At 38.6% G+C, this 127,226-nt stretch overlaps 2 protein-coding genes across 4 annotated transcripts in view; one reads left to right on the forward strand and one right to left on the reverse strand.

Annotated features, from left to right (window-relative positions):
* CEP55 (centrosomal protein 55) overlaps positions 1–1,975 on the reverse strand; it is an 18,482-nt gene extending 16,507 nt beyond the window's left edge. The window contains exons 1-2 of one of the 2 annotated variants that reach the window (XM_075107940.1): positions 1,794–1,975; positions 1,457–1,649 (exon numbers count right to left, since the gene is read on the reverse strand). In XM_075107940.1, the coding sequence (XP_074964041.1) occupies positions 1,457–1,639 (183 nt within the window). In that variant the 5' untranslated portion in view covers positions 1,640–1,649; positions 1,794–1,975. Of the gene's footprint in view, positions 1–1,456 lie in introns of both variants that reach the window. The other variant, XM_075107941.1, reaches the window with a different exon arrangement.
* A 1,622-nt stretch (positions 1,976–3,597) lies between these two features.
* Positions 3,598–76,838, forward strand: MYOF (myoferlin). 2 transcript variants are annotated; one of them, XM_075107938.1, is made up of 54 exons: positions 3,598–3,835; positions 9,795–9,850; positions 10,736–10,827; positions 21,706–21,814; positions 23,120–23,204; positions 25,377–25,537; positions 26,019–26,147; positions 27,624–27,686; positions 27,799–27,849; positions 29,431–29,461; positions 31,000–31,115; positions 32,336–32,462; positions 33,732–33,835; positions 34,770–34,838; positions 34,956–34,999; positions 35,439–35,521; positions 37,825–37,863; positions 40,351–40,475; positions 40,944–41,060; positions 41,422–41,599; positions 42,151–42,275; positions 42,794–42,900; positions 45,109–45,301; positions 46,332–46,487; positions 47,523–47,654; positions 49,004–49,167; positions 51,005–51,119; positions 51,239–51,344; positions 53,361–53,503; positions 53,801–53,974; positions 55,077–55,188; positions 56,583–56,660; positions 58,519–58,700; positions 58,793–58,951; positions 59,103–59,201; positions 59,500–59,661; positions 60,191–60,356; positions 60,967–61,043; positions 64,754–64,765; positions 66,063–66,161; positions 66,812–66,937; positions 67,740–67,895; positions 68,005–68,096; positions 69,206–69,376; positions 69,915–70,063; positions 70,289–70,428; positions 71,407–71,495; positions 71,581–71,676; positions 72,293–72,434; positions 72,753–72,852; positions 73,775–73,968; positions 74,926–75,035; positions 75,379–75,526; positions 75,969–76,838. In XM_075107938.1, exons 1-54 carry the CDS (start codon positions 3,748–3,750, stop codon positions 76,002–76,004), a joined length of 6,177 nt encoding a protein of 2,058 aa, XP_074964039.1. In that variant the 5' UTR covers positions 3,598–3,747; the 3' UTR covers positions 76,005–76,838. The 2 variants fall into 2 exon arrangements, with proteins under 2 accessions (XP_074964039.1, XP_074964040.1); XM_075107939.1 differs by lacking the exon at positions 37,825–37,863.
* Positions 76,839–127,226: the final 50,388 nt, after the last annotated feature.

The following is a 127,226-nucleotide window of genomic DNA, read 5'->3' on the forward strand; positions in this document are numbered from 1 at the left end:
TAAACAACCCAACAAATAACAAGAGCCACTGGTCCTTTTGGTGCCCGAGCCACGATCCCTCCCTTCCCCTCTTCTCCCAGCCACCTCCCCCAGATGTCATATGCTATGGAATATCCCTTTAGCCAGTTTGGATCAGCTGCCTTGGCTGTGCCCCCTCCCCTCCCAGGCTTCTTGTGCCCCTTGGCAGAGCTTGGGAGGCTGGAAAAGTCCTTGACTAGTGTAACTACTACCTAGTGATACTTAGCAGCTACTTAACAACAACTAAAATATCAGTGTCCCATCAACACTGTTCTCATACCAAATCCAAAACACACTATACCAGCTAAGGTGAAGAAAATTAACCCTATGCCAGCCAAAACCAGGACAGCAGCAAATGCATCAGTACGTTTACAACAGTTTGAGAAGACACTCACTTTGAAAGGTTCCCTCTTAGCCTTTAATTGAGAATATCACTCTACTCAAAACAGACAGTCCTGCAGCGCCCACCACAAATATTTCAAGTGACAGTAAAATCAGTTTGAACTATATGAAACAAGGAAAGAATACAGAGAACCAAGTTTCACAGAGTAGGTAGGTGCTCACTTTTGGATATGAAAACAGACCACTACAGTAGATGAACCTTAGAACACAAGCAGTACAAGAACTATTGAATACTTCCAGTAAAGTATTGGTTAGCGTATTTAATTTCCTAGTGTTGGTTAGCGTATTTAATAGCTTTTGAGAAGCAGCAGAACCCTCCTGCAAACTAAACGACAATAAGGGAAGCTGCAAAAGGGTTATAATAAGTAATTAAGAAGAATCATCCTGTTTTCTAAATTATCTGGCCTTTTAGTTTCCAAATGTGCTTTAGTAGGTATTTTCAACAGACACTCTCTTTTCAGCAGGCCTCCAGCACACGTAGTTATTACATAGCATTAGTACCGCATTTGAGATACCCTGGAGCTCTATGTAAACTTCTGTTATGACAGCATTTCATTTTCCACGAGAAAGTTTGATGTTGAAATCCTACATGTTGGTATCAAGTCGTTAAAAGAGGACAGAGAAACTGAAGGAAACAGTTTTAGAGTGCCTCACTTAGGGAGTGGTTGAAGACCACACAGTGCTCACTAGAATAAAAATATTGACACCGAATAGTACCTAGAGTATCTAAACGTGCCTGTGACTTTCCACCTGCAAACTAGGAACCCATTACTCTGTAAGCAAGATGCCTCTTTCCTCTTAGAAGTTGGTTTACTTTGATGTCACTGCTGTTTTAGAACAGAATAGAATCACTAAGGTTGGCAAAGACCTCTAGGATCATCAAGTCCAACCGCCAACCCGACGCTGCCGTGTTTCCTAAACCACGTCCTGTAAGCAAGCGGCACCGCGCTTACAGCGTCGGACACGCTCGGACTGGCGATAACCGCGCGCAACGGGGCGCCGCCAGCGCCGGCTCAAGCCCAAACCCCCAGCTCACCTCTAGGAGCCCGCTCCTCTCCGCATCGGCCATTTCGCTCTTCCCTTTCGCCACCTCCTCCGCTGGTTTCCCCAGGGCTGCGCTCTCCTGCCTGTGCTTCTCGAGGCCGTTCTCGGCTCTGGAGCCGCCCGACTTTAAGCCCCACTTGCCAGTAATTATCTCTCTGGCTGTCTTGGAGTTCATCTTCGAGCACCTGTAAGAAACACACGCAGCGTTACGGCACGGCAGCGCCTTCACCGGGCAGGGCGTGACCTCCGACGGAGCTGTGCCCGAGCCGGGGCAGCGCGGGGCTTCCCACTCCTGAAGGGGAAGGGGACGGGACCCGACCGGACCGCACCAGCCCGCGGCGGCGGCAGCCCCGACCGGCCCCAGCCCAGGCCCGCTTCCTGCAGTTTGAATGCCGCAGCTCCAGCATCGTCACTTCCGCCTGGGCCGCCTCAACAGTCAAAGCAAGGACTACGGCGTCTCCGATGGGTCATGAAAGCGTGGGGAGGGGTTAAAGAACGCTTCTGCGAAGATGCTGACCAGAGGGGGCTGGGCTGGGCGGGCACGAGGTGCCCACCGTTGCCTGAATTCTCCGCAGAACTCCTGAAAGGAGGCTCCCCATTGGCTGGCGTGGGCGGCCGCGTGGCCTGTCTGGCCAATGCTATAGGGCCTTTCTCCCCCCCTCTCCCCTTCATCTTTTCCCGGCCCCGCGCAGGTGCCGGCGGCCGTGAGGGGGGAGCTGCTTCCCCCCTCCGTGGGGCGGCCGGACCCTTCCCTCCCGAGCCGGCCGGGGCCGGGTTTGTTTCCCCTTCTCCACGCCGTAATTAATTTCCCCCTCAGGGGATGTCCGTTCCGTTGCTGAAGCGCGGCTGCCGAAGCGGGCGCGGTGGCGGGTGAGCCCCCTCCATGCCGCTGCCCGGAGGGCGGCTCTCCCCGCCCTGCGTGAGGCGCTCCTTCACCCGCGCCCGGGGCGGGAAGGGCCGCGGCCGCCAGCTGCGGGGTGCCGGGCCTGTGGCGCTGCCCGCGCACTAGCTGGGCGGCCTGTGTAGAACTGGGACGGGTGGCGGTGGAATAACCCGCCGTGGTGTTTCAGCCAAGTCTGCTGGGCCTCTCGGTGCTGCGTCTTACGTGTCTTTATCCTCGTTCCCTCCTGAAGCTATTGGCTTGAGGTTACTTTCCCCAGAACTAATCTTCCTCAGCTACCCAAAATCTAATCATTTTAGAGGGGAATCAAGAGCCATCTTAGCTTCAAAAGTAATAACCGAGGATAGTTCTTGTGTGATTGTATAAAAACTAGGCTGAACTTTGTCTATGTGTGAGTCGTTTTGTTCCGTCTTGCTGGCTTCCCCTCTCATCTCTACTTAAAAACATATTTAGTGGTGGTGCTGGGCACCACTTGGGTTTTTATGTCTGGTCTGCAGCTGAGGAAAAGCTGCTGTAAAGCTGAACCCTTAGAGCAAAGGGTTCTTTTTACCTACCATGTAAGTTTTACGTAAGTTTACATAAGTTACATGGAGTCTATTGCATGTATTTAGGTTTAAAATACTTATAGGCCTCCAAACAACACAGAGGGTCTTCTCACATTTTTGCACGTATTTTCTTAATTATTATTTATTTTTGCTTATGCCTATATGCTTTAATAATTTCTCAAGAGATCTATTAAATTCTGCATGTTAAATGCGGAACCTCTAATACTTAGTGTAAAACGCACTTGTTCCAGAGCACAGCTGAAGGGGGAGCACTTAAACTATTTTTGAAGACTGTAGGTATTTTTGTCATTAAACGGTGAGACAGAGGCAAACTAAAACCGTTTACAAACAATTAAGTTCGAAAAATTAAAAGTAAAAAAAAAAAAAAGCTGTCATGAAGTTTAATCCATTGGTATACCAAAAGGCAGATGTGACGTGTCTTGAGTACTGGAGTTGTGCTTAATGTTCGTGTTGCTTATGCTTATTCTTGCCTTGGTTACTTATGAGAGACTTAACACGCAGCTTTAGAACAAAACAAAACAAAAAAAATTTGCACTCGTTTTTCCTCTGCGCCCTTTCTGCTACTGGATTTCACTCGCGAGGCTTTCTTTGGGCAGCAACACAGAACTTGGTGTCAATTTGCAGGTACTTTTTTTTCTCATAGCCCTCAGTGGCTAGTCTGTCACAGATCCACCCATAGACTTCCTTCACTGTGAAGCAGCTATTCCCTGCCTCCTCTTCCTGCTAGCATTTCAGTCCAGAAGTTAAGGAGTTTGAAGCTTGAGACTTCCTTGAATTTCTTTTGTAACAATTGACGCTTAGTCAAGACTGGAAACAATGCTTCGGGTGATTGTGGAATCTGCTACCAATATCCCTAAAACCAAATTCGGGAAACCAGATCCTATTGTGTCTGTTATTTTTAAAGGTAAGGAAAATTGTCATAAATACACTCAGGGAGGCGGTTTTCTGAAGGATAGTGTGCTAGGTAAGTATTTGAACATCTGTGAAAACATGTTTTCCTGAAGTTAGATCTGATGTAACTTTAGGGAAGACTTTTTAATTAGAGGGACAGGATTACCTGAATGAGGTTTGAACTGGGTGGAGTGCATTGGTCTTTTCTGGCCAGTAGTGCTTCTGGTTTCAGCATCCACGTTTTACAAGCTTTTGCAAAGGCTTAGCCCTTTGCTTTAAAAACCCAAATCTAACTGCTTAGATAAATCCACTTTTAATTCTGGAATTGAAGATTACCTTGTTTTCCATCTGAAAAAAAAATATTCCTCTGTCTTGATTACTTTGCACAGCCAATGCTCAGTTACACCAATTGTTATTGTGACTGGTTTATTGTTGTTAGTACCAGCATGTTGAAAAACAGTAGTACCATTAATGGAGGGGTTTGGTTTGGTTTGGTGTTCATAAACTGAATTGCTCTTTAAGATTTTGCCTGTTGAGATTACTTAATTTAAAATAAAGATTTAGGAAGGAAACAACATTTTACACTTTCATTGCTTGTCAGACACATGCGGGAAAAGCAGAAAGTGATAAAATTAGAATTTATATGTAAAACTAATTATATTTTACAGTATATTTCACCTGTTGCCATCATTTCCTTGCTCGGAAACCAAACTGTGACAAACGGTCATCTTAATTCCTGGTGACCTGGTTTCCTATCTGTGCACTGAAATGGAAATGGTATTTCCTGAAGTGTGAAGAATCATTGCAGGGGTTTGTCACCTTTAGTAACCAAATCTGAAATGATGACCTTTTGCTGGAGGCTGGAAAAGGACAAGGCAGTGCACATCCAGTATCCTAACTTCCAAAATGAAAAGTTTTCAGATACTTCATCTCAGCATCAGAAAGATGTGATATCGCTCCATTTCTTTTCTTTTCCTACTCTTTGTCAAGTCTGGTTTTTTACCCCCCTGTGTGTTAGGGCCTGTCTCAGTAGCTTTTGGAACTTCCTAATTCTGAAAACACGATTTTATTTGCTCTGCAAAAAGTGATGTTACCGATGTACTGCAGTTTCTCTGGTTTGTTCCATTTGGTTTTGCTGCTTCTTAAGGATTCGTATTTGCTTTCCAGTTCCTTGTCTTTCTCTTTGTTTTCCTGTCACACCTTTGCCTTTGAGCGTTACCTCTGTTCCTGCAGTTTCATGCTCCAGAGCTGGTTTTTGCTTTCGCTTCTTTATGCCTTAAGGGTCTGTTCAATTCCTCCTTGTAATCTTTTGTTCCTACTGTGTGCTCTAATACAATTCAGTTTACCTAGTAAATACAAGCTCCAGATTTATTTTTTTCTTCTGAATTGCTGGATTTGTTTCTCAGTCCTTCAGTTATCCAAACACAGGAATTGGGCCACGGATGTGAAAGGAATGAGTTTATGTTTATCCTTTAAGTGTTGTAACTGGGATTTTTGATGATCACAAACATGCTTAACCATTGTCTTAAATACAACTTCATGATTGTGACAGTTTTTTAGAAGGATATTTAATTTCTCATTATACTTGCCACTTCTTTTTATGTGTTTTTTCTACATAGCAGCAGTTTGGTTTTTTGCTTTCTCTCCAGAGCGGCCCAGAGCAGGCCAGAAAATAACAGGCTTTTGCCAGCTATTGAGCAGCTCTGATGTAATTTGTAAGTGGAGTAGCTGGTTGGCAGGAGCAGGGACATAGGGATCATATCTAAAGTATGTTGAACTTCTGGCTGTTTATGTTTATAAATGCTTTTTTATATACAGTCTGTGCCCCCTCACACTGTTAGTTTGAGGAGGTGGGAAACCAGTCTTATTTTGGGGAAGGCATATGTCAAAGGACAGCAGACTTTAAGAGTAGTCCATACCCACAGTAGCTCCTGGGGGCATAGAAAACGCAAGGGAGATTTTACTTTTCAGACTGGGAAAAACGCAGGCATTTCAGGACTTTGGCCATAGCCCTGCAGCATATTTTCATGTTCTTTCTTACTCTGGAGTATTCCTGGAGAAGTCTCAGAGAACAGCACTCATTTGACAGAAAATTGCTGTGAAAGTTGATGTTTCAGGAAACAGTGTTTTGTTGGTTAGCTTCTTCAAACTTTAACTTACAGCCTTTGCTGATGTCAGGTGCAGTAATTTTAAGACTTCAGTGGAAACACACAGTATGTCTCAGGATTAGACCTTCACTGCTCTGCTGTGAAGAAGGCGGCCGTGATCCTACAACTGTTAGTATGTGGGTGGCTCTGCAAAACTTTATATGTTAACACGCATATGTTAGTATAGTTTCATAGAATCATAGAACTATTAAGGTTGGAAAAGACCTATAAGAACAGACTTCATCAAATTTGTACAACTAAGCTAGCTGTAGATGATACAGTCAGTACAATTAAGACAGTGACGTATATTAGGTAGATATTATGAGGAAATAGGCAGCGGTTTCTGTTGTGATATTTACAGTAGAGGGGTTTTGTGCAAGCATTTGACTTTTCTTGTTAACACATTTATGTTCAGTCCAGGGGGATGGAACTTTTCTTGTATTTACTTCAAGGAGAACTCACTGTTGAAAGAGAGCTACACCCTGAGAGTAAACAAGTATTGCTGTCTGGAACTGGGTGCTGCTAATGCAGAATTCAGAGTTCATCGTCACTCTGTGTGAGACAAATTATTAGGCAAATTAATATGAAAAACTGTTCCCCTTGCTGAAGTGGCACTAAGCGGTAATGATTAAACCCGTTCAGTGCTTTTGGTTTGTCAGATTCTTGTCTTTGGGCATAAAAATTGACGCAATTGCTTATATGTGCAGTCAATACTAGGACATTTAGTTCTTTGATCATGCCTTTTGACTGCCTCATTCAGCTTTATGCATTAAAAACTGATGATGAAATGGCATTCAGTTTGACTGGGCCAACTTGAATAAAAATTCTTTTTCCATTTGTGCTTAATCTAAGAGCTTTCAGCAGGCCTGCAGTGGGTCATAGCTATGTTAGTTGATATTTCAGTGTGTGAAAGAAGGGAGCATTAGAGTGTAATTATTCACTAAATGTGTATTTTCTGTTTTGCAGAGAATTAAATTACCCTAACTTTAATTTTCTGGGTTTTGGAGGTCTGCTTGTTTGATCCTGCAGCTGCTGCCACCGTGCAATCTTAATTCTTCATTCACAAAAGCTTTATGGAAAACATAGTGAAATGAAATGTGATTCTCTCCTGAATCTTAGACTTAAGACTGTTTTAAAAGAGAATGTTTGCTTCAGCTATTCCCCACCTGCTGAAATTGATAAAAATGCTAGTTCTAATGGAAGAAAAAAATTAAGATGTGAGCATCTGTTGTTTTGCTGTACTGCAGTTCTCTTTCCAATTTATTATTATTTAAACAGCTCATCTTAAACGATTTTTTTGAACACTCTGTCATCTCATTGACTAAGTTCTTATTATATTAATTTCCAATTGAGAATATTAAACAACCTGTGGTAGTATAATGCCTCTATCAAGATAAAGCAAATAATGATTTCTTCTGCAGTACATTATTGTAGTTAGTTTATAAAGAAACAAGTATATGGAGTGTCCTGCAGGTATCTGTTATAATTTCTTACTCTTATTTCTTGGTAGGGCCAAACTAAAAATGGTGACTGGCCGTATCTCTCAGTTTATCCTGATGTGGTTTACAGTCTTGGCTACTGTAGCTGGATTCATCACCAGTAGAGGAAGGAAGTCTGAGGACCTGAAACTGTGTGAGCTCCTGGAATAACTGGGCAGTCCACCTTACCCTGCTTGGCAAAGATTTTTTTTTGGTGTGAAGAAGAAAGCTCTTTGCCAGCTGTTTAAAAAACACACACACCCCCCCACCCAGTGCATTAAAGGAAGGATTAAAAGTGTAATAAAAAGACAGACAGTGATGTGAAGAAAATACATGCAAGTATTGCAAGCTTGAGGAATGAGAGTGCTATACTCAGACTAAAATTACAACAAAACCCAATGCAAGCTGTGTTTCCCAGTGTTTTTCACCAACTTTCACACAAATGCATAACACAAAAAGGTTTTTTTTCTTAGTTTCATCTAGAATATGCATATTGTTAGTGGAATAATGAATCTTACTCTTGTTTTTTTGAAAATGGATAGTCCAGAGTGGAAAATTACCTCCTTCTCAAGAATTTTCTTGACTGTTGCTCAAGCCAGGGCTTTCCTTACCTGACAGAGTTACATTTGAGCTTAGGCAGGGATCATAGGACTTTTATCCATTCTGTCAGTATCATATCCAGTTCTGTCAGGGTCAGGCCTGTGATTGACTCTTTCCTTTGCAACTGTCCCTTTTTTCACCAGCACTGAGATCTTTTCCCTGACTCCCAGCTTCTATTTGTAGGGGGACTTGGAGTACCAGCGCCAAACCGCAAATGCTCTGGGAGATTCCATTTTGAACGTGCTTTGCCTCCTATTAGATAACATGAAGTTGAGTTTCTCTTACTAGCATGTTAAGTAGTTCTTTGTTCTGCAAAATGTAAGTCCACAGCATGGTATGTTATGAATGCTCTTTCCTTTGTGGTGTGATGTGAGTCAATATCCTGTATAAATTGTAGACAATTCCTGTTACATAAATATGAGTCAGTTCTTGCAATCTGCAGTATGGGCTGACGTTTTTTCTTTCGGTACTTCCCACTCTTGTCCAATAAAGAAAGGCACTGCACTCTACTGCTTGAATAGTGGGTATATGAACCTGCCCATGTGGCATATCTTTACCCTTGCTTCCCAGGCCTTTGCAGTGTTTTCCTGGCAAAGTATAGCCATAACTTGTGAATAATAAAAATGCTATTACCTTTACTGTAGTCCTTAAATACAAGGAGCGTGTCTGAAACTTGGTCTGCTTGTGGTGGCTGAGTATTTTATGGATCAGCAGTTAGTTTACTGACTGCACTTAAGTATACTTACTTGTTATCATCAATACATGCAATTTCTGTTTAGAGAGCTACCAGTGTTCTTTGGTGCTATTGTGTGTCCTGTCAAGACTTGTTCTCCATCGGACCTGTATACATACCATGCAACTAAAAAGTAAAAACAAAGCCATGGCATGTTACTTGCTTTGAACTTCTTGTAGGAACAGAATTCTGTTTCCCTTTCTAATAGCTGAGGGGGGCCTGCAAAGGGCCTCTGCTACACTTGAGTAGTGGTATTCCTCTCAGGAGAAGAAATTTTAATTTAAATGTCACACTATATATAATTTACACCACACCCCACACTCTCATGATTTGTAGGTCGAACAAATGCAAATTTGAATACGAAGTATGGAAATTTTGTCATTTTTAGGCTACAGTAAATGTCAGTGAAGTGATCTGCATAACCTCTGGAAACCATTTTTTCAGGAAGGACTGCATTTCCTGTTAAATGCATGTGTACTTCTGCTAATACTCGTTCATTTAAAGTAGAAAGTGCTGGCACTGGAAGCATACCTTCTTAAGATTGTTTTTCTCCAAGTGATTTTATTTCAGAGTTAAACACTTATAAGTATTTTATAACTCAGATATGGTGAATGTGTAACACATTTTCTTTACTCCTGAACTTTATCACTTTGAGGTCACTGTTTAGTTTGATGTCTCCAAGTCTTTCAGTCTGTCTTCTTTCATCATCGCTGAAGTTGCAGTCAAGGGTCATAAAAGGTAGAGAAACCTAAACATTAATTTTGCTTTGTGGGAATACATCTAGCTATGCTTAAACAAAACAAAACAAAACAAAAACAGAATAAAAGGCCTCAACTACTAAAATTGCACAGGGCACTTTTTGATTGTAAAACGTACAGCTACTGGTAAAGGCAAAAAGAATTGGAACATTTTGTTTAAAGCTCAAACTTTCTTTTGAAAAGTGAAAGGAAAAATTATTATATTTGTGTAGTGCTTTAGCGAAAATGGATCATCACACTTTGTTTGTATTTGCAGATGAAAAAAAGAAAACAAAGAAAATTGACAGTGAACTTAATCCTGTTTGGAATGAGGTAATTTTTTTAATCAATTCTTGTTTTAAGACAAAATTGTCTTTAAGACAATTTAATTTAAGACTTGTAAAATTGGTAAGTCAGTTTCTACAGCTGTGAATATTGGTTAGAAACAGGACCTAGTGAGATGTGTTCTTTCAAGGTGTTAGTAAATGCAGGTGAATGGATTCATCTTGCGCCATGTATTACAATTCATTAAGTAATGTTTTTATGTAAAAGTAGATGGATATTGGTGAGTTTGTGGCCTGGCTTTGTTCCCTCTTACTTTGGACCAAACGATATTCAGCCATTGCTTAGATGAACCCTTTATTATATACTAGGAAAAACTCTACAAAATTAGAATGAATCATGTATTGAAGTTCCTCATGGTTTATTTATAGGACCGTTCCTGTTTTGCATCTTCAGTAATGGTTTTCTTGGCAAAAATGTTTTCTTAGTAGTGTTTTTTCACAACCAGAAATGAAGGTTAAAGATTACTCTTTCATTTTGTAATTAGGAATGCAAAGAAAGGGAACCTACAAATATTTGTCTAAATTCAACAGCAACTGACTTCAGCCAGTGTTGTAGGGGAATAGTATCAGAACTTACGAATCATAAGAAAATACTTATGTTAGTGTGAGGTAGTGGAACTGCAAAAGAGGTTATGGCTCAGTATTAAGCAATTTAGTTCTTCTTCTGTTATTGTTACTAGTAACTAGCAAATCAAGAATGTGCTATGAGCGTGTTCCCAGATTTTTAACTTTGTTTTTGCAAATGGGCTGGTCTGTCTCTCACTAAATGCAACATTTATTTCTGAATAATTTTGTTGTATATGCTACTCTGCTGTTTATTAATTTACACATAACTTGCAATTATAATTTGGTTTTGCTCAATTTTTTTGTTCAGATTCTGGAATTTGACTTGAAAGGAATTGCTCTGGATAATTCATCTTCCCTGACAATTATTGTGAAGGATTTTGAAACAATTGGACAAAACAAGTATGTTCTTCCCCCCCCCCCCCCCCCCCACCCCCCCCCCAATATTAAACACAACTTTCAATACAGAAGACCAGGGGCAAAATGGAACTGACAGTTGCTGGGAAGAAATGATGGATGCAATTAGATGGTTTCTGATGTAATACCTACTTGTAGCCTATAAGCCATTGGGCTTTCTGTCCCTTATCAGTTGGATCATTACTCTCAGGCAAAGTGTCAGCTTGCTTTTTATACTTCATTTCTTCATTTTAGACATGCTGAAGCTAAATTCAAGGAATTTTTTAGGCATTTAAGGCAGAATTTGGGTAAAATTTAGATCTCCTCACCTATTACTGTCATTTGAACACCACACATTTATTACTTGTAATAAAGGTCCTTGTGTTATTAAATTTATGCCACTACAGATACCGGGGGCAGGTTGTCGTCTTGCAGAATGGTGCAGGACAGTACACAAGACTACTACACATAATAAGTGCCCAGAAAGTAGTTCTGAATATCTCTTGGCATTCTCAGAGCACAGCTAACACAAACCACCAAAAAATTACAACATGCAATTAAGGCTCTTAACCATCTTTAAAAATCTCCCCAAGAGGCTATATTTTAAGTCATTTATTTCAGTCTTGCCTAGGAACAGCGGAAGCCTAAGTTCAATTTCCTATCTTGTCTGGAGGGATTGAAGTCCTTGTCTCGTCTTCTGGGAGACTGACCTAGTCATCAGGATAAACATGTTGGATAAAATACAAAAAATGTCTTGGGAATGGAATCTGAGTTTCTGGTTTTTGAGTGTCCTAGCTAGTGGGGTCTATGAAATGTCATGTTCCTACTGTACTTCTGGCCCAATGAATCATGAGTTCTCTGCACATCATTAAAAAGCTTGAACTTGAACACAGAAATAAATTCCCCAAGATCAGCTTGCAGGACTCTTTTCTGATATCAGATGTGAGAGTAATTTCTCTCAGACTGAGAGCGGAAATCAGTCTGTCTCCAGTTGTTGGCTGTTAACGGCCTCAGGCTCATTGCATACATGGAATATTGGCCATGTTGTTTCTATCACCTCTTCTGGATGTATTTTATAAATATTGTTTAAAAATGAATTGAGGATTTTTTTCTTTGATTGGTGGTTTCGGTTTTTGTTTTGTTGGTTTTTTTTAAAGAAAATATGTAGTTTGCTATTAAGAGAGCCTTCTGTGAAAAATAAATTTAATAACCCTTGCAGAGGAAGAAAATGGATATCCAGCTTCCCATTCCTTAGAGGAGGACTCTAGATTGTTATAAAAATGGTGTGGGAGGCCACTGAGAATTGCCTTTTCTGGCATTCATTTCTGGGAAAGGAAAGGCAGACACTCCTGCTACCAGTAAAGGATTTAGAGTTTAGGTCTTCAGCAGATAGAAATACCCATTTTCATGATGCCTGTAACATGCAGGAACTTAAAGCTCTTTCCCTCCTGCAGCATTTCTGGTTTGGTTAGTGCTGTTAGTGCATGTCGATAGGCTCGAATCCTACTCTAAAAGTCTAAACTCCACCAGTGCAGTATGTACAGGACCTACATACCTAAAATTGGGTTCTGGATTTTGCAGCCGTCTAAAAATCAAGTATGATGGGATCTAAGGCTGCAGGTCTTTTTGTGTGTAGTCGTCTTTTTTTCATTTGTGAGAGGCTAAAGGAAAGTTTCATTCGTGCAGTTGTTTGTTGAGTCTTCATTGCTCTGACAAAAACTTCTTCATGTGGTAATAAGACGTTTAGTTTTAGTTTTGACAAAACCAGGTTTTATGATTAATTTTAGAGAACTGAAGATAAACATGTAGCTAAATCTATGTGTGCCTGGAAGGATATCACACAAAACACAAATAGATTTCCTTCAACTAGAAGACGAAAAATGTATCTAGTTTGTCTACACATGAATTACAGCAGGAGAGGTGCACAAAGCGTATGATTTTCTGGAATTTTTTTTTCTTTAGTTTAATTTTGCTGTGGAAGACACTGAGAAAGGAGCCACCTTGAACTAAGGCATCCATCTTTTATATGAAAGGAGATGACACTATAAAAATTTTTAGAGTACGGAAATGGTGTCAGGTGTCCGTGTTGGCATTAAAACATTTTTTTATCGATTTATACTCTTACAGAGTAGGAACATGTAATAAACAAACATGCAAGTAATTAAGGTGTCTTGTTTGGCTAAATTTAAGAGTAATTTCATATCTTTCAAACTTTTTAAAGTAAGAAGAGATTTGTTTAATTAATGTGAATTGAATTAATAGGACCTTTTGACTGTAGCCATTGAAAAAAAAATGTGGCTGTGAAAAACTAAAGTGGTATATATGGGATCACTAGAACTCAATTCACATTCTATTAAAAAGCATAATATATAAACTTTAGTAAAGCTGGAGGGTACTTCTTCATTTTGACCTGGACTTTGAGGTTCCTGCTGTATTTGTGATGAAACAAATACATAAGACAGACTCTACAAGTTTTATGTGGTTCTGAACACATGATGATAGAGATTTGAAAAAACCCCACGTGTCAGGAGTTGTGTGGGATTTAAGCTTTAATTTAATACCAGAACTGGAGATGAACAGGACACCTTAAAGCAATGCATACAGATCATCTCAGTGAAGAAGACAGACATTGCCAGCTGAAATTCTTAGCAACCTCTTGTGTTCTGCATGCCATTTGTTTTATGACTTGTCACACAGAAATAAACCTGGTCCCCAAAATCAATTGCAGGAAAAGGGTACTGTCTTGGGTGGCAGCAAGCTAATCAGAAACCTTTTCTTTTCAATAATATGCAGCAGGGATAGAGTGTATTATTTTGTGTTGAAACATGCTTGTACTCAAAGCTCTGGCAAACTCTAGGAGTTCTTTCCTAACAAGCACAACAAGATAAAGCTTCATCAATGTGTTTAATCTTTAGCTATCTCATAGTGGTTAAGACCTGCCTATCTCTGCTTAAATCATAGGACTTTTGTCTAAAAAGGTAAAGATACTTATTTGGATAAGCATCACTGATAGGGAATTTGCTTAAATCCATGCAGAAAAAAAGAACAGCTTATCAAAAATGAGATGCCAGTTCCCTACTTTTTTGTATAAAGTCCTAGATTTTAAACAAGGAGCTATTTCTCTGCTGCACTCTCACGCTCTTTTTTGTCAATGCCAAGTAGTGTCGGCTGTTGCTGTTTTGAAAGGGAGTATGATATTACATCATCATCTTTCCTTTTTTTATTTTTTTTTGGTGGCAAATTTGGGTATTTTATGGCACTGAGTTAGGCATACATTCATATTTATTGATAGTAGTCCACTTCCATTGTTAGCTTTTCTTTACTGCTTTCTGCCTACTCCTAATATGTGAATTCAGTTTTTTGCAATACTCCAACAGCTCCATTGTAAAATCACTGTGGGTCAAGCCAATGCCCTCAGATCTTTCATTCCTGAGATTCCGGTAGGTCAGTAAAGCAGGGATATATTGCATGCCTCTGACTTTAGTGAAATCCCAGAAACCCCCCAACTTGATAGAGGAAAGCTTGCCAGTAATCAGAATCTTTTAATGGATTTTATAACGTATCAGAAAATAAAGGAAGGTGCTTATCTGAAGCCCGTAAAATGTTTCAGTCTGTACATGGGTTCAAGCAGGCATGTGTTGGATTTTTTCCAAGTCGTATTTGTAAGTATCGTCTGGACTCATATTTTTAGTGCTTAACCCACAGCGTGCGCAAATGCCTATTTGTTTTGCTTGGGCTGGTGCACTGAAAGTTGCCTGCCGCTTATTTTGTGTTCAGTTTAAAAAGTAAACCAGTAAAATTCTTTGGAAAGTTACTTCCCTGTATAGAGCTGTGCAATAATAGATGTAGTCCATACCAAAGACAGAGCAACACCTTCAAAGTAATGCTCTTTGAAAATAAATCCTCAATAACCACCACGTATTTGCGGTGTGTCGTGTTCGGAAGGGCTATTGGCAGGGAAACGGGGTAAGGAGTTGAGAAGTGGGAAATACATGAGCAGGCTTCCTGCCTGTAACAAGATAATAGGAACCGTCATCTTGGATTTCTTTCTACACAAAGCACTGTAACAGCAGATAAGATTTGGTATCAATGAGCATCCACATTTAGACAAAGGAGCGCATGAAAGAGGGAATGTGGAATAAGTTTCCCACATATTACTTGCATGTATGCATAACCTGTATTTCCGCAGTTACTGCTTCTATTTACTAATACTGAGTTTGAGAGAGATTTAGGACTACCATATCATAGTTTTGCCATTCTTTCACAGTATCCTCTTTTAATACTTCAGAAAGATTCTGTAGCTAGGCACATGCCCACAGCGGTGCAGCATTCCAAAAAGATGCTCGGTGGAAGAGTGTGCAAATGACACTCCCTTGCTTTGTCTGCATGCTAGTTCAGGATTGGAAGGATGGAGTACGATGCCTACCTAAGGTCCTTACTACTGAGAGCTATTGTAATGACAATTTAAAAAACAAATGGGAGTGGGGGAGTAACTGATGGACAAAGTTGTATTAATTTTTACATGTAAATTTTATGTGGTTAACTGAACTGCAGTCTTTCAGAGATAAAGGCCCATTATTTCAGAAACCCAGTGTTTGCCATGTGCTTTTGACATTATTCATGAGCAGACCCATCGACCTGGGAGGTGTATCTGGTGTTTAAGCTAAGTGGGATTTGAGTCTAAATCAATAATCTTTCCTTTAGAGGTTCATGTTTTAATATATTCTACTTTAAAGTCCAGATTGAATTGGGATTTTTTTTTTAAGTGTAAAGGGTACGTTGAGGGGACTGTATTGCCCAAGAAAGAGCACTGAGAAGAAACTACACCATGTCTTTGGCTTTATTTTCTCTCTTTGGGGGGAAAATAAGCAGTTGGGATTGCTATTGTTATTTTCAAGGTAGAGGCAACTTCTGCTCAAACATTCTGTCACCGTTCTTTGCAGCAATGTAGATGAGAAGCAGAACAATGTGTTTCCCAACCCAGCTCCCTCTCTGTAGCTGCTCACTCGCAAAGCTCCTGGCCTGTGCACACTCCGCTGTTCCCTGCACTGTTACTCCAGCCTAGTTCTGGGCACCTGGTCCGTTGCTGCTCCTCAGAGGTGACTACAGAACCCATACTCTCCTCTAGAACAACACAGCAGAGGATTGCAATAAAACCCATGATTTGTTACAGCTCCTAGAAACTTACATAGCTGTTCATCCCACCCATTCTTACACTGACGCTGGAGGAGGAGCACAGTGGATGTTATTCTGGTTTTAGACTGTGCCAAAACACTTAACTCATTGCTTTGGAATGTTTCTGTAAATCAAGCCTGGAAGAACATTTGAATATTTTTCTGTTTCTTTTTTCCTGGAGATAGAATTTACTGCTTCATTTACAGGATCACTGAACTTTTGCAGAGAGATTAAATGTGTGCTCTTCATGGTAAAAAGACACAGTCGTTGGAAATTATAAATAAAGCAAACCACACTGGCATGTGTGCAAACAGACCATCACAGCAATAAACTAGAGGGGACTCATGTGATCCGTGCTTAGCTAGATTTTCCAGCATAAAGATGTTTGAAAAGAGAACACATCTGTTTTCTGTTATGTCTAATACTGTTAGCAGAAAGATTTCAAACTCTCAGAACCCAAATCCTCCTGCAGTTAAGAAACGAACAAAAACCCCCCAGTAACTTCAGTTGTCCCTGTGAAGTTAAGAAAAAAAATGTTAACGGCAAGTTAGACTAGTGTCTGAATGAAGTAATTTTCATTCTAATTGAAAGAAAATAGGGATTATGTGTTTCCTCATGTTTTTTGCATAGTTCGTAACCTTGCAACACAGAGGAAAAACAGATAGGGTACACCCTTTCCTCCAGCAGGAAAATGCAGCCACAAATGAACAGTGCAGCAAATTATTTAATCACGTTTAAGTATTTTCCATAGTTAAATAAATTCTAGATTGTTTGAATCCCCCCACAGCTGTACCCTTTTGTGTGGCTTCTTTTCGACATCAGCGTGGCTGTGCGTGGTTGCAGGTCTGCCTTGCATACACTGGATGCAAGATCCAGCCTGATTAAGATTCAGTTTTGGGGTTTTCTGCCTTGTACAAAATAGTATCCATGCCTTGTTTCTTTTTTAAAGTTTGTTCTTGCAAAGCCTATTATCAGTTAACTAAAGAAGATAAAAATAGTTGGTTTGCTCTTAAAAAACATTTTAGAACACAGCACGAATAACAGAAGGTGGGTGTTGGTCTTGTAGCACAGAACCTATAATGGAACATATACACTGAGAAAGAAAGGTTGAGTGAGCAATTATAACTGCAGGGGTCAAGCTTGCTGATGAGAATAATCAGTGTAAACGTCTGCCAAAATAAACCCTTAAAAATAAGTCAAAAGAACGTAAATGCATGGCTCCCAGGGGATTAAAATCACTGGGCTTCCAGTAGTGTTAGTATGTGAGCAGCTGGAGGACTAAAGAATTTATTATAAGTTGCTACCTTCAAACAGAGGAGGAGCAATAAAATGGTTGGTACTGTGAGTGAGCGTTCCTGATCCAGGCATGGGTGTGAAGTTTCACTTCTCTTGGTTATTTGCGCAGCTAACAGGAAGTGCTAACCACAGCACTAACGGATTAATTAGCTTTGGCACAAATGCAACACTGTTTAATACTTGGTCTTCAGTAGTTCTTTTATTTCATGCTGAAAAACTATTTCCCTTTGATTACTGGGGGAAGGTATCATAGGCTTAGTATTGATAAGGTGTATTTGAAGTGATTTAAAATCTGCTTCTAAATGTGGACTTTGCGGTTATTTTTGGTGTCTTATTCAGTGGTAGACCAGAGTGTTTAAACTGCATCGTGGCAGGGCAGGCTTTTTGCTTTACTTCTGCAAAGCTGGGAGGGTTTAAGAGACCTGGCTGACTGGGCACTATACATGTCAAGTCTTAGGGATGGCCAAAAAGGTACTGTAGCAAAGTTAAGAAGAAATACTCGTTTGCTGTCTACTGCAATAACAGCTGATGAGCAGAAGTTCAGAGTATGTATTGAGCTATTCCAAAAGCAGAAATTATCCCCCTTGATGGTGTCGAGAGACCAGTGTGATCTGGAATTAAATGGGCAAATGTTGTCTGCCTAGGCCACGCTGAAATAGCTCCAGGAAAGAGCAGTGTCCTTTAGGGGTGAAGAGGTGACAGAGAGTCTTTTCAGCTGTGCTGGAAGGAAAGGACTCCTTGTCCCCTTGAAAGTCATGACTTCAGAGGGAGATCACATGCAGTCCTGCTTGGAGGTAGAAAGTCTTCAGAGTTCAGAGGAACACAGCAACTTCACAGTAGTCATGCAGAGAACTGGGGGTCTAGTTACATACCAGAGGTGAGTACAGTAGCAGAGCTTGCAGCAAAGCACTAAATAGCAATAAACTGTTAATGGACATGGTGTCACAACAGCTGCTGCTGTCTGAGTTAGCTGACTTGGTCTTACCCGACTTAGCCCAAAGATTAGAGACATGAGAGAAGCACCTCAGGAAAAAGGCTTTCTCCAAGATCTGTGCAAGTGACAAAGATGAGACCCAGCAATGACCTTGAGGCATTCCTTGTTACTTTTGAAAATACTACTTCAGCCATTGAGTAGCTGCATGATCAAAACCAGACTGGACGTGATCCTGGCTGACTCTACTTGAGCAGAGGAGTTGGACTAGATGATCTTGAGTGGTCCCTTCCAATTTCATCAGTTCTGTGGTTCTGCTAAGGGGGTGTGTGTGAATCATCCCAAATCCAGTGAACAGGACCATTTGGGAAGGCAAAGGCTAACTGCCCAAAGCTTAGAATTTGGCTAAAGCTTAGAAATAGGCTAAGAAGTGTTTAGGCCGAATATTAGATTTCTCATGCTTGCTAGAGTGGAAAAAGACTGCACGCTATTGTTGCCCAATCTGTTAAAGGAGGGGGAAACAAAGAGGCAACTAATAGCAAGCAAGTAGTCTGTGTAACTGACTGCCTCTTCAATCTTCTGAAGGTGATCAGAATTTTAAAAAATATTACCATTTATTCAAATGTGTGCACAGTTATTCTCACAGGACAGATGAGGATGTAGAAATGGAAATTTACAGTGGAAAATTTCAAAAGCACTACTGTTGAGCAGCTGATCTTGAGTTAATGTCAACAGATGGCAGGGTGTGGTTGTTGAAACAGTCATCCAGATTATTTGAGACTGGGTGACTTCTGAATTTCTTTTTGGAGTTAATGTAAGTCACTCCAGCTCATATCAAATTGAAATGGCAAGTCTACAAAATTTTTCTAAAAATGTACACGGGAAAAGATTTTCTTTGCCCTTCTCTAGAATCAGATTTGACCTAGCTGGTTTTGGGTAGTCTTGTCGGGTTTTTCCCTTCTATGATACCTCAGACTATGTATGTTTCTCTCTGTTATTCTCAAATGGGTAGGCATACCCACAGTTGAAGAATTTGGGGAAAATAAGAATATTTGGAATTGAAAGGTTTTATTGATTAATTTTGCACTGAAGGAAGAAGAGAGAAGGGAGGTTGGTTTCTTTGAGTATCCAGCTGTGTAAATTAAATTCAAGCATTTGTTCCTTCCAAATGTAGGAATAGTTTCCCATTTCCTTATATTTTACTTGCTTTCAAAGCTATTAACATATTAGACCCCAGTATTTTTCTCTCTTAACTGCTTCGGGATTTGCAATCATTATGGGATGAACTTTTTCTGCTTTTCTTTTACTGTTGAATAGCACCAATGTCTGTCTGCATGACACCTGCTCTTTGCATTTGGTCAAATATAAAGGGAGATGTTTGTTCTCTCTGATGTGTAATGTCAGACTTACTTGACTTCTGTAAAACACTGATTTTTGGAGTTGAAGCCATAGGGATAAAAATAAAGCCTCATTCTGTTTGAGAGAGACTATCTCCTGTTGTTTCCTGAGCTAGGTAGGCATTACCGTTCAGTGTTGAGATTTGCTACATCAAATCATAAGCAATGTCAAATAATACTGCAGTTGGAGGGATAAAGATGACCACTGCATGTACATCTGATGTTCCAAATCGAGGTTTGTTGTGTGGGTTGAATGCAATTTTGATTGCATAACAGGAGAGATTGCTTCTTAAGCTCCCTAAAGTTGAGAAATGCATGGAGTCAGTGTTTCAGCTAACGTCCAGGTCTGTGCAACAATTTATAAACAGTGAAAATGTACCTAGGGTTCATCTAGTGCTCGCTGAAATAACTAGGTGTATTTCCATAGTTATTTAAAAGACTACGATACTGCATCCAGGTGTCTGTTCAGTAAAGGGAGGAGAGGCAGGTGTTAGAAATAGAGTATCAGTTATGGTCATCTTAAAGGTTAGAACAGCTTCATGCATTTCCTCTGGAGCATGGCCTGATCTTAAACTGCTTTTCACATCGAGCCCACCCCCTGTGTGTGACAAATACGTGAGGCATAGCTGGAACATTACCGTGCTCTGGCACTTTGGTGGGGCAGAAGTGAAAAGTTTGAGTAGGGAGTCAAAACTATCAAAAATACAGCTGGGATTGGAGGATTGAGACGAACTGGGAGAGCGGAGTTGACTGAGGAGGTGACAGTACCAAAGTAATTCTAACAGGTCATTCGAACACAACATGTGGTTATTTTTGGTGCACAGCTAACCAGAAGTTGTAATGCGTAATACCTGGAATATATATTTGCAGGAAATTGATGTTTTATATTTACCTATCCTAATGTACTTTGCAAAAAGTATATTACGTTCTCGTGACAGCACCTGAGAGTAGCTATAATAATGCTCTTGCTCCATGTCAAAAAATGTCCTTGCATCCTTAGCTTCTCCATGAAAAAGCACTGTAATCTATTCAAAGGGACCTCAGTGAAGTTCTCCGTGTACAGATCTTTTTTCCACTTTGGCAGCAAAGATGGTATTTTGTTTGTAAAATATGTTATTTGTAATATTTACAGGGTGAAATTATCTTGGGTTTTTTTCATTGGCAAAAATCTCAGTTACACCAATAATCCACTTCAGTATAGGAGTAAACTGTTATTATATACCATGGGAACGAAACACAGTGCTAGATATCATAAGACCAATGCCACACTGTTAGAAACTCTGCCTAAAAGAAGTTTCTCAGGTTAAAAGTGCATGCAGTTTTCACTTTTTTGAAGAGAATGGGGGTGACAGATGCAGTCCCAACGCAGGCAGAAGTAGCTCGGGAGAGTCTACTCATAATGTCAGAGCCGCTGGGCAGCTCCCTTTGGTAGGCCTTTCCAGAGCCAAATTGAAACATTCTGAGAATTTAGAGGCAAGGAGGTGAACGTGTTCCAAAACGTGAATATGGGCAGGAAGATCAATTCTGTGAAGCCTCTAGTAGGCTGTTGATTGCATTTGTTCTATTCCATTGTTTTCATTACAGAGATGTGTGTATGTCTCTTTGTGTCTCTGTGTAGTACAACAGCTGTCACATCTAGCTTTTATACATTACTTCTCATCTGAGAGTTTGCAAGCGGTATAGGGAAAGAAAATATATAGGAAATATAAGGAAAAAATTGCATCCTTTAGTTTACCAATGAGAATTCGGTGGCTGAAACAAGTGGCATGGCTGTTGAAAGTTATATAGAAGATTATTTTCAAAAATACACATAAAATTTATTTAAATTTAGGGTTTTTAATCTCCTTTAGGTTAAAGCTGTGTCTTCCATAAAGAACACCTGCACATTTAGGGGCAGTGACACAGAAAATACAAATTCGCGGTACACAGTCATGAGATAACATTTCTAATGATCTTTTATTGTATCCTGGGTTTTCAAGTCATGTCTAGAGTTATTTGGTCGACTAACAGGCATAGCAAAAGACAAAAGGGAGCTTCTGTTTGATGTATACTTGCATCTTAATAATGATTTTTACTTCGTTTCAGATTAATTGGCAGTGCATCCGTAGCACTTAAGGATCTTGTAGGTAACCAAAGCAGATCTTTTCCCTTCAAACTCATACCTCTGCTGAATGAAAGGGGACAGGAAACTGGAGTGAGTGGCTTACATTTCCTTATTTTACTGTATTCTTGATCAAAATGCTCCAGCAACAGGGTATATAGTGAAACAAAAATATTTTCAAGTTATTTTTACTTTGTAAATTAAATGCTTGGAATTCTTTAACAAAGCTCCAGGCAGAGGAAATTTATAACAAGATATAATTATGTCTATACCATCTGAGTTTGCATAATATCCTTTAAGTTAGATAGATTGTTTTCTGTGTATGTATTATGTATTTGTATATATGTGTTATAAATATTATGGGCCACAGTATGCATGGAAATCAGCCTGATGTTGAAAAGAGCATTTTCATATGTACTAGGTGGAGTTCCCATATGCACTTTTTTGCTGTATTCTTCCTAATAGCCACCTGCCCTATCACTGATTCTAGAAAGCACATAATCATGTACGTGTTCGCTGCCAGCTCAGTTGAGAAAGTTATACAAGAACTTGCTTACCTTAATCTAGCACATGTTCAAATTTAAGAGCATTATTAACTGGTTATTAACTTAGTTATTAATTAAGTAGTTTCTAGAACTGGGACCTTACTGTGTTTGTGCAGTCTAGCCGTTAAGGCACTTTATATTACATTCTAACACAGTTAATAATAAGAGGTTTTAAGGGTAATTTCAGTATCTCATCAGCTGTAGTTTAATATCATGAGTAGTTGGTCACAGGGTTGGGCTTTTTTTTGCTGACTCCTCATGTTACTGTGGCAACTAGGAATAATAATGTTTTTTTCAATAATCCAAAACTGCAGTCAAGCACAAAAAAGACAATTCTGTAATTAGAATGGAAAATGATCTAGTGTTTTTGTTCCAGGATGGAGTTATGAACAAGCAATTAGAAGAGCCAAACAGGAAATTTTACTTACGGTTCAGACTTGTTATGTTGTTGATCAGATAGCGTTATTTCTCACTGCCTTTGTTTTTCTATCTGCAGACTTTGGATGTCAGATAGTCTGCCATGAATATTGTGAAAAATACTATCTGTAGATCATCTTATATACCTGTATTGTGACTGATTTTTCTAAATAGAAACACAGTGATTCTGTTAGGTATTTTAAAGCCTGTTCCATTAGCTGCAAATCGTGTAATCTTTATTGTTTGTATGTATATGTAGCTTAAGAACAGTACATTAGTACATTTATTAATGTACTAATAGCTGAAATTTTATTACAAACTCTGCTGTGACTACGAATAGTTAACTGTTCATGTACAGCATTAGAACAACTAAGTGCTTTGAATCAATTGTTGTGAATATTGTGTGCCACATAAAACCCTGCGTATTTCTCTATAGGCAACAATTGATTTGGTAGTAGGATATGAGCCACCAGCTGGACCTTCAAATCCAAATGATCCAGGAGGGACCAATACACAAGAAGGTATTTCAATCTTTTCTACGGACATTATTGTTAAAATATCATGGAGATATTTAAGGTAAGGCAAGAAAGTGATTCAACAGGATTGTTCATTGGAAAAAAATGTAACCAGAAGCAAGCAAGTCAAGACGGCCAGATAGTGATTTTAAAGAAGGTAAGGATGATTCAGGACTATGGCTAGGAAGAAAATTGTCATTTCCTGACATAAAATGGTTTTTAACATCATTTTCTCCAGTGGAATCAGGTTACGAAAGAAAAATGTTGCTTAAAAGTTTTTCAAAATGGCTTTTGTTTAGGACAGAAGACTTTCTGAATTCTCAAAGAGACACCAGTTATCTGCTGTAATGCTAGGCCTAACCAAAAAAGCAGGGAAGCCACATTTTTTGAAAAATAAATTCTATTTCTTTAAATGTGAGTGAGCTGTGTTAAAAAGATTTTCTTAAATCCTTAAACTTTTTTTCCCCTGTAGAAAAGTAAGTTTTGAAAGACACTGTTGTATTTTATATTACACTTGATACTTGACTAGCCCATGAAATGCTGTGATCGGTAGGGAATATTCATTGGTCTCTATATGCCATATTAACCAGGCTTTTGCTGAGAGTGTTTTTGAGATCCTCTGGTTTTCTGGACTCTTAAAAAAACTCTGAAACACCAAGAGGTTTTTGCAATTGACAGAAAAATAATTACCCTAATATCCAGGCTGTGTTTGTGCAACTATGGTTGAGGAGAAGTTAATTAATTTGACCATTATCTACTGATAGATAATAACATAAGAAGAAAAAAATGAGATGAGGAGTCTTCTGGGGGGAAGTTTTGATTCCACTGACCTCATTGAGATGTGTTCTTGGGGGGTGGAAGGATAGGAAATACAAACACAAAAGCTGTGTGTTAAATGACTAGACTTCAAAATAATTGTACAGAAATGTGGACTTGAAGACTAAAAATGCAAGTTGACTTATATGAGGTTATTTTGAGAGTTTTTTAAAAATGCACTTGAACTATAAGGTAATACAAGTGAAAAAAAAATTGCAGCTTTTTAGCTTGTATCCAGCAACTACATTAAAATTATTTCAGTGCAAATTGTCCAACACACCTTAGTTAATTGTGGTAAATCTCTGTTTCCCATGAAATAAAATCACCTCCCCAGCTGAGATTGCTACAGGTCAGTTTCAGAAATTAGAAGTTAAGTGCTAAGTCAGGGTGTGTAATCAATCAGTTGCATGGATCCACCCAGGCAGATGGATTTTGAGAGGTGTTAGGGAGGTGGAGTCTTCAGGTTATAAAATACATGGTATGTCGATCTTTGTGGTTTCATACATTTCTTACAAAGACCACTGAGGACTTTGTTATGCAAAGTGATCATCGACCTCCGTTGGCAAAGTAATTCGCAAAGTTAACAAGCATTCTGGTAATGCTGACCACCAGAGACACAGCTTGTTCTTCCTGTAGATTTTACCATAGTCACTGTCCTTCAGTTAAGAAAAGAAGCTGGAAACACAAGGGAGCGACATGCCTTCGTGGTCTAGATATTTACGTATCCTGTTTTGCAATACTGGAATCTGACTGTATGATCCAGCATTGCAGTGGCATGTGGTTGTAGAACAGTCTTCCACGGAGGGATTGTGATTTCAGAACTGTCAAAGAGGCTTACTAAGAAACTTCAACTTACTCTACAGTTAAACGCTGTGGAGAAGGATTCAGAGTTTTATTTTGGATGGCAGACCTTAAATGTCTTCATGTTTTCAAGATCCTGAAGTAAAAACCAATGCTACGCTATAGCCTAGTTTTGCTGCTGGGAAACAGCTTCAGCTGGAATAAAATTAATCACCTCTGGTGTATTGTGAACTAGTCTGGTGATGGTTATAGCTGAACTGTACTTTGCTAAGACTTCAGTCCGTTGGTTCAAAAAAGTGTATGGGAATTGTATTAGATATTCTGCACCCTGAGGGGGACAGATCTACAGTTAGTTTGGGTAGGATATGAATTTGTTCTTAAGCGGGCTAAAATTACTTAGCTTTCAAAAGGAGTTGGAAGCATGCGGTTAGCAAAAAAATTGTTGAAATGAGATAGTAAAATTTTAGTGGAGATCTTGGATATCAGCCTCTTATTCCTGTAACTTTAACATCAAGCTGTACTATTTGTTTGTTAATTGCATTGGTTTTTTTACTATATGAGATGGAGAAGATGATGGAGGTTATGAGGATGGCGTGGACGGTCCAGTTGGTGGTATCACGCCAACGGTTCCAAGTGGCACGAAGGAAGCCCAGCTAGCTAAACGCATCACCAAAGGAAAAAAAACACGGAGAATCCTTTCTAACAAACCACAAGATTTCCAGGTAATAGATTTATTAAACATTGCAAGTTCCCTTTTTCTGCCTGGCATGGCATTGCTCCTTTCACATAGCCTGAGCATAATTTAATATAAGATCATTTGAAGGTCTGTATTTCAAAAGTATTCTTCAAATTTGCCTGTTAGAGATGTCCAATTTTGTACAGTTCTAGCTGAAGTCTAGACGAACCTTATTGATTGTGTAGTTGTATCAATTTCAAACTACAATAGCATCTTTAAAAATAAATAGTAAAATCAAGTAAAAAAACTTTACTGAAATAATTATCCCCAACTTGTCACGTAAAATTCAAATTAAATTATGCTTGCTGTCAAAATTAAGCTTGAAAAGTCTGTCCAGTCCATATTTGCCAGCTGGGTCAGGTGTTGGCTAACTTTTTTGGTGGTGTAGTAAGAAATTGTTGTCACCAGGACGATAGATAATATATGGAATGAATTAATACAAATATTTGAATTTATTTTTTTTCCAGATTCGTGTTAGAGTCATTGAAGGTCGTCAGTTGCCTGGAAATAACATAAAACCGGTAGTCAAGGTTCATGTTTGCGGTCAGACACACCGAACAAGAATCAAAAGAGGAAACAACCCATATTTTGATGAAGTGAGTGGAGTAAGACACTGTAGCTGAAATGCTGATGATATCAAATGGATAAAAATAGTTACTGCAGCTTTCATTATGATCAATGAATAAGAATTTGCTAATATTTAAGGGTAATTGTGGCTAATACGCATTTTACTGTTCCCAGTCCCTTTCTTTGTGTATTCACATCACTAAACACATCTCTGCCGCTGGCAGTCTTAGCAGATAAAGCTATCTAGAAGGAAGTCAAACTTCAGCTGGGACATATGGAACATGTGCTTTGATACAGTTGGCCATAATAATGGCTTTGAATAGTTGTGTGCAGGTTATAAAATCACAGAAAAATTAATTAGGAATCATTGTAGACCTCTATGGTGTGTGCAGATGAGCTTTCAGTGCAATGTTTTGAGTCAGTAAGACAGGCACACAGAATCTGGAAATGTCATTGCCTAGCTACCCATGATCTGTAAAAGCACAACTAGATTTCTTTGTCCAGACAGGGATCTGTACATCAAACACACTGAAATACAGGAGAGAATATAAAGCTGTATAAGGGACACAAGGATGATCCTATGTCTGGAAGACCAATGTTGCAAAGTTTAAGCTTAATAGAGAGAATGCTGAGGGATAGCTCTCATTATCTAGACATGCGTGGAAAATTCAGATTTTGGAACTGGGTGGCGAGCACGTTTAACACATGCAGGCAAAACCAAGGGAATGATAAAACTTTGAGACTTGAACTAAGCTGTAGGTAGCAGTCAAGATTTACGAGCAAGTGGTAAAAAATAGGGAGGGGAGAAAGCCAGTTGCACCTTGTATTGAATGAGTTCCTAGGCAGTCTCAGTATCCAGACTAGCCTAAAAATGGAATAGGAGGGCCCATGTTTACATCCTCTTCCTTTTTGTTGGATAAAGTGCTCACTGGAGTATAGCTGGGCCCAAAGACTAATCTTAGTGGGGCATATACTAGTAATAAAACAAGCTAATAAATAGTGTATTTATTTTCATACTGTCAAACTATCAGATTTATTCCTCTAGCCTTGAATTCCAAAGATGAAAATCATTTCAATCACTATCACCACTAGCCCTAACAAGACCTTTTTGACAGCTACAACCGAGATGGCTAGACCAGGATTGGAGGTCCGGGAAGGTGAACAACCTCCATAATTCCTGAAGTTGTTCCCCTGAGGAAAATGTGAAGTGCAGAGCAAGGAGCAAGGACAGTGCTGAAAGTTTGCTGCACAGCTATGCCTACGGCATTCATTCACATGGACATTGTGACTGTCTTTTTTCTATTTTGTACTAAGTTTATTTACTAAATTTAGTTTTTTACTCTGAACTAAATTATCGTATAATGTGTCCAGCAAGGAGGCAGGGTAAAAGTACTGTAGCAGGCATGCTTCGCAAGCCTCTTAAAATAATGTTTTTGCATTTTCTGTTCAGAGAATATGTGTTTGTCATTTTGAGACAGGTTTTGTGTTTGTTTTTACCTTAACAGATATTTTTCTACAATGTCCACATGACTCCTTTAGAGTTGCTTGATGAAACAGTTAGCATTCGGGTAAGAAAAAATGGTGCATGTTCAAAAGGCTGCTGGATGCATATAGCATTTTCTGGCCATTTCACTACGACATTTAGGAACATTCCTGTTTCGTGCTTGTCTGTCTTTTTAGGTGTATGATTCTTATTCTCTACGAGCAGACTGTCTAATGGGAGAATTTAAGGTGTGTATGAAACAACTTCCATATCTTGACTAAATTAAATGAGAGAATTTTTTAAGTACTTGTTTTAATTGTTTAAATTTATACTACTTTAGCGCGGGGCCGTACAATTACCTAACGATGTCTTGCTTCTCATGCTAGAGACAGACTAGTGCTCAAAGCACTAGTAAACAGTTTTCTTATTTGAATAGAAGATTATTGCTAAAGAAAAGTGTAGGTATTATATACCAAGTTGTCTAACTTACATCCAAGAGAAAAAAAATATTTAGCAGAAGGTAAATTTTTTTCCCCAAAAGGTATCAGGGTGAGTATTTTGGTATGAGGTAGGGTTTGAAGAGATAATTCTATTAGGTCACCAGTAGGCAGAATAGTGGTATGTATGGCAGCATAAATATACACATTCTCAAGTGATGTGGAAAGGTGTTCCTTTGGTCAGAAGTTTAAGTAAAACAGATGGTGGAAAAGTCTCTTAGTTATAATTTCTGTGGTTCTGATGATATTTGCGAGGTTGTCTTTATTTGTATTTGTTATGGTCAATATTGGGAGGTAGACATCTGCCTGTTGAAGGTATTCCTAAAGTAATACAAAGAATTCACATGACAATTGTAATGGCTACTGGGATCTCCTATTATAACATTTCCAATATCAGCATTGGCTGTATTTTCTGATTGCTGATTTTGTACTTCATACATTAAGGATGTCTCTGGACCAGCTCTTCACAAAAATTTGCAAGTGTGGAAGAGGCTCTCTTCTAAATAAAGCAGTTTCTGCCACAAAGCTGGTTGCTTTTGCTTCTCACTACCTATTATCTATGTAATTTCTAGTGATTCAGACAGCGGTATATTGTTCTGTGGAGGACTGATCATTCACTAAGCTTGTGACAGCATGTCATTTAGCTACTTTCTGTTCCTGCAGGCACACATTCTAGGAGAAAACCCCAAGGGTAATTCTCTCTAAAAAATCACCCTTTCAGACTTTGCCTGCAACGAATGTTAGCCCCAGTTGCCGTAAGCAAACATGCTTACCTTTCTGAACATGTTTGAAACAATGAATACAGTCGTGGTATATGTGCAATCTTGTCCAGATTGTCCAGTGGGGGAAAAATTGCTCATAATCTTCATAAAACAAAAAGGAAATTATTCATTTTTAAAAAACCCAAGCTTCATTTCTGGAACGGAAGGATGACATGTTGAGCAGGAAATAAACAAGAGAGTTCTGAAAAGCCTGTCTGAACATAAAATAATGGGGGAACATAGGTAATTCAGGAAGCAGTAAGCCAGCCCCATCTTCTGTCTCCAATAAATGAAAAAGCTGGGGATCTGAGGAGAGAATAAAGTAACTATAGCTGTTAGTTCTATTACATCTTTTCTTGAGTTTTCTTCTTGGCTGCTGTATCCATTCAAAATGCCTAATTTTTCAATGTAAGGCATTTTCTCTTTCTCCTCCCACAAATATGCTATGTAAACTTTCTTTTGTGACAAGAGAATAATGTAGTAGTACTCATGAAAAACTTGACAGAAGTTGCCCTGGCATTTTTCTGCTTTGGTGTTTCTTCAGAGGTAATGCCTTTGATCTTTCTTTCAGATTGACATTGGCTATGTTTATGATGAGCCTGGTAAGTAACAGTTGCTTCAGAGCTTCTTTCCTAGCTTGAAACTTGAAGTTGAAACATTTAATTAAATTTCTAAAGTAAAAGAGGAAAGTTAATATAAAGTTATTTGAGATTGCTGCTTTAAGTATTAAGTTACAATATATAACTCCTTTCGGTGGTTTCAAGGTGAAGTACAAGCACCTAAAATTTGGATATTAGTTCTGGTATCAAAGACCTAAAATGTGAAAAATAATGCAAAAATATTTATAAAAATGTCCCTGAATTAGTATGCCACAACATTTTAACACCACTAGATTTCTTGTTTTGAATGACACAAGCTAAGGAAGTGTGCGTTGGACGAGTGGACAGTGAGGTGGACAGAGAACTGGCTCAACAACAGAACTCAGAGGGTTGCGATCAATGGGGCAGAGTCTGGATGGAGGCCTGTCACTCGTGGTGTTCCCCAGGGGTCTGTGCTGGGTCCAGTCCTGTTTAACATATTCATCAATGACCTGGATGATGGGACAGAGTGTAACCTCAGCAAGTTCGCTGATGACACCAAGCTGGGAGAAGTGGCTGATACGCCAGCAGGCTGTGCTGCCATCCAGCGAGAGCTGGTCAGGCTGGAGGGCTGGGCCCAGGGGAACCCAATGAAATTCATCAAGAGCAAGTGCAAGGTCCTGCCCCTGGGGAGGAACAACCCCGTCCACTGGTACAGGCTGGGGGCTGAGCTACTGGGAAGTGGCTCTGCTGAGAAGGACCTGGGAGCGCTGGTGGACAACAAGGTGACCCTGAACCAGCAATGTGCCCTTGTGGCCAAGAAGGCCAATGGTGTCCTGGGCTGCATTAAAAGGAGTGTGGCCAGCAGGTCGAGAGAGGTTATCCTCCCCCTCTCCTCTGCCCGGGTGAGACCACATTTGGAGTCCTGTGTCCAGTTCTGGGCCCCCCAGTTTAAGAAGGACGTGGAACTGCTTGAGCAAGTCCAGCGGAGAGCTACCAAGATGCTCAGGGGACTGAAGCATCTCCCTTATGAGGAAAGGCTGAGAGACTTGGGTTTTTTCAGCCTGGAGAAGAGAAGACTGAGGAGGGATTTCATCAATACCTATAAATATCTAAAGGGTGGGTGTCAGGACGATGGGACTAGGCTCTTTTCAGTGGTGCCCAGTGACAGGCCAAGGGACAACGGGAACAAGTTGGAACATGGGAAGTTCCACCTGAACATGAGGACAAACCCCTTCCCTGTGCGGGTGCCAGAGCAGGGGCACAGGCTGCCCAGGGAGGCTGTGGGGTCCCTTCCCTGGAGACATTCACCCCCGCCTGGACGCGTCCCTGTGCCCCCTGCTCTGGGTGTGCCTGCTCAAGCAGGGGGGTTGGACGAGATGATTTCCAGAGGTCCCTACCAACCCCCACCATTCTGTGATTGAGACCTGTGTAGAACAGAATAAATTTTTAAAATAATTAGGTTTAGGATAAAGCATGCTTTTGGAACAGTTGACTTTGATTTTATGATTTCTGCCATTTTGTAACAGATATTGCTTGGCATGGGGGTTGTTTTATTTTAGGCCACGCAGTCATGAGAAAATGGCTTTTGCTGAGTGATCCTGAAGATACAAATTCAGGAGCTAAAGGCTATATGAAAGTCAGCATGTTCGTCCTGGGAACTGGAGATGAGCCACCAGTAAGTTTTGTTTAAATGTTTTTCTTCCCCCCTCCACCCCATGGATTCATGTCCCCTGACATTTTTTGAATACTGTATAATTCACTCTGTGAGCAGCATTTAAAAGTAAGACAAGATTTACGAGTAGTTTCAAGGGCATCCAGTGCTAAGTGGATAACTCAAAGCTTATTTTGTTATTCTGTCCAACTAAGCAACCTCTGGACCAGCTCTGGGTGTGTTGATCTACCATTTGTAGGTACTTCTTCACATCCTGGAAGAAGTAGAGATGTGTTAGCCTGGTATTGCATACAAGCTAATATGTATTTCTCCTTAGCATAGCTAATGAGGCTGAGTAGCATATTCATAACAGTTCCAGGACTAAGTCAGGAATGTGTCCACTACTATGTAATGTAGACAAGTCCATAGAGAAATCTGAGTACCAAAATCTCCAAATATTTACCAGATAAAAGTCAGACCCATCAATAATTACAGGTTAGGCACAGGTAATTTGATACATATGAAAGCAGTAGGTGGTTTTAAGAATCCAGTCCTTAACTGTCTGCTGTTCTCTCAGGGTAAAAAAAGGTCCTCTTTTCTGTGTGACATTTTTCTTACTTGACCATTGTCTGTAGTTTAAGTTCTGCTGTTCTTCCTGCCTGAGATTTTTGCATACTGCTGTTCCTTAGTTATATATAACATAGTCGCCAAAACCGTGGAAGATCTCCTTGTTCCATATTAACTCTTCCTTTCTGCTATCCTCGTGGTTCTTGCAATAACAAGGGTATGTCTAGTTATTCATGGTGAAATCTTTTATTTCCTATTTATTTTTAAAGGAGGAAGCAGTAAGTTCTGGTATATTATGTCAGAGTAGTATGCATTTTCTAATTGCAGTAAGATGCCTTACCATGATATTCATCTTGAGATGAGTATGAAAATTGCATGAAGTTGGCATCGTCCAGGTGCCAAAATCATCGTCATCTGATGATGATTTTAGAAGTGTGATTATAATGGGCTCCTGCAATTGAGTACTTTAGAGATAAAAATATAAGTAAAACAGTTTAGGTAGAATTAATTTTTGTGGCTTGATAATTTGATAAAATCTCATTCTTTCTAATGAAACTGACAACAGTCTTCTATCTGAAGAGTGTTGTGGGCACCAGTTTAACTAATCACCTTAATTCTGTACATTAATCTGTCTGTCTTATATACCATACACTACGTACCACTCTATCTCCCAACAGGTTGAAAAAAGAGAAAGAGATAATGAAGGCGATGATGTGGAGAGCAATCTGTTATTACCTGCTGGAATTGCACTTCGATGGGTCACTTTCGTTCTCAAAATCTACAGAGCTGAGGACATTCCACAAAGTACTTAGTTTCTCACTACTTGTCCCTCAGTGTATTTGATTACCATTAGAAATATTTGTGTTAGCTGTTCAGCAACATTCCTCGAACATAAAACATCTTGAGTGTTTTACATTGTTACTTGAGCCAATAATTCTGTGATGGCTTAAGTAGCCCATTTCAAGTCCTTTGGTAATGCTCAGTAAGTCTACTTAGTTCTTACAATGGATAATTTAATGTGTTACCCATTAGATTAGTAATGTTCATCTGTTGCCGAGTGGGCCACACAGCTTCTGGTAGTGGGAAGGGGTCATCTTCATTAGCCCTTCTCCAGTCGCAGAAGTTCTATTCGAGTAACTAACATTCAAGTACAGTTGATCTGCAGATAAACTGGATGTTCTGTGCATGTCTTGCTTAAGTATATAGTGCATTTGTCAACTTTCTGTTGGATCCCATCCCTGTCCACTTTCAGGAGGTTACCAGACAGCTGGTTCCTGCAGCCTTCTTTTCCTAGGCATTTAGATCCTAGTAAATGAGTAGTACTGCTGATGGCCCCTCGCATCTTCCTCTTCGCAGCAATCCATTAAGTCGTCTTCACAGGTGCTGATAGCTGCAGGTATTTTGCAATGGCGGAAAGGCCACAGGACTGCTGCAGTCAGTCAGCCGCCGCTGTGATGGCCGAGGCAGTCTGTATTGACGGCAACCTGCTCCTGAGAGGCCACAGGACATAAGTAACTAGGAACTGGCTGTATTCCAGAAAGCTGCATGCGGGCTGTGGCTATAAGCTGAGCATCAGAAGCTTAAATAAACACCACTGGAGGGCAGGGGAGCTTGTAAGCAGTTTGTCTTAATTTGTTTATTGAGATTTTACTTGTGTTAATCCTATATTGCTGAGACAAAGGCTATTTCCCTCATTATATGCCATATGTGTTTTCTGATAGAGTGTAGGTGGCTTTTAATCCCTTCTTAGCATAATTTCTCATTTAGATCTGTGACAACAACTGACAATGTCTACAGGTACATACATAATGGTTTTCAAATACAACTGTGCCTCTAAATTCAGAAGCACATCCTTATGATGTTTCAAAAATTACTGTTCTTGAAATTGCGCAAAGCCTAAATTCTCCATTTTTACCAGCAACACTGCTTGGAATTTTGTTTATCAGATTAGACCTTACTTTACCTGCAAGATGGTTGATTTTGGTGAGATTGCTATGGGCAATTTATTATTTAGGCTGAATAAATAATAATAACAAAGCATAAAACTTAATTTCTTCTTTGACACCTCTCCAGTGGATGATGCTTTTGCACAGACTGTCAAGGAAATATTTGGAGGAGAAGCAGACAAGAAAAACCTGGTAGATCCATTTGTGGAAGTTTCTTTTGCTGGGAAAAAGGTAATTTAGTAAATATCTGAATGTTTGCATTCTAATCTTAGTCCTGAGAACAGATTTCATATGCGAATATGAATTTTTAAGTTTACTAAAATTATGGAAATAAAAAAGCATTAGCCCTAAAGTTCACTTTGTAAAATGAGGACAAGCTACAGAGTCCCACAGAATGAGTGTAAAGCTGATGACTAATAAAAGGAATGTATGACTAAATGCTAGGAGCTCATGCATGCCAGATTGCTCGCCTACAGGTTGTACATGATTGCTTTCTGTAACTGCTGGTACAGATCTTTCTGGACAGGTTAACAACATTGGTACATTTTATTACTCATGTGTTCCATAGAATGCCAAATTTGAGCTGAAGCACGACTACACAGCCTATATTCATTGCTGGCCAATCTTCTTTTTATTAAGAAGGAAAATGTTGGTCTTTCATTATGTTATTTAGTTGGGTTGCCATGCCCAGTAACGTAGAGGGTCTTCAGTAGACATGACTAGCAAATAATACAGGCTCTCCCATAGAATATATACTTCATCTACTCTAAAATCTGCATGAAGGAAGCTGGGATCAAGTCATTCCTTTGTCTTGTTTCTCTGCTGTGATAAAAGAGATCAGTACTAGTGTGAAAGCACATTAAATTGTAGCTAGTGAAAATAAGCTTTTTTCCTGTAGGGTAGCTCCAGTCTCAGGCTTAGATACTGTTTCAGAATTTTCTTTTCCCTCCAATAGTCGTTAGTGGTGCACATGCAGATGGGTTTAGCAGTGTCTACAAATTGAAAACTAATAGCTCATTGCAGCATAAACCACTCAGGATTCATCATTAACTACTACCCCTCATCTTACCAAACAGAATATGATTTATCCTAAATCATAGCTAGTATATGCTTTTTTGTCTGTTTTATCTTTGATGTGCTGTATAGATGATTTCCTTTTTTGCAGGTTTGCACAAATATAATTGAGAAAAATGCTAATCCAGAGTGGAATCAAATTATTTCTCTTCAAATCAAGGTCAGGGTTTTTTTCTTGTTTCTGTACAAAACAGCCATCCTTTTGGAATACAGGGCATTAACGTTACAGAGGTGAAATAAGTAACGGATAATTGTATTTTAATTGCTTTTTATTCAGTTTCCCTCGATGTGTGAGAAAATAAAACTTGCAGTTGTTGACTGGTGAGTTATGACTTTTAATCGAAGTACTAGACAAAGTAAATGATATTAAGTGAAGAAAAGTCTGGTTTTATAGATGTCAGGTATTTTTACAGTCTATAAGAATATTTAAGCAAGTGTTAAAGTATCTTCCTTCATGGTTTCTTTACAAGAGATCTGATTAATGTAACATGGGAGTATTGTTAATTTTGTGCAGTAAGTACTGAGCACTATCACTGTTTAGGTGATATTGTAAAAGTCAGGTGACTTCTCATGCAGCCTACTTTTGTAACTAACCATTACCATCTCTGTTAGCAAGGTGATTTAAAATGTGATGTATATTCCAGGTGATATAAAATGTATTTACACTGTCTTGAGATGCATTTAGTCACTGGTATCTTGCTTTTGTGTAGGATGACCAGCATTACATTTAAATAAAATTTTTATTTTTTTCTTTCTGTAGGGATCGTCTTACAAAAAATGATGTAGTAGGAACAACATATTTAAGTCTCTCAAAAATTGCTTCTTCTGGAGGAGAAGTTGAAGGTAATTGATTGAGCAGTATGTAACTTGTTATCTTCTCTTGTGTTATGAGGAATAGCAAAGATCAGTGTTCTAGGAAAGTATATTTTCCTATAGTTCCTCAATTCTGTGTGAGATTGTCTCTTTCTGGAGTTTTCAAAACAATGCTCCTAGAGAACATACTGTAGGGCTTTTCAAAGTGAAGTATTAAAATTTTAATGTTTAAACCACATCATCATGGAAATAGTAGTAACTAATTCAAAATTCAGCATTCTAAGATATAGATTTATACAGATATATAGATATAAAGTTGATGAATTAATTAAATTTGTGAATACTTTCCCAATGTGATTTCACAATCCATCCTAAGATGTGCAAATTTACTAAGATACTTAATAGGACATTAAATTTAAAAACAATCTGGTGTCACTGTTTCAGAGTCACGACTTCATCAGGCACTAGTAGACAAGACTTTTTCTGCCACCTTCCAAGCGTGTCTGTTCTTTCTCTGACAAGAGAACCGAAAAGGTGGGGAATGTTCCTGAGCCTACAGGAACTGTCTAGAACCACCCGCTCATTTCCTGTATACCACTGGGCTACTTTCAGATGCTGGGGTAACTTGGATCAGCCTCTGCTCTGATCAGTAGCTTACTGGAAATGGGAGCTGCATCTCGTTGCACGAGTGCCCCAAATTACTACTTAGTAACCCTTATTTCAGTAGCTTCAACGAATGAAGGCTGTAATTGCAATGCTACGATCGCAGACAATTAACTTATGTGCTTCGATCAGTGTAGGTGACTGGATATGTAATTTCATAAAAACTAAAAAACAAAGCTGATTAACTGCAATAAACCAAATTTAGATAGGCAGGATATGAAGTTCCTGACATGTTGTCCCCATTGGACAATACCTTTCCAATAAAACTCGTCTTTACAATATTATAAGAAACATTATTTGTCTGAAGATTTTAGGAAATTAAAAAAAAATCCTGTTACATTTATGTTCTAATATGATATTGTAATTATTGGTTATTTCTTTGTGATCTGTGATTATAATCTCATCTTCTTTTTATAGCCAGATCTTTCATACAATTGAGCCAGCTCCATGACAAGGATTCTGTGTTAATTTGCCATTGTTTTCTTTTATTTTGCCAATTTGCATTGGTTTATTGCCTTTTTTTTTGCAAGTTTTATTGCCATAAATTTGCCATTTGTTTTATCTTTTTAATGAACATACTATGGCATATTAGTTTGCCATACAGAATTGTAAAGTTCACGGCCAAACAGGCTTAATGTTTATCTGACTATCTACACTAGGTTGAAGGACATTGGCTCAAAATCGTTTCCAGCATTGCTGCAATAACAATCAAAAATACTATTTTCTCTATTATGTTTATGAAATCTATATGATATGTACTTGTCTGACACAGACCAGTTTGTCCTCAAGTTGCTAGCTATGTCAGAAACTTAAAAACAAAATTAGTGGCTCCCATCCTGTAGTGACTTGAGTCAAGTATTTATCTTACCGGATGGAACTGTATTTTCAGTCACGTAACTCCAAGCTTGCAACCCAGTCCTCTTAGAAGTACTGCTGTTGAAGTAAGACTTTGTGCAAACGTTCTTTCCATATATCCCACACACACCAGAGGCAAAAGAAGGGGTTACAGAAACAGGCAATGGGAAATCAAAGACAGAAGGGCTGAGCTGGGGAAAATTCAGCGCTGGAGAGATCACTTGTACTACCCACACAAGTGTGTAACTTGAACTGCTGCTGGCTCACATCTCCTTTATACTTCAAACCCAGGCACTTAGTAACTGAGAAAATCTTATCTGGATTCTCTCTCTACTGAGGGACTGACACTGGAATAGCCATTTCCATGTAAAATCACAGATTATCTTCCCTTGAGGTCAACACCATGCCTGAAGCCTCTTCTGGCTTCTAAATGACTGGGAAACTGAGCTATACTACGGTCTTCAGTAAATGAAGATATTCTAATGGGCCCTGAAATGTAGTGGTTTTCTTAAATATTCTTAAGGTTTTTAAATAGTTTTAAAATTAAAATTTTATTTTGTGGGGAGAAGAACTATACTGAAACAGAAGCATCAAAACAATATCTTTTGTCAGCTACATGCTGTTTGCTCTTTAGAATTTGTACAGGAAGAGTAATACCTTCATACTTCAATCAGGAGGCAAAATTCTAGCTCACATAAACTTTCTTTTTCCTCAGGTCTTCAACTTTATTTTAATAGCAGATTGCTTTGTGATGTATTTGTTTTTTAAATGCTTTTGTCACTCGTCATGTAACTTCTTCTCTTTTCATAATATAGAATTTTCATCTTCGGGAACAGGGGCTTCATCATATGAAGGTTTATATCTTTGTCTGTTACTGATTCTGCTTTCCATTGCCCAAACTGAGAAGTGTTGCCTAAGAAAACCCATCATATTTAAAAATATTTTTTAATAATTACTTGTCTAAAAGACTTCACCATTATGATTAAAGACTATCAAAGATAACTAACTGTCTAAAACAGTTTTGGCACTGGAACTGGTTTGAAAATATTTCTGTTTGGCTGGTGCTTCAAGCTATGTTTTAGAGTTGAGCATGCAATTGCTTCAGTCATAAAGTTCTTAGTCTAACACCGGCTTGCAATTTTTAACTTAGCTCTGAGATCACAACTGTATTTGCAGCTTCAGAGCCCTGCAGAAGTAACTGCCTAAAATAATTAGTGGCTGCTTTAGTTATGCTTAGCTAGCAATATAAATAAAGTCTGAAAAATAAAATCTGATTCTGTTAAAACTTGGAGAGGTGGCTCTTTACATAACTGTCTGGGTTGACATCCAGTTTTGAAAGACTTTGTGGTAAATATTTATATAGTGAGAAATAAATTTCAGTTGGAGTGCAGTTGAAAGGTAGCAAACATTCAGCTACGCAAATACTTAATTTACTATCTTTCTTTCTTAATAAAGTAATACTAAGTTGAAGGCTGAAATAACTTTTTGGAACCTCTTTCTGTAATACGTGATCATCAGCCTTCTAAACGTAAAAACAATTGAATTTTAAATGTAAACAAATTATTCCAGGTTTGGGAGGTTTTGTTTTGTTTTGTTTTGTTTTAAAATTTATATTCTGTTTAATTTATTAGCATCAGTAAGTAGTGAATGTATTAGTTCAACACAGATCTGTATCTTAGACCTAGTCACGTTGAGATCTGATGCGAGCAGTTCAGCGTTAGAATTTTTTAACAATTGGATGGTATTCCAACAAGAGTCTGAATTCTTTTTCATTAAAATTTTGATCTGTTTCTGATTCAGACATACAGATGTGAAAGTATCCAAATGCAAAATAGAGAACTGCAAATCTTTATTTTATATTTTGCAGATTTTATGTGACTTTGTGTTGACAGGGAATTAATCAAGACATCCCATTCATTTATGTCACTCAGCAGTCACAGCGGCAGTCATACAAGGCATAGCCCTTTATTTTCACTTTCTTATCTCAGCCATTCTTTCCTGTGATAAATGCATCCTTCTTTGGGCTGCAGATCACTTAGAACCTGATTCTCATCTTTTTTTATACCAGGATCATTTGTTCAAAGATAAAAGCTAGGATACAAGAAGAAAAGAATATCAAATCTTTCCTGTTCGCTCAAAACTGTGCCATGTTTTTCTGCATGTGTGTTGCTTACCTTGTTCTAATTCTCTTTGCAATACTCATCAAATTTATCAATCAATAGCCTTGGCATGTGTTTGATTGTTACTGAAAGAACAATTATCTCCCTGAAGTATAGGTTGTAATTGGCTCTAAAAAGAGCTTTTCAGAATGTCATTCGTCCAATAAATTTGGAAGGCATGAATGCATACTCAAAGGAGAACAGTAGCAATGCAGCTAAGGCCTCCCTATATATACTTTTTTCTGCTAAAAACCAGAACATTGTTCAAAAATACAAAGTTGTGACAGCAAGTGTTAGCAATGGAAATACCTTTTCGTGTTCTTAGATATCTTAAAGATTTGAAAATAAACAATAGCTTTGGTGTGCAGTTTCCTAGCTTAGCTATTAAAACGGACAAAAATATCTGAATCCTTAATAATTTTTTTTCTTAGCTAAGTCATTGGGAAATTTTATTTTGTTAGTCATGGAATAAGACTAGTACATAAATTAGGGTTTACGGTCATCAGAATTAACTGAGAAGTAACTGAGTTTGTAGACTTTCAGTCTTGTATGAATTTTAGCTTACTGAGAAGGGAGTTTGTGAGAAACGATGCACTTAGAGCAGTTATTATTAGAGTTTGCAGTAGTCTCTGTTTTACCCTGAAATATAACCACAGAAAAATTATACTAAAAATTAGAACAGTAGGATTAACTGTGCTAAACGGTAGGGTTTTTTTCTCCTACGGTGTGCATCTTTTTTGTAGAAAGTCTTTTGTTAGAACAATGGTCCATGCATTTAAATGATGCATTTAAATGATTGCAAATGTTTTACTCAGTTTCATTTATTTCTAGAAAATATGTTTTCTGCTAACATAAGAGTGTATTGCTCTTTCATATAAATGAAAGCCTAGTATTTGGAGTGGGGCAGAAGTTCTATTTATTCTGAGGTTTTTTACTGCATGAAGTAGTATCTAGTAAGTATGGTACAGTGAAGGAGAGGGTTAGGAATAAGTACAGTCACTGGTACAATTACTTTAAATTCATACAGTATACGCAGAGAATAAAGTGTTCTGACTTTACTAATAACTAATACCTAACTAATACCTAACATCTGTTCTACGGGGTTTGATAGTAATGTTAATTGTTAATGTTAATTATCTGAATGATAATTAACAGAGATATAATGGTAATGTTTTCTGTTAGTAAATACTGGAGAAACTGAAGTTGGCTTTTTACCAACATTTGGACCTTGTTACCTAAACTTTTACGGAAGTCCAAGAGAATACACTGGATTCCCAGACCCATACGATGAATTGAACTTTGGAAAGGTCAGTTTCTTTATGCATTGTTTTTAATAAAAGATTAACCCCAACTGTTTTTAATCAATTAATTAATTTTAAGGTTGGTTTTTTTGTTTGTTTGTTTTATGTTACACTCCCTTTGGTGTTTCTTTGTGAATAGTACTTTTTATTTACGATTAATAAGGAAGTATGATAGTATTTTCCATTCTTGTCCATTTTCATTTTAAAGGTGTTTTTGAAGGAGCAGCAGTTTTTGATGATTTTCACTATCTGCATCTGTGCATGTATTTGTATTTCTTATTTCCTTGTTTTCATAAGTATATATCTTTCACTTCTAGCATTAATTACAGCCAACTGCTTTATTTCATTTGTTCAAATATGTACATCCGTGCCTTTGCAGAAGTTTTGAGAACACCAGTGAAGCCAGAATTATGTATAGCTAGCTGCTGTAGGAGAAATATATAAAATTGGATTCAATGTGTGATTATGTTACAGGGAGAAGGAGTTGCTTATAGAGGGAGAATTCTGGTTGAACTGTCTACAATACTTGAAAGCAAACCTGTTAATAAAAAGTTAGAGATGATCCCTAATGATGACTTACTGGTTGTTGAGGTAAGTCCTTGTTTTATTGTCGGTGTTGGTAATGGAGATGTGCCTTGGCTGGTTATTTTTGGAGAATGATCTAACTTACTGTAATTGAAACAGTAGAGTTGAACCTCAGAATGAAGAGGGGTGGTTATTGATTGTGTGGCTACAAAAATATCATAACCTCATAGCATGAAATGTTGATTTGAAACATTTTTATAATCTCAAATACACTGATCTATTATACACACCTATCTTTTTGGTTACCTCTCAGAAACTAGTAGAATATTAAAATTATTATTTCCATTAAGAAATTGCTATTGTTTTCTATAATTGTGGATCCTGTTTTACAAATATTGAAATACAACTAAAAAGGTGCTTCTTGCAGAAATACCAGCGCAGGCGGAAGTTCTGCTTGGCTGCTGTGTTTCATTCTGCTACCATGCTGCAAGACACTGGTGAGCCTATCCAGTTTGAAGTTAGCATTGGCAACTACGGCAACAAGTTTGATACCACCTGTAAGCCTTTGGCATCAACAACTCAGTACAGTCGTGCTGTTTTTGATGGTAAGGGTGCTGCTGGTATGGGGATGAAATAATGTAAAATCCTCTTTTTGAGGTGCTATTTTATAGCTTTGGAATGATGGCCCTAACTGCACTAAAATCTTAGAAGAAAACAACACAGCTAGGTTACAGGAAAATATATCTTGGCTATAACTTCTGTTATTAATTGCAAACAGTAGGAGTTCCTTTTTTTCTGTGTATTAAATGAAGTAATCAGATTTACTCTGTAAAATAATTATTTGAATATTTTATTTCAGGATACACTTGTATAGTGTGCTATCTACATTGGCAAGCTATGGGGAAGAATAGTGAACATGTTAACAGATAATTTATTGAAAAAAATCATTAGATTTTGAAACAGTTTGAAGTAAAAGTTTACCACCCACAGACACTACAGTGGCTGAAAAATATAAATCCTTTGATAAGCTTGGACTAGCTTGTATGTTCTTAACGAACTGTAGTGCATAAATGAAATAAATATAGCAACTCGTGCAGCATGCAGTTTGTATTCTTTCCATGAATTCTAACTCTAACGTACAAATGTTTCACACCAGGTAATTATTATTACTACTTGCCATGGGCAAACACAAAGCCAGTTGTAACACTGACTTCCTTTTGGGAGGACATAAGTCATAGATTGGACCCTGTGAATGTAATCCTAAACATGGCTGAAAGATTGGTAAGACACTTAAGATCTTTCTTTTGCTGATACGCTTTTCACTTTTACTTTTTTCATTTCAAAAAATCAAATATATTTGTAATAAAAAAATGCCATTCTGAGCAAATTGTGGAACAGGTTTATGGCACCTTCCCCTCCTTTTTTGCTATTCAAAATTAAACATAGCTCAGTTTAACAAATGGCACTGCTGATCATAGGTTTGTATTCTGGCAAGGCCCAACACACTCCTGCTTGAATCTGCAGGGAATTCCCACAGGAAGGAAGAGTCCTTGGTGTTGGTTAAGGGCATGTTAAGTCTGTAGAACTGTTACTTATTTGCTTTGGAATTTAGATGCAGTATAATGTATTGTTGAATACAGTGAGAAAGAACGTAGGAATAGTCCTGTTAAATATGAAGCAAGTTTGAACATCTGAGTCTTTTTTGATTTGGGCTTTATACATACAAATAAATAAAATTAAAGACCATAAACCACAATGGAAGTTTATAAGCGCAAATCCTTTTCTTTTAAATTCCTCAGCAATCCAACTTAGCCACCTTAAAATCAGGAATGCAGACTAAAATTTCTGAAAACCGATTAGCTGAGATGTGGTTGAAGCTAATTGATGATCTTACAGAAGATATAAGGTAAAAGTACCTTTTTTATCTCTTACGTTATCATTCTAGGCCTGCTTAGAATCTTCGTTATTGCCTTTACTAAGTCAGAAAACAAATTCTAAAGACTGTAAAACTGATTACCCTCATGAACTGACCTGAGAACTAGAATTCCAAAAGCCTCTGAAAGCAGTAAAACACCATGATATTGCCAATGAAGTAATCCATCTAGTTTTGTAATTCTCCTTTATCTTAGTCACTGACTAATAAAACAGCATCTCTTGAAAAAATCTAAGGCAGGACTGTTCTGAAAATGTGAAATCGTGGATCTCTGCTGCCTTTCTACCACCTTGCCTTTAGAATTCCTCATGTACCTTTTGTTTACCCATGTTTCAATGTTATTTCTGACACTGAAGAGGGAAGAAATTCTGTGATTTATTGGTAAGCCTAAAATAAAAAATTTAAAAGCTATTTAGAGCTTAAGGGCCATAAAGATGATATTTTTTAAAAAGCCTTTAGTCAACATGTCTGTATGTATGGGAGTGTTCAGAGAAGGCAATAGGAGTCAGCACTTAGGGTTCTGAAGGAGAAAAAATACTAAATAGAGAGGAAGGAACTGTATGAGAAAGAGACATTAATAGGAGACATTAAGGCGGGGAAGAGACGCTTGAAAAACATTGAACAAGTGGGTGATGAAACAGCACAGGAAAAGGGAAAATGAGAGAACAGTTACTATCCATTAGAGGAAATAACAGAGAACGTGAAGTGAGAGAACACATTCATCAAGCTGTAGTGCCAATATAAAAGTGAACAGAGGAAAAGCAAACAGTGGAAATCAGTATATACTAGCAAAATATTATATGATAGAAAGCTTATCTCAAAATATAAACCATTAACTTCATAGAATACCTTCTGTGATCTGGAAGAAAGCAGAAAGAAAGGACTGATACACTTTAGGAAAGCAAAATGTGAAGGGCAAACTGTTGTCACATGGAGCCATCTAGTGAGTGTAGGAACTTCAGGTTTTGTCAGTTATGTCAACCCATCCTCCTGACACGCATCTGCACTGTTATTAATTCAGTCCATTACTGTATAAAATACCTTATCACGCAGTGATTATGGAGCAACAGCACCTAGGCATATCAACCAAATAGGCTTCCTGTTGTTCACAGGATACAATGCTCTTTATGTTTTTTTTCAGAAAACTCATGAAACCTGTGTCCAAGACATAATTCCCTGTGTTGAATTCATGGAACAATTTTCCTTGCCACACTAAAGGTTAGACGAGTTAGGAGTTTGAGAGAGTTTTCAGTGTACTGTTTAACCCTAAAACGAGGTGACTTTCTGGAAGTTCTGATCTGCTCTGGAAGTACTGATTCCTGTGTCAGTACGTGCACCCAGGGTAGGCAGCACTTGCATTCAGATTAGTAGAACTATAGTGGAAGGCACAATAGTCAGTCTCAAGGTTTTGCAGAATCAAAGCCCTTAGAAGTGCATGGCTTGTCATTAAAAATAGGTCAGAGAAGAGTCAGTCTTTTCAAAGTTGGCAGTATCTTTGGAAATTATTTTTTTTAAGTATCATATTAAAGACCTCTTAATGAACTCTGTTAATGGGATATAATCATTGCTCTTCGAAAAGCTGCCTTTTCCTCAGACCTCCACAAACTCATTTTTCCTGGGCTCTGCTGTGATGCTGTAGGATTTCTTTGTTCCGTTGAACAGCTACTCTGCCCTCTGGTGACTCAGAAGTTCTGTGTCATGGATTTCTTTTAGAGTTCTTCGATGTCTTCATGCCAGAGGGTTAGATGACTCTAGTCATAGACACAAGCCATATTTCTGTGTTGAGTTTCTGAGAATTTACAGGAAAGGATCCTAATCTTGGTCTGAAGACACTGATTTCATCTTTGAGATGTACATTCTGAGACAATAATTTTCTAATTTGAATATATAGGGAAATGGATTTGGTTTGGTTTGGTTAGCAGCAAGTCCATTAAAGCATACACCTTGGGCTACTCTACGTTGGTGCTCGTTATGCAAGCACAGCATTTCCCTTGCTTACTGTAAACGCTCTGTCGGGTGGAAATCTCTGCAGAAGTAGGTGCTATAGCACTATTCCAGTGGTTTTCAGTCACAGGAAATAATAGCACTCTATCTGCTGCCACTGTATGCGTGTCTGCATTTAGTGTGTGGCTAAATAAAATTCACTTAGATTATTAACCATAATAAATATTCTATTTTCAGTAAACCATTTCCCCTCATAGAAGGCAAATCTAATATCACAGTCCTTGACACTCAGATAGAAAAACTGCGCCTCAAGTCTCTCGGACAGATTGGAGAAGCAGCAGCAAGGATGAGAAACGAAGCTACTGATGTGAAAGCCACTCTGACAGAAATTGAGGATTGGTTGGATAAATTACTGCAACTGAGTGAAGAGGTTAGTAGTGCACAATGCCAGTGATTCAGTTAGTTCAGAAATAGCTGAACTGGTGTAATGGTCACTGCTGATCAAGCAATATCCACTCTCCTTAGAATAGTAATTTTAAATGCTGTGAAAGTAAACGTGTTCCCCTCTGTAATTAGGATTTACTTAAATACAACATTCTAGTGTGTTAGCGGTCTTCACTGAGAACCCGTGTTGTGAAATGACCATTCTGTGATCTGTAGAATAGACTCTGTTCTGTTCACAGTGACAGTATTTTGTCCGTTCCTTTCTTCCAGAATTGCGGGTCACATTGCTGGTTCAGGGACTGCAGGATATATGCTGCATTTCCGCAGCTTGTTAGCCACAGTAATCAACTTCTAACAGAGATGAAACTGTTTGTTTCTGTGTTTTTTAAGTTTTCAGCAACATCTTGACTTTTCATCTCGGTTATCCTGTAATCAGTTCTCACAACATTGTAGAAATGTTTTATATTTTCTTTGTCTCTTCTGCTTTGAAAAGTTACTGATTTAAAAAAAAATAAGCCGTTAATTTGGCAGACTTGCAGGTAGCATACAAAGGTGTGCACGAAGCTGCAAAAAGATGGTAGGCTGTTTCTGTCTTCCACTAAAAGTCTTATGATGATCTACCCTTAATGTGGAAGCATTACAAGCACTTAAATATGTAGCAGGTCAATCCAAAGCATTAGCATTTGGGATCAGTCACTATAGTCGCCACAAAGGAACTGAGACACAAAACGTCTCTGGAAAACTGCAGAAGATATAGAAACCTTTTTTTACAAAACTTATTTGGTTTCCAACAATCTCAATGGTATTTTTAATGATTGTTTCAGAACTGTGGATTGCGTTACTTGCAAAGTAAAACAATTTCCTCTGTTTATCATAAATTCATGTTAGTTATTAATTCTAAGTGGTGAATCCTTTGATATAAATGCTACTTTGTTTCTGTTGTCTAAGCATTAGACTAGTTTAACATTCTATTAATCGCTGTTCTTAACTTTCTTTTCCCCACAAATAATCCACAGCCACAAAACAGTATGCCTGATGTAATCATATGGATGATCCGAGGGGAGAAAAGACTGGCTTACGCTCGTGTTCCTGCACACCAAGTGCTGTATTCCACAACGAGCCCCGAATCATCTGGTAAATATTGTGGAAAGACCCAAACAATCTTCTTAAAGGTACTTCCCCCCCCCCCCCCGCTTAAACAAATATTTAACTTTAACTCCATAAACAGTGGTGCCTTCTGACATGAGCATGAAATGTGCAAACAAACGATGAACAACGAGCTGTCACAAGTGACAGATTAAAAGCCAACTGCATGTAGCTTCTTCAAAATATCACAGAAATTGTAATGTGAAGTTCATCATTAAGCCAATTAGAACCAGCATCAGCCCCTAACTCTGAGGCTTTTCTGAAAGAGCTCAAAATTGTCATAGGACTTTTAAAAGTGTTACTCGGGTTGGTGTTTTGGGGTTGGCAGTGAACGGAGACTTGCAGAGGGAAGAGTGTAAGTCAGGGAAGTTCCAAAAACCTGTTCAAAGTTTTGGATGGTTTTCTGCAAGTGACATAGAGCGTGTCTACACCTAGATGTTCCCTAGCATGTGTTTCTGCATTGAGTCTTACTCTTGAATAGGAACGCCTTTCTCCATTTAAGTTTATATTGTCTTTAATTGGAATAAACTTAACCAGAAAAAAGGCAATCTGACTGCAGAACAATAGCATTTACAGAATTTGGCCATGTACCAGTAGTTCTGTTGATCAATGCTTCAGTGCAGACAGGCCTGTATCTTCATGTTTTTATCCAAGCCCCCTTAGCATGCATGTTATGATGCATTGCTTCTACATTTAGTGAACCGTTCTATCCTCTGCATTTCCAGAGTCTCCTGATAAGAAACACTAACATCAACATTGAAGTTTTAAGTGATTGTCATAATTAAAAACTCATTGCTGGCTGAAACTTGGGAGAGAATATACAGGAACAGGGGTGATAGTACTGTTACTGTGTTTGGTTTTTACATGCCCTGGGAGGTACCATTTAAGGAATGTTTCCTTCCTGAACTATTTATTACTGGCTTTTGAGGAAATGCAGTATAGGAAGAGATAAAGAAATCATGCATTATTACTCATATCTGTATGTTATTGTATCTATTTCACTGGAAGTTACAATACCTGTGTAACATAACAAAGAATACCTTTTTTTGTTCGTGTGCCAGTACCCACAGGACAAGACAAAAGATGTCAAAATGCCTGCAGAGCTGCGAATTAACATTTGGCTTGGGCTCAGTGCAGTTGAAAAGAAGTTTAATAGCTTTGCAGAGGGAACGTTCAGTGTTTTCGCAGAAATGGTACGTCCATCATTGCTTTCCTACTTTAAACTTGGACATGAGTGTTAGGAATTCCATGAAATTGGAGGTCTTTTGAATTTTTTTTGCATGCCGTGCAGAAAGGGAGAATAGTATTTATTAGACTGAAACAAGTAGACCCCATTCAAGGCAACTAATGATCAAGTCCATTGTGCCTACTGGACTAACTTCAGCAGCAGATTCTGAACCGGTTAATCAGGTAAAAATCTGGTTAACTCCAGTGATTTTGAAGATATTTATTTTAGATTTATATCAGTGTAATTAAGATTGGGATCTAGACCATTATGTTTTGGCATGTGAATAACCCTTTTATTTTAATTGCTTCTTCACTTCTACAAATCATACTTGGATACAAGTGGTTTTGCTTAATAGTAGTTCTTTTGTAGCAGTATAAAATTCACTGTTACAGGAAAAACTGGTTAAAACCAGTAGATTTTGCTGACAAAAGACTAAACATTTCAATGGTAAGAGTTAACAAATTTGGAATAAAAATGCTTGACATACTCCCACAGCATATAATAGCAATTTTGAGTTATAATGGTAAGCAGCAGGTGTCTTTTATATGCCCCACCACCTAATGGTGCATATAGTCCAATATCAGTATAATGGCTAATGAAACGAGACATTTTTACAGAGGCTTGTATCATTATTGCACCTATGCTTAAATATTTAGTAGTGCTGTAGTAAGTCACTTAAAATAGTCAATGGATGTTCAAAGCCATTAATTAAGTTTAGGCTGTTGAATATCTCATTTTTTGTTCTTCATACAGCAATCCAACAATTTTACAGGAATAAGAGCAGAAAACTCAAGACCATCATAAACTACAAATGATTTCATTAGCATAAAGGGAAATATATAAACCAGGCTGACATCAGAATCATGCCCCTGGTAGCTTCCACGATAAGACTATAATCACTTTTACATGTTACGAAAGAAGAGATTATAAACAGGAGATCTGAGATGGAAAAGAATGAGAGGAACATGTGTTTAAGGAACAGGAGAAACTTATTTGAATAATGTAATTGAATTCTATTTAACAAAGCTTTAATTTGGAGGAAGTTTGACTGTAGTTGTAGAGAGGTATTAAATTGAGATGATAGTTTAGTTTAGCAGTAGAATCATTGTTTACCAGGCAGCACAGAAGAAAAAGAAAGAAAGAAACTAATCATGACATCGCAGAGGGATGTGGGAAAGAAGTACTTAATCTCAGAAAAAGGAAACTTGTAGTAGAATGTTTCAGTTGTAACAGTTACATAAATCTCTTTTTTTCTTTCCTCTAAAAGCTTTTTATTATTCCTAAAGTACTGATTTTTTCTTTCTTCTCAAACAGTATGAAAATCAGGCTCTTCTTTTTGGAAAGTGGGGTACCTCAGGCCTTGTTGGTCGCCACAAGTTTTCCGATGTCACAGGAAAAATCAAACTGAAAAGAGAGTACTTTCTACCCCCAAAGGGCTGGGAGTGGGAAGGAGAATGGATGGTTGATCCTCAAAGAAGGTCAGATTTTTTTAATTTTATGCAGGCAACAGTAAAGGAGTTCAATCATCTCTGAGCGCAGAGTAAAAGCTCCTCTCTGTTTTATTGGCTGAGAAAGAGATTTTAAGCTGAACTTTTTAGGACAGCAAAAGTCAGACAGTAGTCAAAGCTAGTTAGTAACACTAAAAGTAACATTACTTTTTTAAAAAAGGAAAATAAAACACACAACAGAAAGAATGCATCCATTTCCTATGAACCAGCTTATGGTTTAGAAGTCTCCATATGGTGATGGGTGTATTGCATATCTTACCTGTGTCTCAGTGCCTCATCTTTAGAAAAGGGGTTATGATAGTTTTCCTTTCCTAGAGAGCTACTGTGAAGCTCACCTGTGTCTGTGTGAGGTTCTCGGATCCTGTTGTGATGGTTTCAGACAAGACACTTAGGTAGCTAGATCTTCCATGGATAGAAACTTAACGCTGACGTCCAGTATAAATCCGCAGTTGATGATGTATCAACACCATTACAGCATTTACATGGTCGTTCGCATACAGCGGGTGGTTTTTTGTATTTATTTCACTAAATGCTGAGAAGTTGCATTGCCCTCATTAAACAGCTGTCACGGGTTATTTCTCAAACTACCTCAAGACAGGGCTTGTTTTCAGAGCCTAAGGTTGTGGTGCCATATGACAGTTCCTGCCCTGGCGGGCTGAATACATGAGGTGTCAATCCTCCCCCAGCTCTAGCACATTCAGGCAATATGCAGTCTTGCTCTGTCAGAGGTTTTCAACTCCTGAGTTGTGCCAGTTCAGCTATTTGGCTTGCCACACTTTAAACCAGACTGGGTAAATTATTTGTGTCATAAACAAAAGCCAGCATGAGAAAGAGGTTATTTTCTTTTTTCTTTTTTAAAAAAAAAGTTCAGTCCGTTTAAAATTATTGTGTTACAATGGTAAAAAAAAAATACAGAAATACAGGACTGTTGCTGTAGAAAAGCTGAGCAGGAAAAATATGTGCTATTACTTGATCCATTTAAAAATCATATCAGTTTATATGTATGAATAGATGGATTTATTTTCATATTCAATTAATACTTTTTATTTCAATTCATAATCTGGCATGAAGAAAAGCAGTAACAGATGTGGAGATATTTTCTCTGATAATGGGAAAAACCCCTACTGTTAAAATGCATAAGCACGTTTATGCCCTGCATCTGCTTTTATTAGAAAATAACCTGCATGGCTTCGTTTGACCAGAAGATGGCATTTTAGAACATACTTTAGTGCTTTCTCAGAGTTAATCACAAGTGCAAACCAAGGTTATTTTGTCTGATTTAATGTTCTCTTATTTCTTTTACTTGCAAGTTAGAAAAATATTAGCCAACCGATTACTTGCCTTGTCAACAGCATAACAGGGAACAAAATTAAGTACAACGCCAAATTTTAGTGCGTAGCTAGATATATGAAAATTAAAGGGTCATATAACTGTCATGTGCAGTCTGGGTTTTCCTACACTTAAATGTACAATGTATTTTCTTTTTTCCAAGAGGGAGTGTTGAAAGCAGATCCTGAGTAATCCAGCAGATAAAACACTCCTGCCAATCACTCATTCTTATGAGTAATGTTCCTCCTGTTGCTTGCTACTACTGGGGTTGCTTCAGTTTTAGCAAGATGATCTAGGAAAATAAGTAGCCAGCATATAGATGAGAGCTACGCTGCACAGTATTAATAAATAGAACCTCACAAAGATGGGCAATCCAGAATTCCAGCATGTGTGCACATTCTGTACATTTTTTCTCTATATTCTCTGTAGAAAACTAAAATACATTTGGTTTAGTATTGCATTTGCTGTGGACTTGCAGTTTGTTGACTGAAGCTGATGCGGGTCATACTGAGTTTACTGATGAAGTATATGAAAATGAGAGTCGCTATCCTGGAGGGGAATGGAAAGCAGCTGAAGAGAGTTACACAGATGTGGTGAGACTCATATTTTTCACTGGATAAGTAAAGGTTTAAGAGAAGGAGTTCTAAGATTTGCTACACCGTGTATTTCATCTATTAACGCACAGAACTATTATGTTTTCCCTACATAAAAGAATGGAGAAAAAGCTCCACCACCATGTGAGTTCACGTGTCCTCTTGGATGGATGTGGGAAGATGATGCTTGGAAATCCGATTTAAATCGAGCAGTGGATGAGCATGGTAAGTTTTACTGTTTATCTGCTGATTATTAGGGCAATCTGTCATAGCCTATACTGAAGGAGGACACACGTCAAGCCTGTAGCAGTGTCCTGGGCATGATAGTGGTTGCCCTGTGGAATAATGTCAAGGAAATATTTGGATAACAGTTGCTTAAGGAATCAGATGAAATGATATTGAGAAAGTGTCCACTCTCTGCATATGTTTCTATTTCCATTTTAATCACTGTTCCATCAAACTCATTGTTCTCATTGAGCCTTTCTTGGACCAAAAGGGACCAGTATTTTGAACACTATGTGTAATAAATGCATTTAAAAGTGCCTACTAGAAAAAGAATTATACATTGGTCTTAACTGCAGCAGCAGATGACAGTTTTGAGCCAAAAGCTTTGACAAATTAAAAAAAAAAAAAAGAAGGCTAATGCAAACAACAATCTACTAACATGAGAGGTTCCAGTTCCAGATGGGAAACCTGTATGTATGAACAGCGTGCTTGGAAATAGAGCCCATCCTTGTTTGAAATAAGTTTCCGAGGCATTTTTCCCAAGTCCAGGGTTAATGCAGTCCGATGGTTAGGATCAGACCTGGAAGGTGTGGATTAGTAGCAGTAATTGGGTTGTTTTTAGAGAAGTCAGGAGCTTAAATTGAGACATGAAGCCTCTGTAATTGCAGCAAGAATATGTGGCAAACCCAGGTTTGGATCTGTCTGGTAGTTTAACTGGGAGCTTGTAGCCAGGGGATGAGTCACCACGCAGTGCTAAGGGGTCAGCCAGGAGATCTGGGACCAAAGGAAGTCAAGAACCTGTTTGTGTTGGTCACACACCACCTAAGCGTATGCAGGATTCCTATATTGTTGAGAGCAGAATAACTGCACTGAATTTGTGTGGGAAGGGAGCCATGCAAGACTGATCAGGATGAAATCTTAACAGTATGCAACTTATTATTAGCCAATTCTGAAATAAAAAAGACTTAAAAGTCTTTCTGTGAAGAACCTGATGCTGCTAGGCAGAGATTTTCAGGTTAGGTGTACTCCTAATCCGATCAGGTTAGAAAATCCTATGTGCATAGAGCCACCATTTTTCCTGGAGTTGCTTTGAGTTTTATATGCTTGTTACTTACACTAAATTAAACCTGTAACCAGCTTAGAAAGTTGTGATACAAACAGCCTCATAAGACCATACTTTGGATGCTACAGCAATAGGAAAAAGCGATCAATCTCTTATAGCAAAGTACTTACAGGACATTGATTTGATGGTTCAAAAACAAAAAGCAAAAGGGAAGATCGAAGAAGATTCTGGGAAGCCCAGAATTTTGCAAAACTATAATGAATTTTAATTTGCTCTAAATCAGCTGAAAACTCTCAAATAGTTATTGCAAAAATAGCTATTTGAGTAGAAAAAAAAATTTATTTATCTTAGACTACTGATACCTGTCTTGACTGGAACCTCTGGTAGGAGTCTGCAGTACCTTTTTATTAAGAGATCAGTCTAAATAAAAGTCTGAATCCTAGATACCAGACAACTCAATTATAATATGTGGAGCCAAAATACAGTAACAGGTTTACCAATTCTTAAAGTTTTATGATCAGAGTTCAAATAGTTGGTGTTCTTTTAAAAGCCAAGCTGCTGGAGTTGTAAGAGTACACAGGACATTCCACTCATTTAAAATTAAGGAGGATTTTTCCCTGTGGTAAAATATGGAAACATATTATCAATACACCTAATATTTGAAAAAATTTTGAAAGAATGAATTGAATTTAATTGAAAGAATGCAAAGAAAAGAACTTGAAATGTGTTGTATATGTTTTAATGTTGAGATTTTTATTGTCCTATCTATTATATCATCATAAAATGTCATCAGTTGCCCCCTAGCTATGGGGCATTTAGGGTTTGCAGTATCAAATAGTCTTGTGTGACTAAAGCTTCATCCTCTGTAGGTACAATAAGTATTTCCCATGCTTTTCTTCTTTGTATCTTGCTTGTGTTTCTGGAAATATACCAACTAATCAATTCTGTTTTAGGATGGGAATATGGAATTACTATTCCCCCAGACACTAAACCAAAGTCATGGGTTGCTGCAGAGAAAATGTACCATACACATCGACGACAGAGACTGGTGCGGAAGCGAAAGAGGGATCCAGCTCAAGCGGTAACAGCAGGAAGGGTAAGCCGAAGGGAGATGCAGTCAGAGACTTACACAGTTTAACAGTTTGAGTTTCTTTTTTTAAAAAAAATCCACATGAGATTACTCATTTCCTGAATCAAGAAAAAACTTAATGCCAAACAAAAAATATCTAGGACAACCTTTTATGTTTTCATTATATTCTTCCTCTTTGTTGTTTCATAAATTGATTTTTCCAGCTTTGGTTTATGAGGGAATTATTATGCCTGCCAGAGCAAGCGCCCATTTTTTTCATTACATTTATACAACGCTGTGGATAGCAAGGATTACTTATTCCAGGGAATGCCATCGTATGAAGACCAAGAAGGATGGGAATACGCTTCCTTGATTGGCTGGAAATTTCACTGGAAACAACGCAGTTCTGATACTTTCCGTCGAAGACGATGGAGACGAAAAATGGCTCCATCAGAGACACATGGTGCAGCAGCTATCTTTAAACTCGAAGGTGCTTTGGTAAGGGACAGAGTATTTAAAAAGTCTTTAAAAGTTCAATCTGTTAATTTACAGTAAATAAACAATTAAGTATATCAGCTATTTTAGTCCCTGAGTTGTTAGATTGGTGTATAACTGAGGAACTAATACAGTTTATATTGTTTAAATTTTTTAAAGTCCAAAAGGGGCCATTAAAGTCAGAGCAGAGACTCTTGCGTAACATGCTTATTACTTTATTTTTCAAATTATTTTTATAATTACATTATGTGAGATTTAGAGCAAAAGGCCAAAGTACTTGATGAGGCTTCTGTAAGTGAAGTGAAAAGATAGTTCAAGCTTTTCATGCACATAATTTAGATGTATTAATATCAGCACAAGAAACAACAGGCAGTGAAATAGCTGCCCCTGATAAATATTTGCATGTATAATTAACCCAATGCAAGAAAGTATAGTAAAGTATTGGAGAAGCCAGAACGTCATACGTCACAAATAGATCATCAGAATGTAAGTATTCCTCAAGATAAGCTCTATTTACCGAAATACGAATTGGAGCAAATATGTGAGAAGGCTACTTTGTTCTTCTAAAATAACGATTCTGAGTCTGATTGTGTAGCATTAACAAAAGTTTGCACTTTTTTCTTGGTTTGTTTCTTTGTTGCACTGAATGTCAACTCATGATTCATTGATAACATTCCCTTTCTTCACTTGACTTGATTCCACAGAGTTTAAAAATTCCTATTTCAGTTTCTCTTCTGATTATACTTCCTGGGCTATTGGTAGGATAAAGCCTCAGAGCAGTTCTCTGCAACAGCGCAGTGCAGAAGACCTGCAACCTCTCCTTCAGTAAGAGCTGATAGGTAGCCAGTGCATCTCCAGAAATAAGGCATTCTGGAAAGTAAGATGAAGTGATTGAATCTGATTTTTGTGCAGCTTCAATGGCAACCAGAAATGACCGTCAGACATGAGTAAACATCTTTTAAAGTACATTTACTCAGGAAAGTAAATTTCTCCTTGTGCTGGAGGAGAGACTGAAACCCGTATATTCCCACATCCAGTACACTTCTATCAGGTTCCTTCTATGTCTGTAAATACACAGTAACTTTTCTTCTATACATAACTTCAGGGAGCAGACACTAGTGTCGATGACGGAGAAGGGAAGAGTTCAGACAAAACCAAGGAGTCAGCTACAAGGGTGTTTGGTGCCAATACACCACTTGTTTCCTGCTACTTTGACAGTAGGTTCTTTAACAATTCCTTTCTTATAAACCATGTCTGTTTCTCCCTAGTCTCAAACAGAATTGTAATTCTTTGTGTTTTACATCTGGGTTTATATATCTTCTGTTATAATTACTATTGATCCTTGATTGGGCCCTATTTAGGCTACTAAAAGAAAAATTGCAGTTAGGCATTTTGATATTTCAGTCCACTGTCATGCAGACATTTTTAAAACCTGTATGGGACAGGAATTCTAAAGCTAACTATTGCAGCACCTGGATTTTAGGCTGTCTTAAATGATGCAGTTTTAGCATTAGGGTCCTTCCATAACAATGCAGGGAGCTAAGCCAGCAGAGATGTACGTACAGTTAATTTTTTGCTGTTTTAGCTCACTTAACCAGCTCAGTGCAGGTTCAGACAAAAGCCTGACCCAGAGGAAGCAGTATGACCATGTAGTTGAGTTGGCAAAGAGAACAAAACTGTAACTTTGCCAACCTGGAGTGGCTTTAAATGCCTTGGAATCACTGTAATAGGATTCACAAAAGCATGGACGCTGAGATGGGAGCCACCAGTGATAGTTAATAAGAATAGAGGCCAATCCCATCCACTCCTAAGACTCAAAATCCCTTCTGAGGATCTCTGACTGGAAGACTTGTCTTATTTGGACTCTCCAGAACTTGACCTCCCTGCTGGGAATGGGTGCCTAAATCTTAAATCTTGTCTTTTAGAAGCTGAGGAAAATTATTGCTGTTTCTTTAAATAGTGACCACAATAGGAGGAAAATGGCACCTTTTCCTGCTAGAGTTCAGAGGTTTCAGCTCACTGAGGCTGTGAGTGGCGCAGATTCTTCCAAGGGCTGAAAGGGTTAGAGCTGACATCTTTTAAAGAAAAGCTGTGGTAGCTTAGCCACGCGCTGTCCTGGGTTTGGGCCGCTCTCACATCTTCCTTCTAAGCTATTCCACCTTGCCTGCAGTGATTTTTGTTTTAATCTTTTAGCCAAAGGGACAGAGTTGCAATGTTAAAACTCCCAGGTCCCTGCAAGTGCTGCAGTGAATACTTAAATAAAGCACAGGAACACCCAGTTCTTGGTTCTCTTTGGAGGAGCTAGATTATCACATTGTTTCAAACGGGAATTTTTGAATAGAAGGATTTTGGATAATCATATGGTGAAAAAGCCCAAATAGCCTTAGTGGTTTTTTTTAATTTCTGCTTTAAGTTGTGTTGGAACAAACATTTTCAGGTCCTAGCTCATTGGCATTAATACACTTGTCACTAGAAAAGAAAAGCAGAAATGTTACTACAGTGCTTGTGCTTGAGTTAAAATGTGTAAGGCATTTTTATAAACTCAAAATATCTTTGTTACAGAAAAGAAGCCTGTATAATGCAGTTGAACTCTTTTTATTATTTGATACAGGAGTATATACTTACCACCTTCGCTGTTACGTCTACCAGGCAAGAAATCTCATGGCTTTAGACAAAGACAGTTTTTCAGGTATGGAAAAATCCTGCTAATGGTGCAGAAAACCCACTTCTGCAATGAACTAGCAATAGCTTTAGAATATCTTAAATCCTTAAGGTCTGTGTGTAGGTCCCAGCTACTGAAACTACACCTTAAAGGAAGTCTCAGCTTCATTACGTATGGTCCAGATTTGGTTAGTACTGCCACAGAAGCTGCCAAAAAGAAGTGCTCTGAATATGCAGTAGCTGCTGCCGCCAACAAATTCTCAGTGAGGGAATGGGAACTCAGATAAGGTCTGAATTTCCCATGACCAATCCCTTCCCTATGCCTTAACTTCTCCTTCTAACCAAAGCCTTCATGCAGTTCCTAAGCTGTCCTGCAGGAAGCTTGCACAAAAGCAAGGGTGAAGAAAGCTGGACGGCTGTTATGTCACCAACTGCCTCTCAGTGTTTATATATTTTATTGTATGTTGTATATTTATATATACAATATATCTTTTTATGTATATTGTGTATTCATGTATTTTATATTAATTCATTACTGAGATGAACTTGTAGAAAACGACACTGTGGCTGGCTTTTGTTTGTTTACACAAGTGTACCTGTTGCCCTTTTATTTCCAGCTCGTAAGTATTCTAGCAGTGTTGTATCCATTTGGTGACTTTGTAGTCAGGCTAATTCAATACTCAGGTATCAAGTATTTAATCTTTGCTAATTAGAATTAAAATTCCACTGGGAAGTCAGGGAGCAAATTGAAATTAGATTCTGTAAGAATATGACTTTACACTTCCTTTAAATAAGTTCAGCCAAAGATAAAGATGAAATGGGCAGCTTAGAATTTTCTTTCCCCATCAACCTCCATCTGCATCCTTCTTTTTCTCCCTGTTTTAATTAATAATAGAGTAAGTGTAATGCATTTGTTAATTTGTTACAGAAGATACAGAGCTATAGATACTTTAGTGCTGTTTTCTGAAATAAAGGGGGTTTTGTGCAGCTGCCTATGTGTATTTGGTCTTACTTCAATATGCAGCCCTTAAAAGCAATACAAAGAAGCAATAATAAATGCCTCTAATTTGCATATGTAGCATTCAAGGTAGGTAGGTCAGATGCAGTCACACGTAAACTAGCACATCTACATTTTATTCTCCTCTAAACCTAGCTTGAAGTGTTAGCCAAATCTTGTAAAACTCCAGTCAGGTACCTAGCCAGAAGCTGTTGAAACTGACCTAAAGATAACCTTAAAAATAGCCTCTGGTCCTTAGTAGTTGCAATTTGTACGCGAAATGTTAATGCCCATCGTCAGATGCCTTCTATAGAGCTCTTGATGATTTAAAGGCCTGCCAAACACTGGGCCTAGACCACTTTAATCATTCAGCTGTTTCACAAGAAGAGGTTGCTATAAATAAGTGTGTTTGAACCCAAAGCTTGATCTGAGCAATATAGCCTGGGAGAAATTGTTTTTTGGCAACTAGTCAGAGAATGAGACTTATTTCTTTGTATTATTTATGAGGCTATATAGTTGTATATCAATAGAGACAAAAAAAGCTTCTACAGACAGTATTTAAGAGGAGATTAGTATAACCAGTGCTTCATTTTAGTTTTCAGTTTGTTCTTCTGATTTGCAAGATGTTTTATCGTTTTCATTTATTACTCTGTTAACCAAGACTTGTATAAAGGAAGCTATTTAGTAATCAAATGGAATTTACTCAATTAAACGTAAAGTATGTGTATGTGTGGACTTTTGTTTTATATAGTATGGCTTATAGGACTGGTAGTGGCAGAAGAAAAATAACATACTGTATTTGATAGACATTGTGCTTGTGTGCCTTATGGCTTGATGGGGTTTTGTTTGTCTCTAACTCTCTGCTTTTAATCTTTGTATGATATTTCAGATCCGTACGCTCATGTTTCTTTCCTCCATCAAAGCAAAACAACTGAGGTCATTCATTCAACACTAAATCCTACATGGGACCAAACTCTCATATTCAATGAAATTGAGATCTATGGGGACCCACAGGCAGTAGCCCAAAACCCGCCTAATGTTGTTATTGAACTTTTTGACAGTGACCAAGTGGTAGGTGAATGCTTTTTACCCTGACTGCTTATTTATTTATTTATATTAATTAAGAACAACATTAATGGCTATGATTGTTATTTCAATTGCAGGGTAAAGATGAATTCCTTGGAAGAAGTGTTTGTTCCCCAATGGTCAAGTTAATCCCAGAAGAGGACATCACACCAAAACTGCTCTGGTATCCTGTGACAAATAATGGCAAAGCTAGTGGAGACATTCTTTTTGCTGCTGAACTTATTTTGAGGGACAAGGTATGTATCTCATATATTTTTCGTGTGTATATATAATATTACGTATATACTTTCACAGTGAGTCATAATGTGAAGAATTGTCTTAATACTTGCAAGGTATTTCATTTAAGGAAGATGAGAGAAACTAATGCTCATGTTTGTGTCTTAATAGGGTGGTGCCAACCTTCCAATTCTTCCATCGCAGAGAGCACCAAAGCTTTTCATGGTACCTCAAGGAATCAGACCAGTAGTTCAACTCACTGCTGTTGAGGTATGGTTTATTCCTAAACTAACTGTATACAAGTACAGTAATCTCATATTCTAGATAGTAAGTTTGTGTATTTGCTTCAAGAAAAAGAATATTTCATAGTGAGAAGTGTGGGGGATCTTTAAGTGTTTTTTAGTTTCATTTTTTCCATTAGCTTTCCTAGAACAACCACCTTGAAATATTTCATCAGTCATATTTTATTATTGAAAAGACTTCATTTCTTCTTTCCTACTTTTTGAGTATCATATTAAGCATCTTGATATCTGTTCCACTTTTGCCTATGTTGGCTTTTATTTTACAGATTCTGGCTTGGGGGTTGCGGAACATGAAAAACTACCAACTGGCACCCGTTATGTCTCCGAGTCTCATTGTGGAATGTGGGGGTGAAATGGTGGAATCTGTGGTGATCAAAAACCTCAAGAAGACACCAAATTTTCCATCTTCTGTTCTCTTCATGAAAGTTGTACGTTGCAAAAAAAATATATACCAGCTATCTATAGCAAAATCAGTTATCCCGTATTTTTAAAAGTCAAGGATTTGTTACGCAAGAATGAACAGAAAAACTTGCATATCCTTTTTTGACTTAACATACGCAATTTACTGAGCCTTGAAAATTCTAATAAAGATCCTGTAAACATGTGTGTATAGTCATTGATAAATTATACAGTTTTATATGCACAATCCAGTGCAGTATATCTGTATCTATATCTATATTTATTTGAAAAGGTATCAGTTTACCTGTAGATGTGTGGCTGCTTTCCTACTGCTAGGATGGGAGCTGTGCAAGTAAAATTTGAGGCAATTAAAATTATTCTCACTGACTTTTATTGGTTCATAATATAAGGTTAGAAATTTTCATTCACCATACAGCCATAGAACATAGTAGTCCAATATTAAATAAATGAAGTAACAGCTCTAATTTAGGGGGGAAATTTTATTCTTCATTTTCCTTCTGTTCGCATTATAAACAAACTCTAACCTTTCATTTTTAGCTTTTGCCAAAAGAGGAGTTATACAGTCCGTCTCTTGTTATTAAAGTAATAGACCACAGATCATTTGGACGGAAGCCCATTGTTGGACAGTGTACTATTGATTTACTGGAGAACTTTCGCTGTGACCCCTACGCTGCTAAAGAAGACATTGCACCACAACTAAAAGGTAGAGAGCTGGAAAATGAAAAGTTCTCCTTTCTTAGGAGGTGCTAGAACAACCTATCCTCAGTGTTTACTTGGCATACTGTACTGATGAATAGACATCTCGTGTTGTGTACTTATCTGGAGATAATGTGACCTGAAAGGAAAAAAATAGTCTAACTCAGAGTATTAATTAGTGCAATATTCTGTGGAGCATAAGAGGACAGAGTGCAAAGGCAAGTCCACTCTCAGACTCCGTGTACTGGTTCCCTGAAGTTCCTCTTGGAATTTAACTACCTGCAGAGTACGCCTGCACTAAGTACAAAAGTGATGATCCAGTATTCCAGCAGGAATGCTCTGAATACAATGCTGACATTTTCCTCTATATTTTTTCCAAGTTTTACTCTTTTTTTCAATTCTATATATTTGAGAAGTGTTTGCGTATCCTGCACAAAAAATATGTTGTGCGTTTTTAGCAAAAAATGGCAACCAATGGCTTTCTTTAGAGGATCAAACGCACAGCCAATGAATTATTTTACATCTTCTGTGACTGTCTGGATTTCGAATCTGATGAAAATATTTAGTAAGATATTTTTCCTACACCATATTGCCTTAATAAAATCTTTGGCTTACAGTTAGTCTGCTGTCTGCTGCACCTCGCCAGGATACGGTAATTGAAATGGAAGACACACAGCCACTGCTAGCAGCTCAGGTAATCTTTGAAATTTGATGCTTCACTTTCTTCTTCAGAACTGTGATTTCTGAGAAACTATCTACACAGCAAAATTGTCAGAAGCGTAGGCAACCTCCCGGAAAGCCAGATGGAACAAAGTTACTTTGTTGACAGGAAAGCAAAGGAAATACATTAATAATTTAACCTCTGTTTTCATAGAGTAAACATCAAACTGTAGTTTTTTGGGCGTGGTAAAGTTCACCCAATAGCTTAAAATTTAATTCACTTGTTCAGTAGCTACTGAAAGCGTATGATAGAACATTACCCAGTTATCCAGTGGTGATGGTTAGAGCAGCCTGATCTTACACAGGTTGAGCGGTTCTGAATAAAGGAGCTAGAAGTAGGTGTATGCTTTGGTGGGTACAGAATCAAAGCCATGGTAACACAGACCTTCAGCCGTTCATTTTATCACAGTCATGGCCTTGCCTTTCTTACCATGAAATCATCCGAAACCGATACCACTGAAACAATTTTTTCTGCACTAACACCTCTTTTCTTTCCTTTTCTGTTGTGCCTTGTGAATCTCTCTACTGCTCTGGTTCTTTCAGGACCACCACAATACAATTTTACTTTCCAGGTAAAAATAATTCAGCTTGCAGAATTTTACTCTTGAGTTGAAACATGAGTGAAGACAAATTCCAGGCAGTACATTTTCAGGGAAGAATTTTCAAATATTTTAAGACTGTAAAATGTTCCCCTTACCTAGAAGGTGTTTTCATAAATTTCTGCTGGCCTGTTATTTTAAAGGAAGCACAAAAGTTATGCCCTTTAATATAGTAATTTTGCATGCTCGTAATCCCCAACTTGAATTTTCAAAAATGCAGGATTTTTTATTCTGTTACAGAGGTCCTAAAGTAAATACTACTGAATTTAAACATTCAAGTCTCCCTGCTCTTTGTTACTAATTGCATTGTTCTTACTTCATTTCATCTTCTGTCTTAATGTCACAATATTCAGACTAATTTAAGTATCTCATAGACCGCATTCTTCTATCATACATGTAAATCGTCCTTAATATTTAATTTAGAACAGTCTCTAGCTCTTATCTGAATTAGGTGTTCTGTTCTAATATAAATGTTTTATAGCTGGTACAAAGAATTTTTATTTCCTTTAAAAATTCTGAGAAAAGAGATTGAAAAAATAAAGAAAACTTAGCACTTTGAACTCACTGGCAAAAACTGATTAAATTTGCGTAGTTGATTTCAACTACGAGAGGGAAAATTTTAAATGCTACGTAAGGTGAAACCCACTTTCTCTTAGAATTTGACATCACCCAAGCCAAATATATTGTAACACTAGATGCACTGATAGCATCCCTGTGAGAGGGGAAAGAATATTCAAAACAATTCTGATTGAAATAATTACAACTGCGGGAAGTGTAAGTGATATGCAGACACCCTGAGGATGCAAAATTTCATCAATTACATTCCAATTTCCAGTGTTTAAGCAGTATGTCAACAGCACTCAGCAAAATGGCTTCTCCAACAACAGTGCATGTATGTATGTACAGAGCTAATGCATGGACGAGACCAGGACGGGGTCGGATGGGGGAGGAGTGTTGATGTGATGTGGTCATGAGGCTGTACTTCTCTGGGCAATTATTTCATAGAGAGATTTTGGAGGAGATGACGGTCATAAGTCTAGTATGATTAGTTCAAATATTAAGGTATCTTTCTTATGAAAGCCGTACTATGTGTGTACAATATGTATGAAATACTAAAAACTTTTTTGTGTGTCGGCTTGTTTGGAATCTATGTACTAAAAGCACCAAAACCAACAAGAATTATTTGACCACACTATTAATATTTAAACTTTGTTTAAATGTCTCCTTTCTGGAGAATAAAATAAATCTACAGTAAACAAAATTCTAACTCTAACTTTTCTAGGGACCCACTGTATCTCTTCATATTTTTTTCCATAATTTCAAGATGTTCAAAAAGCCAATCATTCACCGTTAGTGTCTTGAAAACGTCATGTATATCAATCTACAGTGAAGTCATTGGGTACATTAAAAATAGGACAGTAACTATTACATGATCTTTGCCATGTGAATATTTCACTCCAAAATCTCAAATTTATCATATGGCATTTTATTCTGTGAGCACATCCTGCTTACCAGTTTTAGTAACAATAATATCAAATATTGAAGACTCACTATTTGCTTTCGGAATTTTTAAAGAAGATCTTACGGTTTTGATTTTTTTTTCTTAACCTCTTCTTCCCAAAGCTACCAAGTGCATTATTTGAGGAGACATTTGAAGGTATATCAAAGGGGAAAAAACCAAACCAACCCCACAAGCCCTAATTTATACTCTTCCAACATTATGCTGTGACAAAAGATTCAGAGTTCTACACAATAGATTTTGTGAAGGGGCTTTAAACTAGGAGTTTAAATTATTATTGCATAATTATGCGAGCTACCCTTCATGTTGTCATCATTACTAACCAGTGTTTAAACAAAGTCATATTTAAATATGGCAAAGTACTCAGAATTACATCATTAATTCTGCCTCTAAGTTTTGCAAATCATTTATGATACGATTTCTGAGAATAAATCACTCCAATTGCCTTTAGAAAATCTGTCAGTCCCATGCAAATCTGAAAGAATTATGCTGTATTTCTGATTTGAAGTTAGACAAGACTACTAAAATACAACAGAGCTGAACATTACTGACAGAATAGAAATGGGAGTAAGTAAATATGATATACCACAGTGATGTCCTGACCTATTGATGCATTTGGCTTGTATTCATAAAATGTTTTTGACTATTTCTTCTGCTTTGCACAAAAATTTGTGGATTATGTCTTTAAATTAAAACACAAGGTATGCTATATTAACACTAGCGCAAATCACACTTGCATGATTAGCAAATGGGATGCATGATGCTTGCTCTTAATGCACGGTCAGGTCATAATTACGGTATCTGTGGTTTAACAGGTGAAACATTTTGGACTGTGCAGATTGCTACTACACTACACGGATGAATCTATAGACACCTATACTGGTTGTTGCTGTACTTTATAATTCTTCACATTTTTTTTTCAGACTCCTGAAAATCCACAGCCTGTAAATAATTGAAAAACAGTAGTAGAAGGAAAAGGGGAAAGGCTGTTGAGCGTTAGCAAATTGTTTTATAAAGAAGTGAATATTCAAATAGGGAAAGATATGACTTGAATTTTATGTGTGTGAAATTTATTTGGAAAAGAATCTCTGGAATAGACTCGGTTTTGTAAGTGCTCTTAAAAACATTTTTCATCTGAAATAAATCAGATCCAGTGCTCTCTGCAACCACAGATGAATGCAGGGAATGCTGCTACTGTGGAAATCAATAAATAGAATCCAGAGTGTAACACTGCAATGATACAATAAGAAATCAGTTTCTCTCCGTTTCGCTTTTGTTATGTGAAGAACAAAGCACAGGATGATAATGTCTTACAGTCCTGAAAACTTTTAACATTTTTATATATGTTCCAGTTTAATATCTAGGGAATACTGACAGCAGGGAAAAAAAAAGCCGTGTCATCTGAATATTCTTCAAAAGTATTTATAAATTATTGATATTAGTAACTTTATATATATATAAACCTAGACTTTTAAAGCTTATTTAACTGTATAAAATTCTACAAACCATATCCTTACCACTGTTTTTATTTTACTCTTTTTTTTATGAATTGATGCTCATGAGCAGCTTACAGAAAAGGTAATGTACACTACTTTTAAAAATCTACAAATTGCTTTCTTGTAAATGAGATCTCCAACAGCAAATCAGTTTATCAATACTGCCTCCTAAATCAGCATTTTAAGTGTGTGGGTGAGAACAGTAATATCTGGAAATGTTTGACATAAAATCTACAATCAACTTGTAAAAGGGTAAATTTAGGAAAAATATGCAAGACTGAAATAATAACCCCTAGATATTAAAAAAAAGCCCTCACATTTAATGACCTCTATAATACTTTAAGACTCTCTTTAAATCTTAATTTTTTCAAATTTACACAGTGAATGAATACCATCCATTCTGTTCGTTCACAGTGAGTGAATCCCATCCATTACCAACGAAGTATGTTTTCAAGGGTAAATAATTAAATTATGCAGTCCCTATGGATAAATACAGAAAATAACACTCTGTTGAACAAAGTGATTATCAGACTTAAATAAATAAAAATATAAAAACCCCCACAGAAATACTGTCTGAGTGGAATGTATAGATTGCTAACATCTAGGGTTTCATGAGGGTCACTGAAGTATTATTTTTAAGAGGGCAGGACTCCTTGCTCCTTCTTTTCAACTGCATTTGGTAAACATTAAGGTCGATCTCCAACTGCAAGGTTCTGTCGTGACACAGACAATCTCCACTGGTTTGAATGGAATGGTGTATGGTTAGAGCAGTTACAGGTCTGTCCCAGTCTTGTTATATGGCAACAGTTTCAAAATAAATGGGAAAGCTGACAGCAAACTAGCACATTCATCCCTCAGGAAAAAGTCCTCGGCATGTTCGCTGCAGTTTTTACAGTCATGCAGTTCCTGTAACGAGTACCAGGTATGGTGGTGTTTTTCCTTAACAGCTGAAACAATGACTGCGCTGGTTAAGTGTACACTCCCTGCCTCTGACTTAAGTAATCTAGCACTTAGGTGGCTGTGCTGTGCTGCACTGCCAGAAGATGGGGCGGAGAAATATACACACCTTCAGAAATCAGTCCTTTGAGATAGGTATCTAGATACCAGTAATTAATTGCTCGCTTGGAGATGGCTGGCTGTTGGCTATCAGTGTAACTGGATTATAGACTAGATACCTAAACCTAAGAGAAATTCCATTTTTTAGACTTAATATTTACATTCTGATTCTCTTTCAGATGAACCTTTAATGTTACTTAACTGATAAGTTTTACAGTATACTATCTTTTAGTATGTTTAATTGTTGATTGTTTCTGCTGTACAGAATGATATAAAAGAGGCTTTATCTCCCAATAAGACTTTTTTGTTTGCTTTTCTTTAAGGAGGAAGAAATTGTTGATTGGTGGAGCAAATTTTATGCTTCGGTAGGAGAACATGAAAAATGTGGACAATATATTAAAAAAGGATACGACACTTTAAAGGTATTGCTCAGGATAGAATAAATAAGCATATCTCAATGTTTATAGGCCTGATCAGAGCTGTGCCCTTTGTTTTTTCTAAATGCTCCTCAAAATTTAACTGTACCTGATTTCCTGTAAAGGCCTATTACTAGTTCATGTGGTGAAACGAAGGTTTTAAGAAGATACCTTTGCTTCTTTTCTACTTAACTGGACTTACTAAGAGATGTATTAAGAGTTTAATCTCACCTTCAGTCAAATGGAGTTTTACTCTTGACTTCTTTGGGTGCCAAGCAGATCCTAAACAAACATACACATTGAGAAAGTGTGAACACAGAGGATTGGTACTTTTACTGTCTGTTGGATAAAAGGTGAAGCCAGACTATTTTCATTTCTCATCTAATACATCTAATGAAGAAAGTAAAGATAAGCTTGTGAAATGCTATTTACTCTGTTTTTAACAGGGCCTAAATGAAGCTTGATAGCATGTTCTCCAAACATTGCATTTGTTTGCACTTCAATGTGAAAATAAAAGTAGTTCCAAATGCTTTGGTTCCTTAAGATATTCCGTCAAACATACAATACGCTTTGCAATGTCACAATGGTGGAACTGATATCTATGATAATTTATAAACTGCACTTTTTAAATTTTCGTTTTTCTTTTTTTTTTTAAGGTGTATGACTGTGAATTGGAAAAAGTACCTGAATTTAATAGCTTAACAGACTTCTGTGATACATTTAAGCTATACAGAGGCAAATCTGAGGATGGCGATGATCCGTCAGTGGTTGGGGAATTCAAGGTAAATTTCAAATAACAGGCAACAACCAAATGCTAGATTGCAGTCTTTCGTATGTACGTGGTTATCATTTAAGTAAGTCTCCATGCAAGCGTTTCGGCTTAAATATGGATGCGTGCATTAATAGGGGCAACAGATGCTCATAACTACTTATGTACAGGCCCTTCTTTTTCAAGGAAGGTACAGCTACACATTGCTCACACTAAGTGTGATACATGTTAATTTAAAAGAAATATCATTCCTGCTAATGTGATCTTCCCTGGTCCGTGTGGGACAGATCCTCCCCAGATAACCTCCTGAACAGGGCTGAAGTTTCACCTGCAGATGATCTGAGCGAAGTACATTTTTAGAATTAATTTGGAAAAGGTATTTTGTACTATTTCTGTAAGCATGTCTATGAGTTTTAACATTATTAAAATGTTATCATTGTATGTTTTTTAAAAAAAAAACCCTACACGCACAGAAAAAACAAACCCAAACATTAAATTATGCTTTTTGAGAGGGAAACAAATATGAAGGACGTGTTACGTATTCTCAGCTGGAGCAAACTGAGTAATTGTGTTGAACTCAAAAGAGCTGTATTGATTTAAATGGGCTAAGGATATAACCTTGCCTTTTTGGTAAGTCTTATCCAAAAACCACTGAAGTAAAACAAAAGACTTCTAAGTGACTGTGGATCAGGTTATAATTTTGCTATGCCTATATAAAACAGAGTGTGCCTGTGTAAGATAAATAAGAAAAAACAAACCTAGCAGCGTGACTTTTCTACATTTATCTTGAGTGAATCTTTATATTATTTTTTTAGGGATCCTTTAAAATCTATGCATTACCTGATGACCCCACTATTCCAGCTCCTCCTCGCCAGTTCCGTGAGCTACCAGACAGCGGGCCTCAGGAGTGTATTGTGCGAATTTATATTGTTCGAGCTTTGCAGCTTCAACCCCAGGACAATAATGGGCTGGTGAGATTTTTTCCTCTCAGAAAGTCTGTGAGCTAACTCTGCTATAGTATATTTTAAATAAAGATAGTCTTAATAACTATTTCTTAATATTTTTTCTTATTTTAAATAGTGTGATCCTTATATAAAAATATCCCTAAGTAAAAAAGTAATTGAAGACAGAGATAATTATGTGCCTAATACTCTCAACCCAATTTTTGGCAGGTAACAAACTTTTTTATATTTTCAATTTGTACTTTAGAATGTTTTTCTATTTTTTAAGATAAACCACTATTTGAAATATCCAATGCTCTATTCTGACAGTTATTTGTGAGTAAAGTTGCATAAGGCATTTCCCTTTGAATTAATTGAACACCACAAGTGTTTGGCTAGTCTATAGATTTTTCTATCACATGGGTAAATAGCACAAAGTCAAGCAATGTATATATCTTAAAACCACCCTGTGTTAGGCATACAAGAATAATAAAATATGCTTATAGAATATGGAAGAAGTTTTAGCTCTGAAAACTACTTGGATGTCACAATGAGTAATCTGCTTAACATGTATTCCCAGTACACTGGTCTTTCCTTCAAAGGCTAATGATATCTTTGAAATATATTAATAGAAAAATACTGATCAGGAAAGGAGAGGTTATACCATCTTTCTAATTACTAACAAAATTCTGGGTCTGGTTTGGTGTCCAGAGTTAGAGGGGGACTTTGATAAATTGGAAACGTAGGAGAGAAGGACTAGAAGGATTATAAAGAGTTTGGAAAGCATACTTCGCAATGACATGCTACAGGATTTCAGTTGTTCAGATTATGCAAGAAACAGACAGTAAAGAGACTTGATTACAGCCACAAAGCACCTTCAAAATTCCGAGTTTTTCCAGAATGATCCTGGAAGTCAAAGTTTAAAAGTTAGACTAGAAATAAAACAAACAAAAAAGAAAATGCAGAGAATAGTTAACCATGGAATACTTTACCTCAAGGGTAATGGATTCAGCAGCAGTAGAAACCACGAGGCTGCATGTCTTGAAAGTAAATTCGTAGAGTTAATTTGAGAAAACTTTACAGTCTGTTTTGTGTAGGACAGCCAGATGACGGAATAGTCCCTTCTAGTCATAGAAGCTAAACATTTATTTGTTTCATTGTATTTTTATTATGTATATTTCAAGGCTCCAACTGTGTTTGTATTGTGGTAGAAAAAAGAAAATTTCTAATCAGAGGAACTGTGGACTGACCAACCATCCTTTTTACAGAGTGGCTGGCAGAGCCACATTAGTTTCTTTCTCAAAAGAGCAATAGCATTAACTGGACATTTTTATGATTAGAATGTATGAACTCAGCTGCTTCTTGCCTCAAGAAAAGGATCTGAAAATTTCAGTCTATGACTATGACACATTGACTCGTGATGAAAAAGTGGGTGAAACCATCATTGATCTTGAGAACAGATTCCTTTCTCGTTATGGATCTCACTGTGGCATCCCACAGCAATATTGCATGTAAGTCATTTTCTCTGCTGGAAATTTTTATCTGTAAGATCTGATACCCAGTTGCTGTAAAAAATCTGAGCTTCCTTCATCTTAATTATATGGTTAAAAAACAATGCTATGGCTTCTCCCAGGTGTTTGTTGTGCTCACTCTGTCATCTGAATTCCAAGTTAAGCTGCAAAAGCTTCAGAAGAGCCTTGACTGAAACCCAAGATGTCAAACATTTTAATATTCTCTTTATACGGTAACGTGTGTTATTTCTGTCCAGAGAACACACACTTAACAGAATTTTCTGACGGACTCATGGAAATAAATATGAAAACATCTGTTAGTGTAAATTCTTTTGATACATAAAGAAAAAAGCACCCTGCCTTGGAAGGTAATTGAGCTGGTACAAAATTGTGTCACTGTATCAAACTCAAGTGGCCTCAATCTAGGCAGTTACAGCGCGCCCTTTCTGAATTAGTTTAATAAATACATTTTAGGTAATGTGTAAATGCCCTGAACGGTGAATAATTTTAGGATGTGTTTCTGTTGCTTTCCTAAAAGTTCAGGTGTGAATACCTGGCGTGATCAACTAAAACCAACCCAGATATTGCAAAATGTAGCCAGGTTTAAAGGCTATGCTCCTCCTGTCCTCTCTGAGAACGGTAGAAAGATTAACTACGGGGGACGAGACTATACTTTGGAGGAAGCTGGTGAGCTTGTTCACTTATTTTATTTTTCTGTCTTAAATTTTTATTGATACAAATATAAAAACTTTCAGTTATTTATTGAAAGTTAGAAAAAAAGCTTTGTTATTTTTTTAATGTGGAACAGTTTTCTGCTCAATTTTAAATACCTGGTTTAAAGTTTTTTTAAAAGTTCAAATGCAAATTCTGGTTTAAGAGCCCATGTTCTTTTTTCCGTTTCTTTTATTTCAGAAGCTAACAAAGTTTTGCATCAGCATCTCGGTCCAGGTGAAGAGCGGCTAGCCCTTCATATTCTCAGAACCCAGGGTTTGGTACCTGAACATGTGGAGACAAGGACCTTGTATAGCACCTTCCAGCCCAACATCTCCCAGGTACTATGAACCCGTTTACTTCTGGTTTCTTGAATGCAGAAACTGAGCATTCCTGCATTTATATAATGTTGTCAATAGAGTGGTATCACTCGGGGAAGAGGGCTACAAATCATTATTACTTGGCTGAGAAACTAAATCAAGGTAGTCTAGAAGCATAACAAAATGCAGTTATGTTTCACCATTAGGACCCCCCAAATGACATCTGAAACACTGACAGAGTGGAAATTGGGAAGGATTTACTTATTGCTTTGTTACTGAAATAAAAAGGAATATGGGTTTAAGACCTCACCAACAATAAAGGAGACATCCTGGCTCAAGAGCTTCCTAGCTACATTCAACAAATGAGACCAAACTTGTCATTTCTCTGCAAGGTCCAGAGGTGCTATTTTAAGCGCGAAGTCTTAATAGGACCTCTCTTAGAGAGGAACAAAGGCTAACATTTTTTTTCTAGCACTTACTAATTCACCAGTGGTTTTTTAAGAAAGTTTCTGCAGCAACCAGAAAACTTAACTGCAAAAATAAAGGGGCTTGCATTTCAAATAGGGTATAAAATCTGCAGTGGTTCCTTATTTCAGTCTAGTTAAGGGGACTGATCATCTGCACTGGGTAGGCCACCAGCTGCAAACTATCAGCCACATGTATGACACTGTACTTAATACCACCTCATGAGAGAACAGAACTTGGACCTACAGAATTAGAACTATTTAGGCACCTAACTTGCACTGAAGTCCCTAAGAATTAACATCCCTACCATCTTCTGAATTCTTGGCATTGTTCATTTGAGGAAGCTTATAAAATGTGAGGGGTTGGGCTTGCTCCTATCTGAAGTCTGTAGAAGTTCTGACATTGGTAACATCAGTGAGCTCTGCTCAGTGGCTAAAATTAGTGCTAAGCATGTCAATAAGCAGTTCCGTGGAATTACCATGACATGTGTATATGCAACAAACAGTCCTTCATCCATCTTCTCCACTGCTACAGGGGAAGCTTCAGATGTGGGTTGATGTTTTCCCTAAAAGCTTAGGACCTCCTGGCCCGCCCTTCAACATCGCTCCCCGAAAAGCCAAGAAGTGAGTATCCATCTATACCACACACCATCTGGCAGCCCTGACAACGAGAATTCAATTCTCTTTCCCCAAACATCTTCCCTCTTAGGTATATCTTGCGGGTGATTGTCTGGAACACCAAAGATGTCCTTCTGGATGAAAAGAGCATCACAGGGGAAGAAATGAGTGACATATACGTGAAGGGGTAGGAGCACTCTGTCATGTAAAACTTACAAATGGATGACATTCAGAATGTCCTGGGAATGCCTAGGCCATGGCTTCCAAAGGTGATCGGATTCAGCCATGTCAATGCACACTACAGCCTCTGAAACAGTGCTAACCTGAGAGAAGTACCGAAGTATTATGAGATAAAGCATGACCGATTAGTGTGCAGTGAAAGATCCCAGGAGTTAATCTCTTGAGATGGGAAGCAACTGAAAAGTTAGTGAGTTAGCTTTGGTGCTGCATAACCTGGATTCTTACTTTTTACATTTCCTAGTCTTAACGTAAAAAATTCAATAGAAATTAGAGAAATGTACTACTAGGCTATTGATCTAATTTCTCCTAAAAAAGAAATAAAAAGCCCCCACCAACGACTCACCACTGATACAGTACTGGTCTTAGCAGATCAGAAATTCAGTTCAGATATTCCTGTTTACAATGCCAAATTGGAACCAAACTGAGAAAGGGTGTGAAAGGCTCTCTGGCCCTCTGTGAACAACTGTTATGGCTTGTTTGCAACGACGTCGTGACATGGTTACAGTACAAACAAGCACCAGCGTAGTCCCGCTGCAAACACAGACACATCTCTGTATTTTCAGGTGGATGCCTGGTAATGAAGAAAATAAGCAGAAAACCGATGTTCACTACCGATCACTGGATGGTGAAGGGAACTTTAACTGGAGATTTGTTTTTCCTTTTGACTATCTCCCAGCAGAGCAACTCTGTGTAGTTTCCAAAAAGGTAAGTATTTCTAAAGATTTCAATGCTTAGAATACAGATTGTAATTAGTCTGATAGTTTTGTACCTACATATTGAAAGAGGCAGTTTGGCTCAGTTCTGCATACTTTTCTCAAACTGCTACTGTGAACAGATTCAATTTTGCCTTTGAGGCAGGAACAACAGACTGGCAACAACAGCAGTCTCCTCTATAGCAAGGGCAAGATTAGATCCTTAATACTTCCACCAGCCACAGAATCCAGAAGCATTAACAGACCACAGCTTTGACTTCTCAGAATTAATTTATAAAAGGTGCTTGGGTTTTGTTTTTTAAAATTTCAGGAATATTTTTGGAGCCTTGACAAGACAGAATTCAGAATCCCACCCAAACTGATCATTCAAATATGGGATAATGACAAGTTCTCCTTGGATGACTATCTGGGTAAGACTTCTAAGAAAAGGATTATCATTGTGTCAATAAGAGATAAAAGTGAAAAATTTTACATTATCACATAAGGGTTGTGTTTACAAAATGAGCCACTGAGCATGCAAATACGCTCCTGCTTTCCCACACGGTACAGGGTTACTTCTGCTCATGAATGAATGAATGAGTGAATATTCACTCAGTAAAGGCCTACTTGCAGTAAACAAAGATACTTTTCATTCAGGTGAGCCCTATCACAAAGTGCACCAAATTATAATGTGCATGAAAACTTACTTTGCTTCCTTTTTTAAGTAAAATGACTTAAAACAAGAGTACTTAAATTCTAAGTAAGAGTATTGACATCAGGCTGTAATTTAGGTTAAGCAATCTGCTTCACACCACTGTTAATTCTACTTCACACCTTTATTAATCCCTACTTCTTGCACAATATTCTCTGCAGAAGATTCTCTGCCCTGTATTAAGACAGCTCCAAACTCTTTAGCTTCCATGCAAACCAAATAGGCTTCAAAATCTGAAACCAAATAATTGATTTATAACCATCATTAACCTTAACTAAATCATTTAACTATCAGAAATTACATTAGTATTACATTGCTGTATTTGGTATCTTCTGTTTAGGTGTGGGGGGAAAAACCTCTATTAAAAATCAAGTGATCTTGCATTAATAAGGGGCAAGAGAGCTTGCTAAGTCCAATTTATCAACACGAGCGCTTTCAACACCAGCAAGTTGGGCTTAAACACAGCCTGATGGGTCCTATTTCCCTGCCTCGCAACATCCTTAGGCAAAAAAGACTCTAATGTGTATGTTGATTGTTTTTCCTGTATAACATGTTTAGAGATGGGAGAGGTTGATTTTGAACCACTGTGCTGTACAGTTAGCTGTGTTATGCAGTGTTTATTTTTTTCATCTGTCTCCTAGGCTTTGTGGAACTTGATTTACATAAAACAATCATTCCAGCAAAAGTCCCAGAGAAGTGCAATATAGACATGATTCCAGAATACAAGGCAGGCACTTCTCAGAAGGCTCCCAGAACTGCCTCTCTCTTTGAACAGAAATCCATGAAAGGATGGTGGCCATGTTATGTGGAAAAGGATGGCTCCCGTATTTTAGCGGTATGGTTATTGCTTCTTTAAAAAGTACTTAAAATGTGCTCAGCTTGCTTTTCCTTATAGTCTTTAAAGACTGTAAAGAGTCCCCCGCTTAGCTGTTAGCTTTCAGTGGCTGGATGGAAGGGGAGTAAATAGAATATTTCATGCACAAGTTCAGGAATTTCGCTCCATCAACAATTCTTTTGTTTTAAAGTATGAGTTTAATACTGAAATTTATTTTTTTTGTTTTAATTCTGTTCAACCTCGGACTGCTCACCAAAGCAGCCAGTAGAGTTACTGTGTGAATGAATGTATCATGTTATTGCTTAGGACAAACACAAGACATGCTAAATGCATTAAAGACTAAAGAAAAAAGTGTAAATCCAAAGCATTTTTGTACACAACAAATATAATTTATATACTGAGAACCCAGGCTAGCTTCCTGATTATGAGGACAATCAGAAGACCTAAAGCATTTTAACCTGTTCTGTGAAGAACAAAAATGAATATTTATCACTTGCTAGAATATTAAGCTTTTCAAGTGTGTCTGATTCCTTCTAATGTTTTTTACTTTAAACTTTATTACTGGAATTTAATAAATGAGGAAAAATATTTGGAAAAGATGCAGTCCTTGGGTTGCTCTTGAAAGAAGAGAAGAATTGTTTTTATTTTGCTTTTGAAAGAAGAACTGGTTTTGTTTTACTAAATCGGAAAAAAACCAATGTAGAGCTTCAAACAGAACTACAGATGAATTAGCATAACCGTTTTATGTCCTATGATTTTTTTTTTTCTATTTGTCATTCCCTGATACTGTGTTGGGACACTCTCATAGTGCAGAAGTAAGTGTATTTTGAAAAGGAAATGGAAAACACACAGATGCGCACAATAAGCTGATCCCAAACCGCGGTGTATATGTACCAAACAAGTACTACTAGTGCTATTTCAATAAGATGCTTGTCTCATGCCCCATATTTTCTGAAGGGTAAAGTTGAAATGACATTGGAAGTTGTCAATGAAAAAGAAGCTGAGGAAAGGCCAGCTGGTAAAGGAAGAGATGAACCCAACATGAACCCCAAACTAGATCTACCAAAGTAAGATATTTTTCCCTCACTAGCTTGAGAAATAGATCTCATCTAGCTTCTGTGTTGCTCTTCACAAAATCTGCATGCAGTAAAGGATCTATGAGACATCAGTTATCCTTTGCAAAACTTGATTTATAAAAGCCAGTCTTGTTCCCTTCTGCAAGCGTTAGGATAAAATGCAAGGTGGTTTCCGAATTAATGGCACACGTTTATTGAAACTGCTGTCTTACATTACAAAACTATCTGTGTTTTCTTCACCCTCCAGACCACAGTGTTTTAATGTGTTAGACTTGCACGTTTAAGTATTTCCTGTTTTTATAGTATAAGTAATTTTTTTTTTTTCTAAACGCAGCCGACCAGATACTTCCTTCCTTTGGTTTACAAATCCCTGCAAGACAATGAAATTTATTGTGTGGCGCAGGTTTAAATGGCTCTTTATAGGCCTTATCATCTTGCTGATTTTACTCTTGTTTGTAGCAGTACTCCTCTATTCATTGCCGGTAAGAATTTTTAAATGTTACTTTTCTTCACCTGTCATCAACAGAGGATTCACTCCTTACTCAGACAAGAGATTCCATCACCTCAGTTTCAGCAAGGAGACAGGGATTATATCCTTATAGCTATAAAAAATTTCAACTGATTTTTATTGAGAAACAATTAAAACTTACATTAAACTAATATTAACTAAAGATGGAGCAAATGAGTGCTTTAGAAGTGTTAATAGCCTACACAATTCAAAATACTTAATAGGTGGTCTAGAGTCTGGATTTCAGTCTACTTTAATCTGAAGTACCTTACTTATTTTTCCTGTCTGTTAAGTGAAATTACCATGCCCTGAGTACATTCTGATCCGTTTTAATATCTTGTCTTTTACAAAACTGAACTGAAGTATTTTGTGTACGTCTTCTTACCTCTATTGTTTCTCCCTTCCTCCCACAACAGAACTATTTGTCAATGAAGATCGTGAAACCAATTTAAAGAAGAGTTTTTTACCTCATCTTTTTAAATAGTAATGAGGTTTTGCCTCAGGCTGTGGACCAAATTCAGCAAGGCTCTCCATCCTTTTTGTCTGCTAGTATTTGGAACTGTAAAATAGATAAGTAAGAATTTAACCAAGGTTAGCCAAGGTTCAAGGGGTCATGACAGGTGTTTTTAAAAAGCAAAGGATAAACTCCTTCATGTTTCATGTACATTTTTACTTCAGTAGTTTCTATGCATGGTAAAGGTCTGACTTCCTTGCTTTTAAACTAGATTTTTCATAAAACTCTCTCAGTGGGCTGCCTGCCTCAGGAGGCTATCTCTGTTTTTTAATGAACACTTCCTTTTAAGATTTCCTTTCTACTGGGCACACTTTGAAACTTTGCATTTTAACTTAATGAAAACCAAGCACTACTTATAATTATGTATACCAAAGAAACCTCACAATGCAATCAAAGAAGGGTCAGGCATTTCTGGGAAAGTTTCATCATGCTGCTTAAGATTCTTCGTTACTGCACTGTAGACTTGACAACAACTGCATGCACATAGAAATAAATAAATAAATAATACTGTTTACTTAGTATAATTTACAAATGTTTAAATAAACTTATCTACAAGTAAAATGCAAGTTTCCAGTTTTCTTTATCTATTGCAAAACTACAATGCATTAAGTATTCTGTAGTGTCTATCAGAGGATGTAATGCCACAAATCTAGACTTTAAGGTATTTTACTGTTATATTTACAGTGAAAAATAAGGAAATACTTCTGCACAAAGTTCTAATTAATTTCTTCATTAATAGGAAATTAATAAATCTGTTGAATAGTGTCACTACACTTGTATTTAGAGATGATCTTGAATCAAAACATGAGAGGATACACAACCCAGTTTCAACCCTTGTTTGAAATCTGATCTGCACACGGGAAGTATTTCATTTAGAATCATAGAATTGTTAAGGTTGGAAAAGACCCTTAAGATCATCAAGTCCATTAGTCATTTAGCCTCAGTCTCCTCTCCCTAGGCACAGTAAAATATAATCTGCATTAAAAAATCAGGTTATAGTCTGGGATTCCACCTCACTTTTATGGAGGGCCAAAGTAGAATCATCTCTCTGAACATTTGTTGGTGCTTGAAGTGTAGGAAACCTGCAGCAGAACCTGAAATCAGCATTTTGTATTGATTGTCACACTCTTGACTAGGTAAAGACTTCAGCTGTCATTAAAAAGATGACAAATATAACTGCAAGAATGAATTAGTCTTGAAAAATTTCTGTCATATTTAGTGGCGCACTTAATGCTTTCTTGTAACACGGCACTGTAAAATAAGCATGCGCTTGTCAGGCAAAATAAGTAAATTACACTGGCTTAATTCTGTTGAACAAGCTGGAGTAAAGGTATTACATGAAATTATTTCCAGAATGTGAAGGCCTATTGGCAGTGGAGCAAGCAGGAGTCATCCTGTCAGAAAGATAACACCACCCTTATTTTTGGGGCGTTAAGAAACTCTCAAACATCTTGACCTATGAACAAAAGCTCAGAGCTGGAACTAATCACCATCCAGATGGGCTGTCCCTTCACTAGTGATGCGGTAGCACTCCAGAAATAACTGGCACTTTGCATGGGCTGATGGGTGATCATCCACTATTAGAATCTGTCTCGATCAATGCCATACACCTGACAGAGAGTAAAAAATCACAGCAGCCTTATTTTCATTGTAAGACAAAGTATGTTGCTTGTAAGGGTTGTCATTAGAAAACATTTAACTTGAAAGAGCATTCCCTAGAAAACAACTATGAAATGGAGTAGAGCGCTGAGCAAGTCTGTTCACCTAGCATTTGAAGAGTGGCAGGTACTGCCCTTCTCGGTTGAGTTCACCCTCTTCCAGATGCCTTTTTGTCCAAGCATGCATAGACCCGATAGTTTCACTACAATTAGGCAATGCCATTAAAAGCATAACCGAAAGGTCTGAGAAGCCATTCTGTTTCCCAGCCAGCTCCGGTAACAAACAAAAGAAAACACATGTTCACAAGAAAGAAAATGTGATCATTCGTATTTACATACAATGCTAGCCAAGCCTGTAATCCCTAGTGTAGCTGCTGTGCATGACTCCAACATACGATAGCTTTTTGTCTAGTTCAAACAGTTAGCAAAGATTTAGCCCAGTGTAGGGAAGAACTTCATGCCGCCCTTGTTCTGCGCTGACTACTGGGATGGTCACTTTGCCCGGGCCAGCTCTGTACCACTCTGGTTGCCAGCAACTGAGGCAAACAGCCTTTGAGGCCACAGAAAAAAGGGCAGAATGAAGATGTGCCTGGTATCTCTCCAACAGGAAATTACTTAACCCAGGAATCCCTCCTCCTATGAGTTTGCTTTGCCTAAACTGATAAGCTGACAAACGTTTTGGCCTGTGAGCTGATGGGGCTAGTTCAGCTGCACTCCCGTCACTAAGTCCCCAGTACAGAGCCTCTGTGCTTCACAGAAAAGATTATCTGGGTCTAAAATGACCTCTCTGTTCTGGAAAAGGAAAATGTTTGATGAGGCTACCTTCTCTGCACCTGAGTGTCATTCAAACACGAGACGGCAGCCAGCTGAAACAGCCACGGAAAGGCTAAAGCTAAACAGAAAGTGCTTTCAACAAAAAAAATGGCTAAATAAGAGCAGTATGTCAGAGCCCTTCTGTCGCTGACACGGAGGTTCAAACAGCAGCTGAACTCTTTGATGCATTCAGGTATCCAAGCAACAGATGACTTCCTATCGGTTGCTTGCTGTAGTCACCCCAAACCCTGACTACCGGAATGGGCTGTGAGGAGGCTAACCGCTGCTGTTGCGTACTTTGCAACTAGGCAGATGTACCAGAATGAATCATCACGTAGCTCAAGAAGAAAAATGTGCACCTAAACCAGCTCAGTGTAAAATAAAGAGGCAGTAAACTCACCAACAGCTACAAAATGTTCTTGCATTTCTTTGAACAACCACAAGATGACATCCCAGGTCTCATGTGTTCACAAAGGCCTTCCAGTACTTCTGTTTTATTCCTATCCTAAAGCTCTCATACGGCGATGAACAACAAGGTATATTTACTAGTTATGGGGAAATACAGGCCCATCAAAGTCCGTTGCTTCTAAGTGTATTTGGAAAGCACAGCTGTAAGTGCCTTTGGGACCTGGCTATTATATACAAAGAGAAAGTGATTCCCAAGTGTGGACCCCACTGACTTTAATGCTGTTGTGTAAGTAAGATTTCCACTCCATGCCACTAGATGCCTAAGTATTCCGCAACTTGAAAGCAGTACCCAGCAGTGGCATGGCAGCATTCAGTGCTGACTCTTGTGTCAATGCTAGCTCAGCTAGTGAATAGCACTCAGTTTTTTACACAGCACTTTCCATTGCTCAGAGGTGCGTGTTGTATATGCAGGCAGGCTGTCGTGCCCGCAGACAGGGACCCGCATCAGACAATCCCCTACAGAAGGAAAACTAGAAAGTTCTTTAAAAATTCATATGCAGAGAAGAAATGGAAATACACATTATGCCTGTCAAGTCTAACCATGCTCTGACCACAGAGCTACCCTTTGAAAAAGTTTGTCTCCTTTGTAACCTTTGCTGTGGCTAAGAGATTAAATACATCGGCAAATGCAAGATGAAGAACACAGTAGGTAAAAAACATACTTCCCTGAAGCTACCAAAACCCTCTGAATGCATTACGGCTGCTTAGGAAAGACTCCACGGCAGTTCTGCTCCATTCCCAGACCTACGAGGTGTCAGGACGAGCGGCAGAAAGCACCGGGGCACTCAGAGCACAGCAGGAGGTCCACAGACCCCCTGAATGGAGCAGTGGGACCTGTGGAGCAAAGGGATCCACGAGTGCCAGCACAGAGGAGTGAGCAGCTCACTGAATTCCTTTAGGGGAGCTACCTAGAGATGGTCAGTGGGAGACAATGAGCCTCCAGCGTGCCTTACACCTCGTAGGTCTGGGAATGGAGCAGGGAGCCAGCATCCACATGGGCTCTGCAGACCAAACCGCCTCCCCTCCGCTCCCTTCTGCAGCAGTGCTGGGAAGTGTTCCCGCCAGCACTGCCTCAGTAACGGCACGCTCAGCCAGGCAGCAGATATTGGTTCAAACCTTTCAGGCAGAGAAGTGAACTGAACCTCTGCTTCCAGCCTCCTGTGTAATTCCTGTCACTGTTAAGCAATTATGGTAAAACAACAGAAGACACGATCACCACCATCTTCTAAGAGAAAGTGTGGGCAATCAGTACTGCAGCGGTTGTACTCTCCGACTGCCTACTGCCTCCAGCCCAGGCCTTTGGAGATATTGAAACTTTCGGTCACGACGAAGGTTAGCTGCTGAGCTGCTCAGCTGCGAGCAGGCACACATACTTCCAGAAGCGAAGCGATGCAGAACTAGGAGTGACTGAAGAGTTTATATAAACTGTAAATGCCTCTTGCAGTTAGGCAGTAATGGAACAGTTACAGATTTGCAACTAAGCACCTGCACCCCCGTCAGTACCACTGTACACAGCAATGGCCTCTGTTGGGTCTGCCATTGAGAGCAGCTCAATATCAAACAGCGATTAGGAAAACTAGTAAAGTTAGAAGCATCATCAAACAGGGAGCAATGAATAAAACAGAATATGTCACAGTGTTGTATCAATCATAATCATCTTATGCTCAAACTTCATCTTTGATTTTGCCACAGGTCTCAAAAAAAAGGCACATTATAAATGAATAAAGATTCAAATGTGGGCAATGAAAGTCATCGAGAGCAAGCGGGAAAGTTAAGGCCTCCGGTACAAGAAAAGCTTAAGAGGTCAGCACTAGCCTGGAAAGTGACAGAGTAACAAGAAAATAACAGAGAGGTAGAGAACATATAAATGGGATGTGTTTCTTCAGGGAAGATATTAAAACCATGCATGTGCACACATGAAAACTCCTTCTTCCCCCTCAAAACCTTCAAACCAACAGGCAAAAACTTTACAAAAGGTTGAAGGTGACATTTTAGGGCAGATTTTAGAAAATTGTTGGAACACACTGGCAGAGCATATTATTTGGTTTAATAAGAACAAAGAAAAGCCGTGATACTTCCCTGCATTTACATATTAGGACAACATTACAAAATACACTAGCTCTGATACATCACTGCATCCCACGATTGCTGGCAGCAATCCCCAGGACAGTGGTCACCCACAGACGGCGCTGTGCAACTGGATGCAGGATTATACACTCACAGCTGTGAGAGATGCTCCTCCCTGCAGAATTCCCAAGTTTTCTAGCCTTGAGTGCATATTCCTCAGGTCATCGGATAAAATACCGTGAAGAGGTGTTCTCTGAAGATCATGGACCAGCTTCAGAGTCACCATTCCAGTGGGGCCATGGTTTCACTGGTGGCATTACTAACTTCAGATATTTATTCCTATTCACTACCATGCCCTTGACTAACAAAAGCAGACTTAAGACAAAAGGAAACACCACCAACCTCTTCCTACACCCTTTCTGATTTTTTTTTTGTTGTGGGGACTATTCTCTTATTTGCTTCAAACCATAGTACTATGGCGTGTTGAAAGAAATCATGGGTTATGGCCTTGAGAAGAGTATCTTAAACTGATGTAGTCATCAAACTAAATATTGTCAAACTGAGTCGTCAGCAAGTTCCTTTGCCCCAAGGCTCTGTTTCAGGACTACAGCCAGACTCACAGAGGCAAGAATACATTAACTGCACAGGAATGAGCTTCAGAAGAATTTATTTGCTCACAGGAGGACAAATATAATAGGGAAAATAAAAAGAGATAAAAATAAAATAACAATAACAAAAAAAAGTACTCAGCCACCAAGCTGACATGTTCCAAAAATGGGGATGGATGTTGCAAACATGGCAACTTATCAGTCGAGGTAAATAATGCTTTAAGAAGCCCAACACTTACTCTAAATGTAGGAGACAGATATTAGCATGTGCTACAACAATGAAAGATCCAGCTAGCAGCAAAACGGTGGCCATCACTGTCCTGCTGAAAAGCATCAGGCTTCGGCAGCAAAATTCCAGATTTCTTCGCGCTCCTTTCTCTGATTTCAAGGGGCAGCTTTTACTCCTGGATACATGAAGCCTTTGTTTTAATTAACATAGTTAACAAATGTTTTGTTCAGCTCGCTCTCTGGCTGAGAACTGATAGCACGGTTAATTAGTGCCTTCACTCCAGCCTTGTGCCCTTACTTCTGTGCAAGAAACACACACTGGCCTCCAAAGGCTCCTTGCAGCCTCGGCACCTTTGGGACTCCAGCGATGAGCTCCTGCTCTGGACCTCTGACACTCCCCGGCCCGGCAGAGGAGATCGGTTTCAGTGGGCTTTCTTCAAAGCTAAAGAGTTCCCATTTTGGAGTAGGAGGCAGCCAATTAAGCTTTTAGAACTAATCCTGCCCGCATCGGGCCGGTCTAGCCCAAAATATACACATGCTACCGCATAATCCACCAGCCCTCATGCAAAAGCCTGCACTGTATATGCACTGTATTACTGCTCCTCTTAGAATATTAAGAAAGAAAAAGAAAATACTGAAGCAGGTATTTATGCAAGAAACAAAGGAACTGGAACACTGGTGAGATCGTCATCTGCTGCTGCCATGCGGGGCTCTGTTACTGGGGACCTGTATTTTTTTGGTTCTGTTTCTTGCCTTAAAAATTCCTGAAACAAAATGGGATAGTCCCACTGTCCTGCGAGTTTAAATACACACACAGAAAATTAGACAGGTAGAAGCAATCAGCGCTGAGAAAGGATTTACTTTTACTTCAGTCGCACAAGTATATGTGCGTGTGGTTTTAATTAGAAATGAGATGTCGCCAGTCATCTTGCTCTGATCCATGCTGTGCCAACTTAAACCCTGCCAATGAATCTGAATAGTCAAACAAACCTCCGTCCCTCCCCAAACATCCACCATTCACATTAAATAAAACACATAACAATGGGGGGAAAATAGACCTGAAAAGAGCTTATTTCCAAATGTAAAGGTCTAACCTGAGGATAGCTATTTTCATGCAAATCTGAATTCTTCTTGCCCATATACATAGACGAAGAATTATCTGTTCACTTAACACTCTAAGCTTCTCTTATGCGATTAACAGGGAGGAGCAAATTAAAGGAAAATGGAATGGAAATCCCCCAGAGCAATGAAAGAGAACTGTACCTCCCCTGCTCCCAAACTAGCAAAGACCCTGAAAACAAACTTGTGCACTCAGGGCAATAAGGAGGCCCAGCAAAAGCCAGGCCAGCCTGCCCAGCTATGGGAGAGTTCTGCTGCTAGCATCAGTTCCAAAGACTGCTCTTTGTCCCTTTTGGAGCTCGGGGGGAAACGTCTGCAATTCAGCCAGCCTCCAGGTCGGTCTTACCTTAGCAAAGCTCATGCAGTACAGATGCTGATGCACCTCTGAAACGCCTTCCCACAGCAATTGTTCAGCATGTGGCCACCTGCTCCGTAAAACCTCAGCTATATTGTACATAACCACTGCTGCATGTCGCTACTGGCTCAAAAGCTGAGTTTCCAGTTTGGAAACTGGAAATACCAAATTTCAACTCCAATATTTTTTTTTTTAATCTGAATGTAATGAATAAAAAATGCTGTGAAAATTCGGTGTGAAAGCTATTTAAAAGGGGTAAATTAAAAAAATCCATTGCCTATCTGTGAAAATAACATGCTTGTCGATTTTACCATCAATAGCAGTTTCGGTGAAAAGCCGCAGAAAGCTACCAGACCTGCTGGCGGTAGCAGCAGCTGCATCTAAACTGGGCGGAGGAACCTACAAGCCCAGGGCACTGCTGGGGCTGTTACAAGCTCCCACGAATGCAGGCCAGGCTCTAACAGACCCTTGTCTCTGTGTCTGCAAAAGATGAAAAACCCACAACACTCAGCTGAAATTTCAAGCCCAATGAACTTATGTTTTCTTTTTATGCATAATGAAGTAATTACATTTACCCTGCTGATCTGAATCGGAAACAGTCTCTGTACTGGTGGCTCCAACCAAATAAGCTACTCAAAGGCTCGCACAAGGTAGAAACTGTTTCTATTAATTCACAGAGGCAAGGCCAGGTGAATTAGCTACTAATTTAAGTCCTGGTCCTTTTTTTAATTATTGTTATTCAATTTTTTTTTTCAGTTGTTCATGAGTATGTCCAGGATTAAGGCAGGACTACAAATTTTCAGTTGTACCTATATAAAAGATCTGACCCACACTAACACTCACAAGGGTTAAACAAGTTACTGTAATTTTAACCAGAAAATCTAGACCTTCTGAGAATGAGGTGAAACACTAGTCAGAATATCATTAACTGGTCTACTCCAGCATGCCCTGTACTACTCCAGTTGAAAGACAATAGTGAAAAACCACATGGAAACAGCTGGCAGCTGCAACACCATAACATGAACTCTGTTGTGAAAGCCAAGTGCTAACATGAAGACACCAGCTCCAGAGACCTTGGTGAACTGCAGTTTTATTTGGTCGGCATTTTTCATATGAGCTATTTGTAAATGTCTTTCATCTTTGTCTGCATTAAATGAGCAAGAGAATGAGTAACAGGGAAGGAATCAAAAGAAGCGAAGACACAAATTAGCAGTATATTGAATTATGCCGTATGAGGCACTGCCTTGTAACTATGTGGCTTTACAGAATTTTCATGCTTTGTGATGCCAGTAAGAAGATGTATTAGGAAAAACGCCAATGACTTATGTTCCTGGAGAAAAAAATAACACTGGAAAGCAGTGATCTAGTGAGAATAACATTATTCAGTGAACATGACTGCTTCCGTGGATTGCTATCGAACGACCCTTTCTCAGAAAATCTTCCTTTCCAAAAATCTGCATTACTCATCCATGACTGTAAAACAAGAACGATTACAGCACACCAGGTTTCGCACAAATGTAACGCTACTTTGGCAGAGTTACACCGAGACAGAACCTATGTCCTCGTTATGTGCAATGCATTTCTCATTGCGAAGCAGATCTGCCTGCAGAGATGTCAGCGTATCTTCTCAGCTACCACTTTTATTGTGGATAATCTGCTATTAACAGTATCTGACAGTCAAAAATAAACCCCCAAACCTAAAATTTTGCTCATGCTTCTTAGTTTCTTCAAGTAAGTACATCCCTCTGGAAGATTTGTCTGACAAAGATAAGTATTTTTAACCAAGTTCAGAGCAAAATGGGCTGTCTCAAAGGAAACTTAATTCTAAGCTCATTTGTCTTAACTCATAACTCAGAATTACCCCATTGAAATCAATTGTTTGGCGTAGGACATAGAATCACTGAGCAGCTCAAAGAAGGAGGTAGAGTTTGAGGAGGATTTGAGGAAGAGTTTGTGGAACAACAACTATCAGTCTGTGATATTACCAAAGAACTTTCATGAACAACGGTACCCTTCTGATACTGAGAAAATAAAGTGAAGTTAGCATTTGTAAAGGCACTATTCATTTCCAAATGGCTTGTGTCTGTTCATTTCACAGAACAAATTTGCTAACAATACACAAAACTAGGGCAAAAACGTCTAGGGAGGACATCATTATTCCTGAGGATGTTAAGAGAGTACACAGTCAGGGTTAGGAGAATACGAGTGTTAAAAAAGGCGAGGGGAAGAACGGCTGCGGACCAGGTTCCCTCATGACGATGCTTGCCTCATCAGCCTCAGCTCCCATGCAGCTCTTCAGCCACACGCTGCCCTGACAAGCTGCAGAGCCTCCACTTCCAGTGCAATCTTTGAACAACAATTCTGGTGCATATGATGCGAATAATGGTCATGGCATGGTACATACCTGCCAAGTACAGAGCTGCATGGCTAAACTTGGTCAGCTTTTCCTCCAAACGTGTCAAACAATCCTACGCTTATCTCAAATTAGTCAGAAAATAATTTATTCTAAAATAAACCAAAACTAGTGAAATTTTAGGAGACTGACTTTTACTGTGGATTATGTTACCTCTTGAAAAGTTTGCAACAAAAGAGCTAAAAGGGGTAAATTATGTTCATTAGTTCTCCTAGGTGGACATCTGTCGAGTTTGGAGAGGGACTTTTATCACTTCAGACATCTGCCTGTGAAAAAGCCAGAAGGGACTCTTGGGATCCTCTGGTTTTTGTCCCACACTATACCCGCAGGGAGGCTGTCCCAATATCAAACTGATAGTCAAACGTTTCAGCTTTTTGTTCTCAGGGCTCCACGAAGGAGCACTGTTCCTTTGGTCTGGAAGACTGTATCATCGAACTCATTATTAATATCAGTCAGGTCTTCTCTTATGGTCCGGCTACCTCAAGATAAAAGCCTTAATCAATCCCTTGCTGTTTAGAATCTAATCAGCATCCTGTTTGCATTATGCATGGTAAATCTCCACTCAGGTCAGCTTCCATGTAGTAAAGAGGGTCTGAACTTTTAATTATCACAGAAAGTGGTGTGATGCTTGCTAGTACTTGTTACGGCATGTAAGCAAGTGCTCTCCTCAGAGGACAGATCATTCAGAGTGGACGCATCAGCTCCTACCTCCCCTCAGTAAAACGTGGCTGCAGCCTCACCCTTGAGGATGTCACGCAGGGCCTGTGATGCTTCCCTAAGCTTGGAAGATCCTGGGAAATCCTCATGAACAGTTGCTGATGGCCAGCAAAGGCTCATCTGCTAATTTTGTGCCTTCGACACAAATGTTATCTATGATCTCTGTTACACCCACAGTATCCTCCCTGCACTCTGGGGTTTAGAAAGCTAACAGTAATTCCATTTTGCCATGAGGGGAAGGAAAGGAAAGCATTATTAGACTCCTAAGTGCTCTGCTAACAGGTAACTGCGGGCTTGATCTAGCTGTCAGTGGAAATGGGCAAGACCCTCCTAGACAGCATTGATAAATGTTTTGATATGTGTATTTTAAAACAGTATCTCCAGACTATAAAAGCACTGTTTATCACATGAAATATATTATGCTTAATAATCCCATTATATGCATTTCAAGGGAAAGACATTTCATTTCAGCAAATTAGCTACTAAAATATTTCTGAGGTACAAATATCTCATCCCCAGTTCTTTCAGAAACTGCAAACAAATAATTAGCCCTTCTGAACCCCAGAGTCTCTAGCCTGTAGTTAATGTGATGTTACTAATGCATTTATAAACACCAGGCTCCAAAGCCAACACTGAGATATTCCATCATAATTTAGATCTCTCATTAACTTCACCAACCTGACCAACATGCTGTCACTGGCAGAGTGTTTGACAGTTTACATTACCTGCAGACATGAGTTCGTGTCAATTCAATTAAGAAAGATTCATTCCAGAACTGACAATGCATAAATATTTTTAAATTACACCTGGCCTTGTTGGCAGTGCTTTCTCCAAAACTGACTTTAGAAGACAGAACATTTCTTTAGCCTCCTGGGCAGAAAGGGAAACTAGAAGTAAGCTGAAAGAATTTATTATTAATTCAGTATTCCATCATACTGTCCGAGCCTCTCTGTTTTAATCCCCCCCACCCTCCCCTCCCAATAATTAAACAAGCTTATATCTCACTGTCTGTTACAGAATGAAAGGAAACAGGAAAGATTCGATCCAAACAGCCACTGCCAGAAAATTGTCAGCAACATCTTTGTGATGATCATTTGCTGACTGGTTTAGGTCTAATTTGTGTACGTTATTGCTTTGGAAGGCGCTCAGATACCATGGTGATAGACACCATGTAAGAATGTAGATAGATAACATTTGACATTTATCTTCATGAACAAAGGTCTGGGTAACTCCCCACTGATTGCACTTCTGATGAGTGAAGATAAATGTCACATCAGACTAAGCCATCTCGTATTCTAGTGAACTACTCTTACTCTTGGCTCTGGTGTGTAAAAATATCTAGCTTCAGTGCATATGAACAGGCTTAACTAGGTAAGCATCAAGCACAGGGCGATGAAATTATTTGCTCCCTGTCATCAAACAGGCCAGGTGCCAGAGGAGCCAGATTTATTAAATTCTGATCCAAGGTTTAATCTACTAGAAAAAACTTTCTCTGAGATTTCAATGTAACAATTACGCAGCCATTGCCTGAAAAGAACATTTTTAAAAGCAAAAATTCTCTACTGCTACAGCCAAATCAGTGCCATACCCAAATAAATAAACTCTATTGAGAAAGAGTGCAGTCCCACATGAGTATCACTAGTGTCCTGCTTTCGGGACCAGAGCCTTATCTTTGGGCTAGATTATGCTGAACAGTGCAGATGCACCAGCTTCAGTGATACTAGCATTGGCTGATGCTAAACAAGGCAGGCGGCCTTAGTGCAATAGGAGTGGGAATCGCTACTAAAACATAAACTGGGAGTACAAGACAGAGCATTCAGCCACCAGGGACAGGTAAAGCACTCCTGCCATTTTTAAGATGATTGCTTGTCCCAGGGACTGTTTCTTCTGTCCTTGAGTGAGCTTGGCATTAGGGTTAAATGAGACAAAAGAAGTCGCGGAATCCAGATCCACCTGACAAAAGCATTCAAGATTCTGATGCTTAGACTTGATTTTTCTAATTTTTCTGCACCCACCAGTCGAAAAGATGGATTGAGTGGCTTGCAAGGTACCTTAAACTCATCAGTTTTGAGTACTTCTGTACCAGCCAATATAAGGCAGCTTAAAACCCAGAAAAATATAGCAAGAAAAAAACCCAGAAACTAATAATGTTTTCAAATCCCTTCTAAGGTACTGGTTTGAGCACATATTAAAACACTGGCCCCCTTCAGGGTTCTAGCTTGGTTTCCTAAGAAACGAAGGCTTATGCTTCTCTATTATTTGTCCACCCTTCTCCCATCAGTCCTTTCCTAAGAGGGCTTGAAGGTGCTGGCCAGGCTCCATCTCACACACACAAGGCTTCTAGATTACCAGCAGCGTATAAGAAAATTCAGGAGGGATCCAATAAAAGGTGTAAGCACTTTCATGTTGGACAGCAGGCAGATCATATTATTAGGTGCCTCTATTCTCTGTGAAGCATATAGAGTAAAGTAGATGACACAAAATCAAAGCCAAAGTAGTCAGTGCGTGGAGCAGCCTACACCTGACCAACAGAGAAGCACTCAGGGCAGGTGTGTCTGAAATTCTCCCTCTGCAGGGCTTGGCTTTCTTCATAGACCTGAAGCCGCCCCTGTGCGTAGAGAATGACTTCCAGGCTGATGCTTAGCCCGCCTAACATGGAATTTTAGCCCTCAAGGACTGTTCTTCATTTTATCTAATGATTATCTGGTGTAAAGGTAGTGCTCCTTTTTTTTTTTTTTTTTTTTTTTTCTAAATATCTTGTTTTATTTTTAAATCCTGGATTTTATTTGCAGGAGTATTAATTGTTTGCTACTACTGTTGTTATAAGGTATGGGAACAACACATTTCCGGATTCTGTCATCAGCTTATGGGGGAACCTTCAGTTCTGGTTGGAGTTTTTTCTTTTCAAAGGCTGGTGATCTTTAGGATATGCCAGAAGAAACAAAAGTTTTCAGAGACTAAACCTTTTTCAAGTCACTTCAGGATTAAAAGTCCAAAGAGAAATGCCAAAAAACCCAAACAAATAAAAACCCCCAAAGAAAATAGAGAAATCGGTCTCAAATACCACCAAGGCAGCATCTAAGTATTTTCACATATTCAACCTCACCCCCTACAAAAAAAAAACCTAACACGATGGGGGAGGGAGGGAAGAGTACTTTATGTGTGACTACAATAGTGGGCCTCTGTATAAACTGGAGATGCTTAGTGTAGCTGGAAAATAAACTATATACACACACATTACAGTTCTCACTTATCCATCAAGCTTTACTATAACATACCACACATATCAAAGCTATTTTCACCAGACTCTGTTATCCTGTCTGACAAAAAAGGCACCCACCAATGGGTTTCCTGCCTGCGGTGAACATAGACTTGGCCTTTTGAGCACTGAAATTCATTAATCTTAGCAAAACTGAGAGAACTACAGCTGAATACAATTTATTTAAAGGTCCTTCATTAGAGCAAGATTTAATGCATTTGTATTCTTAATCCCAGAAGTGCCGTAAAGAAATCTGGACTTATTGAAATTGGATTAAAATAAATTCGAAAACAAGAGCACCAACACCAATAGATAGTGCCAAGTCATTAGAAATATGTAGCTATATTAGGGAAGAAAACAGAACTGAAAACATCATTGCGATCCTAGTAACTGCTGTTATTCCGTGGAAATGACATTTCTACCTGCAATGGGAACAGGCAGTCACAGACCTCAGTGAAGCCATACAGGACAACGCTTCAGGCTCACGGAAGTTATTAGCCCGGGGGGGCACACTGCAGGAAAACAGGTGACATCTCCACATAAACATAAGAAAAAACCCCTTCCCTGTGCGGGTGCCCGAGCAGGGGCACAGGCTGCCCAGGGAGGCTGTGGGGTCCCTTCCCTGGAGACATTCACCCCCCGCCTGGACGCGGCCCTGTGCCCCTGCTCTGGGGGTGCCTGCTCAAGCAGGGGGTGGGACGGGGTGAGCTCCAGAGGTCCCTGCCAACCCCCGCCAGTCTGTGATTCTGTGAAATTATGATGGATTCCAAACATCTCTAAATAACCGATTTGTAAACTAACTTTTGCTATTTTCTCTCATCTCAGCTTTGGAAGAGATATGTTTCAGATTTAATAAAATTTTTATTTATTATTTATTATTTATACTGATTGATTAAAACTTTTGACTTATTTTTTAGTGTGGGTGGTTTCGGTTTGGGGTTTTTTGGTTTTCTTTTTTAACTTGGGGCCTTTCTTTTTCTTTTTTTTTTTTAAGCCAGGTTTTCTTCAAACCAACCTCCTCCCGCGGAGGGACAATAAGCTTTGGATCCAATGGAAAAACTGTTGAGGCAATTTTTAGGGGGAAGTCAGAATAAATCTATTAAAGATCTGTATTAAAATAACAAACTTTATTTCTATGTGAGAAGACATTCTCTATTCTCACTCTCGCTTTCTTTGTAACGCAGCCATTTTCAGACAGCTGAGTGGCTTAGCTATGTCATCATTCCCTGGAATAGTGCCTTAGCTGGAGGAGAGCCAGCATCATCACTTGATGTCTCTGGAAAGTAAGGGGGGGCTTACACTATGATTTCTGTCAACTACCAACAACAAGGCAAAACTTGCATCTAGGTAGTTGGAAACCTGCTGTCCTGAGCTTTGGGCCAGAAGTCTTGACTCATACCAAATTTGTCCTACTGCTGGTGAAGTAGAATAGCTGATAAATCTCTTCTTCAATTTAAAACCTTCTTAAGAAGTTGTTCGGATGCTTTTTTAAGGACTCCTGAGTTCCAAACCCTTTTGCATGCAATTCCCACTCAAACTGCCCCTCCACTGCATAGTCATTTTTAATACAGAAAATAAGTGATTAAAATAAAAATTTAAAAAAAATCCAAAACCATATAAAAAACAAAAGGCAGCATGAGTGCAGTAGCAGAAACTATATCAAAGCCTTTGGATTTAAGCCAGTTTGCAGGTCTTGAACTTAGAGCTGAAACACGACTTTCCCAGCCAAGCTCTTTGGTTCATTTAGTAATTGTTCTGAAAGTATTAATGTTCACATCATTAACAGTTTGATAATTTTCAGAATAGTGTGATTTTTATGAAGTGGGGACAATGAAAAAAAAGTTTCTTTTTTCAAGAGTCCGTGCAGTGAGATTATGAAATAAGCCATGAGTAGCAACTGAAGGACACTGCAGTGGCTGTTAGCTTTTGGTCCAGCTATCGGTATTTCTTGATATACTGCATTAATCTTTTAAATTACGTTAGCTATATAGACAAATGGCAGCTAAAATAACAAGAACAGAATTACTTTCCTTATGTTCTCTTCCTCTGCAAATAATCTGCCCCATTAAGATGTTTGAATTGCAAAAATTAGTGTCTGCGTTCCTCTTCAGCTTCTCTGGAACCACGGAGGAGATAGGAGTCCACTGCACTTTCTTTCTTAGGGACAACAACATCCTGGTATTGGGAGTAACTGGCTGTGATTGTGTTTGGAGACGCGCATGTGCAAGTTACTGTTACTGTTCAATCAAGTGAAAGATGTTCCAGGCTGCAATATCCTGGGGGTATCAAGCACAGAGTAGACCAGGAGGAGGGCAACGCAGTTTTCGTTGCTGCTTTAAGCATACATTTCATGACCACAGAGGAGATACCCAGTGGCTCTGGCATAGCAAGAGCACTGGCAGACTGATCAGCATTTTTAACAGGAGCCTAAGTGCTGGAAAGCGATTTCCCCCAAAGGCCTGGGACAAACAGTTTGAAGCAGAATACAAACTAATTATGTTTTACAGCTAAAGGAAATGTTTGTACACAAGCGTGAAACAGAAGAAAGCTAACAGTAAATGGAAAAACTCTGAGAAGTTGCATGATAGATTAAGAAAGGGTTACACAGGAGACAGCAAAGCACATGTGTGCAACTAAAGAAACTATCCAGTAGCTACAGAATGCAGCTAGAAAACAGAGTAGCTACATAAAGCAGCAGAATGAGCAAAACAAAAACCAAAACAAAACAAAAAAAAACCAAACCTGAGAAAAAAGGGCAAGTAGAAATAAATAAAAAAGTCCTTCCTCCTTTTGTATCTCGTTGTGTTTAACTTGTGAGATCTTTAGGCACAATGCTACCTTCTTACGTGTTTCTAACACCTATAGCACAAACTTTCTGACACTACAGAAATAAATAAATACTTAAATAGAATCACAGTGTACCGTGTGGCAGATGGTGCGGTATCAGAACAAAGAAGGCACTGAAAGGCTAATACGTTTAAGGTATCTTATATTTTGGTTTTGGTCATGGAGGGGTGGTTTTGTTCTGACTCTCTTTGAAAAAGAATATAGTCTACATTACTACAGGAGCAGCCTCTGCATCAGGCAACAGAAGACCTCCCTCTGAGATGTTTAGACCCCTCTATGTTTTCCTCAGTCAATCCAATATGACCACAGGGAAATCTCAGTTCCCTAAAACAGAGGCCATGAATGACATCAAACAGCATACTTCACTGCTAGCTTTGAAAGCAGCTATTTAAATTCTGTATAGGCTTTATCCTAATATTAGGGTTTGGTACAGATTTTTTTTTCTTTTTTAGTATTAGAGAATGGCTGTTGATAACTTTCTGCATTTTCCAGTTTTTAAAGTCTCAAATATTAAGAAGTCCCTTAAATTAATATTGTCCCTCACATTTTAAACACATTTCTCATCTGCAACATCTTCCAAACACAGATGATCTTTGTCATTTTTTTAAAAACTCCATTGTAAGCTATGTTAAGATAACCGGATTTTGTTGTTTTTTAAGAATAAGGAGGAAACTGTCTACTTTGTTCCTTGTATTTTTCAGTTTTGTATAATTTGCTTTTTAAAATGCAGACATTTTGTGTTTCTAAAACATGCCAGAGCAAGAGTCACATGTCAATAGCTGCATTGAAAAATCACAGTGATTAAATAACGTCAAAAGACCTGGCCTAAAATGAAATAGGCAGGAAATTAAAAGTTACATCTGACACTTCATCTTTAATTCAAACCACTGAAAAGAGGTTAAAATGACAAGGATTCTTTTATCTATGAAATTCATCTGAGGGGCTGAAGAGTGAGACAGAAGGTGGTAGTCTGTCTGCAGGCTGTGCCACCACACAGTCACCCAAACAGCTTACGGTCAACCTGGACAGACAAGAGAACACACAGGACAGTCCAGGGTGCTGTAAGCAATGGAAACGGGTTCAGCAGGCAGCACTGCTCCCACCAGGCTCTCCCTTTGGCTTTGCAGCATTCTGAACCCTACACTCAGCTACATCAGGCACAACAATATTCCTGATCACTTAGAACATTTCAGGGCGTTTATAGGGGTAAATATATCATTCCACTGGAGAATTCTATTCATTCTTCTACTGTCCTTATAGCTCCACAGAGTGCACATCCTTTGATCCCTTTCTTGGAAATGGTATGGCTCCATTTTAGGAACAGATTAAGTGATTTCAAATTAATTTATAAGTCTCTTCTGACTGAAAAGCATTGTTCTAATCCATCTCTTTGGTAATTTCTCGGTCTGATGTATTTCAAAATGTTGAAAAGTACCTCCAAAACCTGCTAAGTTTCAGCTGTTCTTAGAGAAGCAAAAATAATAAGTAGAAAATACAAGAAGATTGGCAGACCTAGGACCTGCTCTGTCTAGAACAGCCCAAGAGAGATCCTGAAATTAGCTGGAGCTCTCTGAAACACCCCCAAGTCATCCTTGGCTTCAGCAAACTAGAGATTTGGAAAGCAGTCATGACCAATGTGCTTGTGCTCGATGAGTACCAAAAAGGTCTGGTAATTATCTGATCACACCAGTACCAAGAGAGATGCTCACTTATCAAACGCATCTAAGGAATTTGGGTCCCTATCTTAAAAGTAAGATTGCTTAGATACTTCTAGGCTAGCAGATATCCAAACAAGAAATCGATCTCCCCAGTGGAAAGCTCATTCATTTCAGTCAGGTGACAAGGGGATGTAATAAACCACAAGATATTGCCTTGAACTATAAAAGCTTCATTAAATGCAAGTGCTGCCATAACAGGTAATGGACCATGAAGAAATAGCCAAAAGGTTATGGCTGAGCTTGGCTTTCTCCTTAAGTGGAAGACAGACATCACTAAATCTTCATCTGCCTTTGCTCTTTTTCTTCTGTAGGAGTTCCTCACCCAGAATCAAGAAGATCATAGACACATGGATGACATTAAGCAGCTTCAGTGGATCCAGTGGACACCTTTCTGTGTGGATGAACAAGGAGGCTTGGGGCTGAAATTTAGAGTATCCATAGCTCTTTCTACACCGGTGGCCAGAGGAGCTTGCTCATTGCTGGGTATGGTCAGTACTGAACAGCATGCCCTCTAGCAGGGCCAAGAATCATGGTGTGATGCTGCTGAGACCCACAGAACTCAGCATACCTGAGAAGCAGATAGTGTCATTCTGGGTCAGAAATATATCTATCCCAAAAGCAGAACATTTGCACTTACCTTCACCAAAAATGAACTAAGAAGACTTGAACAGATTACTGGTACAAGAGAAGACTGACAACCAAAGCTTTAGCAGAATTTGCCCTAGGTTTTGCAGTTTGTTTTTTTGTTTTTTCCCAGCAGGCATTTACATGGGCTGAACAGTGATGATAAAATGGCAGCAAAGCGTAGTAGGACCAAAATCCTCACAATTTCTCTACATGACAGAGACTTCTTCAGCAGAAGACAGGGACACCAGAGCGTGAACACGTACCTTCCATGTGAAGGCAAAAAATTGGTCAGTCTCAGGAGCAGCAGCACTGCACGCTTGCAGCGTAAATGTGCTTGCAGGCTATCACTTCAAAAAGAACACAGTTGAGTCCAAATATCAGACATGATATATAGGATCCTGTATTTCACTCAAGGTAGATGTACTTAGCTTATGATCATAATACCTCTTACTAATAATTAAAAATATGAAATCTAAAATATTATCACTCTTACAGAAAATATGCAATGAGTAATCAGCAGCACTGTGACCAGACAGGAAACAAAACCAGAAAGTCTGTCTTGAAAGCAGAGAAGTCAGACGTTCAAAAGCAGCGAAGAAGGGCCTCTAAGAGTAGAGACCTATAACACAAGAAAGAAGAGTAAGAGTCCAGCAGCTAAATGAAAACAGGCCAAGACCAACTGAAATCAGGATACGAGCAATGTGTGAAAGAGATTCGTCCCTAAGAGTCCAGACGGAGAGGAGAGCAGTCATATTTTGCAATAGACAGCTATGGTCTGTGTTAAGCATGGCTCCCTGTCACACAGTACAGTCGCAGCTAGGCCGCTGCCCTGCCTCCCTCCTTTCCTCTTCTCTGCTTAGACTATGGCTGAGTGTGCACCAGCGGGGCAATAGCTTAAGAAGAAAAAGAGAGAGGAGAAAAAAAAAAAAAAGACTAAAAGGGGGAAAAAAGTCTAGTTTAGTGGGATTCTGACCTCTTCCGTGAGTGACTCCAGGTAAGACTCTTGATTCTCTGGCAAGCAGGCACGAGTAATCAAACAGAATCACAGGGTGATGGGATCAAACCAAACAGGGGCATTATTAAAGCTGTGATGTGAAAGTTAGGTGGTGTCCCCCTGGCTTCTTTACAGGAAGGGCAGGAGATAGACCTGGACAAAGATGACATGGAATCCTCCTGAGTAGGGAAGAAGATGCTGCATGCAATGCGCACGTTATGAACGAAGAAAATGCAACAAATTGAAGAAAATATTTCTGAGAAATCGAAAGGCTTTCCAATTACCTTCCCTCAAAATGGTACTTCGACAGAAGTTCTTTTTGCTTTCCTAACATTCAAAGATTAGACAGTTGAAACAAATCTCATCTTTGGTAAAAACGCCTGTCAAAATCTGTGGGTAAAGGAAATCAACATATTTTGTGTAGATTAATAATGAGAGTCAAACACATCAAGTGCTTCAATGGGTGAGAGGAAACAGCTTCAAGCTGTGTCAGGGGACGTTTAGGTTGGATATTAGGAAGAATTTCTTTACTGAAAGAGTGGTCAGGCATTGGAACAGGCTGCCCAGAGAGGTGGTGGAGTCACCATCCCTGGAGGTATTTAAAAGACATGTAGACGTGGCACTTGGAGACATGATTTAGGAGACATGGTAGTGCTGGGTTGACATTTGGACTTGATGATCCCAGAGTTCTTTTCCAACCTTAATGATTCTATGATTCTATTATTCTATGAATAAGGCATAAGGGAAACTATCAATCAATGGAAGACGGTATCAGCTTATCTCAAAACAACATCCTTTGAGAAAAACTCATCTCCACTCAGCATATTTCTAAGCATAGGAGAACAGCTTTTTTCTCCCCCCCCCCCCAAGGAATTTCTCTAAGACACTTCCATAACACTTTCTAACAGCCCAGAGATATATTCCCATTACCAAGTTTTTAACATCCCCACAAGAAAGTTAGGCCAGAATGCAAAAACATTGTATGAACACAGTTATAATATGAGGAAGAATTCTAGTTTACTGAGCAAGTATCATTAATATTGCTACTACTTAATGCATGTTTTATTTCTCTCTGACTCAAAATTTTGCCCCAAATCTGTGTAAGTAAATGCATCATGGCAAACACAGAGTCATAAAGAATCTCATATTTGTACTTGAACATGAAATCTTTGGGACTCTGTATAGCACTCCAGTAAATAGTAAAAGATCATATCTCTAAGTCTCATTATATGGGTCATGAATAATATTAGAAAGAATTGCTGTGTCTCAAAATTGGACAACAGCAAACAAGGGAGCTACAGAAGAGGGATGACAAACACAATAGACAAAAATGAGAGAAACATACATCCAAGGCACTATGTCACTGCCCTACTTCATTTATAAAAGAGTTGACTAGTAATGAGCATTAATTTAGTTTACATTTTTTAATGGTTTGATGTTATTTTAGACATACATCCTCAGACAAAACAGAGTAGTGGCACATTAGCTTACTTTTGTTAGTTTTACATCCAATATAATTCCAAAAATAGCTAAAAAGCAAATCAATTTAGGAAAGATACGAAACTCAAATAGGACACACACAAGGAAAAGCTGTTCTAATCGCATGATTTACCCAAAAAGTGTAAAATCAACATAAGCAGGTCCATTTTCATCTTGACTCTCTGTAAATGTTTAATGTGAAAAAAATGTGATAATTAACGTTTCCATACTCTTATGCTTAAGGAGTCATTACAATCAGCCTTTGTTTGCTACAGAGTTGGCAGCACAGACCTGCTGCATTTGAGAAGGGAATGTTTTAGGGTCATTTAACATTATATCACTCTTGGTGATCCAAGAGCTGCTATAATTCTGCCAAAGAGTATAGAGGGTTTCCCAGTCAAGTTTCATCCTGATTTTGATTATTGTTTATCTCTAGTCCATGTCTGAATAGTTGTAGTAAAATAGAGGAAGTTTTACTCCTGAATTTGAGGTCAGCTTGTAATGAACCATGGTTTCAATCGCATGAACAGCTGCTTCTTTTATAAGCAAAAAGGGTTCACTTACAGTTCAGGGTAACACAGTAATAATTTAAGGAACAAGGAAGCTTCTATTCATTTCTTTATTTTTTATACGTTTTTGAAACATTTTGACATCTGAGAGCCTATAGTGGACTTGTCTGACTAGAATGTAATATTGACACTATTCTGCTTTACAAAAAAATGAACAAAGTGAATTTTAAAACCAGAAATACAGTAGACCTATCAATCATCATATAAAAGCTTTTTTCGTTGAGAACTTCATTTTTCATAGCAAGAAAAACTATTATTGAACTTCCAAAACTTTGTAACTCAAGTTAAAAGGGACATAGTAAATCAGGTATGCTCTCTGAAAACAGGACCAAAAATATCTGGAAATTACAACAAACCAGAAGGGGAAAGCATCTAAAAAACCAAGACAGTCAGTGGGATATAAAATTTCTTACAATTAACCAAGACCTCAACAGAAATAAAAGGGGTTGGGGTGTCCCATCCCCCCCCCCCACCCCCATCTAATTTGCAAATATTGTTCTGGATGAGCAGGAATAATTTCTATGAATTACAGAACTAATGGAATAAAAGAAGATTAACGAAGAGTTTTACATTTGTTCTCTTTTGCTCATTTGTCTAACTAAGATTTGTTAAAGTACTTGTAAGTTGAATGGTTTTAAGAGGTGAATTTAACAGCCTTTTGGCATTCGTAATCTCAAACATATTGTGTCTTCCTTTTTTTGCCAAAATCCATGTTGATGTTTTTTTCGTTAATCACCCTGTTTGCTTTTGGCAGTGCATAAGTCACTGGCCTGGAAGCCAAGAGACCTAGGCTGTATTCCTGGCACAGCCATTAACCTGTCATCTGATCCTAGGTAAATCTTTGTGGGCCAGATTTACTCATAGTGATTCTTAATCATCCAAGTAATCCCCCTGGCAGCTCACTGAAGCTCATTCTCAAATAACTTCACATTTTTTGCATTGACCATCCTGTATTAAGGGCTCTGCAGTCAGTCCCAGAACTTCCGTGAGCTCAGTTTCACTATCTGTACATCAAGAGGATGCCCATCTCAGAAAGTCCTTTAAGATAAGACTGCCATCTTCTCACATTATTTATGGTCCAATAAAGGTCTTGTGCCCTTTGGTGTATGGGTTATGGTTTCTCCCTTGAGCAGGAGATGAACTGGTTTGTTGCTCATGATCGTGGGCCAAGCATGAAGCTGGAGGTTTCCACTTTTCTTCCTCAGGAATAGATGAATATCCCTGGTTCTTACTGCACATCCTTCCTTGAAGTTGGCAAGATGGTATTCCAGACACTCAGTAACTGGAATACAGTAGTAAGTCAAATTTTAAGCCTAAAATTAGGCAGATTCCTGAACACTATCTTTTTTTTTCCTTCTTTGACACTTTCAAATACCAAGCTGCTTCCAAGAAAGAAAAAAAAGAAGAGAAAAAGAGGACCTTTGATCATAAGTGTAGTGCAGATCAGGAATAAACATGAATCCAGAAGTATCACAAAAGCAAAAATAATTTTGTAATGAGATTCCCCCATAAGCCTACAGAGATCTCACTTTAAATCAGTGCCACTCACTAGATCAAAGCAATCTGAGCTCTGCTGAAATTGCTACAGGGTCAGCACAGACTGGGCATGGAAACATACCCACTGTCATTGCTGTGAGACTCTCAACGCCTGCCTGTTTTCTTCTCACTTTAAGGCAGGATTTTTCTGCTCCCTGGGCTCTGCCTGCTCTTCCAGTGCCTAAGTCACCCCCACTCTCATAACCTACTGTCGACACTGCCTTCTTGCCTTCAGTCTACTCACTCCAAATCATGCACAGGAATCCTCTGCATCCCTGTGCAGTATTTGTGTTCTTATGATAAAGTTCCAATGGGAAGTGCAGCCCTGATTATAGGAAACACTGATTATAGGAAGGCAATTAACAAGGGGCAAGGAATGGAAGCATAATTGACAACAGAAGTGTATCTGACATTCAGAACCACTCCAGAGGTCACTGGTGACAAGGATGAGGCTGCTGGCCATCAGCCAGTAGCACCTGATGCTTCAGAAACCCAAAACTGGGAATGCATTTGAGATGTTGAGGATTGGTGTGTAATGTTTAAGATCACTCAGAGCACACCAGAGACAGCCCTATAGCAACACAGAAAACACATTGCCGGGCAGACGCAGGATTAAGCCATTGCCCCACTCACAGTTGGCCTGAAGAGAACTTCAGTAGTTCTCCTTCCTAACTTTTACAGAAGGCTTTACCCTCTTTGCTCCTGCCACTGTGACTTCAATTCAGCTTGGACTTCTCCAAGCTATTCCATACCTGTGCAACTCTGTTCAGTGGACCTGCTCCTTATTTACAGCAACTGAAAAGGTGAAGAGAATCTGGTGCTTTTATTTTACCTGACTCATTCCATCACTTAGCCATATGCACGCATTTTTCCAGTGTTATTTTACTGATACATCAAGTGTCTCGATTTCCACTAGACCTTTTAAACAAGATTTTATTTGCCAATACCAGCACAACCACTCACACCAGTCTCTCCCACTTACAGACATCCATTTAAATGTATCCAATTGCTTTGCAATTCACTTTAATTTATCTTTATTTCTCTTCTTTCTTCAGCAAGTAGCTGTCATCAAGTACGAATGTTGTTATCAGTGATTTCACAGATTACTAAAGGATCACTAAAATTTAGTGGTGTTGGGGTTTGTTTCTTTGTAATGTGTTTTAGCATGGTGATAGCAAGGCAAATCCAAATCCAAGTGTCTGACAGTTTTATTTTACCTAGGGGACAATGCTATGGCGACTTACAACTCACCTGAAGGAAGACTGTCACAAGGAATTCTAAAACATAAACCCAATTCTAAATGGGCCAATGTCCTGAATTTTGAGGTAAATGGTTTCTTTACCTCTTGGGAAGTACTCAGCTGTTCGCAGGGGAGCTAGCTGATGAAGAGAGAATCCCAGGAGGAAAGGAATGAGAACATTAAACATGCAAAAGGGTACATGACTATCAGGCTGCACCTTTAGTCCTCTCCCATGGTTGTCTGATAACTCAGACAGGCTCTTGGCTCCTTTCTGAAGTGGCTGAGGTAGGGATGAGCTAATTCAGCAATTTCTGTGTCCTAATTCAGAAAATACGCATCTGTTCCACTACAGCATACACTGTTCTGCAAAGTTATTTTACTCACGTCTGTGTACCTCTAAGGCTTTGGAACACTTGGAAACTTACATTTCTGAAACCTGCTGCTCTCCGCATGTCCTCCTTCCTCCCTAACACTTGCTGTAATTCACCTCTTTACCAGATGAAAAAGTAACTGATTGGTCAGTTACTTTTTCAGATTCAAGGAATCCAACAGATTCCTTGTTGGATTGGCCATTTTTAAAATGTCACAGAAGAATGGCAGGACATGCCGCCTACCATACATTCAATGGCACAACACATTACGAAGAATAAATAGCATGATGAAAGCAATTTCTCCAGGTCTCCTATCCTAGCAGCAATTCTGGCCAATTCTTGGAGCACACACTTGTGGCCACTGGATTAATGCAAGTTCCATATTTGAAATCTTTTTTATGCCTCCATTTTTGATGGAGGAAAAGGCTTATGGAATCTTGACATTTCTAACAAGTACCATTGCTTCTTTTCATGCCCAGTCAGATTTGTTTCCATTATTCTTCTTCCTAGTCCCTCATTTTTCTATTTTTGATGCTTCCTGAAGTAAAGATGACTTCCTGAAGCAGAAGCCTGACCAGCAAAACAAAGCTGTTCATAATGCCCATTCATGTTTGTACTAGGGGCCTTATAAGAAAGATGGGGACAAACTTTTTAGCAGGGCCTGTTGCAATAGGACGAGGGGTGATGGTTTTAAACAAAAGGAGGGGAGATTTAGGCTAGATATAAGGAAGAAATTTTTTACAATGAGGCTGGTGAAACACTGGCACAGGTTGCCCAGAGAGGTGGTCGATGACCCATCCCTGGAAACATCCAAGGTCAGGCTGGACGGGGCTCTGAGCAACCTGATCTAGTTGAAGATGTCCCTGCTCATTGCAGGGAGGGGTTGGACTGGATGGGCTCTAACGGTCCCTTCCAACCCAAACCATTCTGTGATTCTATGCATTATAAATTTTCTTTCCTTTCTTGCTATACCAAACTAAGATGTCTTGGTAAGGCAGGCACTCCACCCCACAGGTCTGTCTGTGTCCTTTTATTTAAAATTTAGCTTTGGGATTCTTGTTTTGAACTTAATTGCTTGCATACATTTGCCCTGCTCAAACTACAAGGCATACAGATAATCCTTTAAGTGCAAGGAATGATTTATGTAACAAAAGTTTTAAAACTATTACTTCACCTACCAAAAGCGGTTAAGAATTAGAGATATTTTACTTTGTCAGCCTTAAACACACAGAAGTATTCAGTATTGTCTCAATAAAGTACAGATCCTTTTTCTGAAACGGAAAGGTTCTCAAGATGCTTTCTAGTTATTTGAAGTTACTAATTGTTTCAAAGAAAGGAGTGGCCTGGCAAAACCAAACAAAACCCCACACACCTTTAAGGGCAAATTCTCTCCTTTTCTTAAAGCCTGTGGAATATGTAATTCCCATTCCCACCCCACAAACAGCAATGAAGAGGCTATTTATATAAAAATAGAATCTTATGGATTATAGAAAGGTATTAAATGTTAATTTTAAGGCCATGCATAATCTTATTTGTACACAAAGAAATCTCTGAAATTTATATTAATATGTTAAAACCAATAATATAATTTTAAATATATAATTTTAAATAATATAATTTTAAAACAAAACCTTAAAATTGTGTAAGCTTGAGATCAGCATATAGACTTTGTTACAGGCGACAGTGTTTTTCTGAAATATCCCCCATAAAATCTTGTCACATACTATGCAGAGCTCCCCAGACTTGATTAAAAGAGCTCTTGAATCTTCTTCCTAGGAGATCTCTGTCTGTCTTCTCTAGTAGCACAACATGGATAAGAACAAAATGCCAGCTTATAGGTAAGCATACATGTGAAATGAGCCCGCTATTTCCATTGAGAAGGACTGATCTATAACTTGGCAATTCCAGCCTAGAACCTTGTAAGAGAGACAGAGAAGGACAGGGTGGAAGAGAGGAAGTCTGCTCTGAGCCTGCTGGTCCTTTCTGATTCTGGCCAAGTAGCGTTCCTTGAGCACAACTCCGGTTTTGCACTGTTCCTTTTTGTCTCAAAGGCAAACAGAGAGGAGAGAAAACAAAACCAACAGTAAGAAATTAACAGGAAATTACCAAGCTCAGAAATGTTTTCCTGATTTAAGTTTTGGGAGCCTCTCTAAATGCATTCATCCACTCCAAGCTTCAAATTAACTCCTGGGTTTTCATGAAAAGAGCCATTATTTGGAAGGAAGCATTTAAAAGTTTGCAGCCTATGCAGAAGTAGGTTCCAAAAGTAAGATTTTCTCTGAGTGTACAGCAAACTGTATACAGGCATGTATGCCATGCTTTTCAGCTTCTGTTAGCTGAAGACCATTTCACACAAATTACCAGATCAGCAGAACTGCAACAATCATCCCTGGTTAAATATCTCTTTAGGAAGTTAGACTTACGATCAACAAGCAGTAACAGAACATGAATTAAATTTGAAATGTGAAGGAAGGAAAAGATAGTAGCGCTAATGTACCAGCCAAGGTATGAAACAAAAAACTTACAGCCAAAAAAAGACAGCAGATGAGAAATAGAGACCTGAAGAGGAGGTAAGCTGCTGACTGCCAACAAACCTGTATTGATTTAATGGATGTTATTATCCACTCTACATTAGTGAGCTCTGCAAAGCTGATCAATCCCTAAAGAAGTCGTTCATAAATAATTATAAACCAAACAAGAGGGAAATAAGCAGTAATTAGTTATTATCAGAAAGGTCTACTTTGTGGTGTGAAACATGGTAGCCTCAATTTTTAAGGTTTCTAAGTAAAGTAAGAGAATATTGCAGCTCCAGCAAAGGCACACTAGGTGCCAGACTTCTTGAGACTTGATAAAATTTAGACTCATGTATTTCTTAAGCCTTTGAAAGCCTCCCTCACAACTTGGTTGACAAACCACTCTGTCACATCTCCTGCAGTAATACAACCCTTTCTACCTCTGTGTTCCCATCAAGAAATAAATTCAAGATAAAAGATGAAGCTAGTGGGTGTCACAGGCCCTGACCCTCCAGGAATTCTGAACAGAAATTAATCACGTTTTATGTTTTGCTGCTTCCTTATAAGCATGTTACCTCTACTTCAGAAGACAATTGCTTTTAGGCAGCAAAACCATGTCCTTTAAGATGTTCAGTTCACGTATAGCAGTCAACTTACAATATTCTGAGAAGGAGAAATAGATAACATACATCTTAGATGAGATCTATCCATTAAGTACATGTAAATTGTAATTAATAAAAGCATTGATTTCTCAAAATAAATTATAAAAAGCATACAAAAAGCAGGCAAAAAAAAATCTTGTGATCCAAAGCACAGCGTACTGCTTTGTTTTTATTTCCACCTTGATTCAGTCTGCATTTTTGAGCTAAGCTAAATCTTCACATGATTCCTGCTAACGCAGCTCATCCGACAAACACCTCTGCAAGTAGCGTTCACTACTTAACAGAACTAATTTTAGAGTCATAACACCCAGTGAATCTACCACTTTACCAGGTGCCATCACTTTGTTCCATTGAGATGTTTGTAACAGCAAGTCATTAGCTAAAACGATATCCATCACATTAATCCAAAACATAACTGAGACCCATCACTCATTCTTCTTTTCTCTTTCAGCTACTAAGCTTACTACTGTCTTTAGTTCTACTTTTATTACCATTTGATTTTCATATTGATAGTACTTTGGTTTAGCATTCCTCTGTTTTTGCTAAGACAGTGCTGAGGGAGATATCTCTTCTGAGGATGCAGTTTACAACACGGGATAAGGAATCATGCAAAGGGGCAAAGCAAGTAAGCCTGAAGAAAACAGAATGCAAGCTGACCGAAAAAGGGGAATTCTGTTGGTGGGTTAGGAATATAAAGTAAAGTGACAGAAGGCTATTACAAGTAACTGGAATGAAACATGCAAGAGTCATTCCAAAAGAGTGCAAAGGGACACTATATTGTGAACTCTGATGCTGGAATTCAGGTGGCAACCCTGTATCCTGCTTTCAAAGCACAAAGCGCACGATAAGAGATCAAGCAGGAGATGCACATATCTGACAGAGCAGGGATAGTTTTTTTAAACTAACCATAGCATATCAAACAATATTTAGACACCAAATACAATCACGAAGGAAAACCAGCAATCCTAAAATGTAAGGCTGTAAATGAAACCGGAATAATGGTCTATGTGCATAATAAGAAAGTGCCAAGCATGGCACTTCCATATCATGCCAAATACAGATTCCTCGGGATGTTTAAGAGATGAGCAAATCATACACCCAGAAAAAAACCCATGAGAATGTTTTACTCACTTACAAAGGTGGGAACTTAAAGAAATAGGTGCTAAAGTCTCAAACTTAATGCAGTGAGTGAAAAAAAATAACTATAGTGCACAGGGTTTGCTGTCTTTGCTTTATAACATTGAATGTTTCCATCCTGGTTACAACAAGCAAATCCAGCTACATTTGTCTTAAACCAAGGAAACAGCAGCTCTCTGAATTTCCAAGCTGAAATTCACAGGAGCGTTAACAGGAGTTACAGCAGCCTTGAGTCTGGTACCTTTAGTCACACTGATTAGTACTACTGAAAACCAATTTAAAAACAAGCAAACAAACAAGACACAGGCGACAAAACTTCCAAGTACCATAGAGGTTATCATTCCTACTGGACCAATGTGACATGCAGCCCACTCTTGGCGCAGTATAAATATTTTTCCATCAGATGGTGTTTTATTTATATTCCTCCACTAAAGAGGAGTTTCCTTTCCACAGTAAGACTACAGCGTGCTCACGTATGTGTGTGTGCATATGCACAACGGAATGTGTCTCAACCATGGAAATCCCATCAGACTGTAAAGTTTTATGAATGAAATCCATGAGGTCCCACAGAATGCCATCAATGATGAGCCATTTTATAGATGAGGAAATAACAAGAAGAGTTTAAAAAAACCTGGAATCTTGTCGCCAGAGACGCACTAATGTAAAACAGACTGCTTCTTGAGTTGCACGCTTGATAGAACCATTCTGAAACATTCTCTTGATAGAACCATTCTCCACAAACTATGCTCAAGGATCTGCACTGCTGTTTAGAAAATCACATCAGCTCTAGATATAGCAGCAGCTGCCAGTATGCCACTATGCACCTATTACAGTTAAAAAAAAAAAAGTGTACCAGAAGTGCTGATATTGCCATACTTTGCCCTCCCAACCTGCCTAATCTTATAAAACTATAAATTATGAGCGAAAGATGACAGTTTTACTTCTGTGGATACCCTCAGGTTACCCAGACCAGCTTTCTGCCAACATATTTCAGTAACTATTGTGTAAATTCAAGTATTGTCCAGTCATTCTGATCTGTTTTAGAAATACAAAATTACTAAACCAGGACTCAGATACAACTTTCTTTCGGGTTGTCAAGTTACATAAGGAGGAATAGAGACACTTGATGTAACTAAATACCAGCTGAAATAAATGGCAAGCTTCTTTGTTTAAACCGGTCAAATCCCATGGTCAGCATTCAGAAAAATTCGGTGAAGTTAATGGGATTCCTCCCTAGACAATTATAGCAAGTTGGCCCCTGTGATAATGAAAATAAATTAATTCTGTAATTTCAAGTATTTGAAGCAGATTAGAACAACCAGGATATGTTTTTGTATTTCCACCTTAGTCTACAGCTGATTGCATTATATTTAGAGGATGACTCTTTCTTCAGGTGCTTTCTCAAAGTTACAGCGAAACATGACAACATTCACCCCTGTTTCAGTCACTAGTCACACTACTTTAGTTATTATTTACTGAATCACAATGATTATATCCTTCTTTTGACCCCAAACCTTGAAAAAATACCACAGACTGTTAAAGCACTTACAGTAAAAGCATGCATCTAATCTTTCTACTGGAGCAAAACAGTATGCTCTATCGGGAATGAAACACTGGTTTCACTGAGGCTCACTTGACATAGGAATGAACCCACTGAGTATGGAAGGTAAAGACAAAGGGTGTTAAAATAGGAGTGAAATGTTGCAAGGAGCGTTTCCCCTTAATGAATTACTGGGAGATTTGTAGCAGGCCAGCCAGGGTAAGTCTTTCAGCATGTGTATCCAGAAGTGTCATGGACTTGCTGCACTATATCGTTGCTGCCCTTTCCATGAACTGGGCAGTTTCCTTTCACCAGTTTATTTTCACTTCTATTCTGGCAGCTGTCTACAGCAGTAGGCATTTATCTTAAATAATTTGCTACTTGTTGAAGAATTCATTGGGGGGGAGAGGGAAATAGCCATTCTTGGTACACCATGTCATAACTGATTAAAAAGAAAATTCAATAAAGATAAAACAGATTTCCCACAGATTTTTCCCTCACTTCAGAGGAGATCTTATATGTGTATGTACCTTCCCCCTCCCCCAAGTAAAACACCACCAGAACTTGCTGAATTTAACTTTGCAGTTACGGTAAGTAGCAAAATTTGTGGAAGCTATTTACTTTTACTTAAATCCTCCAAAGGATTTTCCTTACAGAAAAAAGCTTAGTGATAAATGCAGTAAAAAATAAACCTACTAATAAAAAAAGTGGGGTTTAGGGCTTTTCCTTTCTTTTTCACCCTAATATCCTCTTGCAATAATGAGGCAGAGCGTTTGTTGCAAACTACCTGTTCCTGTGCTCAGCAACTAACCTCAAGAGCAGAGTTCCTGGAACAAAAAGATAGGACAGTGGAAATTCAAAAGGTACGAGCAGCATTTAATGGGGACTTTTTCTGAAATGTACTTTACATTACCTTAATTTCTGTGTCATGAGAAAAATTATAATTTGCCCAGTTTGTAGACTACTGTGGAAGAAGAAATGTCATTGTCAAGTGCTATTGGCAATATAAGGGGTTGTTCCAAGCGGGGGGGGGCGGGGAAAAGGTAAAGATTTCCATTCTTCTTACTGGCTACAGTTATGAGAGGCTGGAAAAGTACATTGCAAAGTAGACCTTACAAAGTGTTTGGTAATTTTTATTAAATAGGACAGAAAGTAAAATGGAAAAGAATGAAAGCAAAATTACATTCTTGTGTTGTGCATGTGAAACCCAAGGGAGCAACTGGTTCCAAGCACTGGTTGTTACGAATGATTTGATGAAAGACCGGTAGCTGCTAAACTTTAATGCTTTTCTAGGCTTTATACAAATTCTGTGAAGTCAGAAGTTCACTGCAGCAGGTGAAAAATCAGACAAGCCTCCCCAGCCCTCGTTTTCTCTCATTTGAATGCAACAGTTTGCACTGCAAGTTCGCATATTGAAGCCCCACAGTAAAGTAAGCAGAACTGTAATTTGCTATTTAGAGTAGCTCATCTTTCCAGACTGAGCTATCATGAAAACTAACCATTTTGCAGTTGCTAAAAAAAAAGAGCTAAAAAAAAAAATCCATTGCTTACATAAGACATTCATTATATTTACAAAATGCATGCTGTTCCTGTTCCACTATCTCAGAAAAGTTTCACAAGCAGAAAAACAACAGACAATGTGGGAAAACAAAATATTTTCTTTTCACCATAAAGACTGCGTAATAACTAACTGGCATTCTCCAAATGCAGATTAACAATGTTGAACCAGATGTTCTCCGTTTCACAAGTGTCTGTGTCTCAAAAATAGCCAAGACAGATATCCTTTGGAAAATCCTACCTCCAGAGTTCAAATTCAAGCTTAAACAAAACAAAACCAAACTGAACCAACACCCTCACCCCCCCCGCCCTGCAACTCCACAGCATGTGACATCTCCTCACACTGTGTATATCAGTATAAACTGATAAACAAAATGAGTTTAAAAAGTTATGTATGCACATGGTTATGTGAAGTCTGTTGTAGAGGAGTTACAGTCAGAACCTCAACCGTAATGCCCTGATTCACCTAACATTTCAGCAAAAAATTAACGTCAGCTACGCGAGTCAGCCTCCTTGAAGTTGTCCAATACTGAACCAACAGCTTTGAGTCCAGTTAAAATCAAAACCAGATAGATTTGCTCCAGTTCTAGTCTGTTAGGAGTTGGTTGAAATTTTCATGAGAATATGAATTTCTATGAAGATTGAATTTCAAAGTGAAGACATCTTATAAGAATTGCTTTATATTGAATATATTTAATACATTGAAATATTTCCCTTGGAATCTTATGGCATATAGATATGTCCATTTTTTCAATGCAACCTTAAATTATACTGGACCTAAACCTCTTTATTCAATATTTTTAGGGAAGCTCTAGTAAGAGTGCCATCTTTATTTCCCCCTGTATAGAGGTTTACAAAACTATTCAAATTTTAAATTCAAATTTAAATTAAAACCTAGCAAGCTCATTAATTTGCACATGTGGTGGGTGGCTCTCAGATCTGCTACAGCTATGTTTAGCTAGGAGAGAGAATCTAATGGGAAATGAACATCAGTACTGTGTTATAAATTCTGAAGATCATCAAAAACATTTGACATAGGAACCAGTCATCTCCAGTAAACTGCTTTGCTGACCTTCATCTTCAGAGAGACATCATCACACTTGGGTACTTTCAAAATTAGGTGAGCTGCTGTATTTTAAATATCCGGCAAAGAACTACATAATATATTGTCAGGAGTGCTGTTATATGGGCTTACTGTAATACAGATACACAAGTAAAAGCACTGATGAGAGATTTATCAGTATTCTAAGTGATTTTAGCCCTATCACGTACGAGGTGACAAAGAAGGAGGTGTCAGCCAGGGGCCTGTATGTTATTCAAAAGGAAATATGAAATACAAAGTCGGAGCACAGGTACCTAGCAAAATTAGTGCAGTCTATGAGTCAGGTTTTGTTTTCTTCAGAACTCAGCCTGATGGCCATATTGATAATGTAACGGTGGCTCTTGCCAAACCAACAAGCCATTGTCAGCTTCATTCTATTCACAGCTGATTCAGCAAAAGCTAAGGTTATCCAACATTTTCCATTATAAAAGTCTCTTTTCAACTGTCTATAATTTTGTGAGTCTCCAACTGATTCATCTGAACATTCCCATCCCTCTTATATGCCCTGGGACAGTCTTCTGGAGAGCTTCAGTGCAGTTGTACCTCTGCTCCCTGAAATGAGAATAACTTTGCCTCATCAATAGATTCAGTTGATAATGCATAGCACTATAATGCTTAAGAACAAGAATTTAAGACTTGTCTGGCGACACCATTATTTCACACTTGTGTAAGATCAGCTTGGAGACCAGGATGAGGAGCCAGTGGATGGGGAAGGAAAGCCGAAAATGGTTTGATCAGACCTCAGCAAAAGAGTTCATGTCTGCAGAATAATTACTTCTTCAGTGAGTAGACAACAGGGTACAGGTGCTGTCAGTCCAAACGTGTGACAGAAGTATCAACTGTGGGATCAACTCCATGAAATTGCATCTTGTGGAAATGCATTGATATTGTTCATAAACAAGTAATTTTTGTATTCAGTTTATTTTAAAAAACAACCAACCAATAATAGTAAAAATTCTTTAAAGCATAAGCAACATAATTTATTTTCCCTGATATATCAGGTTTAAACACCTCATACTGGAGTCCCATACTTAGCAGAAACTCTTGCAATAACTTCCCTGGACTTTTATCATACTTTATAAAACAGGGGAGTGCTCCCATACTCTGAAAACAAAATGTCTTAACTATGATCTCTGAAGCTTAAGCGTTCCAGAAGGCACCCTTGAGAAAACTCAGTACGTATCACTGATAAAGAGAAGGGTTTGCACTTCAAATTATAAACAGCAATATGCTCAAATTAAATAGAAGATAGACCCAACTGCAATTGCATGCAGCTACAAAAGGAGTCAATCTGTCCAAAATACGTGTTAAACCATGGCCACAGTTGGGCCAAACATTTCTAGATTTCTTCCCTTTCATGTTTTGCTTCCTGTATTAGCTGCTGATAAAAAATGTTTTGCCACTACTTAGCTGGGCAGAGAAAGAGACAAGACCAAAGCCCAAAAAGCTGTTACACGGTTTATATACTTGAAAAAACATGTTTTCATTGTAATCTGAACAAGGCTCAATAACCACATTCTGGGAATTAAAAGATTCAAACTCAGTGTTCTTAATTCGTATTCTTCCATAGACCCAAGCCTTTCAGAGATGCTGCATGGTCTAGTGATGGTCAGAGAAAACTGGGAGCATTTAGGATGCTGGGTCCTAGTCCAAATTCACAGCACTGACTCATAGTCTGGGACAAGTCACTTGACCTCCTATGCCTCAAAGAGTCCAGCTGGAAAATACAGAAAGAAAAGCAGCAACCCTGAACGAGAAACAGTTATTATGACTAAGATCAGCTCCTGGATAAATCAAACATCAAATAAAATGTGTTTTCCATATGGAATCGGCTTTCCTAAAGTGGAATAAAATGTAAATGCCTGTCAATTATAATGATCTGAGAGGCAAGTGGTGAGAAAAGCAGCTCTGTGACAGACCAACAGGAAAGACTCGACTAGGAATGAAGGACAGTTTTTTGAGGTGCAGAGAAACGGGAGACAGAAGCTAGTCAGGCATCTGGCAGCAGCAAAGGTGAAACCATGATTTGAGGAGGTCAGAGACAACAATGTGTCTGAGTCAGAAAAGGTCACTTATTCAATATTCCAGCTGTAAGATGAAAGAATGCAAGTGGAGATTTTTCAGAGCAGAGATCACAGATGCAAGAACATCTAAAAGGTGGACTGTTATTTGAAAGTGCCACTGACAGGTATGATGAATCCATCCTCTCAGGCCAAATAATTTCTCATCAGCTCTTGATTTTACCTTTTCCTTCTCCTCTCTTGCACTTGTCTAAGCATGTCATCCCTCTTTCCCTGAGTTTCCATCCTGCCCAGGAATCCAGCCTTTTCACTAAATTTCAATAGGCCAATCCTAACTTTAATAATACTGCACTGCTCTAAATATTGGACCATCTGAAGAATCATGATCTTCTATGATCCTGCTAAAACCCTCAACATCACAGAAGTACCAGTACAAGGAGATGAGATATTCCCTAGGAAATAGTGCACCCAGGTCTTAGACTTGCATGTTTTCCAGCACATCCAAATGATGTTCATCCAAACAAGATCATGGATCTCTTTCCGCTATTCTAATGCCATAAAGACATCATTATGGAAGCCTGAGATAGAAAGCTCTATGCTTTCTTTCCATATAGAAGATGAGTCTTGAGCATAGGTACTTCACCTATCCTGGGCCACATGCTAGCCCACCAGCATTCAGACAAGATCGCTCCAAGCACACTTGTGTGAGAAGCTAACCAGCTCCCAAAGTAAAGGCAGAATAAAGATATTTCCTCTGTTCTGCCCCTCCTGAACTGTGCTTTCTGCACGTTTCTGTGACAGAAAGCCACCCCACTAAAACAGTGGTTTTGAAAAAAGCATATTTCCTATACTAACAGAATAACTCAAGTAGCAGTGTCATTCCTTATTAGAATTTACGTGAGGCTCATATGAAGGTGAATAGATGAGACTTCTAGTAAAACAGATGAGTTTTAAAGAATTAATACTTTCTAGAAGCACACAGATTCCAAACCGCAAAAGAAACAAGTACAGCATCATTTGAACTTGGAATAGATACTGATCTGCAGCATGTCCACAAACTTTCAGATTCACCAGCTGAGACCTCGTGATTTTAGAGAATACAAACACTACAAAAAGGTCAGATGTCCTTGAAGTAAACCTTAGGCTGAAGAGTCAGTCAGTGACAGTAGGGAACTGTGAACCAAGTGAAAGAGCAAGAGTCTGAGAGGCAGCCATCTACAGATTGCACGGCGCATTGTTTAAAGAAATAAATTTATTTCCTTGGACTGACTTTACACAGCCAAACAAATTATGAAAGTGTTGTACAAAGAGCACCGTCTGGTTCAAGGTGGAAACAGGCCATCAGGAAATCCGCTAATACGACTGACCAAAGAAGTGGTTCCTATGGAGACTGATAAAGCTTGTTCAAAACATTTAAAAGCAAACCAAAGCAGAACTTGAGTTTAAAGAACTGACCATATCAGAAACCTGCAGCAATGGATGCCTTGACAACACACCAGCATTGTCATTACAGTGAATTAGTTAATCCTCTGGAGTTTTTCCTGGGGTGGACCAAGCTGCTAGGGCACAGGACAAGCCAGCAGCAGTTACGGCATACCGAGGTGGAAACACACAAACCAGCAAGGAGTACCACTTTACCGTGTGGCCTTGAGCAGGCCCACAGTGTACACAAGTGCACCCTGACAGCTTCCTACAGCAGTGCAACTTCCAAAATACATCGTGAAAACTATCCATGTCACAGAGTCTTTTATGGGCTGTGAGGCCAGTACTAGCAGTTCCTCACTTTCACCTAGCGAGGAGAAAACGGAGGATAAAAAACTTCTTGTAACAGTTGTAGTAAAAGTAATTCAAAGAAGAATAGGGAAAGAGAGAGAGCAGCTGAGCAGTTGGCTGAAGGCTAAAGGAGGCAGCGTGGAAGGCCTAAGCAACCTACGGTCTTGCAGTTAGCAAACAATACAAAGAATTAGACCTGCTAACCACAACTTGGCTGATGAGGAAGCGGATATGAAACATGGAATGATGTTAATTTATGGTTAGCCTGCTGTCAGTGACTCTCCTTTGACAGGAAAACAGGAATTATTCTCTAAGCTCAAACCAAAGCTCTCTCTTGACAGAACCCTTAGCAGGATGTCAAAGAAAACACTTGAGAATCCCATTGCAGACAAGACCCAGGACAAACTTCTTGCTGGAATTATTACAGCTGAACATTCTCATTTATTTTCTTTCTATTGTTTTCATCATCTTTTTCTTTGCCATTCACAGGTAAGCTGCTATGTATTTAAACACTCCTGTTAAGGCAGTTAAAGACACAAACACTTTGGTGAGTCACTAGAAGAAACATCTCACTCCTCCCGTGGACCAATGGCAAAACTGAAACTATTGCAGCTACCGTCTTTTTGCCCAAACTAGTGCAAGGCTTGACCACATTGACTTAGAGTTGGGGCTGCAAGTTACCACTTCCCTGTTCCCTTCTGGGAACACACCAATACTACTGAATTCTTTTCAGACTTCTAAGCAGTCAGAGGATCAGGGTCTTACACCTTTTGATGTGCTTTCTCTTAACACAGTAAACACATGCACTGGTACACAGGCCCTTTCTCTGTGGTCTCAGTGCCAGTCTCAGCTTTTCTGTTGTTCAGCTCTTATTTTAAGTGACTTCAGTTTAAACTCCATGTCAGCAGCGGAAGACTGGTAAATCTAGTAATTAACCAAGGTAATGACACATTTATGAAGTAAAAATATAACACTGTAATATTACTCTTAAAGGATATTATTTGAAAAACAAGTTCAAAGCCTCTACTGCATTGTATGGATAAGATCAGGAAACACTGAATTAGTAATGGTTCAACCACTTTGGAAAAAATGTACAAATTTTCCACCACTGTCATCCAAAAATATTCTAAATGTTTTTCTGTCAAGTCTAAACAGAATGTTTCTGAAACCACCTTAATGAATTTTCAATCTTACTTACCTTGCAAGCAGAGCCAAAAGGCCAAAATACCACTGAAAATTCTCTTCCCCAAATATGTGCAAATGGACCAGTAATAGGTTAATATCAGAAATCAGCTTTTTTGTTTCAGGTTTTCCAGAAAACATTTGAAGTCTCAAGAAGCTTGGGAAAAACTGACACCATTTTAGGTGCTTAAATCAACAAAAATCAGAACTTCAGCATTCTCGAAGCAGTCAATGTGCTTTCTTTCTATGCTGACACACTGTCAGTATATCAACATAAGTAACATAAAGTTATTTATACAATTATAATAAATAACAAGTGTAGCAAGTTTGTCAGACTTCCTAAGTAATTTGTTATAACAAACAACAGATTAAAATAAATAATCAGAAAAGCATAGTCATTCCAGCTTTCACAAGCAATACAATACCGAAGCCTTTCTCCCATCCGGGAGTTATTTCCTTCACTAAATAATCTGATCACCCCAATTAACAGCAGCCTGAATGGAAAAATGGATTGTATTTATCACCAATATTATTCTATTTCAGTCCAAACAATATGAAAGATAAATACAGTCTAGTTTATGAATTGGTACTAGATGAGTTTGACCTCTTTTACAGAGCTTCAGTAATGAACCTCAGTGCCTATCTTTTTTTGCTCTTTGTACCTACACAAAACTGAGATGGCCTATAAGAAGAAACATGTAACAAAAAAGTGAGTCATGCCTGGTTTTTTATTAATATATCAATTTTCTCATTATAACTCTAAAGTACATTAAATGCACTGTATAGCAATTACTAAATTTTTTTTAGGAGAACTGATTTAAAAAACAGGAGACCTATTAAGAAGTTTTCACCTGTTAGGACCTGCCACAATGGATCTGACCCTGAGCATCTATTTATGCAAGAGAGATCTATAAGAAGAGAAATACTGGTCTTCTACTGTCTCACTAAAGTTGATTAAGAGAGACAATAAAATGAAAAGTACTCTATTGCATGAATATTATTAATGCTGCAGCCTGGCTTCAGTAGAATATTCTTCAGTAAAACTCATGTTCCCAAATGGAAGAAGAAAATTATGTTTAAAACCACTGGCCGTGTTCAAAATAGGAGAAAAATAACCTATCCTTCCTAGCTCTTCATCTGCTATACCAGCCTCAACAGCTGGAACCAATGAAGGGCCACCTCAGCATTAGCCAACTCTATCTTCAGTTAGAAATTCACACAGGACTCTGGTCTAAACTGTACGTTGCAAAAACAAACATACAAACCAAACAACAAAAACCACCACCCCTGAAACTCTCTTCAGGTTATACAGCACTTTAGGAAGATTGTACATATGTTGTACCCCCACACTGATTCACACAGGGCTCTCAGAGAAGGAACAGAGTGCTCAATTGCTTAAAGCCATCTCAGTGCCTTCTCTGATGTTAGGCTGCATCTGTGTCTAAGGTCACTTGCTGATGAAACGATGGAAGGCTGCCCAGACTCTAAGTGGTGATGAGGCCTATGGCTTCCATCTCCAGTAACTCTCTTAGCACCAACCCACCTCCAGAAATGCTGGAAGAGAGGGCTGGAGAGGACTCAGAAGACAGCCTTCCTCACCTTGACCTAGAATTCTGAGAGTCTGTTGTACTGCTCTGTGATTTGTACCCAGCATAAAGGGACTATGGAAAGACTTACATGCATATGTATAAGTTAGGTTATAACCAAACCTTCAGAGAAGGTTTGTAGCTCATGCTGCAGATCACTGATGTGGTATATAATACTTCCTGCCAGAACTAGTAGGAAGCTATTGCCACTGAAATGCACTGTTTGTATTCTGGAAATTCTACTTCTGCTTACCTGGCTTCTTCCCACAACAGCCTGAAAGCAGGAAGAAAGCTCGTGCTTGCTGCAGCAGAGCTGGCCTCATGAGTTAAGTGTCGCCAACTCCTGGAGTAGGTGCATTTGGTTAAGATACTGCAGCAGAACTGTCCAAGATAATTAATATTTGCAACTATGAGACAAGATATGCAATGCACGCTTTCTTACAATGTGTATTTTTTCCATTTAGCAGACTCAAGCCTTCAGAAGGAGGGAGGAGATAGGGTGATGATCCTAATAACAATCACAATCTCACCTACAACTATGGGCTTAGCAGCACAGATTTTGAACTGCTGCAGATGTCTACTAAATTTGACGTTTCCTCATTCTGCTCTCCTTGTTGTTCACAAAGGGGACAACTGCTAATTACTTCCCTATATTTATAGCTGTTCTTTGCTGAGTAATGCGGGAGTAACAATGAATTATTTCAAATAATTAAGTCGCTCCTTCTACAAAAAGCATCTGCCTCATACAGAGACTAAATATAGCATTTTTAACAAAAATCTATAACAATTTTATGTTTTTTCTTAAATGAGAAGTTCCAGGAGTGTTGTAATTATATAAGCCCCCAAAACAAGGTCCCAGCTTTTACATAGCCTAAAGAAAAGTTCAAAAATTCTAACTTTTTCTAATGTAAAAATCAGAAAATATATGTGATACTAAAAAATACATTTCAGATAATGTCATGTTGGGTTTGTTTGGTTTTGTGTTTTTTTTTTTAAACTGATGTAGCAGTTCTGGGGCTTCCTGAATTACAATTTATGAACAGTCGGGGACAACAGCCTTAAATCAGTTGTTGTTTCTGATTCCAAATTTAAGTCTGAAAAGGACTTAAAAGAACTGGACTGAAAAGACATGCTGCTTCTTCCTGATAGATTGAGTCTCCAGACATACTAGGAGGTAGGAGAGAGTAGGCATAAGGAATTCCTTTTCATGGAAAAGAAGCTGAATTTATTACATGCTCTTCAGTTTCTGGTAAATTTCCACATTTAAAAAATAGTTTTGCACAAACGGTTTTTGTCCACGCATTTTTATTAGCTAACAAGTAGGTGAAAATCGCATTGACTGATTTTTCATTCCTAACAGTCTTATACTTCACATACGCTTGTAAAACCTGCTCAGCTCAAGACTATATCATGCGATGACATAGATTCAAACTTTAAACAAATACGTAAAGCCATGACCCATTTGTTTTGATATTCTGCAACGTTCCAGACAGGGAGAAAAGCCATCACTGAAACCATGAGACATACAAGACTTCACAATTTATTAAGAAGATTAGCTGGGTTTAGTTAGTGCAGTAATGATTAGTCACTGAATATATGTTGGTTTGAAAGCCTAAAAGGTCAGGGATCAAGGAATTATTGGCTTAATTGTGTTTAGGTTTTTTCCGTCTTTTAAATAGTTAAAAGTGTCTTTAAGTCAAGCAGAACTTTGCAAACGCGGAACTCCAAGTATATTCCACACAGAACAACAAATGCACCTTAAATATTGCATGTTTTTTCACTTTTGGATTATATTTGTAGAACTGCCTGCTGTGAAATGACAAAGTTCATGGTTCATCTGAACTTTTGAACTCAAGTGAGTATTTGACACAGCAAAACAATCTAAATGAACCTAACACAAAGTTTTCATAGTTTAAACCTAGCTTTCAGGCCTTTGTCTGGGGCAATTGGGTAGGAAAGTTCTTTATTGATGTTGTAAAAACTACCAGTTTAATAACAGGCAGAGAGAGTGGAGAGATCAGTGGAAAGAGCACCTTAGCATTTCTAAAATAGTGCTGGTTTGGTAGTTCATTGAACTTTACCTGACCCCATTGCGAAGGCTTCCCCAGGACAAGTTGTAGCTGCATTTGTGACAAGACTGAAGCTTCCTATCTTATTTCAAATAGGCTCCAGGGCTGGGAGTTCACAGATAAAGTTAGTTAAAAAAAAATACTCTGCACACATGAATTCACTTGGCTCCCTGCACTGCTATTTCATTTTTGCGTTCAGGCCGGATTCTCTTTGTTATGGAGAAATTGAAACCTTTTCTTCCAAAAAGAAAAAGTTTGTCACCTGCATTCCTGACATATACCAGGAAGAGTCCTTAAAAAAGTGGGAAAACACAGTGCATTCAAGATTCTTATGCTGATGCTCCTCACAGACCCCAAATCTTGGCGTGCTTGCACATGACTGCTATGAACCCTTCTTAACATTACTACAAATTCTACAGCAGTCTCAATTCATGCTTTATCAATTTTGGACCTATCAAGCAAAAAAACTTGGAAAATATTTTGAGGCTACTTTTAAGACCCTGCAAGATGTCCTGTACTTCAAGTTCACAATCAGTTTCACAACTCACCAGTGCATATGAATGACAAAGATTTCTAACCACATTGGAAGTGCTGACTGGATACTACGCAGCGTTCAAGTGAGCCTTACAATATCAACGGATAAGTGATAAAACCCTACAACTGTTCAGTCTCCTGTAAATTCCCTGCGAAAATAATCATACCTCACAAGAACCTGCATTTCACCAGCCTGTAAGGCTGGAGTCACTCACTACTTGCTTCCATCCAAAAGAGTGAAAAAAGCAACCCAGAGATTACAGCAAGCAGCTGTAATAATCTCTGACAATATTACAGTTAATGTCGCCTCTCTGATGCAGCTTACTAATAACTATACTAACAACTATACTAAGCTGTATATACCTTTTTATTCAGCTGAACTACGACAGGAAGGCAGACCTGAGAATTAGAAAATTCCTAAAGCAATTTAGAGACGTTTGGTATTACTATCTTCTCCAAATTTACCATTTAACACCAAAGCCTACTTACATAGCTCTATTTCTGACCCTTCTACTTTGTTTGCTGGCAAGTTTTACTTCCAAGACATCTGCTCTTTTTTCTAGTCACCCAAGAGGATAGAATTCTGCAGGAATGAGAAAAGGAAATATTTATCTTGCTGAATTAAAAAAGGAGAAAACAAGTGCCCGAAGAGCCCATGGGCCCAGGGAGCGGCTCTCCCGGCAGCAGCCTTCCGCTGCAGGCTGCCCCAGCAGTGGGGACCAGGCGGGCAGGCAGCTGGGAGCGGTGGGGCAGATGCACGCTTAACTAGGCGGTCATTCACCGGACGGTGTTTGAGCCACTTAGTCCATGGCCAGTCTACGCTGCAGTTTCTGAGGTGCTCTTTGCCACTCAGATGCGGCATCAGCGTGTGACCTACCAGAAGCTTCTTCACAGTAAATTAAGCAAGCTTTACCCTCTGATGTCACTCCCTGGAACTCTTCACTTCTGATCAGGCAATTAGCAGGCTATACAGATGCAAATAACGATAAGGAAGAACTTTATCTGACACCCAAAGCCAACTGCAGCCCCACTTAATTTCAAACAGCTAGACAAAGGGATGCCTTGTACCTGCAATTAACAGTCCCAGTATCTTCTTACATCACTTGCAAAAGGCACTAAACCAACGAGGCTTTTGCAAGGGAGGGCAACAACCTCGGGTCGGTCACGGAGTCGGGGAGACCGGCTTCTCCATGAAGTATTTAAATTCACACCCTAGATGTTCTATGAATTAACCTTCTGAACCTTTCAAGGGATAAAGATGAGTTTTCCATTCCCCTCCCCAGTTGTTGAACACTCCCAAAACGTTCCCTGTTGAGAACCACAAACCCAGCCAAGCCTGGACCCAGGGTATAATATGCACCCTGCAACTGTGCTGTCACAAATTTACCCCGCAGTTTCTAAGCAGCCACTGGCTGCTGTGCTAAGTAAGCCTTGCTGGGCATTGCTTTCCAGTCAAGCCTTCTGCAACACAAGGAGAATTTCTTTTCATGTCCAGTATGTGGGAGTAATTTTGCTGCTTCCTGCCCCTCTGTGAAAAGATCATGGGCTGGGATTCATCTAAACTGGAGAAGGAGTGGCTGTTGGCACCCATTTCATGATCCAGGAAGAAAGTTACCTCTGGCATCTGGAATTATAATGGATAGGAAAGATTTTGTTGCCAGCCCCCCTGAGGCTGCTGTTACCTTCATGATGACAGGTGTGGATGACCAATATGTGTTTAATCCTCCAGATCCCCTTGTCTTTCTTCTCGGAAGTTCAGAACAGTATATCAAACCCATTACCCACCTGAAACACTGAATCCTCTGTGAGACTTAGGAAGTTGACCCTTGCTCTGTAGACCCTGTGTGTGCCCCTGCTCTCCCATTTCTTTCTAATTTGTTGTAGGACTTGTACTGGCAACTTATTACAGAAGCATCAATCAAATCAGCTCTTAAAATGGTTTGTTAGACTGCTGTGCTGATGCATGTATTTTTAAGAGATTTGGAGGGAGAGAGTTTAGATGCAAGCAGTGCCACTGAAATTGGCTGGAGCCAGTTTTGTTAGTTCTGGAGCAAGCAGAAGCAAAGTAGCAAATACACACGAACATGCAGAGTATGGTGTTTGGACCTATGCAGCAAATGCCATAAGCTTTTTAAAAGTCTGCATTAGATATGACATCTTTAATCACATATAATCTACCTGCTTGGTGCTGAAGGAAGGTCAGTTGTCAGGTCTACAAGGCAAGTCAAGATAGGCAGTAGTTCATGCAGAAGTTAAGCCTTCCATGTATGGGCTATTTCATAAGCTACAGAGTAGCAGCAAATAAGTCTGGCCTCTGGGAGACATAATTTCATACACAATTTCATTAATTGTTCTTCTCTTGGCATCACTGCTGGTCCTAGCAACGTTGCATAAACACAAAGCAGAAAAAGCCCCTAAGTCCCTGCCCCAGAGAGCCCTACTGTTAAATAAAAGTGAACAAATTACAACAGAGCTTTACAACAGAACACCAGAACAATACTCCTCAGCTTGAGGAGCAGGCATCTCAGGACCCCAGCAGTCTGTTGTTGGCAATTTTTTTGTAGGCATTGTATCTAAGGGCAATGAAGATAGATAGGTTGCACTTCTTTAGAAGTTCTTAATGGAGCTTCTGCCAAATATATGCATGAAAGCACTCTGGTACTCTTTTGAAAATGTAACAAGTGGAAAATAGACACTGACATCATTAGCAGATTAAAAATAGGAGTTGACCTTTAGACACTGAATGAGAAGCTCGTATAAGCTACGAAACTCCTTAAAAGAAAAATCAATTATGCTGACTTAGACTATGGAGAGAATGATTGTGAGAGAGAGGTGAGTGAAATAACAGTCTAGGAAAATAACTTTTTAGCCATCTTTCTGAACAGAAGCGAATGGAGAAGAACTGAATTTGTGAAAACCAGGCAAAAAGATGTGTTGGAAACAGATATGGATGGGGGAGAGTTTCATAAAAAGGTTTTAGCTGTGTAGGTATCTGGAGGTCATGGATCAGGAAATATCTGCAAGATAAATATAGTGCCATGGTCATCGCTGATTCCAGCTCAAGTATGTGGTGTCATGCAGGCAAATGGGTGAGGGTTTATTACAAGGGACTCAGCTGGTGCACATGGTCTGTGGACCAGTTACTTGAACCAGACTCCAGCTGTGGTCATATCTCTTTGGCAGCTCATTGCAATGATCTGTTCCTCAGATTGGATGCTGTCCTGTGCATTTGGTTCTCCTCTACCAGTTTTTAACCATTTCAGACAGTATTAGAGATTAAAGTGTTAACACAGGTAGAAATACAGACTTGGCACTCAAATAGTTCTAGGCTATAAACTCCAGGGCAAAGACTATTATGTTTCATAACCATAATTTTTTTATGGCTAGGATTTGAATGAATGTATGCTAAGTCTGTACTCAGATTTATCTGAAAAATAGAAGTCTGAAAAACATCATATGGAAGCTAATTATTTGGTTCCTCCCACTGATCTCATCGCACTTCTCTAATCACCAGTTACACCTTTTATTTAGTTAGGTTCAGTGTAACTGAATCATGCTTTAAGCCCATTATTCTAAAGCACAGGATCAGTACAGTAAGAGCTGTAAAGAAATGCACTAAGACTTTCCACAGTTATCTCTATAACTACAAAGATGTATTTTTCATACATTTAAACCAACGGACTTTTTTTTATCTTCTCTTTCTGGTATTTCCTGTACTGCTTTTATTTAATCAGTACCAGCTGTATTGTTAATACAACTCCCAGCAATGTAGATTTCCAGCTCAAATAATTGACAGCTTTCCTCACTGACCTCATCCTCTATTGAGGCATCATCTCTAAAACACTTTCCACAGACACACTCTTGTTTGCATACTCTTAACTGCTGCCTCTGGTTACTGTACTGTCAGATTACATTTAGGTCTCCGTCCATCCATTGTTCTGAAGTTTCTGGAAATTCATGTGGTGATGTTGTTAAAGTATTATGAAATGTTTTCTTGGTCATTCTATCATCTGTTGCAAGACTGTGATTTTCGCAGAGCATCCTTTCTGTCTAATGTTCATGCTTGTTTTGTCACCTACTGTCCTTCCTCTGTCAGTACCTAATACTGCTCTTGCATTACCGTCTTAACAAAAACTCAGGGATCTATGCATGCCACTAAGTTTTTGGTGAGACGCCTGTTGGCTTTAGCCAATTTGTGGTCTCCTCTACTGAGGATTCTGAATTCTGTCTTAATTCTCTCAGGACTATAGTTACTCACTTACGGACACACTCTGCTGACCAAGGTCTGCCCTCCAAATGAGCTTTCAATGGAAAAGGTAACATTGCAGTCCCTTCAAACCCTGTATTTGTGGCGGATGTCAGCACTGCCCTTGCTGTGACCATACTGACCTGACATCTTTTATCTGTTTTGGTGCAACTGCCTCCCCTAAAACGTTTGTGGCAGTACCTTTTCCTTTAAGGCCTTTGGCTTATACATTTTATCTGTTTCACATCTCTCCATCTGATCATGTTTGTTTTCAGATCTGTGCGCAGTCTTTAGAAGTTGTGTGTCATTAAAACCAGCCAGTACCAATCATTGTTAACTGCTGCCTCCTTTTGCAATGAGGCATGCTGTGCTGCCTCTGGATCTATTGCCCCAATAAACATCACATCTGTGACCTCAGCTCATTCTCCTCTACGGACCTCTGTGTTTCTCTCTTGGGAAGCACGTTTTTTGCAGAAAGGTTTTCTTTACCTTTTGAACACGGTTTACCATAGTTTACCATGTGCTGGCAGTTTTGCTTTTAATGGGATGATTGGTGCTCCATTACTTGCACCCCTTCCCGGTTCTCTTCCCTCTTGGCTCAATGAGCAGTTTGTAGTCTACCAAACCTTGCACTTCTCTCTTCTAAAGCAACCTCTTATCTGAGCAAATTAATTTAGGGGCTACTCTTTAGTATAATCATCTACCTGGCCTTTCTATCAGGTATCATCCGAACCCCGCTTCAACTGATTTAAAGACCCTTTCTGATGTAAGTGAACTCTGGATTGGACTTTTCAGTGTTTGACCTGATTGTTAGATTGTACTTTGTATAGTAGTTGCTGACATAGTTTTCAACATTTTTTCTATACAAAGGAAAAATAAGTGCTATTTCAAAAGAGGACGATTTCAAAAGACCTCTGTTGATCTTACAGTAACAAAATCAAACTTTATCCTAGATCTCACAAAAAGGCAAAACAAACCAGAAAAGACTCCAAATCCACCTGTGACCTGACCTATGAAAACTATAGTGTGCATATGTACCATCGCTTTTCATGTAACAGAGTGCACTTTGCTCCGTGGGCTCTGAGCTGCCTTGGCACAACTGAAGCAGGACTTTGTTGTGAAATTTGTGCCTGTGATACAGATTACTTTACACAGCAGGATGAGCATCTTGCCGTACAACCTATGCAGCACTGCTTAAAGATAGCAGGAGTGCATTATGGCATTACCGAGGGACTACGACTTTCACTCTTACAAACTTCCAGTGAAGTAAGTAGGATTACTCACTTGAGTAACGTAAGCAGAATTCATTCTCAAATTAATGTTTGCAACTGCTCTATATGTAGATGTCACAAAAGACTGACTATCATAACGTTTTTTCAATAAATGTCTATCATTGACTTTATGTATTTCGCTGCTGGATTTTCTCCCTAATTTTAAAATTTTCTGTTTAGTATTTTAACATTTTTAGTCTACCCAAAAAGTAAACAAAGGAAGAGGTGAAGGTGTTTCACAGACACAATTGCTTCAGGCAACTGTCAAATGTAAAATTCAGTGGAAAGCTTCAGCATGTCTCTAGTTTAACTCAGTTGAGGAATGCTGCAAAAACAGGTGTTGTCTGACACAAGCAATAATTATCTTTCACCTTGATGGATGTTAGTTTAATCTGTTTTTTACATGGTAGCTAGGTCTCAGCTGGGTTAATGCCAGAAAGCAGATGAGATGTTTTGCGTACTTTGTATATGACAAGACCCCGGACATTTTTTACTCCCCTTTTTTATTTATTATATGGAACGGTTTTAATAGTCTCAGTGGTTTATCCATTAAATTTTAACTCTAGATTCATTTTATGTTGCGCTATCAATGTCTTTTAAATGAGCTTACAATTAAACTGTTGGCTGTTGAGTACTTTAATGGAAGAAAAGAGACAAATGAACTGAATATTCTTCTAAAATATGGATGGTTACCTATGCAATATTCACAAAGCAAAATGGCCTAAAGTACAAGGCTAGAAGAACAAATTTAAAAAAAAAAAACAAAACCCACCCAAAACTTCTTGTCATTCCTTTGCATATATTTAAACTTGAGAAAAAAAACCCTGTGAATTCTATCTTTAATCCAACATGCTGTATTATTTTCTAGTATCCAGTGATTACATTACATCCGTCATCATATTAAGCCATTCCAAACTAGCCTACACCCTTCCTATGCCCTTGGGCAGACTTTATAGCCCTGTGGGCATGGGAATGGTCTATGAACTGTGCTATCAATGAACTTGGCACAATTTCAGGGATTCTCTTTGCATAAAGACAAACAGTGTTTTAACAGTTTCTTCAAGGTGTTAGGCAATAAACACAGCAAGATAAACAAAAGGCACACAGGGCCCCCTGGTTTGGCAACGTTTTCTACAGAGCTTAAATTACTAGATGTGTAGTACACCACCTCTGATGTGAGATTCTTGGTGGTATTTCTTGCTTGCGCACACGCATGATGTTATATGTTAGAATGATTTCACACTAGCACTCATACTAGTCACAGCTGGCTGGTGACTGATAACAGAATGTATATTTCCACCACATTATGTTGTCCAATCAAGTGTCCTCTGTTTCTCAGGAGCTCCTGATGAATAAATTTTCTGAATGCCTTTGTGAATCAGCTACTTTCAGGACGGAGAAGAGGTCAACATTTAATGGTGCTGCACTGCTTCTCTAATTTACATTCCACCTCTTAAAAGCTCTCACATGACACAGAATTTTAGCATGACAGTAGCCTCATGCACTGGAATGGTAGGTTAATATTAGCAGCATTGGTTGCCCCTGAACATACAGCCTACTTCTCCCACTCTACAGACCTGCCAATGGTTTATGTTCCTTATAATACTGTTTTTGTTGCATGTGAAGGCTATGAACCTTGTTCAGCTGGCATTAAAAATTTACTTCTAGCTTTCAGCTTCCTAATTCTTTCTCTTAAGGAGTCTTGAGTAGAAAGTTTTAAAAACAACTTTGGCATACATATGCTTCTCTCTATAGTGTGCATGCCCTGAGAGTCTCACTCATTTCACCTTCTTGAGACAACTACCATTACTCTGGTGTTATGGTATTAGGCTAAAGCAATATGAAAACACTGTTCCAAAGGACAGCACGTAGCAGGAGCAGAAGACATGACTACCTGAAAACCTGTGTAGAAAGCAGACTGTGGTCTGCAGAGCTTACAGATACACAGGGAAAAATTGTCCCAAAGTAGTATTTCTGAAAGAGACTGTTAAAAAGGATTCCCTAGCCCCCATGAAAGCAAAGTACTGAAGGAACACGGTGAACTCTCTATAAAAAGGTACCATTAAATTTAAATGCTCTACACTGGTGGTAAATTTTGTAACTGTGCAGTTTGCCTCAGAGAAAGCAAAAGTGAGGCAATACAGACAAAAAGATCATAAAGTGCAAAAAACATTACAAGAAAGACCTATGTAGTAAAGCAGAAGCCTATCCATTCATCACAGAACAGGAAAATAGAAAAATACCAGAGAAGCTTTCAAAGCTGAGGAATTTTATTTCAGTTTGTTACCTTTATGCAGAAAACGTGGAAGTATCATTGAGTTATTTAAAAATCCTGTCCCACGTATGGTTTTGTTCCTTACTATTCAAATGTGTGTAATACTTTTTCTCTAATATATTCATGTTTCTCCAGCAGGAAATGACACTAGGATTATGTTTTCATTTCTAGAGGACAGCTCAAAACAAAACAAAAGTGCTTGCATTTGAGGGCAGCACTTTATGTATTGGCTATACAAACATGGTTTCAGAGTTGCACATCCATTTCTTCACCTTTCAGGTTCCTCATTTCAACGTGACCCTCAAATCACAAGCCTTGCACAGAGTACAATGCTTGGCAGATGATTTTACACTCTACAGAAAAGAAACAAAAGATAAAAAGAGATGACCACGTGTGCTTAGGCATTTAATAAAAATACTCATGGATATCTTTTAATTAAAAGTGGAGAGTAAGTCTTATAAGAGATGCCCAGGAATTTCTGTGAAAGACATTCATATGAAAGATTGGCCAGTTTCAATATGGAATCTGGTTCTATTTTGTCAATGTTTTTAAGATGGCATTATGATTTATTTAGCAGCAGCTGGAGATATCATTACGAACATGTGT

Source organism: Phalacrocorax aristotelis, chromosome 12 (genome assembly GCF_949628215.1).
Source record: "Phalacrocorax aristotelis chromosome 12, bGulAri2.1, whole genome shotgun sequence".
Classification (NCBI taxonomy): domain Eukaryota; kingdom Metazoa; phylum Chordata; class Aves; order Suliformes; family Phalacrocoracidae; genus Phalacrocorax; species Phalacrocorax aristotelis.

What these genes read in the sequence shown, in the direction of transcription:
- MYOF (XM_075107938.1), top strand. Translation starts at nt 3,748, where the DNA reads ATGCTTCGGGTGATTGTGGAATCTGCTACCAATATCCCTAAAACCAAA. An exon ending in TACTGCAACTGAGTGAAGAG is followed by an intron (nt 45,302 to 46,331) that starts GTTAGTAGTGCA and finishes AATAATCCACAG; the next exon opens with CCACAAAACAGTATGCCTGA. An exon ending in ATCCCACAGCAATATTGCAT is followed by an intron (nt 69,377 to 69,914) that starts GTAAGTCATTTT and finishes CTTTCCTAAAAG; the next exon opens with TTCAGGTGTGAATACCTGGC.